At 44.0% G+C, this 142017-nt stretch overlaps 12 protein-coding genes across 12 annotated transcripts in view; 9 read left to right on the forward strand and 3 right to left on the reverse strand.

Annotated features, from left to right (window-relative positions):
• The first annotated feature begins 12512 nt into the window (after positions 1 to 12512).
• LOC131268732 (trypsin beta-like) lies at positions 12513 to 14317 on the forward strand. The gene is made up of 4 exons (XM_058271007.1): positions 12513 to 12763; positions 12840 to 12900; positions 13714 to 14060; positions 14125 to 14317. The coding sequence occupies exons 1-4, from the start codon at positions 12513 to 12515 to the stop codon at positions 14315 to 14317; spliced, it is 852 nt and encodes a 283-aa protein (XP_058126990.1).
• Positions 14318 to 15401: 1084 nt separating this feature from the next.
• Positions 15402 to 17702, forward strand: LOC131272537 (hexamerin-1.1-like). Its single transcript, XM_058274296.1, has 3 exons — positions 15402 to 15513; positions 15580 to 15707; positions 15779 to 17702. Exons 1-3 carry the CDS (start codon positions 15402 to 15404, stop codon positions 17633 to 17635), a joined length of 2097 nt encoding a protein of 698 aa, XP_058130279.1. The 3' UTR covers positions 17636 to 17702.
• A 1416-nt stretch (positions 17703 to 19118) lies between these two features.
• On the forward strand, positions 19119 to 21382 carry LOC131268739 (hexamerin-1.1-like). The gene is made up of 3 exons (XM_058271019.1): positions 19119 to 19215; positions 19294 to 19421; positions 19505 to 21382. The coding sequence occupies exons 1-3, from the start codon at positions 19119 to 19121 to the stop codon at positions 21380 to 21382; spliced, it is 2103 nt and encodes a 700-aa protein (XP_058127002.1).
• Positions 21383 to 24120: 2738 nt separating this feature from the next.
• LOC131260375 (hexamerin-1.1-like) lies at positions 24121 to 26333 on the forward strand. Its single transcript, XM_058262078.1, has 3 exons — positions 24121 to 24217; positions 24287 to 24414; positions 24489 to 26333. The coding sequence occupies exons 1-3, from the start codon at positions 24121 to 24123 to the stop codon at positions 26331 to 26333; spliced, it is 2070 nt and encodes a 689-aa protein (XP_058118061.1).
• A 1152-nt stretch (positions 26334 to 27485) lies between these two features.
• Positions 27486 to 31170, reverse strand: LOC131260374 (probable ATP-dependent RNA helicase DDX46). The gene is made up of 4 exons (XM_058262077.1): positions 31037 to 31170; positions 30610 to 30957; positions 27923 to 30542; positions 27486 to 27849 (listed from the first exon to the last, which is right to left on the reverse strand). Exons 1-4 carry the CDS (start codon positions 31057 to 31059, stop codon positions 27607 to 27609), a joined length of 3234 nt encoding a protein of 1077 aa, XP_058118060.1. The 5' UTR covers positions 31060 to 31170; the 3' UTR covers positions 27486 to 27606.
• A 573-nt stretch (positions 31171 to 31743) lies between these two features.
• On the forward strand, positions 31744 to 71763 carry LOC131260373 (A-kinase anchor protein 9). The gene is made up of 15 exons (XM_058262076.1): positions 31744 to 31825; positions 31963 to 31996; positions 35499 to 35524; positions 37227 to 37858; positions 37907 to 40198; positions 40360 to 40503; positions 40678 to 41049; positions 46391 to 46516; positions 46598 to 47809; positions 49333 to 49500; positions 50597 to 50653; positions 56886 to 57080; positions 57154 to 57678; positions 65463 to 66161; positions 67228 to 71763. Exons 1-15 carry the CDS (start codon positions 31744 to 31746, stop codon positions 70711 to 70713), a joined length of 10050 nt encoding a protein of 3349 aa, XP_058118059.1. The 3' UTR covers positions 70714 to 71763.
• Positions 71764 to 96614: 24851 nt separating this feature from the next.
• Positions 96615 to 101882, forward strand: LOC131259121 (synaptotagmin-5). The gene is made up of 6 exons (XM_058260547.1): positions 96615 to 97061; positions 97140 to 97223; positions 99739 to 100120; positions 100185 to 100375; positions 101170 to 101406; positions 101598 to 101882. The coding sequence occupies exons 1-6, from the start codon at positions 96615 to 96617 to the stop codon at positions 101880 to 101882; spliced, it is 1626 nt and encodes a 541-aa protein (XP_058116530.1).
• A 20040-nt stretch (positions 101883 to 121922) lies between these two features.
• On the forward strand, positions 121923 to 123215 carry LOC131268748 (uncharacterized). The gene has a single exon (XM_058271029.1). It carries the CDS (start codon positions 121923 to 121925, stop codon positions 123213 to 123215), a length of 1293 nt encoding a protein of 430 aa, XP_058127012.1.
• Positions 123216 to 123928: 713 nt separating this feature from the next.
• Positions 123929 to 125221, reverse strand: LOC131268760 (uncharacterized). The gene has a single exon (XM_058271039.1). The coding sequence runs from the start codon at positions 125219 to 125221 to the stop codon at positions 123929 to 123931; it is 1293 nt and encodes a 430-aa protein (XP_058127022.1).
• A 1853-nt stretch (positions 125222 to 127074) lies between these two features.
• On the reverse strand, positions 127075 to 128292 carry LOC131268771 (general odorant-binding protein 45-like). The gene has a single exon (XM_058271049.1). It carries the CDS (start codon positions 128290 to 128292, stop codon positions 127075 to 127077), a length of 1218 nt encoding a protein of 405 aa, XP_058127032.1.
• A 2830-nt stretch (positions 128293 to 131122) lies between these two features.
• LOC131268782 (reversion-inducing cysteine-rich protein with Kazal motifs) overlaps positions 131123 to 142017 on the forward strand; it is a 12353-nt gene continuing 1458 nt past the window's right edge. Inside the window, exons 1-6 of the mRNA XM_058271058.1 lie at positions 131123 to 131258; positions 132140 to 132195; positions 139424 to 139907; positions 139975 to 140385; positions 141488 to 141909; positions 141964 to 142017. The exon at positions 141964 to 142017 is cut by the window's right edge and continues 595 nt beyond it. Of these exons, the coding sequence (XP_058127041.1) occupies positions 131123 to 131258; positions 132140 to 132195; positions 139424 to 139907; positions 139975 to 140385; positions 141488 to 141909; positions 141964 to 142017 (1563 nt within the window). The remainder of the gene's footprint in view (positions 131259 to 132139; positions 132196 to 139423; positions 139908 to 139974; positions 140386 to 141487; positions 141910 to 141963) is intronic.
• Positions 137155 to 138069, forward strand: LOC131259642 (uncharacterized). Its single transcript, XM_058261181.1, has 2 exons — positions 137155 to 137724; positions 137805 to 138069. Exons 1-2 carry the CDS (start codon positions 137182 to 137184, stop codon positions 137967 to 137969), a joined length of 708 nt encoding a protein of 235 aa, XP_058117164.1. The 5' UTR covers positions 137155 to 137181; the 3' UTR covers positions 137970 to 138069.

The following is a 142017-nucleotide window of genomic DNA, read 5'->3' on the forward strand; positions in this document are numbered from 1 at the left end:
TTGCGGTTGGTAAGAATTGATATTTCAACCACCAATACATACTCATGTTAAAAAAATGAGCAAATTTTAAAATTTATACAGAAAAACAACACCATTTTGAAACATCGTCAACGTGATGGACACATTTCGTGGCAGTGGTACCGACCGACATCGCTGTCATGTCGTTCGTGCTCCTAGTGGATGTGAATTTTAGCGAGATTATCCATGAGATTCACAACTACCTGTGTATCCAAATTGAGACATATGATATATGTTCATATTCAGGATGTTAGCAAAGAAACCAGTTATAGTTACAATTCACCATGAAGTGTGTTCAAGTAAACCTCAATCCTACTTGGCAGCTGATATAGACGGTGAGCGGCAATTACAGCATTTTTATTTGAAATAATAGTATCATCACACCTAGCAACACTCCAAGAAGTACTAACATGTAGTGACGCCATAAACGAATAGGGTTCAATTGTTACAGATACACCGTTTATAATCGTTCCAGAAAGGACTTTTTTATTGGAACCGGATATGGTACGATTCTGCAAATGGACGCCGCCGTGGGGATTGGGCGAAACATTAACTAATAACTGCAGAGCATATTCTGGTATGTAGCTGATATGAATTACAAACCATTTAACTTATAATTTGTAGTTATTACGAGAACAGAAATGCTTCTAGTTTCCAAAATATGTATAGCCAAGTATATCCTTTTAAGCCGTTTCCGCTTGGGACAATGGAGACGATGAGGACCGATACCTACATCCGGGAGTGTTTGAATCGACGTTTGCTGCACATGATATGCAAACATACTAGTCGACGCGACAGGACGTACATTATAAAAATTATACGTAAGATCAGATGACCTCACAAATCTTTAACTAAAACAGTGTCTCTAATCAGAATTTTTATGCTTGCTCGAAAATATATCGCTCTAAGACCAATACGAGTATTAGCTGACTTATTTGTGTCAATCACCTTCGAACCCAAATGGAGCATATCAAATTGTTTACCTAGCGGTTTTCGCATCGCGCGTGTGGTACCTAAAGTTTGGGATTGTTTGTTTTACACTTCTTGTTTCTAATTCTGGGTAAAAAAAAAATCTGGCAGTTTCAAAGAGACAACCTCTTTGGTATTGAGGCAAAATTTCGGCTTGCGTCAGTCAGTAGAAAGATGAGGCAAGTGTTAGTTCTCGTGCTTATCGTATTGCTCGGCGGATGCGTCTTCGGACAGAATCTTACCGAAATCCTTTCGAATAAGGGACACCCTTCTGGAAGGATTGTGAACGGTGTATCTGTTTCCATCCAAAGTTATCCGTTTATAGCAGTTCTACTCGTGTATGGATACTTTGTTTGTGGTGGGAGTATTATTTCAAATAAACATGTTGTAACCGCTGCCCACTGTTTAACTTCGCGCGATCCTCCTTCTGCTGTAAGAAGCAAGGAACAGGGCTGTGGTTTAGAAATTACTCACATAAAATTACTTTACTATTGTTCCAGCTAACAGTGAGAGCAGGCAGTAGCAAACAAGACGCTGGAGGTGTGATATTCAGAGTCAGCTCTTTTGTTATCCATCCGAAATACAATTCAAACAACAACGACAACGATGCAGCAATCATAACTATAAGTGGCTCCTTTGCTGGGTTCCAAAATGTGGCTGCGATACCACTTCAACAAAAGGAAATCACTATATCGTCAACCAATCCACCTAAGTGTTACGCTTTGGGATGGGGATATATGGACGGCAAAGCGCAAACACTTCCAGATAACTTACAGTATGTTGACTTGCAGCTAATAACACAAAATACGTGTGCACAAACGTGGGGGACTTCCTCATTAACGCCACAGTAAGTACAAAATGTGTAAATTAAAGAGTAACTCAGTTGGTTTTTGTAAATTTTTCCATATTCGTAGAATGATTTGTGCTCGGTATAACAATGTCGATATGTGTAACGGCGATAGCGGTGGACCGCTTGTATGCAGTGGCCGTTTGGTTGGCATCACATCTTGGGGCGCGCAATACTGTCCAGGATTATATCCTACTATTTTCGGAAAGGTTGCATCAAACAGTATTCTTTCTTTCATTAAAAAATACATAGTATAGGTTCAAACCTTAGATAGGTTCAAAAACCTTGGTATTAATTCAATTAAATACTAAATACAATGTTATGACTGTGTCATCTCAATGCTCGAAAAATAAAAAGGTGTAGTTTTATCTTTTTTTTAGCAATTTTGAAAGAAATGTGGATTAGTTAATTTTAAAACTAATTAAGTTTCTCTTTAGCTTCAGCAAGTTCAAAAGATATATTGTCAGATTACAAATATAATTTTCTCAATTGAATAGCTACAACCATTCAAAGAACATGTTTCAGTTGAAAAAAAGATTTGCCTTGCCGCAACTTACGCCCCAAGATGTAATGCCCACCAATCGATTATTGCATACAAGAGGTCGCCATTGCTGATAGCGACATTGTCGAACTCGACGGACGTAAAGTTTGCTTAAGTCTTTGTTACGAAACAATTTCACCTCTTTTGTACCTACTTTGCAGTTATAACAAAGGGATAGTAGAAGTCTTCGCAAGTATTTTGTGTCCATAACAGTAACTGCGCAAACTGTAGTTTCAGTGGACGAGTTCCTCTCCTGTAATTTGACAATCCCTATGGGTATGGATGCAAGCAAATATATGATTTGAGTTTGTTTAAGTTGTTTAAGTTCAAGTTTTGTTTATGTTGTGCTCCTTGGTGGTGCGTGTTATATATTATTCGTAACAACGGTATTTTTGCCTTTCCTTTGGGGCCATGGCTTCAATTTGGCACAATCCTTGACACTCTTTTCCATTGCGAAGTTTGTGCGTGTTAAATGTAGCACGCTCCGTCCAAACAAAATCCGGCTATAAGTTGTACTCTTCTTCTAACTTTCGAAAACAGGGACGAATGCTAGAGCGTTCCAACGTTTGTACGAAAACGTTTGTACAAATAAGCCTCCGAGAGGTTCAAATATAGCTTCCAAAACGGAGCAGATTCGCCGATTGTGTCAGTACGCTTCAGTGTGGAACGATGAAGCAAGTGTTCGGGCTGGTGTTGTTTTTGGCGTTCTTTTTTGTCAACATTCTCGCGCAATATGAGACGTCTAGTACTGCGGCGATACCTTCCGGTAGGATCGTGAACGGATCGACGATCGTGTCCATCGCCAATTACCGGTTTGTTGTGGCCATTCGCCAGGACGATTTCGCTTACTGCGGCGCTAGTGTCATCACCTGGAAGCACGCTCTAACTGCTGCCCACTGCTTTGACCATAATCCACCGATAGAAGAGGTAGGAATGCCATTACGACTGTTGGTGACACAGGCAATAATTCGTTGTATTTACGCTTCTAGCTTACCGTTTACGGTGGAAGTACCAATCAGAACTCTGGAGGAGTAATATTCATTGTCTCCGATGTTATTATTCACCCGGAGTATAGAAGTACTGGCATAAATTATGACGCAGCACTCGTAAAAGTACAAGGTTCATTCGCCGGTCATCAGTACATTGCCCCGATAAAACTGCAGGACGCGGAAATAACACTAACGAAGTTTAAAACCAGTTGGTGTTACATTGTTGGCTGGGGGTACACAGATGGTGGTAGAGATGACAACCCTGAAATGCTGCAGCAGATGTGGATGCTTCTACTGTCACAGTACAGTTGTGCAAACCAGTGGGGCGAAGAACTTCTTACACCAGAGTAAGTAACGCCGACCTCAGACCATAGAACGGGGTAGTGTGAAGGCTTGACTGCTAATAACTGACATTTCTTTTCGAAGGATGATATGCACACAGCTTCCGAACGTCGATATTTGCAGTGGGGATAGTGGTGGTCCCCTCGTTTGCGGCGGTAAGCTCACCGGCATCGTTTCATGGGGCACTTCGGACTGCTCCGGAGATTGGCCAGCTGTGTTCGCCAGGGTGGTCTCAAAAAGCATCCGGAATTTTATTAGTCTACATGCTGGTATATGATAATTGGCGAGCACGTGGATGAGAAATATAAATATCCAAATGAAGCCATTCTACGCTAATGTACGCTCTAAATAAATCTATATGCACGTCCTTCGGAGTGTAAATGGAAGAATTTCTTTTCATAGTTGGGCACATCGTGCTTTTGTGGTTGTCAGCTTCTGTATGTGTTGTTTCGGACGAACTTTCTGTTGCTGAACAACACTGCCGTTTATTCTTCCCTGTTTAACACTTTCCAGTTTTCCCTAATCACTCTCCTGTTTTCTACCGACAAAAATAGAATGTCTTTAAATCTACGCACCTCAATTTTGCATACTTTTTGCTTACAAAAACGTATCTGGACCAAAGTGACCAAACACTATCCTATGAGGTTGCGTGTTTCGGTCAGGTGGGCGACTCGCATTAAAAACACTACCAAAGCACTAAGCTATACTATTTATTATTTTGTCCGTGTGAGAAACTCGTATCATGGATGTTAAAACTTGCGCATAGCCATCCAGAAGAACGATGAACAACAGGCAAGAGAGCTCGTAAACTTCTGTCAGATCTCGGTGACACGGACTAGTTTATATGTAGTTGCGCACAGCCCCAAGATTTGGACGTCTTATGAAAAAATATGCCTATCTCAAAGAAAAGATATTTGGGATTTACCGTAATTTACTAAATGTTCTTGGCTTTAACGTATACCAAAGCTTTGATGTAATGCATGGCTTTGAAATTATGTTTTTCAGTATAAGAAGAAAAAAGTTCTACTTACACTTACTTCATAGTACTTTTGGTATCATTCTCAAATTGAAAGCATCGAGAAACTGGAGAGTACTCCAGCTTCATTCGTCAGGAACGAACGGCTGAAGCATCACGGTGTGACACCATTTGCTTACACAGGTGTTGTGTTCTTGCGTCAGGAACCAAAAAAGAATCCTTGGTTTGTAGAAAAGAAGATGGGGAGAACTTGTTTGTCATCCGACCCAAACTGACACGTATGGAAAATTGGAAACATCTCGAACGGTATGAATATTGTTATTAAAGTTGTTGATACTATGTTAATGAAAACCTATACAATGTGAAAGATAAATGTTCGATAGTTCAAAAGAAGATCCCATTTTGTAATGTTAGTGTAAACAGTGGCTAAGAGTTCGGGGTTTTGGTATGAAATATTATAAAACCTGTTTTCAAAATGTCTAGGATAGTTTAATAAGAAATTTCCAGAATATTACTTACCGTTATGCATTATTGAGAGGGACAACGTCCTTGAAAGTTGAACAAAGAGGAATAAAAATGGGTTGTTACATCAAATGCTTCTTTTAAAAAAATGATTTGAGATATCTTTACATCATTTGCATGTTACATGTTGTTGTTGTTTATAACAGAAGAATGAATTATCATCTGACAGAAAAAAGTTGTTTTATTAATATAAGCCAATACTTCTTTTGCACAAATTGACTTCGAGAACTTGCGTATTAGGCACAGACAAAGAAATGAAAATATAGGTCTCCACGGCGCCGGAGGAAGGTGGCCGAATAAACCGCACGGCAGTTTTGGACCTGCTGTTTAAATGTTGTCAATGTTCAATATTGACGCTGATGCTGCACAAATGTCAGCATAACATACATGGTTGCAATACGGATGGCCGTTTTCGATGCGGAACAGATTGCACCAGAGATTTAGTAGCAAGGCTACCGCTGCACGATGAAACAAATGTTTGGTATTGTACTATTGGCATCGGCTTTCCACATTGCCATCGGTGAAAATTATACGGATTCGAATAGCCTCGGTGACATTCCTTCCGGAAGGATCGTACAAGGAGAAGCGGTTACGTCGAAAGTTAACTATCGATTCGTCGTATCCCTGGTGATAGGTGGCATCCACGTTTGTACGGCAACCGTTATTACGTACTACCACACACTTACCGCTGCACACTGTTTTGATGCGGAGCCACCGTCGAACACGGTAAGAATGAGAAACGCTTTGTGGCATTGCTTTACCTGCATTGAGAATAGCTGCTGTTTGTTTCAGGTGTCTATTTACGGTGGCAGTATTGACCAATCCAAAGGAGGAGCTTTCTATCCGATACTTGGCTACTTTCTCCATCCCAACTATTCCAGTTCGGGACGAAATTTTGATGCCGCAATTGTAAAGCTACGCGAGTCATTCGCTGGAAATCGGTTCATCAAACCAATAGAGCTGCAAAATGCCGAAATCAAGTTTCACCACTATAAAATTAATTCGTGCTACACGGCTGGATGGGGAAGTACGAATGGTGATAGTAGAGTCAAACCAGAGCGTCTGCAAATTGGTTGGTTCCAGCTACGTACACTATCCTACTGCAAAAGTCAGTGGGGCGACAATCACATAACATCCGAGTGAGTTTATTTAATGTTGTGTTCGGGAGAGAATGTTTTAAATATTAATATCGTTTATATAATCTTCTGGCAGGATGCTTTGTGGGCAGTTTCCGTATGTAGATATCTGCGACGGTGACGCAGGTGGGCCACTCGTTTGCAATGGACGCCTCACTGGTGTCGCTTCGTGGAGTAATCTGGCATGTACCGGAGCTAAACCTGCGGTGTTTACACAGGTTATTCATATTCGATCGTTTATTGAACAACATACAGCAGCATAAGCAGTGACGATGGCAATAAGGGTTGTGAGAATACGGATAAATAAGTGTTTACAAATGGTGACTGATTTTATTACATCTAGAACTTACCCTCGTATTTCGTGGTTCTTAGGACTGTGAATGGAAGCGACATTACAATTTTGTTTGGTGAAAAAACAATGCTACAAAGATACGTTTCAATAACAGCTACATCATCAGCTTGGTTGTGTATTTTTATCTTGGTTGGTCTTTCACCGAACTTGCCAAGAAGAGGTTGGTGGCGACGTAAAAGGACGATAGCGAGGATTCGAATCGTAAGCTTAGGACTTTTTTCTAGTATACGATTGACTGATCATTGGTTTACGATATAATCTAAGAAAGTTGCGTCGGGACCATGCTTTGAAGAATTTAATGGAGGCGCCTGGTACTTTGAAAAGTCTCGTATGCTTTTCCTACCGAAAAAAGGAGTTTGTTATAAATTCATGAAATCAGACAACACTCTATTGCAAGATTTTTAAATTTATCAAAGGAGCCGTTACTGAATGTATAGTGACTGTTTATAGACGGTTATCACGTTCTATTTTTCAATGTTGTTATCAACTGATGTTCCAGCAAAGTCCAGATCGACAAAAAATCATTGTTCGAGAGGATCCCACCGTGTACGACACCGAGGTGTGTTTGTTCATTGTTACAAAAGACGTTTATAAATTCATGTTCGTTAAAACCAAACCTAGAATTAATAATAATGAATCTTTTATTACTTGTTTGCATTGTTTTGTCGCATGATCGTCTTTTTATTTGAAACGTTTAGTGGAGGCGCCTGGTACTTCGAGTAGTTTCTTATGTATTTAGATATCACAACATTATCAAACCATTCATTCAATACTTTTACAAATATTCTACTGCCTTACTACTACAAATATTCCATATTTAGTTCATACTGTCCATACAATATGTAATAAGGATTGAGTACTGAACTTCATAAATTGTATGAACCGTTAGTTTTTCTAAATATACTGTGAACGAGTATTCCGTATTTTATGTGAAGAATAAAAAGTGTATCTAATCTGAGATTCAACTCATCAGTCAGTTATATATGATATTTCAAGTTTTTGATGCCTAAATTTACTGTATTCAACTCTTTTACACATGCCTTAATAAAGCACATAATATTTAGCTAGACTTTGTAATGAATTTTCGTTACTGTTTTGACGCAGGGGGACAACATCGTAAAATCTATATTGGATTGTAAAATAAACATTTTCTTGGGATATTGTCTGTCTGTATGTATCCCTAACAGCTCTTGTATGTATGTACCTCTTAGTACCGTCGAATAGAATGAAATTGAAAGTATGTAAGATTTAGCACCTGTACAAACGAGATTGTTATTGAACCAATGCTTTAGACCCTATTCAGCATAGAAGTTCCCATCGAACTTCGTCTAAAATAGTCGACCACTTTGTATATCGGCACTTATCGCATGAACATACGATCACCAAATTAGTTTGTGCCAGATTTTGGTTAGATTGGGACAAAAACAGGGTATAAATAAATGAAAATTCTAGTATTGAGCTAAGTAAGCTTGACACTGCACGATGGAGCGAAGCCGGGATAAAAATCAAAAATTCATTTTTGGATTTCAGAAAAAAGAGACATGTTTTCTTAAACTACAAGATGAAACTAAGAAATGACCCAAAAACTAGAGCCTCTGCTCTTCCAGGTTCTGAGAAACAGCCCCTCAAAGTCAAGATTTGTGAAAATATTGCATGAAAAATTGAAAAAAATCCATCAACTTTGAAGGTCTGTAACTCCTATAATAATGGTCGGAATCGGATTCCAAGCACAGTTTTGGAAAGGTATATTATCATGCTTAATAATTGTTGACAGTTTGACCAAATTGAAATTGAATGTCAATAAATATTAAGCATTGTTTCGAAAAACTCCCGGAAAATTTTTCAAATTTCTGTTTTTAACCTTATGCCATCGCTAAGGATTGCGAAAGATTGTAATATGATGCATACCCACTTATAGTCTAGAATGATTTGTAACAATAAATGATAGTTTTTTTTGCGCATACGCGCGCATCTTTACGTTATTCTGTACTTTATATGTGAAGCTTATAGTTTATCAGCTACTAGGCGCCTCCATCATGCCATATGCAGCATCATGTGTGGTAAGAAATATGAATTCTCATTCAATGCATTCAAATTTGAAATTCTCATTCAATGAAAAATGTGAAGCAGGGTAGTGATTGAACATCACATAAAAGGGGAAAGACAAGCCAAGTCACTGGCAAAGAATTAAATTTGGTTTGGTTTGCTTTAAATGTATCAGGTCGCTTTTACTTGTTCTACAGCTCACAAATCCATTTTTTTATACCCAAAATTCCTCGGAATAATGTACCCTACACTAAAATAATAAATAATAATAAATGTACCCTACACTAACACTTTGTTCTGTTTGTACCCTTACCTGTAAAAGCCGTGAATTTTGGGTAGATATACCTGTCACTCTTTTTCTACCCTAATGGTAAAACGCCGCTAATTGTGTTTTTTTAGTTTTCAAGTAAATAATCTATCTGAGATTGATTTAATAATTTCACGATGGGTTCCTTTATAATCAATGATATCATAAACGTTTTGAAAAACAATGCTTCTTGCAAGGAAAACATTGGGTATGCGTTACAGTTCATTGAAAGTAAAGTAAGCATCAAACCGTGTGATAAATTGAAAGTGACTAATAAGTTGATTATACTGGAAAAAAGTTTCAAGCTAGATTGAAGAAATGTGCTAGAAACTCGAAGAATTTTCAAAAGGATTCGAAAATCTGGTTGAACAAACCATTTGACATTAGTGCCTATACGGAAAACAAAAGTCGTGGACGGCCAAAAAAAGAGTTTAATGATCTCTGCGTGAGGAATAAACGTCGAAGTGTGGCCAAAGAGACAGATATCAACGGCAATCTCGAAAAGGAATTATACTCAGTGAGGTTGTTAGCTTTTAAAGAAAAGCAGTTAAGGCTGATGAGTATGATAGACATGTTTTTGAAAAATCCTTCAAGTGTTATGCCAATGACAACCAAAAGTGATGTTTTAGTATCTGCCGAAGAAGCGTTGGCATGTTTTATAGACAATAGTTTCTCAAAATCCCAGTATAATGATTTGCATAAAGTATCAAAAAAAGTTTTTCCGTCATATTACCAAATCAACAAACTTAAAAAAACCTGCGCACCAAGTGAAGATTTTATTTCTATTAGTGAAACAAAAGCTGAAGTTAATCTACTAGAGTTGGTTAATCAAACTGCGTGTAGAATAATTGAAATACAAAAGGCAGAAATCTTGCGACACCTTTCATCTTCTTTGTGTGATTCACTAAGCGTAGTATTATTGTGCTCGTGGGGCATTGACGGATCTAGTGGACACAGCATTTACAATCAACCGTTTCATGGTTCCGGAGAAAATACTGCATAAGACAGTAATTTATTAGTATCGGCATTAACGCCTATCCGTCTTTCGTTCATCAGTGACGATTCAGATATCATCTGGATAAACTTGATGCCTCAAAGTGTTAGGTTTTGCAGGCCAATTGTGATCGAGTTTGCGAACGAGTCAAAAGAAAAAGTTATACAAACAGTAGACGAAATCAAAAGCCAAATAACCAGGTTAGTTCCTTATACAATTCAGCTAAATGAAACAAGTAGTGTGACGGTAAACTATTCATTTTACATGAGTTTAATTGATGGAAAAATTTTGGCATATTTAACCGACACTCTATCTATGCAAACATGTTGTATATGTGATGCAAAACCAACAGAAATGAACAGTGTAGAGCACTTAGAAAATGGATTTATTCCAAATCATGAGAATTTATCTTATGGAATATCTCCACTGCACTGTTGGATCAGATTTTTCGAATGCTTGCTTCACATTTCGTACAGAATTGAATTTAAAAAACGGAAGGTTACTAAAAATTTTAAAAGCATGTACAATGATCGAAAAAAATTGTATTGGAAAAGATGTACAAGGAATTTGGTGTAAAAGTAGATGAACCAAGGCAAATGGGTGGAAATAGTACGACGGGAAATGTTTGTCGTCGGGCTTTTTCAAACATAGAAAAATTGAGCGATATTTTGCAAATAGAAACAGAACTCATAGAAAGGTTTCGAAATATTTTAATAGCCATCAACTGTTCACAGCCTTTAAATCCAAAAACTATTAGTCTATATTGCAAAGATACATACAAGTTTTACATACATCATTATAATTGGTACAAAATGCCTTCCACTGTCCATAAAGTTCTTGCGCATGTAGGTGAAATCATTGTAAATGCCCCAGCTCCATTGGGATCCTTAGGAGAGGAAGCAGCAGAAGGTAGAAATAAAATATACAGAAGGGATAGAAGAGAACACGCCCGTAAAATGTCACGAGAATTCAATATTAAAGACATTTTTATGAGAGCATTACAATCATCCGATCCATACATTTCAACAATATCTCTGGCCAAATCGTTGAAAAATAAAAAACAAATTCCTTACCCAGACGCAGTAAAAACATTCTTCGTAGATTACAGCTCCTCAAATAGTAACAATCCCTTGCCAATTCAAACCCAAGAAGATGATGGTACAAGTTCAGAATATTCAGATAGTAGCTCTTCGTTAGGAGACGTTATGTCCGCGTTAGATGCTTTGAATATCAATTATATTCCAGATGACAATATTTTGAATGAAAGTTTGTAGTTAATTTAATTTGTTTTATATCAAACTTTAAAAAATCTTTAAGTTAATATAAAAAAAAAATAAAAAATAATGCACCCATAGAAAATTCCAAAAATATGAGGTTTTTGCAGCGCCACCTGGCGGGATTGTCCAGAAACATCATAATTTCGTGTAATATAATAGTATTACACGATATTACAATGAAAAAATTGCAAAACATTTGATTCCGAATTTTATCCCGGCAATTTGCTCTTTTCGCTCCATAGTGCACTGTTCTAACATATCCATTGAATTTTTTTTTAATTTTACGCACAGTTGTTATTATCCACCTGTTCTTACTTCTTCACATCAATTGTCCTTCAAAATGGGAAAAAAGCTACAAATGTAATTGTGTAATTGTGTGTTGTACAGCGTTCCTCGTTCGCAGTATTCTTCGAAACGCAATGGGTACGTATGTAAATACAATGGGTTCAAGGTCGTCCAAATTTTTCCATCGTCGTGGTTTTATTATGTATTAATGTTGGTCTTGTGTATATATTATCTTCCGTGGTGTATGTTTTGGACCATGACCATGAAGTAATTCATACGAGAATTCGTTTATATGGACGTACAAGGTGAAAGATATCACTAACCCATACTAGTTCGCAATTGTTGCCTCAGAAATTGCAAAAACCTTCGCATGAAATTGCAAAAAACAAAAGTGCAAAATTGTATGTACAAGTGTATAAACTGACCTTGAAACATTTGATCACAATCGAGGCCTGAAGTTAGACAAAAATGTCACGTTGGTTTGTTAGTTATCAATTGCCACACCATGAGGCAGGTTATTGGCCTCGTGTTTCTGGCTGTGCTTTGGGCACAGGCTCTCAAATCCGAGCCGGAAAGAAAGGTGCCATCGGGAAGAATTGTCAACGGGACGCAAGTTTCCATCGAGAACTACCCATTTATAGTGCGGGTGTACATTTATAACTTTTTCATTTGCGCCGGGAGCATCATAACGAGCAAACATGCCTTATCAGCTGCCCAGTGTTTCGGTTTTAAGCCTAATCCTGTTACAGTGAGAATTTTTGTACTACCATGCCACGTTCCATACCGCTTTAAAAAAACCGAAAGTTCTGTTTCAGGTGTCGTTAGTCGGAGGGAGCACTCGCCAAAACGACGGTGGTGTCGATTTCCGGATTCGCAGTTACGTTCTTCATCCCCAATACGATCCCTCGACTATGGATTACGATGTGGCCGTCGTCACGATTGAAGCCACGTTCGATGGACACGAGAACGTTGGCGCTATAAAGCTGCAAACCATGGAGCTGACCTATTCACCGGCGCGCCCTACCTGGTGCTACGTAGCCGGTTGGGGATCGACAAATGGTCAATCGAAAACCAGCTCGGAAACTCTGCAGCTAGTTTGGATGCAGGTTGTTTCGCAATACAGCTGCGCAAGTGAATGGGCCCCATTCGAAATAACTTCCCGGTAAGCGAGAGACAATAGCAAGGTAACTCCGGTGGAGGAAAATAAAAAATCGACTAAATTGTGTTTCCTATTTCAGGATGGTTTGTGCTCAGCTTCCAAACGCAGATGCCTGTTACGGTGACAGTGGTGGGCCACTGGTATGCAATGACCAGTTGACTGGTGTTGTTATTGGGGGCGATGAGCTTTGTTCTGGCCAATACCCCGTAGTTTTCACTAAAATTGTGTCAAACAGTGTGCGTTTGTTTATCAGGGAAAATACACATGATTTTAGTATTTAAAGATCAATAAAGCAGTCCATACGACCCACTCATTACATACAATTTTGCAGAGCTTTTAAATTAGACATCTTCTTATGTGATGAACCGGCTATTTATTTGCAATCTGCCGAACCATTATACAGATATTTATCGTCTAATAGATCCAAGTCCAACAAAATATGAAACATGGCACATGGTTTAGGCTCTTACCTCAGCTCCTCGTTAAGAGTGTGTGTGGGTTCAGTTGATATACTACAGCACAGATTTGAAGGAGGGTTTTGACACACCTAAGTCAACAGTGGAGGAAACATTAGCACTGACGTACAGTTCGATAAAAATAATTTACTGAATTTAGTTACTCTTGCGGTGGAACGATGTTCGCTTTGGTGTTGGGTGTAGTGTGCTTCTTATCGGTAAATCATGTTGCCTGGACTGAGGCAGCAGGTGCAGTACCGGGTATACGCATTGTTGGCGGACAAGATGCGGATATTCGAGATCATAAGCACATGCTGCTGTTAAAAGTAGACGGGGTTGCCATTTGCGGTGCTGTCGTGATTTCAAACAGTTCAGCGCTTACCGCAGCTCATTGTGTGTATTCTCAGGTTGATCCACAAACGGTAACGTATTGCGGAAGTGAAGCGAAGAATTTGAAAGAGTCTTGGGTTTGCTTTTCTAAGATACTTTTCATCCAAGGTCACCCTACATGGAGGGAGTTCCACTCAGACTGGGATGAATGTGACGTTCTACGCAGCATCGATAAAGATTCACCCTAACTACGATGACGCTTCCACGCACAACGATGTTGCCATCATTGATATCACAGGGACGTTTGGCGATCAACCAAACATAGCCGCTATAGCCCTGCAGAACACCGACCCCATCATCACGGCTGCTAAACCTACCATGTGTCACGCGACCGGATGGGGTCTAACCAACCGTAAAAACCGGAAGATACCACTAACGCTGCAAATCGGATACTTGCAGCTGATAACACCGGCAGCCTGTCGAGCAAAATGGTATTTAAGTACGATAACAACGAGGTAAGCGAAACCTTACACTAAAATGTTGAGCCCAAAATCACGTACCTGCTTTGAATGTTTGCAGCATGATCTGTGCCAAAGGGGATGCCACCGATACTTGTTCCGGCGATAGTGGCGGTCCGTTGGTGTGCGAAGGTCGCCTCTATGGGATCGTATCCTGGGGTACGGGCAATTGCAACGCTTCTAAGCCGGCGGTCTTCGCCAAAATTCCTGCCGACATTATACGTTCGTTCATATTTTCTAACACAGGTGTTTAATCCTGACCTAGTACACTTGTTCACAAAGTATAACTGAACTAAGGAGTATGTGTTAGTTTATTAATAAATGTTTGTTTGTTGTTTTAAAGAAGCAAACAGTTCAACATGAAATTTTTGTGTGTTATTGTGCTTTACCGAGGAGCCACACGTGAAGCTTTTTACACCGAACGAACGTTTTTTTCGAGCGGCTGGAGCTTACCGTGTGTCAGCAATGCCCCTCGCTCTAATGATAGATTTCTCTTTCCTTCCTTCGGTTCACGTTCGGTGCTCAGAATTCGAGCGAACGTTCGCTAGCGCACAGAAAAAGTCGAGCGAATTTTTTGGGCATTCTTCCCCTTCCATGTACGGGTAAAAAAAACAGACCAACTGTTATAAATATGGTATACAGCGATTGGCGCAAAAAGCTCGGGCCAAAAAATTCGTTATACGCGTTCGTTCGCTTACGTGTGGCTCCTCGGTTAAATTAAAAAAATTGACTTACAAAAGTAACATATTATGATGGATGATATATTTGATTGTATCATAACCGGACGGATTCTCTGGCGATTAAATTTATACTACGAGTTTAGTTACATTGCTTCAAGTGTTCAATTGTTTCATTCGAATTCGGAAACGCCTGAATGTATACAAGCTGAGCTTAACATATTTTTCAATACAAGAAGCACGACATGGCAGTAAGTACGATAACGATCATACTGATAATGATCGATTTAGTGATAGTTAGGCATTGATTTAAACATTTCCTTAAACCTGAACCCATGAAACCATGCGATCGTGTTCGACGCTCCTGATTTATTCCGTATTGAGTATTGTATACAAATATTCTTATCAGTGCACTTGTGCTCTTCTCTCGCTTACTTATGCATCCGTTACGTAACGTAATGAAGCATCATTAGACGAAAAAATCCCCAAATGTGAGACAAGCTGCAGGGTTACCTAGGATTGTAGTATAATTTCACTCTCTGCTGCAAGAGAAGTCTCTCAATCGCTATTCAACTTTCTCTGTGGCTCATTTCGGATTGGTCCTATAAAAGAAAGCGCTGTGCTCAACTGAGTAGCAGAGTGCAAATTTCACTTCGACACAATGAAGTTGCTGGTTGCTGCGTTGGTGATCTGTGGCACGATCCTTACGTTCTGCCACGCTAGCTATGTCCCGACGTCTCAAACTTTAGTGAACGGCGTGTCGAACAAGTACGGTAGGTGCGAAGGAGGTGTAAGATCTCAACATCAGTTAGTCATGTTCGTTGGTTTTTTCCCTCTAGCTGATAAGGAGTTCCTGGAGAAGCAAAAATTCTTCTTCGAGATAATGCGCCACTTGCATCAACCCATCGCAACCGAGGAGTACCTGCCCTTTGCAAAGCAATGGATTACGGATCAAAGTAAATATGCGGTTAGTAGGAAATTAGTACCCGTGTTGTAAGATTGTGAAAGGTTTGACCGAGTTGTGTTCTCGATTTCCAGAACTACACTGAAGTAAATGAGTTCCTGCAGTCGTACAAGCAGGGATTGCTTAAGAAAGGGGAAATATTTACCATCTTCAACTACTGGTATGCCAAGCAGACAGTGCAGCTGTATCGCTTCTTCCAAAATGCACTCGACTGGGAAACGTACTACAAGAACGTTGTTTGGGCCCGGCAGAACATCAACGAAGGCATGTTTCTGTGCGCCCTGACACTGTCCGTCCTCCATAGGAGCGATCTGCAGGGTATTGTGCTACCAGCGATCTACGAGGTGTATCCTCATCATTTCTTCAACGGGGACGTCTTCCACGATGCTACGAACCGGCGTGCCATGGATCCGAGCTACGGTTTCTATGCCAACAAAAGATACAACGTTGCACAGTCAAATTTCACCTCCACATTCGCCACCCAGTTCTACGGAGAGGGTTCGCTGTCGTACTTCACGGAGGACGTCGGCTTGAATGCGTACTACTACTACTTCATGATGGACTACGCGCCATTCTTGGGTGGTGATAAACTTGGCCTGAACAAGGACCGCAGGGGTGAGTTGTACCTGTTCATGCACCAGCAGCTGCTCGCCCGTTACTCCTTGGAACGCAGCGCAAACGGCCTAGGACCGGTTCAGGTCTTGACCTGGGAGTCTCCGATCGCAACCGGATACTACCCGATGCTGCGCTACTGGAACGGAGTGCCTTTCCGTGCACGTGAAAGCAACTTCCTTTGGCGTCCGTACGATCCGATTAAACTGAGCGGCCTGAAGGCCTACGAGGAGCGCGTACGTCAAGCGATCGATTTCGGATATTTGAACGGACGCGATGGGCAGCGAATTGACCTTCGCAAACCGGAAGCTATCGATGTCGTGGGTAACCTCGTCAGTGGCAATGTGGACAGTGTTCACGTGGACTACTACAAGATGATCGAAACGACGGCACGCATGATACTGGCACAGGGTGACTACTACGGTTCGTCCAGCGAGGTCTGGCCGGGGGTCCTTATGCACTACGAAACTTCGATGCGCGATCCACTGTTCTACCAGTTCTTCCAACGAGTGCTAGGCTTTTACTGGGATTTCAAGGGCTTCCTTCCGCCGTACACAATCGACGAGCTGAACTTCGAAGGAGTGGAGATAAAGAGCGTCTCCGTTGAGAAACTGGTAACCTTCTTCGAGCCGTTTGACGTTGACATTAGCAACGGGCTTGGCTTTGATTACACCGGAGAGCGTTCGACGTGGAACTTCAGTGTGCTGGCGCGCAAAGATCGATTGAATCACAAACCGTTCAGCTACGAGCTGAACATTAGCTCCCAGTTCGCCGGGAAAGGTGTAGTGCGAATGTACATGGGACCGCAGATGTACAGCCTTGGCCAGCTGCAGTACATGAAGAAGATGTTCGTCGAGATGGACCAGTACACGGTGGACCTGGTCGTGGGGAACAACCAGATCAAGCGAAACACGCGTGACTTCTACTACGATATTCGTGATCGGACCACCTACTCGGAGCTGTACATGCGCATCATGAAGGCGTACCGGGGTGAGGAGCAGTTCGTGCTGGACATGTCCGAGGCACACTGCGGATGGCCCGATCGGCTGCTGCTACCTAAAGGCCTACCGAACGGGTTTTCGATGAGCTTCTTCTTTATCGTCACTCCGTTCAAACCACCGAAGGTAGCGCAATTCTCAACATTCGACTCCACGTACACGTGTGGCACTGGGTCGGGTTCGAAGTACATCGACGAGCTTCCGTTTGGGTTTCCGTTCGATCGGGAGATTAACTTCAGTAACTTTGTCACCAAAAATATGCACTTTGTAGACGTTTCGGTGTATCATGTGAACGGGAATCAGCAAAATGCATCGCATTGATATGAACATTCAGGTAGTTTGCTAACAAAATTTTTTGTAAAGAAAATCGAATAAATACATACAACTTCATGTTACCAAAAAATTTAACGGCTTTGTTTGAATACTTTTTGTTTATAAAGAAACGAATGTAATAATTGATATAAATGTGTGTTCTTATTCTCGTGAATTGTTGAAAAAAATAATTTCATTTTTACATATTGATAGTAGGTTACTTCAACTTTATCACATTGAAAGGTCTATTTTTCAAAACCTGAAAACGAAAACGATGACACAGAATGATCAGGGTATGGAGTATACAAATTAAACAAATGAGACAAGGATATCTTACAGCCTGCAAGAATATATTAAAAATCTTCCATAAAACAAATCCTTTCAAGGGCAATTGTGAAATTTAAGGAGTACTGTGTATTAAATAGTATAGAATAATAAATAAAAAATTAATAAAGAACAACACATATTTGTGCTTAAAGATTATCGATCGCGTAAGCATCCGTTAAGTATGACTCTCATAAAATATAAAATGTCATTGCCTATAAGTGATCCGGCAATGAAATTAAATGATATGATAAAACTACAGCAAAAACATTTTAAAATAACCCATTACATTAATGTATTTTGAAAGCTTGTAAAATACTATTTTTTCAATACAAGAATATTCGCAAAGTTTGGGTAGTGTTTTCAAATTTATAAATAAATTCAATTTAATGAAAATGTTTATTGACAGAACAAATTGTGCAGATAACAGAGATAACATAACTACTTTCAAATCTTAGTAATTAATTTGATCAACTAACTCATATTTTATAAACCAATAATATAAACAAATTAAATGAAACAAATCCATTGCTATAAGCAACACAAGTCGAAAATAGTACGATGATGTTATACAAACTCCGTAAATACATTTAAAAATGCTGAATATATTTTAACAAATAAAAATATGAACGCTATGTGTTTTTTGGTGAATAGTCAAACTTCCGTATCGGAAACTTCATCACTGATTCATCAATGGCAGAATTGATTGAACTTTAATGATTTTAGGTCCCGAAAAGCATAACGAGCAGTTCGCAACGAAAATGGGAAGCAAACAAATATCCCACGAATGATTAAACAAAATCGAAACATAACTTGGTTACGTGAAAAGAGAAACAAAAATAGATTGCTAATCAGAGGATGAAATGTATAGCAGCTCCTCTCGTTGCCCAATTTCGATTGCAAAACTCTCGCTCTGCAAAACAACTTTTTCTTCGCCTCATAATATGCAAATCGTGTATTGCAGTATGGCAACTACTATCAACGAAAAGGTAGCAACCGAAATCAACAATGCGTACAGCTTAAAATAGTATTGAACCGAATCGAAATCGCTGAAACGAGCAAATAGAAGATGAATAAACGATAAGAAACTGCCAAAATCTGGGTATAAAACGGGGGCAGCCGCATTCAACTTCACTCACAGCGTGGTGTCCACAAAGGAGAGTAGAAGATGAGACTGACTGTTGTAGCCATCGCACTCGGCCTGGTCGCCCTGACCAGCGGTGCTTACTATCCCCCTTCTCAACCAGTAACTGGAGTTAAGTATGGTAAGTGTACAATAAACTTAACAGTCAATATTCCGTTCTTAACTCATTTCGTTTTCGCAATTGCCGTTTTTTTTACAGCCGACAAGGACTTCCTGTACAAGCAGAAGTTCTTCTTCGAGGTGCTTAGGAATATCCATCTCCCCCTTCAGTTCCAGGAATACTTGCCATACACTAAGTCCTACATCGCTGATTCGAGCAAATATGTGGTATGTCGATGTTCATTATTCACATGTCATCAATATTTGCTAACATCATTCACTTTTTATGACAACCTTTTTCCACGATCTAGAACTTCGAAGAAGTGACTGAGTTCTTCAACTACTACAAAGCCGGATTCCTTGGCAAGGGTGAGCTGTTCAGCATCTACAACAAGGAGTACATGACGCAGACGTACCTTCTGTTCAACTTCTTCTACAACTCCATTGACTTCGATACCTTCTACAAGAACGTCGTCTTTGCCCGTGAGAACGTGAACGAGGGTATCTTCATTCACGCCCTGACCTTGGCTGTCTTCCATCATCCGGAGCTGAAGGGCTTCGTGCTGCCGGCCATCTACGAAATCTACCCGTACTACTTCTTCAACACCGACGTTATCCATAGTGTCACCTTCCGTAAGCAGTACGACCAGAAGTTCGGTTTTACTAGCAATGGCAAGTACAATGTTGTCTACGACAACTACACCGCCACCTACCCGATTGACTACTACGGTGAGGAAAAGCTGGCTTACTTCACTGAGGATATCGGACTGAACGCGTACTACTATTACTTCATGATGGACTACCCGTACTTCCTTGGAACCGACAAGTACAACTTCTCGAAGGATCGTCGCGGAGAGCTCTACCTGTACATGTACCAGCAGCTCATTGCCCGTTACTACCTGGAGCGTCAAGCGAACTTCCTGGGACCGATTGAGGAATTCGACTATGACTTCCCACTCAAGACCGGATACTGGTCGAAGCTGAGCTACTACAATGGCATTCCGTTCTTCGTCCGCAATGACTACTACAGCTTCTCGAAGGACTTCTACTACCAGGTGACTCTGCTGAAGGACTACGAGCAGCGTTTCCGTCAAGTCATCGACAAGGGTTACTACTACCTGGAGGATGGATCGAAGATCGACCTGCGTCAACCAGAGTCGGTTGAGTACCTCGGAAACATGATGTTCTCCAACCCCGACAGCGTGGATAACTACTACTTCGGATTCTTCGAAATGATCGCCCGCCAGGTGTACAGCGGTGGTGCTAAGTTCTATAAGTACGTCCCGAGCGCCCTGATGCACTTCGAGACCTCCCTGCGTGATCCTTTCTTCTACCAGCTGTACAACCGTTTCCTGACCTTCTACTACCAGTTCAAGAGCTACCTGAAGCCGTACACCTATGAGGAACTGTACTTCAAGGGTGTTGAAATCAAGAGCGTTGCATTCGAGAAGCTGATGACCTACTTCGAGTACTTCGATGCCGAGGTGAGCAACGTGGTCCCAATCAAGGCATCTGGTGAGAAGTTCTTCGATTTCTCGGTGTTCGCCCGCCAGAAGCGCATCAACCACAAGCCGTTCTCCTACACCATGGATGTGTACTCGGAGTTCGCCGGCAAGGGCGTCGTCCGCGTGTACATGGGCCCCAAGTTCTACGACTTCAAGGATCTGCAGTATGTGAAGAAATACTTCGTCGAGGTTGATCAGTACCAGTACGACTTTGTCACTGGCAAGAACACCATCGTCCGCAACTCGCGTGACTTCTACTACAGCGTCCGTGACCGCACCACCTACACCGAGCTGTACAAGAAGATCATGACGGCGTACAGCGGTGGCGAGAAGTTCGTTCTGGACAACTCCGAGGCTCACTGTGGCTTCCCTGACCGTCTGCTTCTGCCGAAGGGTCTCCCGAGCGGCTATGAGATGACATTCTACTTCATCGTGACCCCGTACTACGCCCCGAAGGTGCCGCAGTTCTCGACCTACGACAACACGTACCAGTGCGGTGTTGGATCCGGCTCGAAATACATCGACGATCTGCCGTTCGGATATCCGTTCGACCGTGACATCGACTTCAGCTACTTCTACACCAAGAACATGTACTTCAAGGATGTCTTCATCTACCACTCCGAAGAAATTAAACCGTACGTGCCGTACCACGCCGTTGAAGAAACGCCGTATGTGCCGTACTAAGTCTTCCAATGATTGTTGTTCTGATATCGGATATGCTTTGTTAATAAATGAATTCTGTTGAATAATAATGATATGTTACTGAAAATTATTCCTTTTTACGAAGCTGACAACGAAGGTCTTGAAAAATTTCTTACAAACGGTCAGGCGTAACAACAAACGGACAATCTGCAATCTCGAAGAAATTCGTTATCCGCATATTTCGGGCTGATACGCTTTGTCCATCGGAGCAAGTCGAATCCAATCTATTTCATATTGAAAAGATTCTTTCAGCAGTGCATCAATCTTATCATGACTCTTAAAATAAAATAAAGTGAACTAAATTCAGCTTAACTATGTTTCATCCGATCATGACTAAGAGAATGACCAAGTTCGTTGAGATTATCGGTGTACATCATTTACCTATCGAACCGAGATTGAGAAATAAAGTTATTCTGTATCTTACACTTATTTTAATATTTGAAATACCTTAATTAAATCGTTGGCAGTGGCGGGTCCAGCGGCATTTTTTTATACGAAACATTATAACTCACAATGGTTAAAGGTTGCTTGACCATTTTGTTTACCTGCTACATTTATGACATGATTGTAGGACTGTAACAATTTATGTTTAATTTCAAGATGCAGATTCGGGATAACGTTTAGTACGTTGATTATGTTTGCGCAAGTAGAATCAATTCGTGTTCGATATGTATACATAATGTTTGCACCATCGTTGAAGAATGGAGATGACTTTTAACAATTATTGACTTATATTAATAATATACGGTTAATAGTGTAAACTCTTTCGTTCTTGTAAGTTTGTCCTTTGAATGTTCGTGCCCCACCATGGTCGCTTAGTCCGGGCAACGTTAAACCGATCACAAGCCGTAGGAGGCAGTCGATGTTACATCCGATCGCAAACACTCCGTTAGTGAAACAAAATAACATTTCTAGGAAATCAAATTATTCACTAAAAGGAAACGATTTGACCTTCATAACAAAAAAAAGTCTTTTCCCATCTAAGTTGTTATTGTTCTTATAAAAGTAGGTAAAGTATCAAAGTTTGATATCATTTAGCTTCTCCTGAGAATGTGTTTTTACAAAGGAATACTTTGTTGCTAAATAAAAGCAGCCATACATTTTGTTTGAAAATATCGCATCATCCATTACGGACAAAATCTAATTTTCGATGTCGATGAACTGTTTTCTTTGATTGGAAGTATTTTTGGCGAAGGCGATAAGGTAATCATGCAGTTGCAAAACAGTGTGCATAGTGCAACGGCATATTTACTGTTTCTAGGTGATTCGGCCAGCATAATCTTACGGATGTGAAATGAGCAAAAAGAGCAGTAAAAATTAATAATATGCAATCTCATGACTTCAGGTCGTTCACATCGGAACAGTTGACCAGCGAATGCAAGATGCACTTGACACAGAGGTCAAGTGTGTGAAATTTGATAAGAACCTGAGCACCTGAAGGTTACAAGAAAGGCACAACGTATGGAATGTTTTGTTAAGATAATAAGAACACTCTTGGGAACGTGATGTAATTCAAAATACACTTGCCCAATTTATAGAGAAATTGGCAAACTGAATTTAGTTTTGGCAACAATGTAGAGTATTGTGTGCTGAATTTTTAAACTGTTTTATTAATTTGAAAATGTGTGTACTGTTAATTAAAAAGATTGACAAACAACCTCCAAAACGAGCGTTCCAAATAAATATCGAAACTAGATGTCTTGAAGTCCGGCTGAAAAATTAACACCTCGCTCTATAAATATCTATTTTTAAAGTTTTTAATGCTGGCGCAGTACAGGTGAAAGGCCAAAACCAATTGATAAACATCCACATTCAAAGATGACATGATTAATAATGTTAAATGAACATACTAAAATAAATAGATGCCGTACCGTATTGTCAATTCTCTCTAACACGGCTAATCCACGAATAAGAATAAGAAAAAGAGAATAGAAAGTGCATCCAATTTGAAAACAAGTTTAAAAATTTGGTTTTAGCCTTGAATTAAAACTCCATCGATAGGAGAATAATCGGGATTTTATTAAAAGAATTGAAAATTAATATGAAATTCACGTCAACAATTTACGGTGGTACAAAAATTGATAGTAAAATAAGCTTAATAAAATGTATTGCTCATAGATAGACCGAATATAATTGTAAAAGTTCAGATGCGAGTGAGAGCTTTGCTTGTACAATTAAAAGTGAGGAGGACAGTGATTTTTTTTTAAATAGAACGCTAAATCTATGTCAACGAACCAACAACGTACAAAATTGTTTTTGAGAAAATGGGTCAAAAGTACAATGGTGAGTATGTTAAACATTAAACTTTTTTCTAGAATAATAACTTGCTTTAAAGCATCAACAAGCATTGATGTGATATTGATAATGTAAATTTTGTAATCTTAGTTCATAAGTAGAAGAATACCTTCGATCCCTTTTGGTACTAAAAGTTTGTAAAACCAAAAAAGTTTTTGAGTTTAACCGCACCACACCATACGAAAATAGGTAAAAAAATTGGTTTGATTCGTTCATCCGCTAAAGAGCAAAGCTAGAGACAATCCGTCCCCAACACAACCTTACATTTATTTCTTCCATTTGCATCATGCATGGTAAGTAAGACAAGCACAAGAACGGTAATAAGCGCTAGTTGATAAGTTCATCGCCGCGGGCCCTATATAAAACCCCGGGATTCGTTGAACAGACATCATTCAGCGGAAGCAGTCCACAACGGAGAGTAGAAGATGAGACTGACTGTTGTAGCCATCGCACTTGGCCTGGTCGCCCTGACCAGCGCTGCCTACTATCCCTCCTCGCATCCGGTGACCAGCGTGAAGTATGGTAAGTTTTAGAGTGCATTATGCCAGTGAAAAATGTTTTAATTATTTGCTATTGCCTTCAATAATATAGCCGACAAGGACTTCCTGTACAAGCAGAAGTTCTTCTTCGAAGTACTGAGGAACATCCATCTTCCTCTTCAATTCGAAGAGTACTTGCCGTACACTAAGTCCTACATCACCGATGAGAGCAAATATGTGGTATGTATTATCAGTTTTACTTTTACTAAAGCACCATCATTAACTTCATGCTTCTTGTGTCGACCATATTCTAGAACTTCGAAGATGTAGCTGAATTCTTCAACTACTACAAAGCCGGATTCCTGGGCAAGGGTGAGCTGTTCAGCATCTACAACAAGGAGTACATGACGCAGACGTACCTTCTGTTCAACTTCTTCTACAACTCCGTTGACTTCGATACCTTCTACAAGAACGTCGTCTTTGCCCGTGAGAACGTGAACGAGGGTATCTTCATTCACGCTCTGACCTTGGCTGTCTTCCATCATCCGGAGCTGAAGGGCTTCGTGCTGCCGGCCATCTACGAAATCTACCCGTACTACTTCTTCAACACCGACGTTATCCATAGTGTCACCTTCCGTAAGCAGTACGACCAGAAGTTCGGTTTTGCTAGCAATGGCAAGTACAATGTTGTCTACGACAACTTCACCGCCACCTACCCGATTGACTACTACGGTGAGGAAAAGCTGGCTTACTTCACTGAGGATATCGGACTGAACGCGTACTACTACTACTTCATGATGGACTACCCGTACTTCCTTGGAACCGACAAGTACAACTTCTCCAAGGATCGTCGCGGAGAGCTCTACCTGTACATGTACCAGCAACTCATTGCCCGTTACTACCTGGAGCGTCAAGCGAACTTCCTGGGACCGATTGAGGAATTCGACTATGACTTCCCACTCAAGACCGGATACTGGTCGAAGCTGAGCTACTACAATGGCATTCCGTTCTTCGTCCGCAATGACTACTACAGCTTCTCGAAGGACTTCTACTACCAGGTGACTCTGCTGAAGGACTACGAGCAGCGTTTCCGTCAAGTCATCGACAAGGGTTACTACTACCTGGAGGATGGATCGAAGATCGACCTGCGTCAACCAGAGTCGGTTGAGTACCTCGGAAACATGATGTTCTCCAACCCCGACAGCGTGGATAACTACTACTTCGGATTCTTCGAAATGATCGCCCGCCAGGTGTACAGCGGTGGTGCTAAGTTCTATAAGTACGTCCCGAGCGCCCTGATGCACTTCGAGACCTCCCTGCGTGATCCTTTCTTCTACCAGCTGTACAACCGTTTCCTGACCTTCTACTACAAGTTCAAGAGCTACCTGAAGCCGTACACCTATGAGGAACTGTACTTCAAGGGTGTTGAAATCAAGAGCGTTGTGTTCGACAAGCTTGTTACCTACTTCGAGTACTTCGATGCTGAGGTGAGCAACGTGGTCCCGATCAAGGCATCTGGTGAGAAGTTCTTCGATTTCTCGGTGTTCGCCCGCCAGAAGCGCATCAACCACAAGCCGTTCTCCTACACCATGGATGTGTACTCGGAGTTCGCCGGCAAGGGCGTCGTCCGCGTGTACATGGGCCCCAAATTCTACGACTTCAAGGAACTGCAGTACATGAAGAAATACTTCGTCGAGGTCGATCAGTACCAGTACGACTTTGTCACTGGCAAGAACACCATCGTCCGCAACTCGCGTGACTTCTACTACAGCGTCCGTGACCGCACGACCTACACCGAGCTGTACAAGAAGATCATGACGGCGTACAACGGTGGCGAGAAGTTCGTCCTGGACAACTCCGAGGCTCACTGTGGCTTCCCTGACCGTCTGCTTCTGCCGAAGGGTCTCCCGAGCGGCTATGAGATGACATTCTACTTCGTCGTGACCCCGTACTACGCCCCGAAGGTGCCGCAGTTCTCGACCTACGACAACACGTACCAGTGCGGTGTTGGATCCGGCTCGAAATACATCGACGATCTGCCGTTCGGATATCCGTTCGACCGTGACATCGACTTCAGCTACTTCTACACCAAGAACATGTACTTCAAGGATGTCTTCATCTACCACTCGGATGAATTCAAGGTTAACTCTTCCTACTAAATCACTGTAACGCGCGACTGGAAAACGAAATCTGTAACTCCCGAAAGGATGCTTATTATTAATAAATCAAACCATCAATAATTCAAACTAATGTTTTTGTTCATCATGATTTATAAGTTGTAGAACCAGACTCAATCATGAAAACCGCAGAGTCTCAAAACAAAGCTCGAGCGAAATAGAAATCTAAGTTGGCTGACTTTGGAAACGAGGAGCAATTGATAGGATTATTATCTAGCGATAACATGCCACCGCTGCCCCTTTAAAGTGTTGGTATACTAATTTGCTGTACCAGTGGATGATCTAACTTTTCAATTCTTCTAAAATTTCAATTCATTTGGGTGCAAAGTCTACACTGAAAACAACATCAAGCCAGTCGAAACTGGTACTTAACAGGACAGGAGAACGCCTCCGACACATGGAAATCTGATAAAACCCGATAAAGTCGAGATTAACTAAAACATGCTTAGGAGAATTTGTAGCCCCGTTATAGAGAAGCCGTTATAACGACGAGCTCTATGAGATTCATTGCCACCTAACTGCATTACTATGCATATATTATGCAATGAATAATACTCTCCAGGCTTCCGTGGGTTGGACAAGATCCAGACGAAAAAATCCGTTGTGACTGCCCTTAAGGACAGAGGAGGCGAAGAAGACCTAAACTAAGGTTTAAGCATAGCGGAAACGAAACAGCCAATAAAGGTAGGTATTGGACCAGAAGGACGAAATCGTTCGTTGTAGCACCATGTAACTAAGGGTGGGCAGGAAAACTTGACGATTTGAAAGAGGCACCAATTTACTAAACATAGTCAGAATGGGAAAGCAACATACGATACGCAGAGTTTCCAGCAAGGGGGAAATTTTGTTATCACACATGTGTATGTCGTCAAGCGCTTGACTAATAAGACAAATTACGGACTCTGGAATAGCTAAAAACCAACGCACGGCACGCCATCCCTTCCAACGCCATGGAAGAGTGCTATACGAGAAACATTAATAACATAATATGTTTGTACTATTTTTTTTATAATCACTTTCCAAATCGTCAAGTTTTCCTGTCCCACCTCGTAGTACAATTTCTTAGTACAGTTAGTAATGGAAAAAATGTCGGTTATTGGAGCAATAAAAGAGTTTACAAAACGGTTACTGTTGTTAACGATCTATTATGCGATTAAAGTTTATTTTGAAAGTAATGTCCAACTGAGCCCGATCACTCCCGCCGTTAAAGAGTAGCAATTGCCAGAACACTCCACAAGATGCGGCGTGTATCCCCTTATACAACCTTGTACCGGGCTTTGTTGATCACGTGGTGCGAAGAGGCTTGCAGTTTCAACAGTTCTTCCTTGATCAATCGCGTAATTTCACGCTTGGCCTTCGTTACCGCCAGCTCATTGCAACTTTCAATCGCAAGATACAGTTTGCGCTCGCCATCGGGAGGATTCTTACCGGGTGGCACATACGTACCTCGCACAGTGAGGCCGGCTTCGGAATACTCGGAAATTTGCGCCAATGCTTCCTGCGGGAGGTTATCAAAGGTACATTTGTATAAGAATAAGCTCAAAGAGTTCGTCACGACAGGTGGAACCTACCTTCGATGTGACCTTCCAGCGGGCCTGCTGGGGAAAATCGTTGATTTCCAGCTCTTCCTCGTACTTGCGGAATACCTGCTCGTTGGTTTCCACCACCGGTTCCTCTTCGTCCTTCGGCTGGTAGTTGAGCTTGTTGTTCAGCTTCGCGGCCAACTGTTCCGCCACCGTCTTGGCCGTTATGAGCTGCTGCGTGTTGGCCCCCTTCAGTATGGCCTCGGCTGCCTGCTGCGTTGCGCCCTTCGTGTCCGTGCCGAGCGTTTTCTGGAGGTTAATCTTGGACGCTAACCGCTTGGCAAGCTCCAGCTTATCGGAGTGCGTGACCGTCGGTACGGGTGGGGCCTGAACGACGGGTGCATTGTTTGTCTGCTCCCGAGTGTTGGTGACCGGTGCTTCCACCTCCTTGACGATGCGCTTGGTAGCGAACATGTTTTCGATCTGCTGGTCAATGTCCTGTTCCAGGTCTTCCTCATCGTCCGAATCCTGCAGACCCAGGGCAGCCTTTTGCATCTTCTTCCGCTCGTTAACAGCGGCCGCTTCTTGCGCATCGAATTTGAAGCCCTTTCCACTAAACCCTCCACCGGTGTGCACTTTCTTGCCTTCGGCTTCCTGCGCGTCTTTGTATGTGTCCCAGAGATGGCGCAAATCGTCCGGTACGGTGCCACCGGACAGTTCCAGGGCTCGGATGATATCACCCGCGTACCGTCCCTGCTCCGGGGTGAGGAATGTCCAGGCAAAACCTTTGTTACCGGCACGGCCCGTCCGTCCGCATCGGTGCACGTAGTCTTCGTAGTGATTCGGACAGTCGTAGTTTACTACCAGAATCAACTGCTTCACGTCCAGGCCACGGGCGGCGACGGAGGTCGCAATGAGAAGCTTCACCCGACCCTGCTTGAAGTCGCTCATGGTAGAGTCACGATCGTACTGATCGATGCCTCCGTGCAGACTCATGCACGGGTAGGATGCTTTCATGAGATCCTTCAGCAGCATATCGGCGTTTTCCTGCTTATCGACAAACACGATGATGCTGCCCTGCTCCTGATACAGACCGAGCAGTTCGAGTAGTTTGAAAAATTTCGCCTCATCCTCCAGCACGACCACGTGCTGCTCGACATCCTTGCAGACGACCGATCGGCCCCCGACCTGAACCTCGATCGGCTTCTTTAAGATCCTTCGGGCAAGCGCTTCCATCTGCCGCGGGAAAGTCGCGCTGAACATGACCGTCTGGCGATCGGGTCGAACATTGTCGATAATGCGCATTACCTGCGGCTCGAACCCCATATCGAACATCCGGTCGGCTTCGTCCAGCACGACATAAGTGACGCGCCGTAGGTTGGTGACGCGACCCGAGTTTGCCGCCAGCATATCGATCATACGACCGGGCGTGCAGACGATAATCTCCGCCCCGCGCTTCAGTTCGGCAATCTGCTCCGATATACCCGTTCCGCCGTACACACAGACCGTCCGCAAGTTCAGCGACTTGGAGAACTTTTTGATGTCCTTTCCGATCTGCATGCACAGCTCGCGAGTCGGGGTCATTATGATCGTGATCGGTCCATCGCCATCCTCCAGTGGCGGTTGATCGAGAATGTGCCGGAACATGGGCAAAATGAAGGCCAGTGTTTTGCCACTGCCCGTCTTGGCAATGCCGATCAAATCCCTGCCGGACATGATTGCCGGGATGGCTTGACACTGGATCGGGGTCGGTTTTTCGAAGCCCAGCTTTCGAAGCACCTCGAATTCCTTCTTTGACACTCCGCAATGGGCCCAGGTTTTGATCGGTTTCGGGCAGCCCTTACCCTTGACGGCGATTCCTTCAAGCTCTTTCTTGTACGCATCAATTTCCGTTTGTGTCATGCGGGCAATCTCTGGTACCTCCACGTAGAATGACTTCCGGAACGGCATGTAATTGATGCCGGAATGGTCTATCTTTGCTAGCTCCTTCTTTTGCTTGTTGGCCAGATTGGCCGCCGTGTCCTTGATGTCTTCCTGTTCTTCCTCCGACGAGTACTCCAGCCCGTCCTGGTTCTGTTCGATCAGCTCTCCCTTCTTAGTTTCAGGCTTTTGCTTTGCCACGCCGGTGATAATCGTGACGCCACTGCTGGACGCTTTCCCATCGGTTTTCGGCATCGGGTTGGCCAGTTTATTCACCTTACGAACCTCTTCGTTGACCTCCTTCATGAACGCATCGAGCGGATCGATCTCTTCTTCCTCCTCGGCAGCGGCGTCCGCCTTATCCTTTGCGTCCTCCGTTTCATCGTCCTCTTCGTCGTCTTCGAGGCTCCACTTTTTGGCCGAAGATGCCGATGGTGGCACGATCGTGGGCAGTGGCTTTTTGATCTCTTGCTCCTTCTTGTTTCGTTCCGCCCGCCAACGCTCAATGCGTTCCCGGCGCTTCGTCATCTCTTGCTCCAGACGTCGCTGTTCCTCCTCCTTGTCCATCGGCGCAACGGGAACCTCGTACACTTCCTCCTTCGGTTTCTCTCTGAACACTGGCTTCTTTTCTTCAGCCAGCTTTTCCACCATCACCACCGTAGGCGGGAGGAGTGGCGGTGGGGCCATCATGCCGGGTGGCATTTGGTCAAATTTCGACTGTTTTCCACTACTGCTCACACTTTGCGCACTGCAGGTTGTAGAATGGAATTGTAAAATAGTTAGACATTACAATGATATCGCTTTCCGTAACTTACTATTTCGTGGCCTGTTCGCGCAGCTTCTCCCTTTCCTTTTCCCGCTCTCGCTTCCGTGCGGCTTCTCGTTCGCGTTCTTTCTCTAGCTCGCGGTCACGTTCCTTTTCCCGTTCCCACTGTTGTTCCCGCTCGCGCTCCCGGTGCTCCTGCTCCCGATGGCGTTCCCGGCGGCTCGAACCACCGGTACTTCCACTGCTCGAAGACATTGAGCCGGATGCTGCATTGCCACTACCATTGCTGGCCGACGAGCGTGACGCACTCGATTTGCTGCTTCTTTCGTGGCTACGAGAGCGCTTCTTCTTGCGCTCCGGTGAGTTCGATTTACTTCGCGACCGACGCCGATCCTTCCTGAAACCGACCAAACGAGCGAGAAAAGTTTGATGTGCTGTGTTGTGTAAACATACTGGACCGGTTTCCAACAACTTACCCATTTTCCCCTGTTCGCGTCATCCGGAGCAGTAGGGAATCACACGAATATCGATGGGTGGTGGTAGTAGTAGGCAGTCGATAAGTGGAGAAGCTAAATAACAATAGAAAAATTGTATTTTCACCTGATTTGAGGCGATTCCGAAGCGCGCAACGATCCAAACGACGGCAGCACCAGGGCAACGACAACGCTTTGGTAACGCTATGCGAAAAGAAGCAAATTTTGACAGCTAGCGTTTTTGAGTTGTGGATTGTTTATGTTTTGAAAAAAAAAATGGAACAAAATAAAATGTTTTTTCTTAAGTTTTTTATACATTAGGTAGAGCCTACAGGCACTAGAAAATTTTGAAAGATTTTAAAGAATGTTTTAAAAGAAATGGACCAACAATTTTATTTAAATTTTCATCATTTTTGAATTGTAGAAGCGAGGTGTATATAAGTTGTCAGAAGGCATAGCACCGCTTAACAACCTCGCCTCCAACTGTAAAGAACTGTCAAACGAACGGTGCCAAAACAAATCAAAAATGATGCGAGTTTGCTAGGCGCTTGTAGTATCGTCAACGTATTGCGCTTCTTTTTAAAAAATTGTGCTGTTTTTTCAGTAAAGTGATTTGTGTTTTTGTGCTCTCTGTTCGCGCTTTGCCATCGAATGTTTTGTTGGATCATGATCGAACTTAAGTGTGTGCAGTGAATGTGTTAGGGGTGAAAATGAATCGTTTAAAGTTGAAACCGCTGAAGCTTCCGAGCGAAGCAAATCGTACCACGGCCGATGTTGACGAGGTAAAAACGAGTTGATTATTTTGCACTCTTCAGATATATGATATGTTAGCGTAGCGGGTGCAACCTTATTTTTTACATATCTTACATTTGGCTTGCCAAGCAAACAACAGCGAAAATACGGACTTATCGTCGTCGTTACCCGTGAAGCAATCGCGGACCGTTTCGGGGGGATGGCTGCAAAGTAGAACACACACGGGATCTATTTTCGGAGCATTTCGGAATAGTGCGTCGCGTTTAGCAATCCGTCTGGCGGCCGGGCCCGTAGTGGCACTCTGCATTCAGTCGGAGACTACGTTTGGCGATGAATTTTGCATGAAAATAAAGTTTGCCATTCGTGTCGCCGTTTTCGTGGGTTTCCCGGGAAACGAGCCAAACGAACCGACGAGCCTGCCTGACGGTTCCTATCCGTTGGGGCTTGTCCGATGATCGATAGAAAGTGGTTATGGTTCAGCGGACACCTTCATTAGGTGGTCACCACACATTTCACCGGCCGAAGTCGTTCGGTGTAAGCAAACAAATGGACGTAAGAATTGCTTCAATTGAAGTATCATGGATATCGCAAAGGTTGCTTAAATTGGAATGGTATGTTGGTTGTATGTCCCATTTTCTTCTTTCTATATGGAATGCATTTACGAATCTGTAATATGATGGGTCACCTTGATGAATGCTTCGGGATAATAATTGGCAAAAGCATAAAAAATATGATCCCCCAACCGATGCGGCCGATGCATGACCAATGCTTCTCATGTTGCTTCAAATGTCGAAGAAAATAAAAGCACTGGCAACAGCTATCCCCGGAATGTTGTCGATGTGTTGCAGTTAATTGTTTTCATTAGCTTCCGCCGCAACCGGTGTCGGTTTCCTGCGTCACGTAAAACACATCAACTATCGGACACATACGAGCACATCCAACTGGCCATTTCAGAACATACCAGTGGTATCAGAAAAAGATACGGATCTCGTTCGGATTACACTAATTATGTCGAGGTGTCAAACGTCGTCTGTACGCAAGAAGCTGTTTAAAAACCCTCTACCATCGCTTCCAACATGTCCATCTGCCGTGCGGAAGTGCGTTGGAAAAAAAAACATCTCTTTTTTTTCAATGTTTTCAGACCTGTGGCGGTTTCCTTCCTTTGTACACCATACGATCGATCGTCAGTCGGCGTGAACGGAAGCGATATTGTAGCCCCGAGCAAATGTTTCAAATATTCCAACCCGCACACACTGTCTGCCCCATTCCCCGGTCCGACAGTTACCCAAGCGGACGTTTGTGGCGCGTACGGAATGCCACGGCCCGGTCGTCCGGAACAGACGCATCGACGCATTGCCGCACATCGTTCCGAACGAGATTCTAGCTAGCACGAAGTATCCATCCACTGTAGTGCATCGGGTTCCAAAACGCTTCCAAAGGGCCGTTGAAATGGACCCTTTTTTTTAGTTTTTTTCCTCATCGAGTGGATGCTGTTTTACAAGCAAATAAACAACGCTACATTAGTAAGGGCGATATGGGGCCGTTTGAAAGAGAAAACATGATTACGGTGGCACGGCGAAAAAGGAACTAAAAAAAATGTACGATTGAAAAACACGACTGACTGCGGCTGCACCAGAGGATGTTGGGAAAACACGTTAGGCGCTCCCACACCCCGTCTCTACTGAGGCGAAAAAGCTGAGAGGAAAATGTACGTATATCTGAGGGGTGGGTGCGTTGGAAAACCAAACGTGTGGTGCAGGAAACATACCGATCGGCAGTTTGTATGACACATTCAATGCTCGACTGATTCTTTTTTCGATTCCGTCGTAAGTCGATGAAGTTTGGCGCGTTCCTAATCGTTGCACATGTCGTGTGATAGGTTTTTCCCGATGGCTGAAAGTTTTTCTTCTTGTTGGCAACGATTCCGTGGATGACGTGGATGTTTTTATGTTATTCCACATTCTTTACCGGTTTTATTCTAGCAGCACTCTAACGAAAAAATTACGTTTTGCAGGGCAAACGATCGATTTTCCTGATCACTGATCATCAGCCGAACGAAAAAAAAATCTGTTGCATCTCATAAGAAACCTGACACCACCGATCATTGTTCTGCCGCTGGCGTTCGTGTTCTATAAATACGAAAACACTTCGTATACGCTTTTAAAGCGAGCCCACCAAGAAGGGCGGCTTGTGGCAAGTGGCTGCATCGTTAAACCTTAAAGCCGGATTCAGTGTCAAGCACGAGAAAATCTCTCCCTTCAATCCGCTGTCCGCTTGCGCCCTCCCCCTATCATCATCTACAGTTTCCCACCGTTGGCGTTCTGATCGCGTTTCGTGGAATGCGTAATGTAAGATTAATAGCCCTTTCGGAGGAATTGGGAGTTATGGTAACGGTGGCTGCTTTTACGCTCGAGCCCGCTTTCGTCGGCATGTTCTTGAAGGGGAAAATCAAATAAAAATCTTCTTCAAACGGACGGTGTCTCAAGTAGATCGTATTTATGGAGTGGCGGTAAAAATAAATGACCGCCAATGGGTGGAGGCGTTGGAGCGTGTGATGAGACGAAGCGGAGGATTATTTTCATTCATCAAACAAGTCCCCGAGTAAGAATGGTGAAGACATTCTCTCAGACATAAGGTGCCAGTAATATGATCAATCGCTGGTGGGTATTGATTGAGTAATTTCCACCGTTTGATCGGGTGCCTGTAGCATCCGGGAAGCTTTATTGGTCTTTTAAAATATTTTCCATGTTGTGCACGGTGGATAGGTTCTGTCTTGCTACAGTTTTAAAACCATATTTGTTTGCACGTTGTCTTGTACGGTGTTTGTTCTACACGTTGTCGGTTGGTGCGAACAAACAACAGAATGCAAACAACATACCCGAATCGGCAGCAAAGTCATTCGTTTGTTTCGACCGGTTCGTCGGGGTTTTTCGACAACGACCGGCTTACGGGCGCAGGCCGGATCGTGTGCCGCCTTAGTTCGTTCGTGCATTGCGTGACGAAAGGATCATCCCTCGAATAGGGCAGACGTGTGATACGCGTCTTACACAGGTTCCCTTTGTGAGGCACACTTTCTCTGTGTCCCTCCCCGGGATACGAACGCTATTGTTGTGAGTATCGGACGTTTTCCGATTAGTTACTACTTCCGGATGGATTTTACCGGCGAGTGGTTGTGGCGTTGATAAATCACCGGCATGGGCCACCATTCCATAGAGAGTTTGTAAGAACTCGGGAGTCGCCAAGTGAAGCAATCGGCTTTGAAGAACTGTGCCTGATGTGTTGATGCGTATTGTTGATTTTTCTTAGACCGTATTCTTTTAAAAGTGATTAAACTACCTCGAAACCTCCATCGTCTATACTGTGTTGATTTGAATGGACGGCCTACAAAACTCGCTTCTTATGCAACAGTTGCACCTCTGCCAAACATCGTACCGAACGCCGATACGCTTACTCATAAACAACCAAGGGGAAAACTTAAACAAACGGCATTATCTGCACGATAAAATCCGTTCCATTATGCTCCTCCGCACCTTCGTTTAACGTGTTTTTTCTCATTATAGGGTCGATTACCATGTGCTATGCTTGTTTCGTTGCATTCTCAACGCTGGCGCCTTCGGTTCCATTGCAACAATCATACCCATTGCAGTCAGATAGTGCACACAGATTTTCTTTCGGTGCTATGTACCTCATCGAAACGTGGTTCTAAAATTAGGGAGCTTCCCTTCGCCGTAGCAAGCAGCATTGCCGTGAAATGATGTGGTTTTAATTTTCCTGCTTTTAAGCCGATCGCCGAACTGTGGGAAAAGCGAGCCTAAAGGCGCGTAAGAAACAACAACATTCCACAAGACAGATGTGCACGTTTGCGTTCGTGAATGATGTGCCTTAATCGATGATGTTAGTGTCCGACTCGAGGCAAAGTTGTTTCGGTTAGCTAATTTACGATATCTTCCTCCTGCACCTGTGGCTGGGGTGAGGTTGATGGAGAGAAAAACATATCTGTCCAGTTGGAAAAAATCGCCAACTCCACAACCAGTATTGTTTATCGGAATGGAACAGATTTACTTTCGTCCTCGAAATGTTCCCTGGTCCTTTCGATCGTCACATCCCTACACGCGACAGAAAACAGACAATGTGTCCCGCTTTTGGTCTAAGATGTTTTATTTTATGTTCCTCATTTCGTCAGGAATTAGGCTTTGTTTCATGGAATCTATCGATTTAACAACCTCCACCGTTGAGGGTCCTGGGTCCGTGGCCGAGGATGGCAGTTAAATGGGTGCTGAAGGACGCGCTGCTTATGCTACTGAAAAATTGCTACCCTATTTTGTATCTGCGAACCGCGCCAGGGTCGGAAAGGGTTCGTGATTCCGGAGTGGTTTCGCGGAGAAGTAAACAAAGTCAAAGTTGGCAGCAGGAAAAGATATGATATTGAGCTTGCATGAGCCGACTTTGTTTGTGCCCTGTGACATTGTTGGTGGTGGTGATGGTAGTAAAATTTGTTTCTTTTTGAATGAAAAACTTGGTTGGAAGAATCGTAACGCTTTGAACTTTGCCCGGAACCCCGTGACCTAGATCGTGGAAGTTTGTTAGTAGATGGATGTATGTAAAGTTTACGTGGGAGCTGTAACTATTTTCAATATGTTTTTGATCAGTTTGATCCTCAGTTTTCAACGGATCAAATTATTTTTTTTTTTGTAAAGAAAATTGATTTGAAAATAAATCATCTGAATTTAATTCTTGAATTCATTATTGTTTTGCTATTTTGAAATTTTCTGTAATTTTTAAATTTAATTTCGTGAAACAATTCGTTGATAGTCGCTTTAAGATTGTACATGAAAATGTCCTTTAATTGTAAAAATACGATACATTGTATTTATGCTCCCCGCATTACGATACGATTCCTAGCAGCTCAAATATTTTCTTAGCAGCAAAGCCACCACAAACATGATGTCATCACATAAACGTTGTGAAAGATTAGTAAAATCAACAATAACGTTCCCCATAGTTGCGAATTTTAAAGGCAATGCGCTTATCAATGAGCAATTCGATATCCATGTTTATTGTTGACACAAGCAAAAAAAAGGAAGTTAAATCGGCCTGATAACACTGATTACACTAGAAAAAATAAAAAGTGTTATGATGAATTTTGAAGTAGAAGTAATTTTTTTAAAGTTGCAAAAGAACAGACAAAGCAGCCAAGGCCGCGAAAATGTGTGTCACAATAAAATTTACGACAGTTCGACTTGACCTTTACGCTATATCTGGGGGGTTTTCCAAACAGGGGGAAAATCCGCTGGAATACAAGGAGGAAGGGGGGCTTTAAACGCGATTGGCGCAAAAATAATTCTTTCTTTCCATGTTTCTTTTCTTTATTTCCATTTCCGGAACCGTGTGCTCCCGAAGAACCAACTGAGCGGCCCGAGTCGTCCCGGGTCGAACAGAGCATCGACCAGTCGGGTCAGCGTTGGATCCGTCGGAACCAGTAAATCTTCGTCCAGCTACGGAAGTCGTACGGAACCGTCGGTTCGGTTTCGGCTCGAGGACGAAATACTCGGCAGTGGCAGCGAGCTGAGCGGAAGTGGCAGTGCGAGCGCGAGTGTCAGTATTGCCGACAGTCTGAGTGCGAATGACAATCAGCACGATGACGATAGTTTAGAGATTATGGAAGAGATTCTAGTCCCGGTCGATGGTGACGACGATGACAGCAATGAGCCCGCGGAGGAAGGAGGCAGTGTTAGTGCGCAAAGTGTCGACGAAGAAGGTCCGGCACTTGCCCGTCCTTCCCGGCAACGGCAGAGACTCAGCTCGGGTGGTAGCAGCAGTACGGAGGAAGGATCTTCGGTGAATCGGTCCCAGCCGAGGCGAAAACCAATCGCGAGTGCGGTCAACGATCGGAAGCGCCAGTTGTTCGATATCGGGGACGACGAGGATTTAGTGGCACGGGGAGGGGGAGGTTCTGGAGCGAGCCTCTTCGATATAGATCACATACAGTTATCCGGGGACGAAATTGCGAAACATTTCCAGCCGACGGCCAATATTGAAGGCAGTGAGGAGGACGATTCGTTTCGCGGTGGGGCAAAGGGTGGCCCCCAGTGGTCCTTCCGGACGCTCGATGACGACCAGGTGGAGGAGGAGGAGGAAAACGAGGGGGAGGATTCTTTCGAGCAGCCGTTAAACGAAAGTGAATCGGTGGACGAAGTGTCGAAGGGGGAAAGCCTACCAAAGGGTGGCAAGTTAGTGACGCATCAAACGAAAGAGCTGTCTCCGCTTAACGAGGACGACGTGCTGATAAACGATAGTAAGGTAAACTTGAACTCTCTGAAGCGTCGCACCCAACGGGGGGTCGTCGAAGGGGTCGTCGAGCGGAGAAGCAATCCCATCAACATGGCGGAAAGCAATAACAACAGTCAGGATAACAGCCTGAACACGACGAACGATATCTCCGACCTGGCGAAGGATACCGAAAGTGAGCGGGTGGGAAGCGTCGAACTCGACCCCGAATCGTCTGGCGCCGTGGTGTCTAAACCGGCGAAACTTTCGCTTGACGGAAGAAGCCGGAGCGTACCGGACGAGCGACCTTCGCCGGTGGCCAAGATTGGCTTCGCAAGTCTCGGTCCGATACGGCTCACGGAGGAGAAGCAGCGAGGACAGGTGACCGAAGACCACAGCAGCGCGTCTTCCGGTGGGAGTGGCGTATCGGAAGATTTACGCGAACGGATACTGACCACGAGCAAGTCGTTCGACGAGGTCAAAGCGCAAACTGTGCCCATCGAGGTGCTGGAAGATAAGATAGACTGCGAAAAGGCACACCAGCAGCAGCAGCAGCATTCTCAACGAAATGTCGCCGAAAGCGTCGTAAAACAGATGGAACGTGTTTCGGGCGAACAGAAGGAAGCGCTGGAAGATATTTCCGAAGAGTCCGAACATACGCTCGGTGGTGATACCTCATCGAATGGACCGACGGACGATGAGCGGGGCGACAAGGTCAATGTGAAAGTGATCGAGAAAGGCAAGGAAATGCGAACGATTCTGGAGGAGAAACTGTTACAGAAGAGGCTAAGTATTGGGAGTACGATCTACGAGGACAACAAGGAAAATGTGCCGGAGGAGACGGGAGAATCACTAAAGGCGCACGACTTTGACAGTGTTGTCAGCTTGAAAATGTTCCAAACGATGGAGAACGAGATACGCAAGCTGCATGAGATTATTGCCACGAAGGACGTGCTGCTGGAGACGTACGGTCGGAAGGATAGCACGGTCCCGTCCAAGGATGGTGGCAGCCGGGCGGGGGATTCATTGCGCGAGCAACAGGTATGCCGATCTCACAACAGTGACTCGATCAGTGTGGCTACAAATTCCACCGAGTATCGGCCCGTTCCAGGGGAGCTGGAAGCGATAGCGCATGCCGCCACCGAAAGGGATCTCCACGGGAAGATAATGGAGCGGAATCAGTGGATCGAGCTGCTGGCGGATAAGCTGAAAGAGTCGCTCGAGGAACGCAACCAGCTGCAGTCGGAGGGTGAGAAGCTGGCGGGCGAAGTGATGCAGCTGAAGAAGCAGCTGGCCGAAACGGTGGAGAGTATGAAGCTGAAGACGCAGTGGGCGGGAGTGGTTCGGCAGGATCAGGAAAGCACGAGCGGTCAGCGGATATCGGAGATATCGATCGATCTGGTGAGCGAAACGGAGGACGGTGGGCTTTCGGACTTTCCCGACCTGTACGATGATCAGCGGGAGCGCGAACGAGCCTTCGACCTCACCTCGCAGTCCAGTGGCGGTGATCTGGCCGCACTTAACCCACTTCAAATTCCGCTGAAGATTTCGAAGCAGCTCGAACAGTTCCGACGTTACCTTTCGCAGGAGGAGCTCCGACTGTTCAACATGGTACAGACAAAGTTTGACGATTTTCTCACGCAAGAGGTGGAAAAGGTTCGTGCGGACACACTGGGTGAGACGGAAAACCGTCTGCTGCGGGAACAGTTGGCCCTCGAGCGGGCGGAAAAGGAGCAAGAGGTGAACCGATTGCGACAGATGCTCGGGAGCGTAAAGACGGGTTCGATCGAGATCGGAGTGTTGCGGACGGAGCTGGAGGCACGCCACACGCAGGAGATGGCCGATCTGCGAACGTACTTCGAGAAGAAGTGTGTCGAACTCGAGAAGCAGTACTCGGAGGAGGTGTTTTCGCAGCAAAGCCGGCGGCTTTCGAACGACGATACCGGGTCGGAGATTTCCGGCGCCGAAGAGTTCCCGGAGGAGAATGGTGGCTATCAGTCGAAGCACACGAGCCCGAGGCGGAAACACAAGGAGGATATCTACCTCAGCCCGACACATCGGAAGATTACACCCACGACGATCGACGCGACGGATGGAAGTGCGGATGAGGTGCTTGTGATTGAAATGCCGGATGATAAGGTAAGCGTGAATAGAAACGGCTTCCACTTACAGAATAGTTGTGTATGATCATGTTCACTATACAATTTTGTATCTGTTTGTTATCCCCACTTACTAACAAATACACATTTCCGATATTTCGTTGTGTTTATTTGCTTCGTACTGAATGTTTCTTCTCTGTTCTTCAGCACCGACATCTAACGGCGGAAGAATTGCGCGACTTCTATCAGAGTAAAATCAAGGAGATGAATCTTCAGCACGAACGGGTGTTTGCGAATCTGCGTGAAAAGCTGAGTGTTTACGAGGCCAGGGAAAAGGAGAAACAGTTTGTGGTGAGTGTTCAAGTCAACTGGAACGTTTTAATGTGCATGATCCTATCATAACATTACTGTGGCATGATTTTATTCGCTAATTCTATTCACACATTCAAAACCGAGTTTTACTTCTCATCTTTCTCACTGGTAATAATTGTCGTGTGTCCAACACCTTCTATCACCATTTTATAGTCTAATCAAACGGCATCCACCTCCTCCCCCATTGCCAAGGATCACCAATGCTCACCATTGCTAACCAATGAATCACAACCACAACCCGCCGAATCACCATCACCGTCCACCGACGCCAACGTTGTGGCCCCGGCCGGTTCAAGCGTTGTGGCTAGCGAGGCACCGCTAACTAACTCATCCGATACTAACATCCTGCCGCGTCCGAAGACGGCCGACCGCCAACGGACCGACTCGCCGGCGGCGGCGGGGGCAGGCGAGTTGGGTTCCGAGTCGGATCTGCAGGAGATCATTGTGGGGTACGAGCGGCGCCTGCAAGAGCAGGTCGCTCTCGCCCGCCAGGACGTCCTGAAGGAGCTGGAGGTGCAGATTCAGGTAAGTAGCACTCTTGCATGCAACCAGCACGAGCTAATCCTTTGTGTTGTGTGCAACTAACAACCGTTGCATGCAACTCGCGCTTCGAACAGCGTCATCTGTTGCAAACCCGCGGTGGAAATGCTTTTCATTTTTACAAACGAACAACGGTTGCCGTTGGAAAGATAAACGGGATGAATCATTTCTGCGCCGGTCAAACGTTCGGAGAGCTAGCGATAAGGATGCCAGAATGCTTACCTGTTTGTGTAGGTAGAATCGTTCAAGGGGATTATGAAGGAATCCTTAAAATTTCTAGACCAAAATCCAAAAATGGTAGAACGTGCAAAGTTTGTCATACATTTTCTTGTTCTGAAGCGTATCGACGGCTTTAGGTATGTTAGTGTTTTGCCACAGGGACATGGTTATGCAAATGGTTCGTTGTTATGTGGAAATATATCCCTTTTGAGCTTGAATTGTTTAATTTTAAGTCGCGTTCTATTCTCGTTTCGTTAATCAAATTCTTTCCAATCAATTTGAAACTGTTTGAGTTCCCCTCAGATTGCTCTCAGTTGTATTAACGTTCCCTGAGGCGCATTGATATTCTTGCGGAGAACGGATGCTGATACCGGCTCTCCCATTTGGCCGTGGATTCCGGCGCAGTCACGCGGCCACTCAAGTGGTAAAGTTTCCACGCACTTATAGCACGCACACTTGCGCCGATCGTTGAGCGCGTTGGAGTCCGTGTTCACCATATTTTTAGATCGCATCCGATCGCGAGACGCTCAACTCAGGGGAGTAAAGAGAACCGTTCGTCAGTTGCATTTTGAATTCTAATCAGCACGGCACGGTCTCGGACGCTTGTCGGGTTCGGTTGGTCGTGCGTCACTGTGAAGTTGAATTTGTGTTGCAAGACACTACAAGCTGTTGGCGCCAACATGCGTGTTGTTAAAGTGGATGGAATGATTCCTCTGTGAAGGGATATAATCTTGTGTGAAGCGTAAAGGTTGGGTTTGGGAGAATTTCGTAGATGTGTAACACATGAAGTGACAAAGGCAAAAGTGAAAAGAATTAATTAACGGTATTAATAGTGAACCTCGTTCGTGCAATGCCACCAATTCTTCGGCGACTGGGTGTCTCCATTTGAGACGCGGTCCCGCCTTAAGAGAATCCTTCCTTGTGAAGCTCGCCTACCGAAAACCACGCCACCGCGGGGAGAATCCTCAGCCAGAAAACAGAACAACATCGTTTCGCGTGTCCGGTGACACGCATCGCAATTGAGGACCAACTCCTCCGCCCCCCCTCCGCGCACCACCGATATTTATAGAATTTGTGGTGTGTTTGCAAATAAAAAAAATAAATAAATCCGCGTTTCAAGACGACGAGAAAACGGCAGGAAAGTCGCAAAGCCGACCACAGTGGTGGTCACTGGTGCAAGTAAGTAGCCGAGTAACGGGGGATGGGTGACAAAGGGCCGATAATCGCCCCATGGGAATAATGGTGTGCCGTCCGCTTCTTATTCGCAACCGTCTTGTATTCCCGGCCCATGGGAAGGGTTTCGACTTTTCAGGTCTAGAATTCGGTGAATGTGCGTTGAATGCAAATGTATAACTTCTTATCAACTGGGGCGCTTGTTGAAACGCGCTGCCAAAAATAATCATCTGGCGAACATAAGGGCGGTTTTTTTTTGCTGAGCATGTTTTGAATTCAAAAGTGACCTCAGCATGGGTGAGTTTTTATGTTTTTATGTTTGCTTTTGATGAGCTCGTGGAGCAAATAAGTGGCACGCATTTATACTCAAAGAAAAGGATTACTTATTAAGATTACAATTATTCCTTTGGAAAGTTGTGCTGATGGTTTCGAATATTTTATTTTTTAAGAACAAAAACGAAGCAAGTACAAAGCTGTTCATTTTTTAAATCTTTTTTTAGATGCAATAATTTTCCACTTTGAACCAGTTTTGATCAGTTCCCCCGAGATCATTCATCTTCGAATTGTCATTGAATTTCAAGATCATGTATCACTGGCGGTGAGAAAGTACATCCGGCCTGCTGGAAGAAAACTTGTACTAAATATAAACACGTTTCCGGAAACTGGTCCATCGCTGAAAGATCACCCTCGTTGTTTTTCCGAAAATAAATCACCACCGTGCTTCATCGACTTACGATGACTCGCAACATCATATCCCTGTGCGGCGTAGGTTTATCCAGTAATTGAATCCTGAATGTTAATGTTTTTCTTGCCACAGAATACCTTGTGTTTGGAACATTGTTTTTCGTTTTTGGGACATTTCTGTTGGCGACACGAATTGCTGTCCCCCTGTTGCCGGGGCCGGAAGTAGCCCGTGGCCCGAATCTGTCAACGTTGAACCCAAAATTAAATTAGTATTAATGAACCCGTGGTATCATGAGCCCTTTCGTTTTTTTTCGTTCACATGACATTGCGTCTAGTAAAGGGCTTCCCGCTCGCGATAGTTTTCTTGAATTGAGTTTCATTTCACCGCTCAAGAGGGAACACATCTTTCATGCACATTTAACTAAAAAGTAGTAATCTTTATTTTCGTTCAATCACCTCATTTTATTTCTGCGAACGTAATCACCACACAGTGCTATTTTATTATGCACACTCGAACCACTCGAAACGACATTCGATTTTCCATTACCAAGAATTTTGCTCTCGAGAAACGATGTGCGGGTTTTACGGGCAAAATCTTAATCAAAATATTTGCATGCGCTCTTCTGCGAGGAACAATCAAACTTTAGGTGGATGAAGAGAGATTTCAATAAATGCAAATGAAAATCTCGATTGAACCTGAAGCACGTTTGAAATGAATTTCGATTGTTTTATTTATGTTGGACGTTATTTATTTTAACGGTCAACTTATGAGTGTATTTTCTTTTTGTCGAGACGGTTTGGTTAAACTTTTGATCCTTTGTGGTTTTTAGGTGGAAATTATAATTATGCACAAGTAAATAAAAATAAAATAAATACACCACACCATATAAACATCCGTCCTGCGAGGCGGCGATGTTCTGCCGTCTGATGTTTCCCGTTCCGCCGTGACGGTTCATCATTTGGCAAAGAATAATAAGACTATCCCTGGGAACTTCACCCTCAATGGACGCAGCATAAAACAACCCGTTAGAACATCCACGGCTCTTTCCACGATTTGGCGAAAGAAATCAACACATGGATTGATGCGATACGGTTGGTATACCGCGCCGCATCAGAGTTAAAATGCCCCGACAGACAGAGTAGTGTTTCGGTGGAATTGGTGCTTCACTCCCTTCAATGGGACAAGCCCCTTTCGCTTGCTCGCCGCGTACGTCTTGCGCTTGCATTAGATGTCTTAGAATTTTCAAATATGTTCTTCAGCTGCTTCTAGTGCTGCGCCGCAATGATCTTCTCCAGGGCCAGAGCAGCATGATCTTATGCGGCCGTGCTAATGCCGCTAATGTCGGCATCGTGGACGACACTCATGTTGTTGATGATGTTGCTGAAGAAATGCATGCTGCTGCCCGTCCGCCTCACCGTCTTCACGGCATTGGCTAAATATAGCGTTTCCCTTTTTCTCCGAGAATAAAATTACTTCTGGGGTTCATTATTCGACGTTCTTACGCTGCAGCATCGCCGGGTCGTTGCATTCCGTGGCCCGTGGATGCAGTTGCGTCGGCCGCAGTGTGTTTTTATTTTTATATCGCCCCCTAAACTTCACATTCCTCCGGGATCGCGCTTTAACGTGTTCACGTGTGTCCGTGAGGGAAATGAAAAAAAAAAAACGGTTCGGATGTGGGATGGGAAGGACAACATGTTCGCCCAACATATGATACGTATCAGTGGTATTGCGTGGTTACGTCGTGCGAGTTTGTGAGAACCAGCCGGGATTGCGTAGGGCATATTTGGAGTTTCCTACCGGTCAAAATAGTATACCTAGTACCTTTTCCGGAGAAAAGAAAAATAACTCCCTCTAATGGTGAAGAAATTACATTGAATTGCCTCGATCTGTGGATCGTACGATTTCATTACCAACCGGTAGTGATTGTTTGGCGTCTCACCAAATTTATATTACCGTCCGACTGGGTCGTTTCGATTGACGAGAGAATTGAAGAAACAAAAAAGGAAACCGAATGAAAAGTAAAGGGGTTTTCCTTCTAAAGGTTTTGATTGGAACAGTCGATACTTGAAGGGAGTGTATATGAATTTGTTACGAGACTAATTAATTATCATCGACGGATTGTTTCAGTTAGGAACCCTGTGGTTATGGCATGCGGGTATCGTATGAACCCTGTGTGATAAAATTAAAATTGACAGAGCTCAAGCTGGAAAGGAAAGAGATCAAACGGGTATTGATATATTTTGTACGGAAAAGTTCTCCGAATCACGGTGGTCTTGTTCGTACAAAGCTTATGTTTATGCGTCTGTTTACACTGTTTGGACTGTTGTAATGTCTTCAGTGACCAAAACAAATCGTCCGCAAACAGCATGAACATAATTCTACAATTTATTTACCAATGAACGCTCTTTTTCCATTCAAGAGAGTCGCGTTGTTGAGTCCCGTTCTGTTGCGCACAATTTCCCAATGGTATTGTGTTGGTTATGTTTGGTGCTACCCGCATACGAAAGGGAAAAAAAATCGAAACACAGTGGATGGGGTCGTTAGATGCATCGTGCGCTCCGATGGAAACATTGCCGACGCCACGTGTTGGTCATCCATAAGGGAAGCAACTCTCCGGTGGAGATAATGTTTCGAGGGTTAGAATTTTAAATCGTTGCCTGCGTTCGGCGGGAGAAACAACAACCGTCTCGTACGATTCTGGCCAACGAGTTCATGGAAGGGGGAGTATTTTGTTTGTTTTGGTATTAGCATTTATCCTGAAGCAGAAAACGAAATGATTCCATATGGAATAGCTCCGGTATCGTGCGTTTTTGACCTCTTTTTCCTAGTTCAGCTAGAGTTTTGTTCCTATATGTTTCTTACCTAGTTTGCATCCCTGTTTGGGATTCAAATCCCTGCTGGAGATTTAAGGGACTGTGGCAACAAGTAACTTGTTTTGCTACTCATTACATCTTGTCATTGGAATACTTACTAGGAAGTCACTAGTCGCTATAGAGGTTTGAATAGATAAGTGGAAATCGAATCCCTATGTGTTATTTGCATTCCTGTTTGGATCTCAAATCAATGTGGTATACTACATTTTGCGAGTTACGAGAGCTACCCAAAGATTTGACGTATCAAGTTGATTGTTTAATCTGATTCTCATGAGTGAATAAGATTAATTATTCCCATCACATGCACATAATTTTAAACGTCGAACTACCCATAAATAAATATAAAATAACATTATTCTTTATTGTTTCATTGTAGGCCCTTTTGACCGACGCCTCGTTCGAGGATAGCCACTGGCCGCCGGAGTTGGTGCTGCTGCGAGAGAAGTTTACGGCAAAGAGCCAGCTAGAAGTAGCCCAGCTGCAACTCAAACATGAGGAAGAAGTATGTCGATGTTATCGCCAAATGTTTCCCATATCATAGTACATTACTAACCCGGTTTCTCCTGCCCTGTGCATCTTCCAGATGGCCCGCATGAAAAACGACTTCGAAAAGCAGTTGCAGCGCAAGCTGAAGCGCCACACGACGTTCGATTCGTCTCGCGGTCTGGATAAGATCATTAGCGAACGCGATAACCTCCGGGAGCTCTCGTCGACGCTGCGAAATGTGCTGGGCGGTCTGGCGAAGTACTTTTCGATTTGCGAGGACGATCTGAACAGCACCGTGCTGGAGGAGCTGCACCGCTGCCAGCAGCAGTGGCAAGCGAATGCGTCCATACTGGCGGCAAGTGACGCTAGCGCCGACGAAAGTCAGCTTGCCGGGGAAGGTACCGCCATCCCGGAGGGTGAGCAGAACGTGACCGATCTTTCGTTCCTATCGTCGTGCAAGCTGCTGAAGTACGCTCCGGATGTGTCGGGTATAATATCGATCATCGAGGATCCATCGTTGGTGGAGTACGTGACGGCGCGAGGCCCCCGCGAGGGCGAGGAGCCGGAGAATGTATCGATTAACCTGGAGGATTGTTTGGAACGGCTGAAAGCCGAGGCACTTAGTTTACTTGCCCTTTCGGAGCGGATAAAGCAAAGTGCTCCGGTAGCGGGTGGTCCGACGGTCGGTGAAATGGACAAAGTGTCTGAAAAGAACGACAGCTGCGAGGAAGAGGACGGTCTGAAGCGAACGGGCAAAGCAAAGCCGATCGGAAGTGCTCGCTCGTTCGACGAAACGATGGTCCGCAGTGGAGCCCAGAGTGTTGATCGGGGGGAGCAGCAGGGCGCTTGCTCGCTCGCGAACGGTAGCCGTAGTCTCCCGGTGGACCTCTCCGGGTTGCAGGTCAACGGTGAACTCAATCTGCAGCTGCACGAACTACGGAACCGGCTGCTAAAATCCGAGGACGATCGGAAGCAGCTCGAAGCGGAACTGGCTGAAGCGCGCAGCAAGCAGAACAGTTTGGTGAGCGAACTGTCCGAAACGAAGCAGCATCTGCTGGAGCTTAACAGCCAGCGGGTTGAGTTTAGCGAGGGTTACGGCACCAATGCGCTGCTCCCGACCGCACAACGGGTTGCGAACAACTCGTTCGTAGAGCTGCAGGAACGCGCCAAGGCACTGCTCGGTAGCACTGGAGCGGAACAAACGATCGAGGACAATTCGATGCTGCTGCAGCTGGTGGAAGACTTTGCCCGGGAAGGGGAACGCTACCTGGAGGATGGAAAGCGCGATCGGATGGATTTACAATCACAGGTGGGTCTCGTTGCATAAGTAGAATTACAAAGATATATTTATTAGGCTAACTTCCGACGTGTCATTACCACGAAACCATATATGAAAATAGTTTAATGTTCACACACTTCTTGTAAGCTACTCCCCAATCTATACTCCAATACAAACGAATCGGTCCATTTAAATTTTTTTTTTATCGACATTCATGACATTTTTGTACAGTTTTTTGCGCCGTTAAATTTAACATTAGATCTAACGGCATGAACTTTTTAGTTTTCTGCAACGCAAGATTTTATTCTAGCTTCTATTGAATAAATTCACATAAACAAATTCATTATGAAACGAATAACCTTTTATAGCGTAGTATGTACCGCGTGAAAAGAAACAGACACACACACACATGAGGAGAGAGCAAAGGAATGTGTGAAGAACATGGTTACAACGAACCGGTCGAGTTGGCCTAGAAATGTCATATCCTGTCTATGGCTCGATTGTATTCCCATGGCATAGGTTGCCGTGTGTCTTTCCTGTTCGTTAGGTTTATTCGGTTGGCACCCGGAAAAGTTGCGCGCAAAGTTTAATGAAAACTGTCAACAACACTGAATATAAAAATGGGGACTCACATTTACACGCTTCAACGCCCTCCCTCGACAGCTCCCGGATGGTTCCCTGGAGTATAACGATGTAAGGTTTGCTCAATAGACAGGAAGGGGAAATTTGTCATTTTTGTGGTTGCAGCGATAAATTAAATCTCTGTAGAAAATACGATAAGCGCTCGTCAGGCTCTTTAATTTATTCCAGGAAACAACACAGAAAAAAAGCTCCCACCCATTCTTCCAACGGGCGTTAATATGATTTTGAACCGTTTTTATTATGTCGTCAGTAGAGGCCTCAAGATTCGCTTTAGTTCGTTTGTTTTCTTTTGGCCTCTACTCGGGCTTTCTTTTGGCGCCTTGCTTTTGTTGTACAGCGGTTTGTTTTTCATACCTTCCAAATCGCTTTTGAAGGGATTGTGTTTTCCTTGTTTCCGCATTTTTTTTGTCGATAAACTACGTCCACCACCGAAGGATACGTGTATTGCGAAGCTCGAAAACGTCCATCCCTGTCCCGAGGCTTACAATATCGTCATCTTTGTTTTTATGTCCCTGCAAATAATGTACATTGGTTTCCTTTTTCATTTTTATTTCCATGCCGGCTTCGCCCACCGCCTTCATCTCCTCCTACCGATGTCGCTGTGTATGTTTGCCTTTTTGTGCGTGCTTATTTGTGTGTGTGTGCATGTCCCGTCTCGCGTTGTTTTCCGTACAAAAACTGGCGGTGCGTTGGTTTGTTGGCCGGATAAATGGAACTTATCAATGGACAAAAATAAATAAATAAAACACAACGCTGCAATGCCAATGGGAAATCGATGAACAATTCCATCCGCCACTGATGATGTCGCTGACATCTTCGTTCGTTCGGTAACACTATCGGTCGCATGGGTGATGGACATCCGTTGGGGCTCGGCTGCGCCACCCATCATCGCATTGGAAAAATCGCGGCAGATCGAGGCGGCTGATAAACAGCTTAAAGCAACCCGCCAGTTCCTCGAAGATCAGGCAGCGGAACGTGAGCAGGAACGTGACGAGTTTGTGAAGCAAATCGACCGCCTCAAGTGCACGCTGCGCGAGAAGGAAAAGGATAAGGTTAACTTCGAGCGGGCCAGCAAGGAGGTAAGTGTCCCCGTGTGTACGTGTGCTTGGGTGTGTTGGAGTGTGGTTGGGTATCTGAATGTCTGTGATTGTGGACAGCTGTGTGGTGTGTGCGTTGGAGTTTGCCATCGTCCTTTTATGAGGTTCACATATGTAATTTTGCTTGCTAAAAGAAATGGTCTAAGAGCGGCGAAGAGTGTGACTCTTTACTGGAACTATGTTAATCATCGTTTGATGTTTCATTCAGAGAAAAACATGAAATCATTATCATCTCTTGTACCTACCACCCCATCACTTGAATAATATTTGATTGTGTTGCAAATACTAGTTGATTGTGTAAAATCTCGCAAAATATTTAGTTAGGAAAGGAGATGCTTATTAAAGGAAAAGCTAATAGCATTATTATAACTAATTGAAATAAGTAATCCTACCTTTAAAAACAACGAACACACTGCTGTACTATACTACTTCCCGTAGGCAATAATTGCACAACATAATGGATTACCAATGAATCACCAGTAGTTTGCTCTCACTAACCACTCTCTACACGTTTCTTGTATTTTCTTTCTTTCTTTCCTGGAAAATGCTTTCGCCTCAACTATGTATGCACTCACATATTACACACGTCTTTGGCACACAACAACAACGTCACCCAACGACCAACAATAACATCCGACGGTGGTTTGCACTTCTTCCTGCGATCAAAATTACAAATCTTCTACGGCGGCAACTATCGCTAATGGAAAATGTCTGTTTACCGTTCTGGGAAATGCTTCCCGTACCGGGAATATCAAAATATGCAAACATGCCACCATTGCATCTTCGTTAACAATCTTGTGTGCTTCACTTTCTGTGTTTTTTAAATTAATTTTATTATGCTGTATTATTTTGTTATTTATTGTAATGGGTATATCGAACACACGCACATCGATCGATTGGTTGATAAATGGTTTATTATATTTTTATTTTTATTCTCTACTTTCTTCCTCGCCTCGTGTTGTTTGAAACATATTCCTATCCCTCTTTCACTCTATTTTATTATTTTTCCCCCCGTTGCAAATGTTCTTTTAATTTATGGTGGATACATAAAATATATGCACTTTTTCACTGCAATTAGGAAGGATGTGTGGCCGACTGTAGATATGCAAAAGAAAATCGGGCATTTGCTGCAAAAGTAAGTGTAGTATTAAATTTTGTTCTAGTAGTAAAGTATTGTTTTCTTAAAATATAAGCGCCTTAGGTAGTGCGGTAGTCGTAATAAGTGAAGAGCTTGAAGCAGCTTTTTTGAACGAGTTCTGGGTTAAGTAATTGCTTTCGTTTGGGGGCTTATTAAGGATCCAAAACAGCATTAGAGAACGAAGATGATTTTACGAAATTTTGTTATAGCTAAATCAGATGCACTGAAAACATTAACATCGACAAGAAGAAGGCTCTACAACAGAAACATTCTTCTATTTTAATTATCCGCTAAAACAGTTATTACTTTCGATTTAGTAAAGTTCCTTCTTTTTACGAGAGAAATTTTTCTAGTGTAGACCTTTGGGGATCTGATATCGTTGCAGGGGATCTAACTTTGGAATTAATCTGACTCGTTCGTTTATAAAGCTGTATTTTACACGTAAACACGTGCTATGCGTAGTATTAAAGGTTATGTGGTTTTTATATGAAGGCAAGAAGCTCAAACATTTCCATAATTTTAATAAGGCGAACTCAATGGTTAACATTCATAAAATTCTGATTTTCCGTCTATTTTACTAGTTTTAATGTTTTCCTCAGTCAGTTGAGATATGTTCATAATTGATTAATTTCCTGTAGTGCATATTTTATTGACAATTCTAATTGCTACTCTCATCCCTGGGCAAGCCAACGGTTTGCGTAAGCTATTGTGTTTGGAAGCGGGGGAAAACGGAAAATGGCAAATAAATCAATCGAACGCTTTATAATGAAATGGTACGGAAATTATGTATCCGGGAAGCTTACTTCCGCATCATCTTGAGGCGCAATTCAATCATCTTTTATCGTTCTTTTTATTTCTCCATAAGCTTTATTATCCTTCTTGTTGCGACGATCGTTCGACACCCCAGGAGTGAGTGTTCCTACCCGATTGGGATCCTGCACCGTATAAAAGGGAAAGGCAGGGTCTCAATCGGGTAGTAGCGAAATAGAAGTACCAGTGATAAGTGCGATAAGAAAGTGAGTAAAGTGAGTAAAGCAAAGAACCACCGAAATTAGAAGGACAGAGGGGGAGAGGAGTAAGTAGCAAGGAAGAGTAATGTACATGTAAATAACATAAAATGTATGTAACATGTAAAATAAATAGTTTCAGAACCGCCTTTTTGGTTAAAGAAAATCATCCCAACAACTTCTGAAATCCTTCTCGGTGAAGAAAGAAAGGAGATATGGAAGTGAAGCCAACGTGCCAGCTGTGTGACCGACCACAGGACGGGGCCATGATGGAGCATTGCTGTTTGTGCAATAAGTGGGAGCATGCCGAGTGTGCGGGACTGTTCGACGGGAACAAAGACCCCGATACAAAATACGTGTGCTCCAAGTGCAAGGACAAGCAGGAATCCACGGCCGCCAAGTTCCGTGAAGATCGAGGATCCGCCAGCTTAAAACCTTCCACGCGGTCGAGGAAGGGGTCAACGGCATCGACTAGGAAGAACGAACGGGGTACGGTTAAAAGCATCACCTCTACCTGCCTCTCAACGGATGTTAGAGAGCAGTTAAAGCTGATAGAAGAAGAAAGAAGCTTTAAAGAACGGGAGATACAGGAGCAGAGAGAGATGCTGCGTCGCAAGAACGAAGAGTCGGCCCGACAGTTGGAGGAAAAAAGAAAGCTCGCCGAAGAAGAGAACGTTCGTCGAGAGATAGAGATGAAGGCAGAGGCGGAACTCATCGCTCGAGAACAAAACGCTCGCCGAGAGTCGCTGGAGAAGAAGCGAGAACTGATGCGCCAACTCTCTCTACCAAGTCGTTTAGGCACCGAGGATAGCTACAGTGAAAAGGTAGTATGCTGGCTTAGTACAAACAAAGGGATGAGTGAACAAAGGCCAAATTCGCACGAGGATGCCCTCTCCCGCTCCAGCTCAGCCTTTGAAAGGATGCCACGCGTCGCATCAAGCCCTGTGACAGAAACAAAGGGCAAAATGCAGTATGAAGGCAAGAACGGAGAAACTGGGGAGCTTACCGGGAGGCAGATCGCAGCACGCCATGTGATCGGGAAAGATATTCCCTCTTTCAGCGGTGATCCCGAAGACTGGCCACTGTTTTACAGTTCCTTCACGGAATCAACGGAGACATGCGGATTCAGTAGCGCGGAAAACCTCATCAGACTGAAAAGGTGCCTAAAAGGGAATGCGCTAGAGCTAGTTAAAGAGCAACTAACGCTGAAAGAAAACGTGCAAGATGTGATAAAAACCCTAAAAATGGTGTATGGGAAACCAAGTTTGCTGATTCGCTCCCTAATGAACAAAATCCGGGATTTACCTCCACCAAAGCCGGACAAAATGCGAACTATGATAGAGTTTGGGCTAACAGTGAAAGCCCTAACAAACCACATGAGAGCCGCAGGACTAGTTGAGCATTTAAAAAATCCATCCCTACTCGAAGAGTTGGAAGATAAACTACCGGGAGAGATGAAGCTGAGCTGGGCCGCATTCCAAGAAGAAAAATCAGTGGAAGGGCTTGAAGGGTTTAGTCTATTTGCCTCGCGCATGGCCGAACGTGCTTGCCTAGTGACTAACGACCTTAAGGAAATTAGTAGAATAGGAGAAAAGAGAAGGAAAAATACGGTCGCCTTAAACGTACACGAAGCTCCGCCTAATGCCCAGCCGATCAAGCCACCACCACAACCACAGATACGAACACCAGTACGAAAATCTTGCACGGTGTGCCAAAGAGAAGGACATCGAATCTATGAATGTGATCAGTTCAAAGCGGCAACGGTGGCCGAACGGTTAAGCTTTGTTGAGTCGAAGCACCTTTGCAGGACGTGCCTGAATGACCATGGCAACTGGCCCTGCAAATCCTGGCGAGGCTGCGCGGTAGACGGGTGTCGAATAAAGCACCATACGCTCCTCCATCCCGAGGTATCGGTGAGAGAAGCCGTAAGTGCCTGTGCAATGCATATCGACGACGTAAAAACTGCAAATCCTATGTTCCGAATACTTCCAGTTACACTGTACCATGGAAACCTCTCTAAAACCATTTACGCTTTCTTTGATGAAGGATCATCTTACTCCTTGATCGACGAATCCATAGCGAGAGAGTTGAATGTGCACGGACAAAAAGCACCACTTAAGTTGCAATGGACAGGACATGTAACGAGGACAGAATCTAATTCCGAGATAGTAGGATTACAAATTTCTGGACAAGACAGAAACAAACAGTACAAAATGGAAAACGTTAGAACCGTCAGCCAACTCATGCTCACACCGCAAACACTTGAGTATAAAACTCTGCAGGAACAATTCCCTCACCTAAGCGGTCTACCAATACAAGACTACGAACAAGCGCAGCCACAGCTTCTCATCGGTCTGGATAATCTTCGACTTGGAGTGCCGCTGGAGCTGCGTGAAGGACGACCTACGGAGCCGATTGCTGCTAAATGTCGGCTAGGTTGGTCAATTTACGGAGGATGGGTTACAAACACACCCCAACCAGCGAGGGTGAACTTTCACACCAGACCTTGTACGGACTGCGATCAGGTAATGAAAGAGCAGCTAAACGAGCACTTCACAACGGAACAACAAAGCACCAGCACCTATCGCGAAATCCTGGACTCGGAAAAGGAGCAACATACCCTCACGTTACACCGACAGTGCCTGTGGAGTGACGCCGGTGTCTGCCTAGCCTGGATAAAATCGGCAAATCCCCGACGTTATCAGCAGTTCGTTTCGGTACGAGTTGGAGAAATATTAACCACAACGAACCCTCAAGAATGGAGGTGGGTGCCCTCAAAGCAAAACGTGGCGGATCTGGCGACGAAGTGGAACAACGGCCCCGATCTGAGTATGGAGAACCCCTGGTTCGTTGGACCACAATTCCTGCACGAACCAGAGGATAGTTGGCCAGAGAAACGGTCAGTTTCCGACACCAACGAGGAAGTAAGAGCGATACACCTTCATGCCCGACCAACAAAAACACAACCGATGGACTTCTCGCGGTTCAGCTGCTGGAAAAACTACTTAGAGTCACAGCGTGCATCATCCGCTACATGGACAACCTGGGACGCAAAGGTGATAACAAACCACTAGAGCTCGGTGTGCTCCAACAAGCTGAACTTAGGAAAGCAGAATTGGCATTATGGATGAATGCCCAGAAGGATGCGTTCCCCGACGAGATAGCTGAGCTGAGTACAACGAAGGGCAATCCCGAGGGAAGATACAATGTTGTCCCTAAATCCAGTCCCATCTACAAGAAGTGGCCTTTCCTGGACGATGATGGAGTTTTAAGGACGAGAGGACGAGTCGGAGCATCTATCCATTCAAATTTCGACGCTAGGTACCCAGCTATACTCCCGAAAAATAATTATATTTCATTCTTAATTGTAGATTGGTACCACTTAAAATACCGGCATGCCAACAGAGAGACAATAGGGAACGAAATTCGCCAACACCTGGATATCCCCAACCTCCGAGCGCTTATAAGGAAGGTTGTATCCTTTACTACACCTACGACAAGCTGGAACTTTATTCCGCCCGCGACTCCACACATGGAAAGAGCGTGGGAGAGGATGGTCAGGTCGGTAAAAACCGCATGCGGAGCGGTACAAGGCTCATCTAGGAAACCAGACGACGAGACCCTAGAGACTTTGCTCCTCGAATCCGAAACATTAATTAATTCCCGACCCCTGACTTACATCTCCTTGGAATCAGCCGATCAGGAAGCCCTAACGCCAAACCATTTTCTGTTAGGTAGCTCAAACGGGACCAAACCAATGCCATCGCCGAACCCAGACCAGAGGGCAACACTTAGGAGCAGTTGGAAGCTAGCTAGGTACTTAACCGACCAGTTCTGGCAGAGGTGGCTAAAAGAATATCTACCCGTGATAACAAGAAGGAGTAAGTGGTTTGACGAGGTGGAGGATTTAAAGCCAGGAAAATTAGTACTAACAGTGGAAGGTACTGGGAGAGACCAGTGGGTGAGAGGAAGAATCGAAAAGATAGTGGTCGGAAAAGACGGACGCGCTAGGGAGGCTTTAGTTCGTACGTCGAACGGCCTGAAAAGAAGATCAGCAACCAGGCTTGCTGTTTTGGACGTCTTGAGGGACGGTGAACCCAACCCAATGAAGTAGAAGATAGGGTGAGTTCACGGGCGGGGGTATGTTGCGACGATCGTTCGACACCCCAGGAGTGAGTGTTCCTACCCGATTGGGATCCTGCACCGTATAAAAGGGAAAGGCAGGGTCTCAATCGGGTAGTAGCGAAATAGAAGTACCAGTGATAAGTGCGATAAGAAAGTGAGTAAAGTGAGTAAAGCAAAGAACCACCGAAATTAGAAGGACAGAGGGGGAGAGGAGTAAGTAGCAAGGAAGAGTAATGTACATGTAAATAACATAAAATGTATGTAACATGTAAAATAAATAGTTTCAGAACCGCCTTTTTGGTTAAAGAAAATCATCCCAACACTTCTGGTGCAATTAAAATGACATCTCGGTATTGCTATTAGTCTGTTCGATGGTGTAGCAGCGGTAGCTAGACAATGTGAAACTTGTTCAATTTGCTTCCGTTTTTATTTCATTTCCGCCGTAGAAAAGGCTGTTAAAAAAAATCAATATACTTTGGTCGTTCCCGCATACACCACACTATTATTTGCGTTCATCATTCTACCCCTTTTGCGTCGATAGCAATCGGGTCCATATCTGTACCATTGGACGGCAACGATATTCTTCAACGCGCCCTCCATCCACGAACCCGCTGGAAGCCGCCCCGTTCTGTTCATTTCGCTGCGCCATTTCAAACTCATCCCTTACTTCTTTCTCATTTCCAGTAGTGTCACGACTGACTGATAGGATTTGTGCATGGAGTATATGTACGATTGCACTGCTTTCGGTTGTAAGCTTTAGTTTCGATGAATTTGTAACCAACAAACTGGATAGAATGTAGTTCAGGTTCAGCCTCGTCGTACATTGCGTCATACTGAGACATTGAGACTGAAATGTCCGAGCCATAGAGTATAGAGATTTGACTTCATGCCTTCATGTAAAAAACATAGTTAAAGTAGATATTAGAGAGATTTAAGAAGAAGTTTTGCGTTAGTACGAAGGCGTACGATGACGAAAAGTATGTTGAAGAACGAAAACATAAAAAAGACTTGCGGGTAAAATGCGAATTAATGCTTTCGTAAAAAGAGTACTAATTACATCGCGTTTCCCGTGCGGTGCGTGCAATTGTTGCCAACAGTTGGAAACGGTCGAGCTGCAGGTGAAGGATCTGACGGCACAAATTGCTGAACGCGATGACCGAATACGGAAGATGGAGACCGACCTGAAGGACTCCATCGACAAAGGTTTCACACTGCGGGAAATTATCTCCGAGCTGGAAACCCAAATCGAAAGCAAGACAATCAACGAGCACGTCATGGAGACAAAGGTGAAGGTAAGTAATTTGTGATGGAGCAGGGCTAATCTTTGCAGGGTTCGGTGCCAAAAGGTTCGTCTTTCCATTACAGGAGCTGGAGCGGTACATCGACGTGCAGAACCAGCAGAACGAATCGCTGCATCAGGAGATGGAAAGCTTCAAGACGGACCTGGTGGTGCGTGGATACGACGATAAGATTGCCCGGCTGGAGGAAGAACTACGCCAACGGCAACCGACGGCCGAGCAGAGCATCGTCCTCGAGGCACTGACGGTGCAGCTGCGCGACATCGAGGAGACGCTGGAGCGAAAGACGAAAAATCTGGAAACACTCCACTCCACCTCGGGTGCTTCACTCGGCTGCAGCAGCCCATCGGAGGACATCTCGGTGAATCAGGATAGTCCACTGCATCGCAAGCGGCGCGCTGCCTCGGGCGGGGCCGGTGTGGACGGGGGTGCCGGAAGCGCAGAGAGCAAACCGTCCGTAACGCCGCTGCCCGTCGACGAGGTGCAGCGGATATTCGATAAGCTCCACCGGCACTCGCGCGTCGAGGACGTGGCCATCAAGCGCATCAACGACCTGGAGATGCAGATTACCAACATCAGGAGTGGCTATGCGGTAAGTGGCTCTTTTAGATGTTCTCTACCGTGTTTTTTCCTACGTGGCATATTTTCACGTTTCTCGCATAGTTTTCGTCAAACAATTTCCATTCTTTAGTATCATTAAATGGACATCTTGTTTTAAACGATTGCGAACGAACGTTCACTCAATGTTCATTTTCAACCGCTTTCTGAACCCTTAACTGCCTGTTATAAAAAACAAACTAAGATGCCAACATAAATAGTTTAATAGTCCTATGGATAACCGTTGAGCTTCCAAGCAAAACCAAAGCAACACCAAGCTATACATTGTTATTTACATCAATGTCAGCGCACGATGTTACCCAAAAATGGTTGAAAACAATATTGAAAACTCGTTACACTATACTTTCATAAACCACATGGTTATGACATATGGACACGTCTTTCACGGTCAATAAATACATCAACAGCCAACCGCCATTCGCGTTCACAAACAAACTCCTCGTCAAACGGGGATCCTGTTGATTCCTCACGACAGCCGAAACGACCGTTTATTGCGTGCCAAGAACCAAGTTCGTGCATCCTCGGGCCACGGGCCCGTTTCGTTCCGTTTTCATTCATTCAACAAACGGTATAATTTACTCGAAACGAAGAAAAGAGGAAGCTCAGAAACTCAAAATTTGGTACATTTTAGGTTCGGGAGTACTTTCCGGTGTTGGGAGCCAAAAACGCGACCTGCGGGGGGTAGTAGTGGTGCCACTTTCCACGTGCCTGATGAGTGATGAGGTGATTCGCACGCCACTTCGAATCGACCCGTTTCCTGTTGCTGGCATATTGTTGTTATGACTGTTTGCTTCTTAAAGTCTTGTTGGTAGGGATGCTTGTTGTGTGTTAGCAACGTTCGGATTATAGGGAGTGAACCTTGAATATCGTTATTTATAGTCACCGTAGTGTACGCAGGAGGGATGCGTCCCACGGAGATCATCCTCGACCACTCCGAGATGTCGACGTGCGAGAATGGAAAATTTTGGAAAGCAAATTACAGGTTTTTTCCCCCGTACTGCCCGGGAGGATGCCACACCGTCTCCGAGGAAAATTGGTCGGTTGGTAAAAATAACAACTCAGTTCCATCTTGGTGATCGTGCGGCGGCTGAACGTTGGAAGACTGAACAGGCAGGATGACACGCTTTCGAACCATTGCCTAACTCGCCAGTGTCAAAGTCCGTTCAATGTCAGACATCTACTCGCCGGTCCGGTCAGTCAGTTTCATCACAAGCAGAGGAGGTCCCCCTTTATTGGGTGCGTTTGGTCCCGCCACCCACTGGGTTGTCTGCTGATGTCGACCATAATTGACACTGAGAAATTCAATGCCGTGACATTGTTCCTGTTCGACAACGATAAGTTTTTAGACCACTCGTTTGCGTCAACGTGCTGTTTGCCTGATTACTTACCAAAATATTCTCTGAGCTTATCCAAGATTTGGGACTGCTGTTTAGGGTAGAATTGGGATCTGAAGATATACATCACTCAATATGGATTAAGACCTTTCCCAGCACTCTGTGGAAGTGTTCTCCCTTGCACTTTTCTTCCACATCTCAAGTAGTTGATCTTAATGGCGATCATTTGATGAAATGACAGAGAAAGCAAGAATTTGTGCTCTTCTCAAGGGAGACCTCTCGTTAGTGGGAGTATTCCGAGAAGTCGCCAGTACAAACGACTGTTTAGTTGGAACATCCCTCGTTCGCTCTCGCTTTTCTCTCGCTGCCACATGATTTTTATGCTGCGCAGCCGCGTACATTGACCGACTTTACGCAAGCTAAACAGGGGATGCCGGTCTCTCAGCTTGTTAGTTCCTCTGCACGGTCTAGTAGAACCTCAGTCGGTATTTCGTTGTGCTACCAGAAGATCGGTTTATATCCCAAGAGTACAGGGCACTGTTGGCGATGTTGTGTGCCTTCGTGAAATGGTTGGGTGTTGACCAATCGCTCAAACTGTCCCGACGTGGTGGAATGTCAGTGAAGTGCAGTTGTATGCAACGAGAAGAATAAAATTAAAAACCTTTCATGTGAAGAATGTTGTAGTGATAATTTGTGCAAAGGATCTTATGAAGTGATCTACTGTGGCACCTGCCATCCGGTCGGTTATTGATGAAGTCGGGGAGTCCGCGAGTTGTCGACCGGTTTGCTTTCTTTTGCCGTGATCTTTGGCGTTTATTAATAGTGGGCAATATGGCATGGCGCGGTTGTGTGCGTAAATGAAGAACGATTATTTCCGACCGTCGCGTCATGCTCGTGATCGTCATCGTTGCCACTTGCGTTGGTCGTTGGGGTGAGCTGCCAGGAACACGATCATATGATGACGTGGGTATGCACTTTCCTGTGGTTGTTTAGGAAGCTGACAGTTTGAAGCAGCTTGGTTTGGGGAAAATGAAACATGGAAATCTCCCCCTTTTGTGTCGGTGCTGGTTGGCCGATCCGTTTTCCTGTCCTCAGTGTACGCTGGCTTCACTCGTCCAATTTAAATTCATTTGTACTGCGGCCTCCCCGAGACGAGACGACTGCCGATTCCGAAACCGGTGTGGGGTGTGGTATTTCGGTTGCTATGTTTACCCACCCCAAGGGGCGGGCTGCCTGTGTGGGGTTGTGTTTGTTGATCGTTCGTTTATGATCACAGCCAGCGAGACCGCTTCCAGCAGTTTCCCGGCCGAATTCATTCCAACCCTCACCCGAGACTAACCGAACTGTAGGCTGTTTACATTTGATGGTTCTGTGTACTTTGACGATTCGGTCGTGGATCCGTTTCGATTTCTTTGTCAAGGGAAGTCGGACTGGAGTTCGTTGTAACCTTTTTCCTTTCCTTCAAGCATGTTTTCTTCCAACTTACCCAGACGCAAACAAACGCGTCGATTTTGTAACGCGTCTGTTGGACACAAAGATGCCTATCGCGAACGAAGTAGGTTTCACCAATCGATCGATGCATTTTTATCGGTCGATAAAGTTATCTACTCGAATTTGGCATCGCGTACGCTTTTTCTGAATCGGTCGATAAAAATTTATCGGTCGATAAGGCAACCAGTTTTCTGGCTGCTAACTAGCTACTTTTCTATGGATGTAAAAATCGCATGGAAGACAATCGTCATCCAGCTGGATCCAAGTATCCTTTTTTTACTGCTCAAGTGATACATTTGGTAAACAGATGAAATCAGATGAAAAGAAATAATCAATAAAATCAGTGATTTTGGTAGAAATAACGAATTGTGATGCTCACTGGTGTTGGCTATTGTGGATTCGTGTTGATTTTTTAGTGTACCATCATTTAAAATGGTCTTTTAACTCGCTATCGACTGGTCCATAGCAGTGGATACTATATCGATCGATAGGGTTCATCTTTTAGCGTTCGCGATAGCAATATCTATCGATATAGCAACTACTCGACAAATTTGTTCGCGTTTGACAGCCGTTTTATCCACTGCTATATCGATAGATAGCTTTCAACGTTCGCGATTGCTTAGTGAACCAAGTATCCTGAAAATGAACACTTGTTGGTCGATATACCAAATCGATCGATAGTGCAAAACGTATCCGATAGCTCCCAAAAGACGGGAAGTTCAGTTTGTTTTAGTAAACTGTGATGTTTCCGGATTGGAAATCCGATACTGATCTGTTTTTACTGTTAGCAATGTGTTTTGAGCATCTTTTTTTTTTAATGAAAGAGCATTATTGTGGTTTATTTTAGATTTGATGGATTTTTCTTATTAAATTTAATATTATTTTGATGCATCTTAACATTTTTTGTTTGAGCTCTGTTCTTTTTCGTAATGTTTTTTTTCTTTTCTATTTTTAACCAACTTTATATCGCATCGCAGAGAAATTATGTCTGTGTAATTTCTATTTCGTTGGAACTTATGCAGACTACAGTAGTTTTATTTTATAAACTACTGGGCTTTTTAAATGTTTTATTTGAAATTATTTTTAAAAATTTTATATTTTTCTGAAACGAAGTTTTTTTCTGTACTGCAAATAAATAAAATGCAATCAAGTCTACTATACTCTTGTTCGGATGGTACACTTTTATTTCCATCGCCCTTTACCATGCAATGGATGAAGTTCAGCTGATGGGTAAAAAGAAAATAACAAAAGAAAACACTCAACTTAATGGCAGCTTTCTGCTTCTCCCTCGCAAGGTTAATAGCTATCGAAAGGAGCTAAACGGAAGAAGAGCGTCCTTTAATTGCTGACCATTTGTCGGCAAAACAACCGATAAATGCTAAGGCACACATACCTCGCCAAGGACGGAACAGTGGGACGATAGTGTACAGCGGTGGATCGGGGAAGAGGACCAGAAAAGTTCACCATCCATTCATCCATACCGAACCGTTGGTGGCACTGGTGTCGTTCGGGGAAATAGGATTTTCTTCGTTTGTGCCCTTTTTGCACATGAACGCCTGAAGCTGGCAGCTCCCGGGGTGGCCGAGCCGAAAACATGCAACAGGTTTAGCCCCTCGAGGAGGAACAGTCCGGAGGGAATTTGAAATGCAAATCACGTGTCCAATCACTGCTCGCACATTGTGCATTCGTGTGCGTGCGGGAAGCGAAAAATAAAATGTATATTAGCCCGGCTCGGCCGGTGGAAAAACAACCAGCTTATCGAAAGGGACGTCCCAGCCCGATAAGGAAGACCGTCGAATGAAAACAGAGGAATGTTTTTGTGAAAATAAACCATGAACAGATAGGAGGACGGCAGCATCGATTTTATGGAGTGTGTGGAGGCGTTTATACCATATTGTTGTGTGCCAGGGAAAACGAATGAACAGATTTGTTCGTCCCATCATCATCAACATCATCGTCGAGGGTGTAGAAATTTGGAAGACGTATGGACCGAACGGAACTTGGACCATATTGAAAGTGATCCGAAGAAGTGTACCATAACAGCGCCGAAGTGTTAAGCTAGGAAAAACACAAAAACGCATACCAAAGGAAGTTGACGGAGGGGGAAAACAAATACGGCGTAGCACAAGTTTCGCTGACAGGAGAAACATAATTCCACATTAAATCCGAGAGGCAAGAAAAGTTCGATGGTGCGTGGAAAGCGTCCACCAACCTTCTCCTCGGTGTGCGTGTAAGTGTGTCCGTCCGAGAGGGAAAAGGAACTTCCAGCCCAGTTGGAAGCCGGGATAAAAATAGCCCTCGCATCGGTAGTATCTTATTTCGCTCCAACAAATCGCGGGCCAGCGGTTCAATGTTTACGGCCGGCAGTTTCGGCTCTGCCAGGGCCGGTGAGAGCAGCGGGGTCAGAAACCGAAGCACTGGCTCTAACAACAACAGCAGCAACAGCAGCAGCAGCGGCGATAGCGGTGTTGGAGAGTCTGTGAATGGAATCGGTATAGGTGCCGGTTTTAAGAAGGTCGTCCTGGTGGAGCCTTTCGGCGTAAGTATTCAGCGGGGGATGTGGAAGCGAGGCAAGGGAATACTGGCAAGATTTTCTTCGGCAAGCTCAGCGACCGACGATGTGGGGGTGATTATGGGCGGATGATCTCCCGATGTTAATGATAACGCTGACGCCGAAATGATGGCTGCGCGCGGTGAGCAATCCAATTAGCATAACACAACACCACTGGGCGGTGGGGGGTGGGAGGAGAGGGTCGTTGTGTTGTGGAGACGCCACTGATTTTCCACTGATTAAAATCACATCCATCCCGGTGCAGCTTCTCCGCGACGCGCTCTTTTCCCTTTCGTTACTACCGTTGTTTGCCCAACTAAAGAGTAATTTTGAGAAATGTGTTGATTGTGTTGCCACCGGCGATAAGGTGAATCCTCGCCTGCGCGGTAATTAGGATTAGGGCTTTCTTAGAAATGAATGGAAATGGTTACAGTGTGCGAAATGTCACGACGCTGAGAGGAATGCGAGATTAGGGCGCCGTTTCCATTCGGAATAAAGTTTAACAATCCATAGATTAGGACAGATTTTCTTTGATTTCAGTGCTTTAATGGTCTGCGAGTAATTTATTCTCCAGCAGTAGAAGTTGAAAAAGGTCACTTTAATAGCTTCTCACTAACATCTGATTACAAAAATTTGCATTTGATTTTTCCTCCTCACATTGACAAAATAATCATTCTGCTTATTTTATTTGTCGTCCACTTAAAATTAGGACAAACATTGTACAATTTTCTTTGACAAGGGCAAACCAATTTTTGTCCGCTGCCATTTTCCGCACAGTCGGGAAATCAGGTGAACCTTCCGGATCATGCGGCCGGAAACGACCGTGGCCACGTGAGGCCGGCGCGTGAGAAACTCCCGCGGCGAAGCTGATATCTGAAAATGATTTCCCGGTGTACAGTTTCTTATTACGCCGTTGCGTTGTGCGGTGCCCGCCCGTGTACGGTTCGTTAACTGTGTCTATAGATTGGTTCGGCGAGCGCGCACATATGGAGCCGACCGGATGATGATGTCCTGTTGCGATGAACTTCGTTACTTTTGGATTAGAATGGTTAGCTTGCCGGACCTGTGGCTTCGGCATGACAATGCGGCGCGGATACAATGTATGAAATAAATCCATGCTGGAAAGTTAGAAACTGCCTTGTTCCGTTCGCCGGAGTCGTTCGGTTGGATCGGACTGCCACGGTCAAATCACGTCCCCAGCGTTATGTGGTTCAGTTTTCCCCGAATCAGCGGCCGCTACCTAATGGTTCCCTTTTGTTTCTAAATCCTACCCGGTGGATTGGAAACTCTCTTTTCAGTCTAACGGGTTCATTCCTCTCCGTGGCGCTAATCCCGGGAAAGGGCGGGATTTGCATGTTGTTTACGTTGCTGTGTTGAATGAAGTATTCCACCAGCTCGATAACGCACTGGTTCGAATGCAAAAACTGAGATGGAGATTTGCGAATGATTCCAGTTTAATCTCGTGCGTTCTTGTTTCGATGCTACTGAAAACAAAGATTAGTTTTTCGGTTGGTTTTTGGGGTTAAAACAGATTGTAATCAGGTACAGTTGCGGGAAATCAAAGTCGGACGGTAAACAATATTTTATTTTTAAGTTATCTCCTTCTTCAAGGTTGCTAATGACACAATACTTAACAAGTCAAAAAAGTGCTCAAAACACTATATTTGAAGAAATAATGAAAAACGAGTAAAATGTTTATTTCGACTAAGCTAGTTAAATTCGTATCCCACAAATGGCTTTATTTTAATATTTGGTTGAACTAAAATTGACATTTATTACTACCTCGTAACCATTTGTTTGCATACTATGAACTGATTTCAGACACAAGTTAAAAACAAAAACAAGCTGTTTCGTCCTTTTCTTTTCTGTAATATACAGAGCGTTAGAAGGAATGTAGGAATGTGAATTTACATAAAGAAGAAATGTAGTGGAAGTTCCTTGTAAAATGTTGTTTAAAACTGCTTCGGTGAATAAGATAACAAACTTAAATAGTTTTTGATGTTCGAGCGTCTGAATTTGGTTGCCCGAAACTGTAAATTATCGTTGGTATGACGTATCTTATGGTAATAAAGTTATTTCTTCTTCTTCTTCTTCTTGGCGTAACGACCTCTTGGTCATGCCTGCCCGTTAAGGGCTTACGAGACTTGTTTCCCTGTTGTAGCACGTGGATAGTCAGTCCTCTCGTACAGGGGAGGGTCCGGTCTCGGTTGGGATTCGAACCCACGCCGTCGAGGTGGTGAGCCCAGGCGCTCATGGGCCGATTTTCTAACCGGCGCTACTAATAAAGTTATTTATCTTTATTAAATAATTTTTCTCCGATATATCTTTTTTCTATTGCACATTTTTTTCATTATTGCATATCTTCTTTTCCATACTTCACAGGAACTTCAACACGAACGTGACGTGCTGCAGGAGAAAATGTCGGAGCAGTCGATAAAGATATCAAGCCTGCAGACCCGCCTCGACGAGCAGCGCCTGCGTGCCGAAGAGTTGCACCGCCAGGGCACCTCCCAGCTGACGGTGAAGGTGCACGACCTGCAGAACGAGCTGCACAACCTCAAGGAGACGCTGCAGACGCGCGACAAGCAGATCGTCAATCTGAAGCAGTTCCTCGAAAACAGTCAGCAGGCGATCGCTCGCCAGGAGAAGGAGCTGGCCATGAATCAGGGCGGCGGCGAACGGAGCGGTGGGGAGCAGGAGCAACAGCGGCTGGAGACGGAACTGCGGGCGAAGGAGGAAGAGATCCGACAGCTGCGCGATCGGATCAAGAACGAGATGATCAATAAGGCCGCCCTGCCCGATCTGATGGAGACGATGCTGGCGGAGAAGAACGAAGAGATTGACCAGTTGAAGGATCGGTTGGCCCAGTACCAGCAGGGGGCGGAACCGGCGGTGGCAGCGATGGCCGGAATGCAGCAGTTCCATGCGGGACCCGCGGCGAAGGATGACGATGGTGGGCGTACGCTGAGCGATGTCGTTTCGATCACCGACTGCGATGAGTCGGACATGGTGATGCGCCGGATGCCGGAACAGGGAATCACCCTGGAGGGCGGCATACTGCCCGCGCACAGCATTCCGATGGTGAGTACCGACCATTAGTATTAGTGTCCTTCCGGCTCTCTGTTTTTCCAACCAAACCCGAAGTGAATGCCAACATAATCTGTTTGTTGTTGTGTACTAACGTAGCTCTTTTCCGGATCTCTCCTCCTTTTCCCCATCGACACCTCGTCCACTTGGGCGAACTAATATTACGCCCGTCCAACCCGGGATTACCATTGGCAGATGTTTCTCGCTGACTTCTGCATCCTAACGATAAAGGTTACGTGTGGTTGCCTGGTTGAAAACATCCTTTTTTTCCCTATACCGTGCTTAACGCTGCTCTCTTTCCCCCTTCATGGCGGTCCCAAAGCCGCTATGTCTGGCGCTTTCCATGGTAGCCATGAGATAGATAGAAATTGAATAACCTTTTTCATTACCGATCACTCCCTACGCCCGTAGTGTTTTGCTCAGTGGCTCCAAGTAATTAAATTGAAATCATCTGCACCCGGTATGAGTAACGCGTTGCCATCCGCGTGGTATTGAACGCCCAACAAGGTAGAAATTAGCCGGTAGACAACGTGTTTAATTAAATGATGATGTTTATTTCGCATTGACTGGTGCGTGTATGCGCTTTGAATATGCAATTATCGAAATTAAAACCGCTTATGTTTATTAATTGATGGTAAAGCTTATGTTTGAAATAGTTTTTAATGCCGGTCACAATTGCTTTGTAATTTGATTGATTGGGTAATTTACGAGTATTAATATGTTATTTGAATTAAAGCAATAACGTCATAAAATACAAATCAATTTTTTTAGACATAAAAATTATGTTATAAAGTTCGCAAGTATTACTTAAAAAGTATTAACTTATAATTTCATTATATAATCCTTCAACGTAATTCATTGACTTTTTAAATCCAACACCTGCTTTCCAACCGCTAACGTACTAACCTATAAAATCGTCTTGACCGTCAGGTTGCATATACGGAATTGGAGTCTTTACCACCGTAGCGTAGAAATTCAATCCTGCGATAAAAGTTTCTCCATTCTAAATTTTCATTTCAATTTTGTGTTCACTTGTTTCCTCCACCACCCACTCCACCAGGACTCCGGTACGTCGTTGTTTCCGAACCATTCCAAGCAGTCCTCGCTGCAGATGCTGGGCGCTGGCGGTCAGGCGCTGAGCGGTGGCCACGAGTCCTCCTCGATGCTCAACTCTATTCCACTGCGGTCGAACTTTTTCCACGACGTGTGCTCGGCCGTACCGCGCGTCCCGGATCAAACACGTAGCAGCGCTCCCACACCCGAGTACGTTCCGCGACAGATAAACTTCTCGCTCGCCGAGGACGCCGGTTCGCCGATGCAACGCGTTGGCATTATGCACCACCAGCAGCGCCTATCGGCACCGGTACCATCATCGACGTTGATGTTTTTCGGCGCTTCCCCGGCGCCACCGGGTGAGGGGTCGTCGAGGATGCTGGTCCGAGAGCCAGCCTTTATCGAGGAGATAGTGGACGACGAAGTGGACACCGCTGGCGATGCTGGTCCAGGGAAGGATGACGCAAAAGCGCGGCTGGAGAGTGAAGTAGAGTCTTTAAAATTAAGCTTAGATAGGGTTGTGAATGAAAAGAACGAGCTGGTGGAGCGGTTGAAGGGCGAGCTGCAGGAAAAGGTGGAACAGATCGCGGACCTGCAGGTCGAGCTGGCCGCACGCAACAAGCTGTACGAGGATCTGATGCAGGAGCGGAAAGAACTGCGCACCGAGGTAGAGAAGGTGAAGCAGGAGCTCGGTCAACTGGAGCAGCAGGCGCACTCGGTCCAGCAGAAGGAAACCGAGCTACGCGAGGCCCTAGAAAGCCTGCACCGGAAGGAAGCGGAAATGGTCGAGGTAAGCGAGCGGTACGAGAAGGTACGCACCGAAATGGAAAGCGTCACCAAGGAGTCCACCGTGTTGCGGACGGAACAGCAGCGGCAGAAGGTGGAAGTGGACACGCTGCGGCAGCAGGTGGAATCGCTGAACAAAACCATCGGCCACAAGGACGAGCTGATGTCAAAGCTGGAGAAGGATCTGCTAAACTATAGCAAAAACGAAGAGAAGTATCTCGAGCAGTTGCGCTCACTGGACGCGAAGGAGACGGAGCTGAAGATCGTCCAGGGTAACTACAAGGACCGGCTGCATGAGATCGAGATACTGAACGAGGACAATCGCTTCCTGACGGAGGACATCAACCGGTTGAGAAACGAAATCGCACGCAGCAGCAACTCGCAACTCAACTCGAGCTCGTCGTCGTACGTGCAGGCACTCAAGCAGAACTGCGCCAAGCTCGAGGAGGAGCTGCAGGAAACGAAACAACTGCTGACGGATAAGATGCTCGCCCTCGAGCGGGTGCGGATCGACCTGAGCGGGTGCCAACACGAGCTGGAGGATGTGCGTGGGGTACTGCGCGAGAAGGAGATGATCATCCAGCAGATCGGTGACGACGGGCAGAGCTTGCACGAAGCCCTCTCAAACATCCAGGAGCAAATGCAGGATAAGAACGTGACGTTGAATGGGAAACTGCGCGAGGAACAAGCGCGGAACGCAAAGTTGCAAGGCGAACTGGAACAGCTAAAGGCACAACTCCAACGGAGCGATAACTCGTCCAGCCCGAAGCCGTTCTCGGTGGAGGAAATAGCGGAACAGCTGGAAAAGGAGCTCAACTACTCCGCACAGCTCGACTCGAGCATCCTGAAAGCGATCGAGAGTGACGAGGTGAACTCGGACGATGAGCGCCATGCCGTCGGGGAGCAAGCAAAGGGGGATGCAAGGAAAGGTGGTGGTCCCCGTAAGCCATCGGAACTGGATGACCTTCGGCAGAAGCTTCAGCTCGAGATGGACAAGGGTAAAAAGATGCAGGAACTGCTTGAGGGTGAGAAGCAAAACTCCGCCTCCATCCAGCAGCAGGATGCGGAAATTATCGAAGCAATGCGCATCCGCCTCGAGGCGTCACTCGGAAACGAGAGCACACTCCAGCGGCTGCTGGAGGAGGAGCGAACGAAGGCCGAGCGCCTGTCGCGGATGGTCGGGGGCCTGCAGCGGACCAAATCGTTCGACAACTATCTGCTACTAAAGGGCAAAGGTTCACCGCAGGCTCATTCCTCCGCAGCGGAAGGTGGTGGTGCACTGAGTGGGGGCAATTCTCCGCAGCGTCTCAATCGATTGCTCAACCGCAGTGGCGACTTTGAGGCGGAAATGGTAGCGCGGTATGAGAGCGAGCTAAAGTTCCTAACGGCACAGAACGCCCGGGAGCGGGAACGGACGGCCGATCTGCAGCGGGTGTTGGAACGCGAGCGGGAACGGTTCGAGCGGGAGATCACCGAGCGGACCGAGCACGGCGAGCAGCTGAAGAAGGAGCTGACCCGTGTGCTGAAGGAAAAGGAAACGCTCGAGCTGGAGCTGGACCACGAGCAGGAAAAGCTCGAGCTGGCCCACCGGGAGCTGGAAAGTCTCGAAAAGCGCATCGGAGCACTGCAGGAAGCGGAAGCGTTGCGATCGGCTCGACGCGACCGAACCTCCGGACAGAATTCGCTCGAGTACCAGGAACTAAAATTGCGCCTTGAGGGTGTTGAGTTCGAGCGGAACCAATTGCGGGACACGGTGCAAAGCCTTCGCACGGAAGTTGACCGCCGGCGTACGCGGGAAGCTCAACTGACGGAAGCGCTTTCGAGGGAGAACTCACTGCACGCCCAGGGCCAGCACGAGGTCGTACCGGAGGAGTTCCTCAACAAACTGAAAGACCTCAACCGAATGCTGGAGTCGAATGCGCGGGAAAATCACCAGCAAGCGGAAACGCTGCGATTCATGATGGAGGAAAGACGGGCCCTGCAGCAGCGTATCCAGGAGCTCGAGCGGTACAACGCACACGGTGGTGGTCACCACAAGCGAGAGGACCTGGAGGAGCGGGCGAACCACCTGTTCGGAAAGTATCTCCGCTCGGAGAGCCACCGGAAAGCGCTGGTGCACCAGAAGCGCTACCTGCAGATTGTCCTGACCACGTACGAGGAAAACGAAGCGAAGGCACTCGCGCTGCTCAACGCGCAGCTACCTCCCGGTCAACTGGAGGTGCTCGCCCTGGCCAGCGGACCGCGATCGCTCGAGTCCTCCCACCGTCGCACCGGACGCAAATCGTTCCGCTCGGTCGTGACGGTGATCGTGGCGATCGAGCGTATGAAGTACCTGGTCCGCAAGTGGCACGGCGGGCGACGCGTTTGCGCGAAGGCCATCTTCTCGCAACCGTTCAGCAGCCCGCGGCGGTCTCAGTCGGCCAGCACGAACGTTTGGGCACGCTCGCCGAACTCACACTTTGCCGAGTACGGTACCGTTGGCGGTGGTGCGTCGGTGCGGATGGAACGCGCGGAACCGATCCCGTCGCAGTTGTTCAGCGCATCGGTCGGTGTCGGTGCTGGTGGTGCCTTCGTGAGGACACTCTCCGTTCCGGTGCCCGGTTCGCCCACGTCCCTGCGGATGAACGTCGACGTGCTGGAAACCCTGCGGGAACATCAGCAGCAGCACCAGCCTCAGTACAACCGTAATGGCTCCGGCAACCGATAGGTGGGTCATTAACCTTCAACTTACTGTTGACTTTCCCCTTTAGACACGTTATCGTTTAGGTTAGTGCTTTGCTACCCTGACGCAGCAATCAAACGACACTGTTTTGTAGGGTTTTTTTCTAGAACGACATTGGAGGTGTTTCAGAAAAACTGCCAACCAAAGGTTCACACGCACTGTTACGATCCATTTTAGCCGCTATGTGTCGCTCCAGACAGATCTCTCTATACCGCTATTTATCTCTCTCTCTTTCTCATGTTAGAAGTTCGTACAAAAAGTATTAATCTTGTGCGTCAGTGCGTACCAAAAAGTGTGAAGACGATTAGGCCTCTTTTTTATAAAAAAACCCAAGTTTATTTTTTACTTGGAAGCGATGAAGAGAAACGCAAATATTTGACAGTAATCCGATTATTTAGTGCGGGAGTTTTCGTTAACTTGGTTCATCATTTAAACTTCGTTTAGTTTTGATTTTCTAAGGACCGTGTATTAATGTATATTGGCAGTATTTTGGCTGTAAATCCAAAGAGAAGATAATTTTATCTAAATAGTATGACATTGAACCACATTTCACCCGAAACAAAATGCAGCAGCACAAAGAAACATGTAACATTTTCAAACAGTGCCTTACATGCGGAACGTGGAATACGAATCAGATTACATTAATCAGTCCTTACCATGGCGTACCTTAAGTTCCGTCGTCTCGTCGATTGTTCTTGTGGTTCGGTTCACTTTTCTTTCACCCCATCATTGCGTTCAACAATTCCCACCAAAGGGCATCCTGCTTTATTCGTCCACATGCCATAGAGTACCGTAAGCAGTTCATAAGCAATAGGAGGTAGGAGCGGTGTGTTTAGCGGTTATACGGCCTAGAGGTATACTATTTATTAATTTAATGTTGTTTTAAACCGTTTTGCGACGCGACACGTAGTTCGACACGATTCGTAGAATTTCCAGGATTTCCTCTAGGGTAGTAGAATAGACGGCTCAGTTTTGATAGTAATGGTTAACTCACTCTTTTAAACGACGCGTATTGTAATATAAGTAAATGAGAATGTTAAATCGTGTGTGTTTACTTCCGTCATAATTGTTGTATCCGAAAGTGAACGGTGTTAGCAAACATGCTGCGCAAGGTGTGGGATATTATGGGTTATTTTTCACATCACAAACTATCTCAGAAATGTCCTGGAATGCGAATAAAATATTATAGGATATGTGAAACCGACCTGTAGGTATCTGGGGCATGCTGTTTGAAAGTTTCTCGCATAGTTCAATCTACGAATCCTGAACTAAATTCTACATGCGGCTCGTACGTAATTCCTTCTGGCTAAAGAACAGGTGATAAATTACCGTAGAAGCACCATACTTGGCGCGGGTCCAAACTTGGCGCACTTTCTAATATTTTCTTCGATATTAGACTATTTCCAAATAATTTCAGCCTAAAATATGGAGTTAAATATTTGTTTATGTTTGTACAATACATCCGCATCAAATCATGTTATTGGTTTTTAGTTATTGAATGTATATATAATTAAATGAAAAATTCCATCTCACAAGTGCGCCAATTTTTACTCGCGTTAGCAACGCTGCTAAGGATTGGGTTCAACTGTTTCCAATAATTTATACTCAAAGGAAAAATTATTAGGGATTTTATTTATCAGAAACGGTTAAAAAGTAAGTATTTTCAATGAATCGTGGTTAGATTCGGCGCTTTTTGAGATTTTTATGCTAATTTTGAAGCGAACAATTTTGCGCCAAGTTTGGCTCACAGTGTTCCTAATTATTCACCGTGGAGAATATGACTGTTTGCGCTGCTAGATATTTTTGAATCATAGAAGGCTTTGATGAATGAGATTATAAAAGTTAGCGATGAGATAATTTTATTTCCACGAGAGAAGCCAAAGTCCGCTGCAAAAAAAGCTGAATTGTTTTTTAAATTGCTGTTGAAAAGTGTTTCTATTGTTTTAAGTTGACTTTTGAACATAGCTGTTGAATTCAATGAACTACATCCATTTTGTTTTAAGTGCGCCAAATTAGGAACACATCGCGCCAAGTAAGGAACATTGCAAAAACCATGCGCCAAGTTAGGAACATAATGTGCCACACAAAGAGTTTCTGAAACTTGAAGAAATAACAATTTAAGAGTTTCTCACTTATTTTTCTTATATTCTATGGTAGTTAGGCTAGCACTGTGCAAAAAATGGTATGATTTGACCGAACATTTTTTTTGTTATTCCACTTTTTATGCAGAATTTCCTTAACTGCGCCAAATATGGTACATCTACGGTATTCCGTCTGTCTGTATATTCTGTATAAATCTGTCTAGTGTGCTTTGTTTATGATTTAGAGGAAAGGCGATTGAAATTAAAAATAAACCACATTTAGACACACGAAAAAGGCAAAGTAACTCAAAATATGTTGTTTTTTACATTGAAACATATTGAAAAGCAATTGATGCTTTAATACAAATTTCCATTGTCTATCAATCACATTTTCAAATATTTTCGAAATTCAGTTTTTTAAATTTGCTCTTGAATAAGATTTTGTTCAATTCCATTATCATATCCTGAGTCTTAGTGATTGATTTAATTCAATTAGCCTTATTCATAATTTTGTGAGATGAATCTTGACACACATGCATAGATATTATTCTAGATTTATATGGACCACTTACCACTTTTCTTCCAACATACTCCAAAGCAATGTCGCTTTGTGGAATTCATTTTACAATGAACATGCATTAAGCCAAAGAAAGTCGTTCTTTGATTTCCTAAACATTATCCTTTAGACCATTTTTGTTCAGCTTCCTTCTCTAACATAGCAAAACCGCGTTATCTTCGAGGTGTCTGGTTTGCATCAAATGCATCTTTGCAAAGGCATCGTGTCAGCTTCAGGTGATGCGGTGTTTCGTGTGCAACCAGTGCTCAAACAGTCAACCACCCGGCATTTCACCTTTGCGCTAGATTCTGTGCGTGAATGTGGTTTTTCGGATGCGGTTTACCTGCGACTACATGTCGGCGAACTTCTCGTATGCAGGCAAAGGCTGCCCGGCTAATGGTATACCCTTTTTCCACCCCACTTCTAGAGGCTTTCTCCACGCTCACCCCCGTTCAATTCGTCGTTTAGAAATGTTGTTGTTGACTGCACCGTTGGGACGATAAGGATAGGAGGATTTTCTAGCGAACGATGGTCGTTGCGATCTGGGAAGCACGTTACACCCTTTGGGCGAAAGTTTCCATTTACGTTTGACTTTTGGGTGCTCTGTGCAGGATGGAACGTTTGCTAACCACAAAACCACACCAGGATTCTCGTTACGGCGACGAAATGGAACTGTACGCATGGTGTTGCTTTCTGGTGTATGCATATATGCTTTATGCAGGCCGGTTACTGTGGATAAATTATTTTGGGATGCACAGAATTAGAAGGTGCGAGCGTTTTTGGTGCGAGAGCTTCCCAGGTTTCAGGCTTGTTGTAATTCAAGCAATGCAGGATAAAGCCAACCAGGTAACATGGAATATGTTTCAGTTTTTCCCTCCGGTTAGGAGTACTTTGATATTTGTTGTTGCTACTGATAACGTCGAACTCGGTATATACCGAAGGTTCCATATGGTGAAGAGCTTCTCCGTATTCCGAAAGTAAGCAGACACTCTAAGCAGATTGGCAAAGATAACAGCTGTTACAAGATTTTTAAAATGAAATACACAAAAAAATAAATCCAAGCCCTCGCCATACAGCAGGCAAAACAAAATCCCGGGCAAAGCAAATCCGGCAGCCGGGAAAACTCGGTAAGATGAGAAGCAAAAAGGAAAAAATTAAAACTGTGCCGGCGAAAACACAGTGCAAACTTTGCGTGCGTCACAATCGTTGTAACGGGAGAGCTTTTTCCATTTTCCACGAGGCAAGGATGGATGGAGCGGAGAGAGGGACACTGGAAGCGACCGAGATCAGGCCAATTCCGCGATGCTCTGAAGGTAGCTTTACACTGTAGAAGTTGAGTGTAGTAACTGTGCATTACTGTTGAATTCAAATGATGTAACATTGCATGAAATTTCGGATATTTGAGTTATTTTCCAATAACTTTACCGATACAATCAGCAAGTTAACAAAAGTACAGTTTACTGTCGCGTTTTATTTGCACAGTGTGTAACACATACCAGCTGAATGAGATGTAATATTGGGGGAATGAGTTATGTAATATGTATCGAGGAAGTAGTAAATAGCAGGTATGGTCTCACATAATATAACGAAATGGTTAAAAGAATAATATAACTTCTCCATAAGCTGTTTGGTTCGAAGTTCATATCAACAGCCAGTCAATAAAACGGAAAGACAGTGGACATTTAAAGCATGTTATTAGAATTAAAATTAGGTCCAGCTTTCTACCAGTATGGAACGATTGGTTATAAAAAGGTATTCATTATCATAATTTTTAGATTTTTATATAATTACTGTATTATTCATGGTGAGACATCTCCTTTGCAACATTTTGGAAAATAGTAGAATTTAATTGCATACATTTTTAGAAATACCAAACTAGCAATACAAAATCTTTTAAAAACAATAGAAATAAGACTTGTCAGAATGTAATTAAATAATTGAAGCTAGAATTTATATTCAAAGCTTGCAAAAATTGTGAAGATTTTAGGATTTACTAAATTTGAAATTGTTTCCGTGTAAACGTACCTTAAGCAACGCACATGTACGTTGTAGGTTGCAGAAATATCCGTAGACATCCAATCTCCAAGGAAACCGGATGGATGCTGCGAACGGTTTTTGTCCATTTTCACACAAACGCACACTCGCGCACCGCTGCTGCGAAATTCGCAATGGTGGAATTTTCATTCATTTCTTGTCGTTGGATGCAGGGGTGCGCGGTCGGTAGAAGGACAGGGGACCGGCAGGGCGGACCGTCGGGGAGACAACATCCGCCGGTTGGTTCGGTTTTTCTTGTTGTTATGGGGAGCCCGCTTCGTGTTCGGAAAAGCTTCGTCCAAACGCCGACGAACGCGCTGGAGCACATCCCAAACCCGGTCTGTTGGTGTTGGTGTTGCACACCACATTTGTTGTTCCGCTTCCCCGAGGCTGGGAATGATTTGGGACAATCTGGGCTTTTTGCGTCGGCTACATGGCGTCTCGGGGGAGGAAAAAGAAATGGCTCAGCCATTTAACGCACTTACATCAACACTCTCAGGCAGGCGATTGAAGGTGGGAGTGAGATCGAGAGATTTTATAGTTGTTTTCATGCGCGTCGGTACAGTGAGTTCCAAATTGTGTGTCACCGTAAGTCACTTTATATTTTGTGATAGAAAATTCTTAAATAAAATTTTAGAGCAATTCAAAAATTTTAGAGCAATTCACTGAAATTTATCATCTTTCAACTTCAACAAAGGACAAAGTTATAATTACAATATTGCCGGAAAGCGGGTCTTTAATATAAATAGGATTATACTGTCTAGGTAAATTCAATGCCTTATACAGATTACCAGCACGTTGGTCATAGCATTTATAGTACTTCAATTATCCCCTCGTTTTCAAATTTGTGATTTTTGTTAGGTGGGGTTCTTCAGCATCTTTATATCTTGTTTCTGACGTAATCTAATCGAACGCTCCTGTGCGCCTCCGTCGAATAAGCTTCAGAGATTAACATGGATCTCCTTCTTCGGAATGACCTTAAACTTTCAACTTGCCTGGTGACTATACCGATGTTGTTCTCCACAATATCCTTCGTAATTTCCATCTCAAACATCCTGATAGGTTGGATTTGAAATGAACCGCTAAAACGCTTAAATTTCAACCAAGAATTGTTATTGAAAAACACGACACATTTGAGAATCAGAAATTGCAAACGATGAAAATGTACATCTACACGAGACATCAACAAAACAAATCTGGTACAAGACCTTGAATTGGTTTTGTATCCTCGGGCCAACTGCATGTCATTCGCTAAATACATCTGTGTAAACATAGAAGAACATATAAGACTCGTGACATCGCGGGTGGACAGACAACCAGAGCCACGTTCAGCTTTAGTACATCACGATGAAGCCAGCGTTTGGTCTCGTTTGCTTGGTGCTTTTTTTCGGCAGTGCCTTAGGACATAACGAATTGGATTCCATCCCAGGATCGCCCTCTAGCAGAATAATCAACGGAACTGCAGTGCCTATAGAGAGGTTTCCGTTTTTGGCAAGAGTGTACCAAATTCGTAGCTTGTTATGTGGTGGTACCATCATTACTAACCGGCATGTGTTGACATCCGCAAAATGTTTTGTCAATAATTTCCCTGCTCAATATGTAAGTGATTTTTGTTCTACCGTACCGGTGGGTGTACTAGGATCTATTTGTCTATCTGTTAAAGGTGACAGTGATGGCTGGAAGCTCCGAGCCGAAAGGTGGCTTCGAGTTTCAAGCAGAAGCATACACAACACATCCAAAATACTTCTGGATCGTCGATGATTATGATGTTGCTGTTGTCACCATCATCGGCACGTTCGATGGCTATCCGAATGTTGCTCCACTACCTTTACAAGAGCCCAAAAAACCAACCTGGTGCTACATAGCAGGATGGGGACGAACGGAGAAATCCGTACAAGAATTCGATACTCTTCATCAAATGTGGACACAAGTTATTACTCAGCAAAGTTGTGCAAAGCAAATACCGTGGGCTATTATAACATCGCGGTAAGTGATCCTCATCCGTAATTATTTGACCGACTTTTTCTTTAACCTTCGAGAGAATTTTATTTATAGGACAATTTGCACTAGTATTCCTAACAGTAGACCATGCGACGGCGACGCGGGTGATCCACTCATATGCAATGGAAGGCTGGCTGGTGTTTTACAATTTAAGTTCGGATGTTGGCCAGATCATCCTTTCGTCCACACCAACATCTGGTCAAGTACCATTCGTGAGTTCATTAGAACCACAGCTGGTGTTTGAAGACGTATGAAATGTAATTTTGTTATAACGAATAAACAAACACCTTATATTGCAACATATGAACTCCGTGCGAAACACAGGTAACTGGTATAAATTGTTACCGTGGCCAAGAGTTTCTTTGATGGAAAGAACACGAATACCTCTTCAAATAAAATCTGGGGTCCGCTACAGCCGAGCGGTATCGTCGGTTAGAAAAACGGCCCACCTCGATGTAATGGGTTCGAATCAAAGACAATTAACAGACAGGTCCCAGCATACCATGTAACGAGCCGAAAACCGTGGGAAAATTTTTGACAGTTGGTTAAAATTTTGTTTACTTCTCACGAACAGCGAAGAAAGTGGAGTAAAACTGTAAATTTGGTATGTTTCATCAAAAGAACAAAGAGTTGAGGCGTTCGATATATGTTGTGGAGGAAGGCTTCGTATAAGGTAGACCAACACACTTAATTTTGGCAATCACGGCGAGCAAAAGGATCCATATCCCGTGATTTCACACAGAAGAACAGTTTCTATCCGTAAAACCATAGATACTGTGATCTAGAATTACCAACTACCTATTTCGCGAAGATTTTGGCGGAGATCTCCCACAAGTATGCTGGAAATTTTTGTAAACACTTTTTTAACCAACTGTCACAACAATGGCGTAGCAAAAAACAGCCTTGACCCGACCTGTCTTTTGATTGGCTTTGGTTTATACCTACTCCACACCGCGTGACTACATTAGGCGTACCATACCAAAAACTTGGTACGGTCGAGCTCCAGCGTACCATACCAAATGCAACCCAGCACTTCTGGGTTGGCTGGTTTGACACTTGGAGCGTACCAGTTTTTTGGTATGGTACGCCTAATGCCATTCAAGAGCATGTTGACATTCCGCTGCCATCCTTCACCGAAGACGAGGTACTCGCTGCTGTTAAGGACCTAAAGCCTTCGTACGCAGCTGGGCTTGATCCCCAGCGCGTTAATCATCAACTGTAAGGAGGCTCTTGTTCCGATCTTAACGAAAATGTTTAACAAATCCTTGCAGTCACGAAGCTTTCCGTTCCTTTGGAAATCTTCTTGGATGTTTCCTGTTCATAAGAAGGCGGACCGGGGTGACATCACCAATTATCGGGGCATCACCATGCTATGCGCGTGTAGCAAGTTGTTTGAGCTTCTTATAGTAAAATATAACCAGCGAGGTTTTCGACAACCGATATCTCCTGTCCAACATGGTTTTGTGCCAAATAGATCTATCGAAACCAACTTAATGTGCTTCCTGAACTATTGTTATACGTCCCTCAACAACGCCGGCCAGGTCGACGCTATTTATACGGACTTCCACGCTGCCTTCGACTCCGTCAACCATGCCCTGCTGCTAGACAAACTGACAAGGTACGGTGTTCATGGTGGCCTTGTCCAGTGGATTCGAAGCTTCTTGACTGGAAGACACATTCAAGTAAACATTGGTTCGAGCTTTGGTGCTCCATTCTGCAACGCTTCTGGAGTTCCCCAAGGTAGTGTCCTCGGATCACTGCTTTTTGTGATTTTTATCAACGATGTCGTGCTACACTTGCCTAAGGTCGCCAAGCTCCTGTACGCTGATGATTTAAAAATGTTTGTCTCTGTTAAAGATGTCTCCGATTGTCATCATCTGTAGGACTGCCTCACTCGTTTCAGCGCTTGGTGTTCAGCTAATGGGTGTCGAATTAATGTTAAGAAGTGTTCTGTGATAAGCTTTTCGCGTAAGAAGTCTCCTATAAGTTTTAATTATCATGCTGAAGGCTTCTCGATCCCACGTTCGGAGGTTGTCAGGGACCTAGGTGTTCTGCTAGACAGTAAATTGACGCTCTCTGACCACTTCAACTCTACAATTGCCAAAGCTCTACGTCAACTAGGTTTTATTTTTTATGTTTCTAAGAGCTTTAAGTCCGCGTTTACGTTAAAATCCCTGTACAGTTCGTTGGTAAGACCAATTCTTGAGTTTGCGTGTACTGTCTGGTCACCAGTTCAAACCACGTGGATTGATAGATTGGAGAATGTTCAGAGGAGGGCCACACGTGTCTTGTTTTATCGTTTGCCATGGGCTAATCGTATGTCCCGTCCTCTTTATAGGACTCGCTGTTTATTGTTTGATCTCGATTCTCTAGAAAATGGGAGGAATGTTTCTCAGTGTATTTTTGTTTTGAAACTTTTCTCAGGTTCGGTTGACGCTCCTGATCTCCTAGAAAAAATTAATCTCTATGCACTGTCGAGAATGTTGAGAAGCGCAAACGCTTTACAGCCGGAGTTCCGCCGAACTGTCTTTTGTACTCAGGACCCGGTGTTCCAAATGTGCCTGCTGTATAATGAATGTAGTGCGTTGTTAGATTTTAATATGTCGCTAGGTGAGGCAAGGTCCACGATCAGAAATATATTCTCCAATTGTTAATGTGAATAGTTTAGATTAAGCGTTATGTAGGCCAGCGGGCCAGATAACCTCGTATTAAATGAATGAAATGAAAATGAACATCTACACGAGACATCAACAAAACAAATCTGGTACAAGAACTTGAATTGGTTTTGTATCCTCGTGCCAACTGCAAGTCATTCGCTAAATACATCTGTGTAAACATAGAAGAACATGTAAGACTCGAGACTTCGCGGGCGGACAGACACCCAGAGCCACGTTCAGCTTTAGTACATCGCGATGAAGCAAGCGTTTGGTCTCGTTTGCTTGGGGCTTTTTTTCGGTAGTGCCTTGGGAATAATCAACGGAACTGCAGTGTCTATACAGAGGTTTCCGTTTTTGGCAAGAGTGTACCGACTTTATAGCCATAGTTGTGGTGGTACCATCATCACTAATCGGCATGTTGTGACCGCCGCAAAATGTTTTATCTACGATTTCCCTGCTCAATATGTAAGTGATTTTTGTTCTACCGTACGGTGAGTGTACTAGGATCTATTTGTCTTTCTGTTAAAGGTGTCAGTGATGGCTGGAAGCTCCGAGTTGACAGGTGGCTTCAAGTTTCAAGCAGAAGCATACACAACACATCCAAAATTCTTCTGGGTCGTCAATGATTATGATGTTGCTGTTGTCACCATCATCGGCACGTTCGATGGCTATCCGAATGTTGCTCCAATACGTTTGCAAAAACCCGAAAAACTAACGTGGTGCTACATAGCAGGATGGGGACGAACTGACGGTGCCTTAGAGGAATTCGACAATCTTCATCAAATGTGGACACAAGTTTTTACCCAGGAAAGTTGTCTAGCGCAAATGCCGTGGGCTATTATAACATCGCGGTAAGTGATGCTCATCCGTAATGATTTGACCGACTTTTTCTTTAACCTTCGAGTGAATTTTATTTACAGGACAATTTGCACTGATATTCCTAACAGCAGACCATGCTATGGCGACGAGGGTGATCCACTCATATGCAATGGAAGGTTGGCTGGAGTTTTACAATCTTCGTTCGGATGTTATCCAGGGGCGGGCCCTTACGTCCATACCAACTTCTGGTCAAAAACTATTCGTGAGTTTATTAGAACCACAGCTGGTGTTTGAAGACGTATGAAATGCAATTTTGTTATAACGAATAAACAAACACCTTATATTGCAACATATGAACTCCGTGCGAAACACAGGTAACTGGTATTAATTGTAACCGTGGCCAAGAGTTTCTTTGATGGAAAGAACACGAATACCTCTTCAAATAAAATCTGGGGTCCGCTACAGCCGAGCGGTATCGTCAGTTAGAAAAACGGCCCACCTCGATGTAATGGGTTCGAACCCTATCCGAGACCGGACCCTCCGCTGTAAGAGAGGACCGACTTTTTGCTTAGGGTGGCGTAGTTAGTCATGTAACCAACAATATGATGTAGTTTATAAGTGTTAAGAACTCAATATTTTACATATTTATAGGAATTTATGATCTAAATTCCTTTTTTTTGTTTGCCTTCCTTTAAAAACATCTATTCTTACTTCTTTACTTTATTTTCTTCCTACTTGTTTGTTCCTGCATGGTGGTATGGTTCCTATAGTTGTGGTATCGTGTTCCTAGTACAGTGGTGGTAGTACAGAAAACTTTGAAAAAAAAACTGAATATATTTTGAGTGTAACTTATTTTTGAAGCATAAGAACAGCAAAATTACTCAGAGACCAATGCATTGGCCTCATAGACCTCTAATAAATCAATGCACGGTGCAGTTATTTATAGCCTTAAGGAAATCATGGCATACCTGATAAATTCTTCAGAAATCCAGCATATTAGAATAACCTGTTCGGAAAATATTAATTTTGGAGCGTTAATTTACTACGGAGTTGGAAGGTTTATCTTTTTAACACTCCGCAGAAGATCAAAGAATATTTCATAGAAGAACAAATATCTTCATTGTATTAATTTCGTCGTAGAGCTAGAATTTTGTTCCACTACAACCACTATTGGTACTAGCACCACTATGGGAGCACTTTGCCTAGTTCTTTTAGTATTTTTAATATTTCGAATAACGAATAGAATAACATTACTCAATTTTAAGCGTGAAACCGTGACTGATGACATAACGTGTTTTAGACGTCATCATCACAGTAAAAGGTTACAAACGTTCAGTAATGCCAACATATTCTGCTAAGAGTTGATAAAAGGTTTTCTTACTCAGTACTAGCTAACAGCTCGTTAGAATTCTATTAAAAGTTTCTTCAATTTTACGAAAACTAAATATGAACACTACAATTAACTAGTAGAGATAGCCTAAAACTAGAAAAATAGTGTGGAACTAAATCGACTCTGTGAACTAGAAAAACAAATAGCAACGCATTCAGCCTACTAACGTTCTCGTTGTGGGTATAAATCCGTCCGTCACTGTTCGCGTTGTCACCTAAACTCGAGTATGCCATTTAACAGCCCTCGGGATGCGTAGCACGGCTAACTAGGATCGTCGGTGTCTGGTGGCGTTCAGTTGCCAACCAACGCTTGGCCCGTACAGACGCGACTCAGAAGTGCGAACATCTCCCCCAGCCAGCTGGCAGCTGCTCGGCCACAGGCAACATCTCTTCCAGCAGGAAAAACCGAACCACCGAGCGGTGTCTCCCGGAAAGCTCACGAGAAAAAGCTCGACCCGCGCGGAACCGTTGCGCTTCGGCGGCGGTCGGATTCGGGAAAGCGAACTGAACCGACGGCGTGCAGGGAACGGGGCATCACCATCATCGGCAGTGTGCTCGGCCTCAGTGCTGTGCCAATGTTTGCCGTGACCGGAAGCCGGAAGTGATCCGCTTTGCCAGTCCGTCGTTCCCGAGTTCCACAGTTTCCCACTCCTTCACGATTTCCCGTTTTGTTTGTGTGTCGTTTTGTGGTGGTCTTCTGCTTCCTCCTTTTACCCAGATTTAACCAAACGAGAGAGGTGAATTTGTTGGTCAATACACGGTGGAAAGCGAGCGAAGTGCTCCGAAGTGACCACAACCAGTGCTTGATGTAAGTGCAAGGATCGGTAAATATTTATCCACCCCCGAGAACCAGAGGTTTAGGCAAGCACTAACCCAGGGTGCTGGTGGGTAAACTTGAGTGGGATCGATTGGAAACAATCCAGCTCGAACCACCGGAACAGGGACAGGGGTCTGCCAGTTACTTGTGCGTTGTTTTTGTGTGGCGATATCTATCCGACGTGGAAAACTGCACTTTTCCCCACCTTTTCGCTCGTTGTTTAGTTGGGGTTTTGTTTGGTGGTGATGTAAGTGGGCTCCGGTGCAGTTTGTGTGTGGGTGTCCGTGTGTGGAGTGAGGTGTAGTTAAAAAGTTGTCCAATACATTTCGCCAATCCACCCAGTGCAGGCTCGTGTTGGGCAGGTGTTCCGTACCAAACCGGTCGCTGTAGATAACACCCAACGTCCGGTGAAACCATCCAAGTCCGAGTGGAATCGCTCGCACGCTATAACGTCATCCGCGGAAGGCTTGCATTGCAGCCGGAAACAGCTGTTCGGAGGAGCTGCAGAAAACGGTGGCGCAGTTCAGAAGCTTACGGGCTTCCGTGCCAAGCATCTCACTGGAGCTCACTGGAGCACCAACCGACGGGTAAGTAACCATTATCTTGAATATTTCAGCTGAATGCTATTGACGGTGGTTTAGCACGCAAAACCCGTTTGGCGCTCGCAAAACGGGGAAAACTGGTTGTAAAGTGGCTTTCCCGTACCCTTCGAAGCAACCTCTCAAAGGTCGGTCGGTTTGTTACCGTTTAGCAACGTGCGCTAAGAAATCGAAGAAGCGCAAAAGATGGCAATTTACAGTAAGTCCTTGAGCTGCCACCTGCGATGGAGGAGGAACCGTTTTCCTTCCCATTTCCACGCTAGATTGCGCCCTAAACATATTGCAGCGCATCGGATCGTAACTAATGCAGGTGGAAGGGTTTACCCTTCCTTGCCGCGGGGCCCGTTTTTGCGCCTTGGTGCGAGAAGTTCGAAAGGTGTGTCGTTAACCCGCTCATCCGTGCTGTGGGTTTTGTTGCTAGGTACATGTGCGGGTGAAGTCAAGAAGGAACGCAGAGTTGGTGGGAAGGTTTTGACACCTTCGCACGCGGCATGGAAGGGAAATTTAAAGCCCTGGTGGAGTGATCATCCAAGAAGTCCTTTGGATTATAATAACAAGCGGTTGATTTTATTGTATCACTTTGCAATTTGCCATTTGCAATATTTGTTGATAGATATGGAAAACGTTCACATTTTTTCACAATGCAATATTTTTGTGCAACTTTCCATATTTTTATTATTAAATTAGACGTTTTCCTTTGAAAGACTTTTCATCTATCTCTTTGTGTTTGAGAACTTAAAAGATTTACATTTTTTTATCTTATCCAAACAGTTTTGCAATTCTATATTGACAACGCAGACATGTTCAAGTAGTTCGAACATCTTTTTCTCCGTTTTTTAAAAATCTTTTAGCTTGATATTGGTTTTGTGTGTAATATTCGATCAGTTGTTGATTGATTGTGTTTTGGTTCTAAAGTTTGTTGTTTTGGTGAACATTAATTGACAATCAACAATACAGTTCATTCTCTTACTTTGACTTGTATTTTTTTAAATGTACTGTAATAAGATACTTTTTAATTCACACAGTATATCAAATTAAAATCTTTATGTTTTCTGTTTTCAATGGCTATTAAATCGATCATCCAAACAATCGGTGATGAACAAAAAGTTTTGTTGAGTTTCAGCTTCAGCGTCACATTTGTTTCTTTTATAACATTTAACAATTGGAATCGTGTCTGTGATCTGCAAGTTCTCAAATTGTTGGTTTCCTAGAATGACTAGCATTGCTTGGTAGACGGAAAGTCGGCCTTTTTCTTTTGATCGATCGAACATTATCGATTTTTCGAGGCACTTTTCACGAGTAACAATTTTCTTTTTCCTTTTTTTCGTGAGAAGAAAAAATCAATATATAAAAATGAGAATTTCGGCGAATTTCTATGATGGTCTATCACATTTTATCGTGCCCTGGTATAGCTTGAAAGTTAACTAAAAAGAAGAAAAAAAACAAGAAGACGAACGGATGCTGGAAGTAAAACCAAACGACGACAACGGTAGTCGATTTGCTCGATCTTTGATTTTCCGCTTCTGTTAACGATGGAGCAAAACGAGGAAAAAAAAAGCCCAAACCCCTTCCAGACCTCGGAGTTGATCCCGAATGACAGCAGCAAAGAGTGACATTTTCTTTATCGTTTCCATCGTGAATAATTTATGATGTGAAGCCGCAGGTTGCCGAGGGCTGAACTCCAGAGGATGTCCAGGTAGCGCTGTTGTGTAGGTCTACATCGGGGCCATAATTTTTATCCGCAAATCTATGTAGAGCTCAAATAAAGTGTTGAACCTATGTTGGTGTAGAAAAGGATAGCCTTAGGATTTGGTTTTGATCGGTTTGATAGAAAAGAGTTTGGAAAGTTTTCCCCTTCGACCCAAGCCGGTTATTTTTTTCCCACTCATCGCGAAATCATTTCCATTACAGCTAAGATTACCCGACGATTAACTCAAAGACTGATTTATGGCAAGCTCCGAGAGTGTGTTGGGCCGTGAAGGCGGACGATTTACTGCTAACGGCATCGATTAACTTTCGATTTATGGGCCTATCGATGATTTTCCATTTGCACTCATCTCGATGTGAGGCTCTTGTGGCCTCGAAGTATTAACCGTATTGTACGAAGTTTACATTCCTGTACCTATTGCGCCCGCATAACAATGTTTTTCAAATAAACGTTAGTCGGCTTGTAGTTGTGAAGAGAAAATAATTGATTTTCGTTTTCCTTCCCCATTTTCCTACCGACGGAAAGTTGTTACGACTCGTCGACGGAAACCTCTCCACTCGGCAGTGTTGGTTTACGACGAGAAGTTTAAAGCTTCGAAAAACTAATCAACAAGTCGATCTCCGGTTCAAAGGAAAGGTAAATTCGTGACTAGGGTTACAGTCTTTTGTCAACTTTTTCCCGAACGAACAAAGCGCACGGACGTGTTAATTTCCTTCTGGTCGTCGCAGTGTTTCGCCGGCAAAGCGTCCCACAACCACATCCGTTGACGAAGTGTTCTGTGCTACTGACCTTTTCAAGGGTCGTTTATATGCAACAGAGGGCAACGCAGTGTATCATCGTGACTTTTTGCGCAAGGTAGGGAAACTTGTCCTAGTTTTTTTTTCTTATTGGCTGGAATTTTTTTAAAGTTTATGGCTGTCTCCTGCGATGTTTCATATCTGTCTGTTGCTGAAATAGATCTTGTATCGAAACAGGTTAACTTTTTGGTGATCGGGTAATATAAATTCTTTTTATGACTGTACTTTGCTAAACTATTTCATTGAGCTTCCAATTAAATTTTTGCTTAATATATATTTTTTATATTGAAATTCAGCTTTACTAATTCAATGCTTTTCTTTTTTAAAATGTGTTACTTGTTTTATTTATTTATTTATTTTTTTAAACATAAATAAGTTTTTTATTTATTTATTTCATTATGTTCTTAATTTTCTTATAAAATTATATGACAGTCTTCAGCAAAACAAATTACATATTCTTGATTTATAATGGTTGTTTTTTTGCTAATTTATGAAAAATAGTACATCGATAATTTAAGCTGATCAATACGAGTAATGCGGGTCATTGTCATATGTCAAAAACTTTCTCCACCAACAGAAGGTGACTGTTCTGCGCTGATAAGATAAACAGTAAAGAGGAAAATACTTCTATTGTTGACGCTAATCTATGTGGGATGCAAAACTGAAGCGGTTTTTTGGAAGTGTTGGTACAAAACTGTAACAAACAACACGTACGTCAATGTAGAAGAGCAGATGTCGATGCTGTCTAAAATGAAAGAAAAACAAAACACATACCCTTTTCAGTCCAGAGCTTGGCCACTTTCGTACAGGATTTTCAGACAAGCAACCAATTTTGCGGAAACTACTGAGGCACATTCTCCGTTACCGAACAGTAATCTCATTTTCTCGCGATGGTAACAATGATTGGAATTAATGGTAGCAATTTTCTTACCCGCGCTTGGCTACCACGCTGCTTTAAAGGGTGAGCATTGATACTACTTACAGAGGAAAAGTGAGCAAGAAAGCACTGCACTGATTATAGTCATTACCATCAAGTGGTTCACTTGATCGTGGTGGGAATTGAGCAAGTTCTGCGTCAAGAGCATCGCGCTAGAAATAGTCCCATTTTCTCACTTCGGGTTAAGCAGTTTCTGGACAAAAATGGACACATATGTAATTTTGGCTGAGCTTTAAACGCACCAGCAACAAATTGAAGAGTTACTCAATGTACTGTTGTTCAAATTTTACTTTGTGTGAAAAAAGAAGTGTTTATAAATGAACTCTCTTTTCCGAAAATTTAATGTTTTTGTACGATTGTCAAGATTTACGTTTTATGTAGAATTTTTTAAAACAATATACAATATACAAGATACAATAATATTCCTTAGTCTCTCTTTTTGAAATCCATTAAATCATGGCAGGACTCGCCTAAACGATAGCAAAATGGCCTTGAACATCCCCATGAATAATCTCCATTCCTGTCAACCGGTAAAATCGTCAGTGTAAATATTTGTCCCGGTTCAAGATGCTCGGGCCGTTACAAAAAAAAATGACCGCCTTCCCGACCCAACACTTCAAATATTTGCCACCGACTTCGCACGGACCTGAAAACGAAAATGGAACGATAAAATTCAGTCCACAGTGTTTTTGTTTTCGGTAGGCTGCGCTTTAACGCTTCCTGAATGGATCATCTCCGTTCGTTCCTGCTGAGACACTTACAACGGCGACGAACTAAATCACAACAAAATCCTATAAAATCAATATTTGATGGCTATAAAAATAATGATGGTCGCGAGCGGATGAATGTTTTGCGTCCCAGCTGCGTGCTTGTTTGAAGCGGTTTTAGAGGAAAAAACGAGAACAACAAGCTCAACGTTAGGAACGCGCAATATTAATCTAAATATTATGCCGTTGCATTCCACGTGCCTTTTGCTTTCGCATCGCGTAATCGTCTTGTCGCCTTTCGAGCGAACCGAAGGGAACGCTAAATAAACAACTTGTTCGTCACGGTTGCGGGCTTCGTTTTTTTTCCCGGGAAAACATTTAATAATACTCAACTGAAGTGCCTGGCGTAGGCGCGCTACAATCCAGCGTTATTATTATTGTACGCTTCTTTTATCACGGGTGGAGGTGAAGGTCTGATAACGTACATGCATTCATACTTATGTCGTAAACATATACCGAAATCATAAAACTCCTTAAAGTGGCACAGAAATGTGAAAATGTATGCATATTGACACAAGTGAAGATGATAAAGTTTAAATCAACAAGATCTTCTCGTTTTTTTATCCATTTAATCCGCGTTTTGGGGAGCAGGTTGCTCTGCAAATTACACGGGATTCTCGGAAGTGTACAAGCGTGTTTTTGAGATTGGTTTGGAAGTAATAAGATTAGGATTACGAACCCTTAAGTTGGAATGCAACGTAAGGGTTCGTAATTCCTATCGTAACGAACAAGATTAAGATAACAATCTGTTTAGAGATTGTGAAGAGATATAAAAGAAAAAGCACTCCTAAAATGAGTAAAATATTTTATCTGAAATAAAGTCGTTTGAGAGATGGTTAGTAAAAAAATCATACAGTAAAATTCACTACTAAAAGTGTATGGTACAAAATAGAAAATAATCCCTTTGGTGTTCTGCGAAATTAATTTGATAATTGTATTGGAAAAGGTGCCATCTTTTTTCCAGCGAACTTTAAATTGCTTTATGTTTTGATCATATATTTTTCAGAACTTCACATGGTTTCCATAATATGTGTTCCCGGCGGCAAGAGCTCTCGAAAATCCCTCCACTTTGTCAGCTTAGCTCGGATAGTTATCAGGACGTTTTAAAGGCTTACGACACATATCGTCGGCAGAGCGCTTGATACCGTCGGCTAACCAGATGGGTAGATCATAAATCCTTCGTCCGCCCGACAAGAAAATCGTGTTGAATGCAATCGCACACATGCACACACACATATGAACAGTTCTTTTTCGTCCTTGTGTAGCGGCTTGTCCGGTGGTGATATAACAGGACACAATCATCCACTCGTAAAGCAATTTTCCGGTTCATTAACATGACCGTCCGTCACATGTAAGCCTGCGGTACGCTCGGTTTTTTTTTGTTACTACACGCTCCTTCTGCAGTGCAACACCTTCCAAGATGGGCTGGAAAGGACACGGCGGACAGGCGTTGCATGTCCAGCATCCGGTGCGTGGAATGCGCCGGCATCTGCCAGCACTCATTAGCGAACGTAAGGACGCGGTTCACTCCACTTAAGCATTTTATAGCCAGTGTAATTGACGGTCGGTGATGGAGGGAAATTGTGTTTACTGGAAGTTGGGGAATTGTTATAAAACGAAGTAAATAATTGTTTTGATAAATTAATTATTTGTGGTTGATAAGTTAATTTTGTTTGTTTTTGTATTAGTGGTGCATAATGATGAGTGTAAAATACTATGGTTCTATGAATAATTATTTATCTTTTTGAGTTGTAAAAAAGCTTTTAAATTAAATAAATTATTTGTTATAGAACTAAACTAAACTTTTTATGTTGCAACTCGAATTGTTATGCAAAATTGCATTTTTTCATATATGTAATGGTCATATGAATACAAGTAGGACTTCGTCCACTAACTACAGAAAATAATAATTTCAATTCAAAAACCAATTCTCCAAAAAACATTGTAATAGAAGTGGAATGTTAGGTGCCTGCTTGCCTAAGGAGACATAAAAAGCAAATAATCTACAATATTGAGAACCCTTACAGCTGATGATATCACGTTAAAATCGCGTCCTTTTTGTACCATTTATTTTCTAGGATTTGAGTCAACCTTGAGAAAAATAACCTTTTCTCACTTTGATCAATCATCCGTACGACTGTTTGGATAGAAGCAAACAAGAAAAGGAAAGATTTGTGGAAAACGGAAAGTGGGTGCTCCATGATCGATGGAGTGTCATTTTGGGGTTCGGTTTACGTTCCACCAGTAAATGGATTATGATGCGTCGGGGCATTTCGGAGCATTTGTTGCGCTAAATATGATCGATTGCTGTACAAACGAAACATGGATAAATGTGTGTATTTTATGCAATGTACGAGTATATTTCTTTCAATGAGCTGCGTGTTTTCCATCAACTTCCTGCATCGATCTCAAGTTGAGGCTGCATCTTTCCGAATCCTCCCTCGTGATTACTGAAGCTGCTTGATTGAAACGAAGTCTCATTAGTTGGCCGGCGACAATAGCGTGCAAGCAACGCCTGAACTAATTCCCAAACTCCACTTACCACTAGTACGATTTCCCGCTGGTACCGGCCGCCCCCCCGGGGGTTACCCACTTTCTCACCCGTTTACTGCCTGCTGTGCGCCACTAGGCGCCTCCATTAACCCCGGATGAGGTACCAGGCGTCTCCATCGGGCGCCTCCATCGGGTGTGCAGCGGCGTAGGGCAGAGTTCATTGGAACAAATTTGATTAATCCCCTCCGGAACGCGATGTGTGCCGGAGGATTGGAGATGGGCCCGCTAAAAGGTCACCCACCGTGCAGATGAGTGTGTGTGTGTAATTGACACATTTGTGTATAATTGCCGTTCCGGAGCACTGGCGAATGCCGTCAAATTGGAGCGCAAACAGGCCTCGTCGGCGCTGGGGAAACCATTTTCCGACCAGTTAAAATGATTCCGGTTCCAGCGGGAGGGCCCCTCTTTCGAAGACGAACTTTTTGTCACCGACGCTCTCGATCTCGGTCGTCAGCGAGCGAACTGTAAGAGGGAAAATAAACCAACATACCCAAAAGAAAAAAAGGGACAAACGTGAACATATGAGCCGCCGTCCCGAAATCGATTTTCGACTTTTGGAAGGTGTGATATTTGTATGGCACAGCTTCGGTTACAACTTCGGGGAGGTGGAGGGAACACGGAGGGAATGTCGCATGAACACGGACCTGTGCGATAAACGGTGCTTTTGAACCGAAATCATACCGCGATAACGACTTGCTGACGGTACCATTGATGGAAGTTTATTTTCGGCAACCATCCCTTCCGAAGCGTGGTTATTCTGTGGAACCGACCTCAGCTGTGGAGGACGCATCACACATACACACACACACGCACACAAATAGATTGCTCTTTTGCTATGCATGGTTGATAATCGAAACGAGTTTTCGATACAATTTATTTGTTTGTCTGATAAGCTGTTGTTGCACTCAGCTGTCGTGCGCTCGAACCGAGCTCGTTGAACTGACTTGAAGCTCATGCTTTTTTACATCGTTTTATGTTTGCTGAATAAAATCGATCAATGTAAAAATGGCCAAATACATTCAAAGAAATCTAACGCAAAGCAATATTAATCATGTTTTTCTAAATATTTATTTAGTCAATTGTTGGTATATTTTTAAATTGAAAACCGTTTTGTTACGGAACATGTTTCATTTTGATTAAACCAAAAACGAATTGGAAAAAGATAATATGAACTACTTCACTGACAGTTTTTTTTTTAATTTTGTGTGCTTTTTCTCAATACTACAATACTCTGCACATTCTGAATACAAATAAAAACTTTGAACAATTTTGAATATAAACTTCAATCAATGAAATGGCAAGTTTCTATATACTTTCTTAAAATACTATTCAAAGAGATTTTTGCAGTTTTTTAAATAGCATATGCAAATATTTTCCGAGCAACTGCAAATATATTCGTGTAAAACCGTTCCGAGCTGCGGTTGTTCGGGATGCTTAATTTGAATTCTTCAATTCACCCCTACCATCACGTTGAATACCGAGGCAACATGGATCAATCTTGAACGCTCAATCAATCGGAAGCCCATCCGGCCCCGGCAGAGCGTTGGGTCTTTTCCTGAGCCTCCACAGGTTCGTGTCCGCTTTCGGTTGGGATTATACAATCAATCACTTTAATACTTTTGTTTGCTCGGGGTCAAATCTTGTCATTTTGGCCAACACCGGCATGGTTCCGGTGTATGGACCGTTGGGTTGGCGGGTTTTTGTGGGGTTTGATTGATATTGATCGCAGTAAAATGGCCATCCTGTCGACCGTCCTCTACGCCGATGTGTCTTTACTTCTCGTTTTTCTGTTCAATGTTTCTGCCAATGTATTCTGGCACATTCGATTGCGAACTGGCGTTGTGATGTTTGATTGAGAAAACTAATCACAAAAGGGGTTTCACTTTTATTCAATCAGACACCGGGGGGATTGCCATCATTGGCTTAAGATTAGGAGCAGGAAATCAAACCCTACCACCCACATTTTTCCCTTCTTTTCCATCGAACAACCAAATCGTTTAAAATTGGTATATTTTTTGTTATCTTACTAGGTAAAACGGCCCGGTTACACGGGCCAGTCACAGGACCAGTTACAGGACCCGTTTACTGGGCCCGTTTACAGGTCCCGGTTACAGGGCCCGGTTGCACTGTCCAGTTACAGGACTCAGTTTACAGGGCCCGGTAAGTCGGCCCGTTGACAGGTCCCTTTTACATGGCCCGGTAATACAGCCCGTTTTTAGGGCCCGGTAAGTAGGCCCGTTGACAGGTCCCGGTTGCAGGGCCCGTTTACAGGGCCTAACCCTATGGATTTAGTTTTATACTTAATTTTATTCTGCGTTGGTTATTTCCATCACGTTGCAGCACCACTTTTCCTTATGTAAAAATTTTCGAAAAACTTGTCCCTTAAATCTGGAAAACGTTTCATTTCCTTCGTATTGGAAACTTTGAATGAAACTGTGTAGCACGTTCACGCTTTGCTTTGTTTTATTTCGGCAAAGTAACCATCGATTATCAAAAACTCGTTCAGCGCAAGAAAAATTTCCCCTACCATCCTGCATCCATAGTATCCTTAGCAAAAGTATAGCGCCTGGGGAAACTGTAAAGTGCGTGGGAAAACCGGAGCGTAGGAATTGTGCATCTCACTTTCACGCTCGCTTCGCTCGTTCAACGGTGCTATTGCTATCTAAGCTCAAGGTAGAAATTGTTGAAATTGTCTGCATCTCGCTTACGTGCTCGTTTCGCTCAATCGTACTGTCTAATGGAACCACTCAGTTACTGGAGTTTGTATAGCGACTAGGTAAAACGGCCCGGTTACACGGGCCAGTTACAGGACCCGTTTACAGGGCCCGGTAAGTGGGCCCGTTTACAGGTCCCGGATACAGGGCCCGTTGATAGGTCCCGTTTACAGGTCCCGTTTACAGGGCCCGGTAACACGGCCAATTTACAGGGCCCGGTTGCACTGCCCAGTTACAGGACTCAGTTTACAGAGCCCGGTAAGTCGGCCCGTTGACAGGTCCCTTTTACATGGCCCGGTAATACAGCCCGTTTTTAGGGCCCGGTAAGTAGGACCGTTGACAGGTCCCGGTTGCAGGGCCCGTACCCTTAAATCTCGAAAATGTTTCATTTCCTTCGTATTGCAAAGTTTGAATGGAATTGTGTAGCACGTTCACGCTTTGCTTTGTTTTATTTCGGCAAAGTAACCATCGATTATTAAAAACTTGTTCAGCGCAAGAAAAATTTCCCCTACCATCCTGCATCCATAGCATCCTTAGCAAAAGTATAGCGCCTGGGGAAACTGTAAAGTGCGTGGGAAAACCGGAGCGTAGGAATTGTGCATCTCACTTTCACGCTCGCTTCACTCGTTCAACGGTGCTATTGCTATCTAAGCTCAAGGTAGAAATTGTTGAAATTGTGCATCTCGCTTACGTGCTCGCTTCGCTCAATCGTACTGTCTAATGGAACCACTCAGTTAGCGGAGTTTGTATACGGGATTTCATGTAACTTTAGTCTGATTGGTTTTATAAATTCAACTTTGCTCTATTTATATTGTGAAAGTTGTACATTTATATACGTAAAACTAATTACTAATTACTAAATTAAATTGAATGAAACAGTTTCCGAGCAATTTACTGAACGCAACTTGTAACAAACTAATTTGCGTAAAGGGACAACTCGAAAGGCTGACTCATTACGAGTTCGTTTAATTATCACTTTCCTACAGAAAGTTGAAGTTAAAATTTAGAAAATCCCATTGTCTCACGCCTACATTAACATCCAAGCGCTTGGCCAGATTCAACCCTCGTTTCGCGGGGGACACTCGAAAGGATAAAGTTTTTCCCTCTTAGTTTGAATTGAAAATACAAAATCAACAATATTTTGCATAAGCTTTACCGAGGCGCCGCCGAGTTTCTTTGGTTGAGTACAAACAAATTTCAGTACACCGTTAGGAAATCGCTTTGCCAATGCCCAAGGTTCCGGAGAATTACTTAAATCAATGGTGATGGAAGAGATGGTTCAGGTCATTGCGGTAAAATGATTTCTATTTCAAAACGAGTGAAAAACAGTAGAGAATGGGTTAAAAGAGCGAAGGAAAATGGAGCGAAAAGGATGGGAAAATGGAGCAAATGTCCCGGAAAGAATAAACATTCTTCCAAGAAACGTTTTGTGCTGCCCGAACCTCAGATTTTCTGCTTGATTTTCTCTTCCACAACCTAATAATCCGGACTGTGGGAGCTTCGACCTTCTGTCTGAACCCTTCCCTTGCACTGTTAAACTTCAACTTTTTCGAAGCTACAGCTTCGCTTTCACTGCACGGAAGGATTTTCAATCTTTCAGTTATTCAGACTTTTCCCGGTATTTGACCTATGGGTTGGAAAATGAACACTGGAAATTGGACCAGTTTATTGGGAACGGTAATTTTTCAACCGTAGCATTAAGCTTCGGTCGAATGCTGACATTTTGATGCAACAATGCGTTTGAAAGTTAGTGAAATTTGTTTAATTTTGTTTGAAGGATGGTTTGAAAAGTAACGCGGTTTTTCAGAGAGCTGTTGAGAAAAAATGGAGAGCCCGAATTAATGTGGCAAAGTGCTCGAAACTGGTGACCTTGTCTTTATCCTAAGTACTATTTAATAGTTTCACGGAACCGTACGAGCAATCACTGATTTGAAAAGGGTCAATTAATTAATTTCTCCAATCATTTCCATCACCTATGGCGTTGAAGGAAAGCCCTCAGAAGTAGGACAGGTCGACTATTCGGTACAATCATTTCTATGATAGTTTTTGATTTCTCCGATGGGTTTCCAACTTCCACCATGGAACGAACTCATGCCATCGAAAGTGTCAAGGTGCTGCCGGCTTCGTGTAGCGTTCAGCTACAAATGGAACCGTGACAGGTAGCGTAAATAACGAACTGATAAAAAATGCATTACCTAATGAACGGGCGATCATTAGAGGTGAATAGCGAGGCAGCTTGATTACTCCCTTATTCTAGTGCATGAAACTATCTGTACAACTGTCAACCCGTGGAAGTTGAGGACAACAAACTCAATGCTTTACTTTGTTGCAATATGTGTGGGGTTATAGGTGAATGGTTGGATTTATTTCTCAGTGGTGTTGAGGGGTTTGTCACACTGGCAGGTTTTTATCATTTAATTAAATTCTTTTCTTTTATGTTAATAATCCTCTTTTATGAAATTCTTCTTCAGGTAGTTTTATAAGTTATAAGATGGAATTTGGATAACCGCCAAAACGAAACGAACAATCATTTATGAGCTCTTTAAAGTTTAAACATTTAGCAATGAATGCTTGTTGTTCTTGTATATATTTTTATTTATTTGCTTTAAAAAGTGAATTGCATATGTTTACCAACTTTTTGTGAAGTGCTTAAACAATTTGCAAAACCATTCATTTTACACTTTTTTTTTTAAATTTTTCAGAGTTAATTTTCCAGTTCAAACAAGCTTGTAATATGCAACAACGTTGCCTAACACACTTTTTTGGTACTGATTTTTAGCACAATAATTTGTATGTAACTAAAAACCTAGCAAAAGCAAGGATTCTCAAAGCATACATTTTAGTTATTAGTTTATCGTACTGCTATATAAGTCCACTACTATATAAGTGTAAAGGGCTGGCGTAAATTGATCCGCAAAATGGGTGACTTGGCAGTCAACGATATTATTGTTTCAAATATTTTAGAACAATCGGGCATTATATTGGGTTTCAGCCGTAGAATAAGTAAACTTAAGTTCATTATATTTTCTCGATTAGATGCTAGTAAAGTTATTTATTGCTATATATTTACGAAACAAATCAACGTGGCATAGCTTTGCTAATTAATTTTGCCCAAAAGCTAGCTCCATCACTGCGATGGACTCGACGGTTGTTGTTGACAGACTTTCCATCGGGAAACACTCGTCAGGTTGGTTCAACCTTCTAACATACCCACAAACCAGTGAAGGTCGTGTTTTCGATTAGTTGCTTACGATAAGATTACGATGAAGATGACGAAGATAAGGACGTCTGGGTTTTGCACATCTTTTTCGCACATTTCGTCGAGTTGTTAGACATCGTGCTTGCTTGAGCATCGAGCTTGTCGTTGATGTTTTCACTTTTCTTTTTACGTCAACAGAAACCGAACGAGCCAAAAGGATCCTTGAAGAAGAAAGGAAACGCACGGCAGCCGATAACGATGGTGTTCGTGAGCTCGGCCGTGCTGGGGGCGGCCGCCGGCACCGGTCTGGCCCTGCTGGTGGCCGTCACGATCGTGATGTACCGGTACTACGTGGTGCGCCGGAAGGGCAAGGAGTGGGCCGAGCTGGACCGGCTCGAGGAGAAGAAGGCGGCCCGGAAGATCAACCTGCAAGACTGCAACGTGACGAGTGGCTCGGTGCCGGTGCAGCCGGCCAGCAGCGTGGTTCATCATTCGATTAGCTCGGAAACGCTGGCGACCGGCCCGGTCGAGGTTACGCCGAGCCCGCTTCAGCCGGGTCTGCCCGACCGGTCGGCCAAGAAGACGTACGGGACGGGTGGAGCGGCTGACACACGCGGAGGTTCCGGTTCCAGGCCACCACATCCTCACGCCGCCGCTTCCTCCTCGCGCAACAACAGCATGGAAAGCGTCCATTCCCGGAGCTCGGTATGTGCCTTGTTTCGGATCGATTCGTGGAGCTGTCCTTGTTCGTTTCGCTCAGTTTTTCTTCCTCCATTTCCACAGAGCTACCGCGAGTGCATGCCGAAATTTATGACACACGCCAACAGCGACACGCGTTCCACGGCATCCGATAATTTGATTTTGAGGGTAAGTTGGTGACACATGATAAACTGTGTTGGACACGATTCGGACGTAGGTAAGTGAGAGGGGAAAGCTACAATCCGGGAAAGGAATTCATTACTAATTGCGTTTGATACAATTTCAACAACAACAACAACAGCAACGAAGCTATAACGCTCCATTGGACATGTTTGTTACCTTGATTCAGTCAATAATTGATTAGTTTTGTACTGCTCTGTATGATTCCCGCATACACTTTCGTTTCAGGTAGGGGTTCCTGGGGTAATACGCACCCCTGAAGGAAAATCGTTCAGTTTTCAATGAACTTTGTTAGTGATTGTTCATTTTATCAATCCATTTGGTTCATTTGCTTTTTTTCACAAAAAATAACATACAGTTTAATTTATAGATAGTTTTTTTGTAGATAGTTGAAGCAAAATGCACTTGTGCTGGGACAATATGCAACATAACAAAAGGGGCAATACCGCATCACAACAAAGAGGCAAAATGCTCCAATCCTAAAATAACCAAATTCAATCAATGAAATCAATGGGATCAATGAATAAGTTTAAAAATGTCATGTGATTTGCCAAAAAGTAAATGTAATTCTAGGAGACAATGCTTTTATTATTCAACAGCATCTCTATATTGAAAGATAACATTTGTTTTAGTTTGTTTACAAACTGATGCATTTTTTCCTGTTCTACGTGGTGGATTATGCCCCCTTTATAGTTGAACAAATTTTTAATTATTAATACGAATAGTGGTGCATATTTACCAAGATTTTTATATGTAGTTTGAAACTTTAATTTTATTTAACAGAACTATGTATAACATAGTCCGCGGCGGTCCGCGACAGCCGAGCGGTAGCGCCGGTTAGAAAATCGGACAATGAGTGCTGGGGCTCACCACCTCTACGGCGTGGGTTCGAATCCCTACCGAGATCGGACCTGGAGGGGAGCTGTACGAGAGGACTGACTATCCACGTACAACAGGGAAACAAGTCTCGTAAGCCCTTAACGGGCAGGCATGACCAAGTGGTCGTTACGCCAAGACGAAGATGTATAACATAAACAGTGCAGATTGATCAGCAAAATTACATCAGATCTTGTAAGAACCGATGATGTTCATGTTTGGTTTTTATTTCGCTTTTCTGTAAATGTTTGGCTCACAGAATGACCATATTTTAGTTCACTCTTGCTACTGTTTTTGCGATCAAAACCAATTTTTCGTAAGAAATTATAAAAGGTGCATTTTGACTTAGGAGTCCATATTACCCTAGCCACCCCTACAAACATAAATTAAAACAGATAGAAACGATTACTGCCTTCAGAAAATTTTAGTTGTGTGATTTCCATAGCAACGTGAAACGTATCATCAACGCCAGCGCGAAAAATCTTGTATTTGTTTGTTTTTTATTTTTAATTGTCTCTTTTTATATTTATATCTGTTTTATGTATTCACGTTAAGCATTCGCGAATTTTCAATATTAGCTAATTAGTGTTCTCATGTTTTAACTACACCTTTCAATTACACTAAAGGGTGTCCCAGAAAGTATAAGCACGATTTCAAAATTAGGTAAAAAATAAAACCTGTTCCAGAAACTGAATTTTTGTTTCATAAATTGTGTTTGGGTTCTGTTCTGGACTATTTGCGAAAGATAAAATTTTTAAAAATTGAATCGTATTCCAATGACCGCACTTTTGTTCTGTCGCCTCCGATTTGGCTCAGCACATACTTATCGTGAACGGTTTTCGACACTTTTGAACGGTTTTACACTTTTTTTGAAAACTGTTGATGTTTTCCGTAGCTTTAACATGTTTTCTCAAGTGTGCCTTCGTTAGCGACCATAATATCTCAATTGGTCTGGTCTTGGTCGACTTTTCGTCGAACTGATGCATGAGGGTTGACCACACAGCAGCTTGTCGTACAGCTTCCGTGCCCGATGTTTAATGCATGCAGCCTAATTTGTAGTCCGTTTCGATTTCTTTTGGATTTTGTACGATTTTAAATTCAATCTTGCCTTGTCTCATTGGACGTTACTTTTTAACGTACCCATTTGTTGAGCCACATCGCGAATGGAACTTTCCTATTTTTGCTTGATTGCTTTTGCTCTTTCCCGGTTCAACTGTTGGTTGATAGGACCAGGTTTTTGACCACTTTTAAGCGTATCCTCGAAGCTGTACTCCTCCCGAAACTTTTGGATGGCGGTTCGTACGGCTCCGATACTCACACCTACCGATTTCGCCAATTTCCTTAGCGAAATGTAAGGAGTAGAACACCATTTGTGCAGAACGCTTTTGCGCTTTTTGACGGAAATGCCTCGCATTTTAACAGAAACGGTTGAAAAAAATAGTTTCGATGCATTATCCAGTAGGTTTGAATGCAAACAATCAAACACCCGAAGAATCAACTGTTTGGCGTCATCCGTTTTCCAGAAACGTAATTTAGAAATCGTGCTTATACTTTCTGGGACACCCTTTATTTAGAGCACCTGCTTTTCTTTATTCTTACTACGCGTTACTTTTGCTTATTTGTTCAGAAAACTTCACGCTCGCCGAGTCCAATGCGCACATTCAGCCTGGAAGGACGTTTCCCTATCGGTTCCGGTTCCGGCGGACCAGGGGAAGGTACGGAACGAGGCAGCAAGGTCAGCCTGGCGTCGGTCGTAAGTGTCAATCCGCGCGACATCAACTCGCCGAAGAAGCGCAACAGCACCTTCTCGGGTGTGTCCATGTCGAGCGAATCGGGCGTCCCGGACAGCCCAATCGGTTCCATCCGGTCATCCGACAGCACCCGCTCTCCCCGACGCCGCGTCCCCGTCATCCTGGCCGCGAATGACATCCACTCCGTACTGGGTCGGTTCCACTTGCGGCTGAAGTACGATGGCGCGAAGGAGGAACTGATGGTGCATCTGGTCGAAGGTAGGGTCGTGTTTCTACATTCCACTGGAACGTTGTAACTGAACGCCTTTCTGGACCATCTTAGCGCACGATCTTACGCCCGGCGGGAATGCCAGCTTCCGCGATCCGTACGTGAAGATGTACCTGGAGCCGGACGACGAACAGCGGACGCAGCAGACGGCGGTACATCGCACCGAAACGCATCCGTACTTCGACCAGCAGCTTTCCTTCCCGCTGAAGCCACGGAATTTGGTGAAGAGCAACTTTGTCCTGCAGGCAAGTAGAATTCTCCGAGGAAAATCGTTCATACTCAATGACCCATTTGTAGGTGAAATCAGGATTAAATTGCGTGTTTTTGTCAAACATTCTTTTGCCAGTTTTCTAAAAATTCATCCTTTTATTCTTCCACCTTGAAATAGTTGAAATAGGTAAAATAGTTTCTTGCTTTCATGGACAATGTAGCACAAACACGTTAATTTTACGAAATTTTCTCTATGTTGTATGACGCACGTAGGGTTTCTTTACTCCAAATTACAATTCGTATTAGGAAAAACACCAAGGGAATAGTGAAAACAATTTGTAATTTTTTCGTACCGTCATTGGCACACGACCGTGACGTAAGACCTTGTTTTCATTTCGTGGAAAAATGTCTTTAACAGATGCCATTCCAGGAAAAGGTTATTGAATAGCACCGTCTTTCTGTATCCTATTCACTTTTCTGAGAAACTGTACGAGAATTTTCTTTCCCTGAGTCCCTTTCTCGAGTTTTCAATCGCACTATGCTCTTGAAATGAATGGAAAATTCCGGAAACCAGGGTTTCACCGGTGCAAAATATGGTTTCCTTTCGATAAACAGTTTTCAGGGATGGCCTTTTGGAAAGTTTTGCTTTTGTTCACGAACAGTCGAATTTTTCTTATATAAAATTCGGGTCGTCGAATTTTAAAATATGTATAAAATCTGCTTATCGTACGGCAACAAAACGTCCACTGTAATCCCGTTGGAAATTCCATAAGCGAACTAGTATGTGACTGATTTCGTTTGCTGTTTTTCTTTTCCTTCACGCTGACAGCTTCTCGATTACGATCGCTTCTCGCACGACGAGGTCGTCGGGGAGATCCGGTTCCTGCTTAACACGCTCGACCTGTCCGGGTGCGAGCTGTGGGGTGATCTGATCGCCGTCCGGAAGCCCTCGGAGACGACGACCGAGCTGCTGATTTCCCTCAGCTATCTGCCCCAGGCCGAGCGGCTGACGGTGGTTGTGATGAAGGCGAAAAACCTCACCATCTCCCACGAACCTTTTGTGAAGGTGAGCTCTTTCCCCCCATCTTGCTGTTCTTGCGAGTTTCGTTTGTTTGGTGTGATTTTTGTTAGTTTTGCTCACATCAGTTTTTGTCACGTAGAAAAGCGGTTACAAGCCGCCCTCGGGGGGAGGTTAGATGGTTATGTGTTCATTCTTTTATCCTTTCCTAATATTTATTCATGCCCCATCGCCCATAGCTGTACCTCCTGGTGAACGATAAGCGCACCAAAAAGCGTAAAACCAGCGCCATCCGGGCGCTCGATCCGACCAATCCGATCTGGAACGAAGCGTTTACGTTCGAGCTGCCGTCCTCGCAGTTGCAGGACGCCGGCGTGGAGCTGTTCGTGACATCGAACGAGGGCGAAGGGCAGGATCTCGGTTGCGGGGTCGGTCTGCGCGAGGGCGGTACCGGCACGCAGCACTGGCAGGATCTGATGCAGAACAACCGGAAACCCATCGCCATGTGGCACGTTCTGCGATAAATGGGAGTGCAAAAGGGAAATGCAAGGAATAAAGCAGAACAAAATTCACCCAACGGTAGTTTATTCCTTTAAAGAACAAAGGTTAGTCCGAGGAAGGACAAGAGGGAAGTGGTTCGGTAGAGTTAACAAACAAACGATGCAGCAAACCACATAACAACATACACTGCGGTCTGCAAACGAACCAACGAACAAAAAATGATGTTTGTAAATTCCATCAAAGCAAGCTAGACTGCACTCAGACGATAACCGTTACGGGGCCATCAAAGCAACCAGCCACAATTGAAATAAACCCACGTGACAGAGGAAGGATAACCTTTCCCTACGTAGAGGTCGAAATGTGGCGTTCCTTTCATACTTTGTTTTAACATAAAAACTAAAGAGAACAAAATTCACATGGATATGATTTTTCACATAATGCTTGAATATTTTTTAAACTTGCGATCCGATTCTCGCCAGCCAGAGATGAAAGATCAAAGGTTGGTGGAAAAACACCCGGCACGTTTAAACAATATACTTGCAGCAGGATTAAAGAATTGTGTAAGCGATGTGTATATGTTGAAGGACAAAAGTAATGGAAAAATAAATAATTATGCATGTGAATGTATTATGTTACCAGCTGCGAAGTAGATGTAAACCATAAGGGCATGTAAACGAAGACCTGCAAAATATCCTTAAGTATCCTCGCTGTGGTCGATAAAGAAAGATATTTAACAAACGTTAAAGATAGCATACCTCCACCGTCGTACAAGCATCAAAAAAGGTTGTTTTCAATTGTATATGCTATAGTGGTGTAAAATGTGTTGATCCTTTCAGCAAGTTTTTAAAGCGCTTAATACGGTTTCATCTCATGCCAAAGAAGTAAAGTAATTTTGGTTAGTTTTGCCTACAGTATATGATTCAAGTTTGGATTTTAGTAAACATTTACAAAATAGTACAATTACATCAATTGTTCTGAAAATGAAAATCACTTTGTTACTTCAGTAGACTGAGCGTATCCACGAACAATTTGATAAACATTATAAATTTTACGCAAAAACGCAAAGGCATAAGAAAACTTGTTTCATAAAATTTCTACCACAAATTAAAGTAGAACCACGGCTCCACACTAAATCGATAAAAGAAGAAACATCGCTTTGCCTATGGTAACAAAGTTGACGAAAGGTCTATCTCAGAAAAGAGCTTAAAAAAGCGACAGCCAAACACGCATTGCTGCAAACGAACGAAAGATTGTGAATTATGCATACAAATATTTTCTTAAACCATCATTGAACGTTGTTAAATATTGGACTTAAAAAATAATAACAACAAAAAACATAGATCATACACACAAAAACATGGAAAAAATGGAAAACATTCAAACGAAACGCTTCACAGTGAATATGAAAGTACATGTTTTGTATGCCGTACTGAAACCGTTAGACTAAACTGGAAGCAGAACTGCTTTTGATGATATACATACTATTGCCGTATCCTTATTCATATATAATTAAAGAAAAAAACAGTAAAACCCAAAAAACATTATACAGAACGGCACTATTTATATACTGAAAGTATTGATATACACATACACATATAGAGATGATACGATCATAGACGAAGCTGCGCGATTGGCGTCGGTATTAAATACCCAAGCGTCCAATGGTACTTTCATAGATGCAACTTATATATTTTACGTAGAAGAAACATATAAACGACCTTTAAATAACTGGAAAACTTTATAAATGGTACCTACTGAATGCTGAGCGTAGTTTCCACAAAAAATAAACAGATAGGAGTCAAGTAACTAAAAGCCTTCATACACACTGCTTCTCTGTCATCGCATCCGTAGTAGGTAAACTCTGATAGTGTTTCAGTGAGTAATGAGTAGAATAACGATACAAAAAATGCTCACAACATTTGTACAAGGCGTAATAGCATTGCTGTTAACATAATTGTTTAACTTGAGTTGCCATTGTCAAACAACATAGCTGGTAAAACTAGCTAAATTCACCCAACACACCCGCCATATCACCGACTTGTTGAATACCAAGCTTTGCTCCCAATCGGTAGATTATTGTTAATTATGTTTCGCCGTCTAGTGCGTTACAAGCTGCACACTCAATTATATTTAAAGAAACAATTAAATCTAAAAAAAAAGTATGTGAGAAAGCAAGGAAAAATATCCATAAGTGTATAATCCAGTGGCTATAAACCTACAAGATATATAAATAAGCTTCAAGCCACCCGTTTCCCTAACGTTGATGGAATAATCTTTCCTAATGCACCGGCACCGATTTACTTCCGTATCCTAACTGCACCACCATTTCCCCAATCACAATTGCACAGCAAGTAAATATCAAACAACTACCGATTCAATCACCACTGGCAGGTGACCTTTCTGGTGAAAAGAAAACCGTCTGACTGCGAGAGCTGTGGCTTCTGAAAATCTGAATGTAAACGATGAGAAAAGCAGAAGCTTGCGAAACGGCAAGCCGGCCGGAAATGGAGAGTTCATATTGGATTTTCAATAAAATAAAATAAAATAAAATAAAAACAGAAACACACACACAAACTAGACAAGTTGGAAAGTTTCTCAAATTAGCTTTCCGTCGGGCGGCGTTTCGATCACATGGTTGCGTTTGATTTTCCCACTCTGCCTTCTGCTTTACATTCGATGGGACGTTGTTGAATTCCCCGGCGGTAGTATTCTGCATGCCGATGAGGTAACGCTTTGGCATTGATCGATGGAAAGCGTCTGGCTCGACCTTCGAACTTCTTCAACCCCCTGGGAACGCGTTGGGAAATCAAATTATGATTTATGGATTCCGATGGATGTGCTTTAGTAGGGAAGTTGGTTGTAAGTTAATACATTCTTTTACTTGATCGTACGTAATTTTATTGTTTCATGGAAAACCTTACTGCCGGAAAGGTAGGTAGATCTTTTTTCACCTATTCAGATGCATGCATTTCAAATGTAATATCCATGAGGTAAATGAAAATTCTCCGTTTGTTGCAGCAAATAATAGGCCTTTGATTGGAATATACATGTTGCTGTTAATTTGCAATATGGGCGCATTCCCACACTGGCTCGGTATAAGTTAGTTTTCTCTATTGTGTGGAATTGTCATCCCTTGCATACTAATAAGTTGTGAGTAGTCAGTGAAATGCACTATGAGTTGTGCGTGGTTTGCATCGACTACATTGTATTTATGTAGGTTTGAAAGTTATCTGAATCTCCTGGAGTAAAGAGACATGTATCGCATGGAGGATATGAGGATTTCGTGCAAATAAATGATCGTGCTAGAAATTAACCGTACTAGCAGTAATTTATTTATGTTTGCCCAATTGTCTGAAATTTTAATATCATGCTTGTTGTTCTACATTTCATGATTGTTATTTCCAGCAAATAACGTCCAATTTTTTTTTCAAATGAATGATTATGCAATGTTTTTGGTAACTCCTGTAATCTTACAATTGAAGCATCAGTTTTGTTGTGTGATGCTTTGAGAGTTTCATACCGATAGCTTTGGGCGAGAGCGTGATATGACATGGGAGAGATTCACCGATCGCGAAGAGACGACATAAACATGCATGGACAGGATGCTATGTATGGTTTAAATGAAAAACGGCGAGGGATTTATGCTAGAAAACTTACTATCATACAGAGAAGATACCCTAGAGTATATAGCGATATGGGGGAAAATTACATAGTCATAAGTTGTTTGTGCTCGATTATTGATGCATTGATCGGAATTTCCAAAATAGTAGTTTGAATTATTTTACTTAAATCAAGATGTTTAGGTAAAATTTGAAAAATAACTCAAAAATAGTACTGAAATACTAATACGTTTTGAAGACGTAGCAATAAGCTGAAACAGTTTGTTTGGTTTAATGCCTCTGGTGTTGTATGAACTCTTTCACATAAGATGAAATGAAATTCCTTAGTGAGCCAAACACATTTAATCTCGAAATTATCACCATTTTTTTCCTTTTTCTAGTACTTTATTTCTAAAACCTTGTTTATTTTTTATTTTTTATTTATTTATTATATTTATTTAATTTTTTTTGTTCAGAAAAGCTCTAAACGTATCCGTATGTAATCTCTCGCTGATGAAGGGAAAAATATACAAAATCATAAGAAAACTAAATTTGTGTATGATGATGGTTAAAAAAAAATTGCTTTAAATCAAAACGTGCTTTTGTTTAACCAATCTCAGTCAGCGTGTTTGATTTACCCGCTTTCGTTGCCTACTCAGCATCCCATGCCGATCGTCTTTTGTTTTGCTCTTCGCGAACAATTTTTTTTTCTTTTCGGAGAGATCGCCTTGGAGGTTGACGCGAGAGGGAGAGATTTCCGCGACGCGAACCGGTTGAATCGGTTCCAACTCGCGGGCGGCTCGCGCGATCTCACTCGCGATCCGCGAACGAATCATCAGTACCGATCGGTTCTCGATCGCGGAAGCACGCGCCCGGTGAGAAGTGTTCGTGTCGCACTTGATCAGCGTTAACAAAAATCGGTGTGTGAGATTGGTTTTGTTGTTTTGTTTCACTATTGGTGATGTGATTTAATGCATTGAGTCCGTTGAGGGTGCAGTAGAAGTTACGCTACGTTTCGACACCGCAGGCAGTTGTTGATTATTATCGCCCCTCCCCGGGGCAACGGTCGCACGTCTCCAAAACATCAAAGCGCCCGCGGCGTAATCTCATTTGAATACGAAAACTATACCGCTAGCCCAAACGGGGCGAGTGAGCCACGCGGCCCGAAAACCGTCGTTAGCGATGGTACGCACGTACGTTTGAACAATCACCACACAACACAACGGCTGGCACGTCAACGACACAATAAACACGAGCTAACGCTACAAACGGCGAATTGGTTTCAAGCACTTGTTTCGGTTTCTGCTGTTTGTCGCTCCCGTTCCACTTTTTTACCAGAACGCTGATTGGCGTATCAATACTTTCACAAATAGCCAACCACTAATAGTGTGATCGCGATAACGATTGTTTTTATTACCCCCACATTACGTGCGTGTGTGTGTGCGTTGTCAGTCCGTACGGTTGCTCCAGAATCCTTCGCCAGGCGAGCGAACGCGAAGTGGCCGAACAAATAATACGTCGGATTGGAATTGGAATGGCGGACTGACTGAAACTCGCATGGCAGTGCGACTCGCGTGACACTTGATTAATTAATCAATTGTGTGGAAGTGAACTGGAGTGGAAGGGACAGCGAGTTCAAAAATAACAAGCATATAAAACACAACAAAAAAGGGGGGAACAAATCGTCTCCCCAGGGAAGCTGCAGCAACTCTACAAGCGGGGTTCTTGTGGGGTGGCTGTCAAACTAAAGTGTGACAAAGTGTGGCAACGAACGAACACATCGAGTAACACGAAAAAAGGAATATTTCTGAACTAGTGGTTTTGTTTTTCTTTTATGAAAACACCCGGGTGACATTTGCAGCGACTCGCTGAACAGTCGGTAGTGTTTCCGGTTGAGTCATTCATTTGCCCCATGGAGCCGGTTCCCTAGTTTGCATACGGGTCTGCCACCAGTTAATTATCTGCCAACCCGAAACAGCCACTCTCCGTAGCCTTTTGCGAATGTCCTTCGCGAATTAACACCCGTTTCACGAAAGATATCGTCAAAGGAGATTGTCAAAGGAGACCGGCAAAGAAATGAAAGGATCGGTAAAGTTTGATCACGTGGCCATCGCGGTAACCAGGGTTACGCTCATCAAACTAACATTTATGTTCTCGCATAAAAAAACAACACACACAAAAGGTTATCAAATGTTCATGATTTGTATTTAATGAACTGAAGTGTTTATGTTTTTTTCTCAATCTCTTACCCTCTCCTTTTCATCTTGTTATGAAGAAAAATTTGATTAGTTTAGAAAAGGTCAGAAGGTTGGAAAGGGAAGCCAAAAAACGTATAGAGAACTTTAGTAGGTCTAAAAAGGACAAAAAAACATAACACGAATCGTATTTTGTTCGGTACAAAACTTAAATATTGTTGTTGAAATGGAAGCCTAAGCATAAAGTATCTTAAGCTTCGAGAAGAATTTCGGAAGAGAAAATGTTACAAACAACACTTCTTTGAGCAGTAATGTTAGTAAATGATCATTTTTTCCAACATCTTGCATAAATTGATCCAAAAATTTCAAATAATTCTTCCAGAGAGTCCAAATCTAAACATTCTAGGTTCATTTTAGGAAGTCTATCTAATAAATAAAGTCACTTCTACCGTCCCTCCGTGGAGGCTTGATTTCAGATCACTAAACAAGTATGTTACTTTCCAGTACGCGTTCCAGGATGAGTGAATCGGACAACGCAATGCGTTGAAGTGTCCGAAACAATGTGCCATAAAAAATATTTGAAATAGTTTCCACTGGAAACGCCAGCTGAATCACAACGACGACTTGTGCCTAGTTTTGCTTGCATATACACGCTGACCATCGCGAAAAAAGGTGGAGTAGAATGATCGCATGTACGTGTGTTGGAAATTTGAAACATAAAATTCCAAAACCAGTTAATTCAAGTGCCGTAAATCAAATGGCTGTTGGTGCATTGATTGCGTGAAGGGTGGTAAAAAGTGCACGTTTCCATTGTGTGTGTGTGTTGGGTGGTGCAATCGGGAGCCAAAGTGCAAAAGGAAAAAGGAAGGCCCATCCCACCTCCGGTCCGAAGCTGAATTGTTAAATCATTAGTAAATACGGCACGCCATCATTGTGAAGCTACCTCCGATTTTGTTGCTTGTTGTTGTTTTTTTATGACCAAAGGATTTCCGTCCCGTTTGCGAATTTGTGTCCTCTGCGCTTTTTGCGCTTTCGGGTCGGTCGTAAATCTTTTTCCTTGACGCGCGTCCGTGTGTATGTAGCTGAGTTCCCGGAGGCTCCCCGAAAAACACACCGAGATGGCGATGGCGACGTGCCGGTGGCGTTATCGGCTGACCATTGTTTGCGGATTATTGCTGTTCCGGTCCGATCAGCCACTGGTTTATGCAAATCAACACCCACCGACGCTGGACCCGGCCAGCCAGCAGCATAACCTTGTAGACGGCGCAAATGGCGGCGCCACCGTTGAGTTCGAAGTAAACGGTAAGGATGGCATATTCGTTCGATTGAGTGGTATAATCACCCCGAAAAGGTGTTCGATTGAAAAGACGCGGTATTAAAAGCTTAGCATTTGTTTTCCTTTCTTACCCTTTCTTTCGAATATTACCTTCCTGAATAAACATCAGCAACTATTAAAACCGGGTGATTCCATCGATAGAGTTATAAAGTCAGATAATTCCACGAAGGTAAAAAATAAATAAACCATAAAATTTCGTACGCATCCTTTGATTCGGTTTTTGTTTCCGATTGTACGCTTTTGGGTGAAGATTGTAAATCGAACACGAGTGTACCAGTTTCTTGCCGTGACTCAACCTGAACTAAAGCTGTTCGTACCCTTCCCCATCCGTAAAAGATCATCATGTATGCATTATCCGAGCTTTCCTAGTTCTAGCATGCCGGACCGGTTTTATGGCAGTTTAAAATAAAAGGAAAAAACGTGTCTCCGGGTGGACAGATTTATGCTTTAATAGAGCGTAATTAATAGCCAGCGTTAGGCAAAGCTGTCAAACGTGCGGAGGCGCTTTGTCTTTCTCTAGGTGATGAGTGTTAACAACCAGTTAAGCCACATGGTAAATAGTGTTGCGATGTAATTAATGAATCTTAAAAAAAAAAACATTTGTATAAAAAGCATTTTTTCCTTGGCTATCCATATACAAATCTTCTGTTTTTTACCCTGTTTGATAGAGCATTCTTTTCATCAATTCTACTGTATCTATTAAAAATAAACCGATTTAGCTTCTAGGTGGATAGATTCGATTGTCTGTGGTAAAACTAAATTGTACCACGGTGCTGTTTTTCTTCCACCAGCTACAAAAAAGGCGAATGCTGTCCGGATCATATTTGCATAACACGTCGATTAGTGGACGAATTTTGTTTCCCATGCGTGCGCCTTTCCTACGGGGTGATCGTCATCTTTATTTATTCATTATGTATTCTCATAGTCCTTGTTTCTCTTTTTTTCCATCTCTCTTTTCCACATTGGATGAGTTTCAATACTTTTTTTGGTAAGGATTTTTTTTTTCATATTTTTTCTCCTCGATCCCCGCAAAATAGGTGCGTTATATGTTTACCTTCACGAGCACGAGCATTTATTGCGGGTAGAAGTCGAAGGAAGCGGCCGGCAAGAGAGAACTGACATTTTGCCGCCCGTCCGTGGTGTGGTTTGCTATCGGTTTCGTAATTAATACAAAACTGAATTAATTTACCCATGCGTTGGATGCGAAAGGATGTTCGGTGTGTGACACCAGGTTCGAAACTTTTTCGAATCGTACCGATCATTTCTTTGATGTTCCGCCGTACGCAGTTCGGTTTCAGTCCACCGGACCACATCGTAGCATGAACTATCCAATTGGCATAAAACTTATCTCTTCGGGCACCATTTTGGAGCATCGGCGACGGTCGATAAGAAACTGATACCGTGCACGATCCCGGTCGATCGAGATTGCCTGTTGATCCTATTTGATTGCAAATTAATTTCGCCTTTATTGGCGTCCCGTGGATTTGGCGCACAACTTTTCGGCTATTAATTAAGTCCCCTCGCCTCATCGGCATCGGTAGGTTATCTTTTATAGGCTTTTCGGCAAAAGATTTTATGATCATTTTTATCACAGAAAAAACTAAGATAATTTTTTTACTGTAAAATGTTTGCCCGGGGAATTTTTATATGCATTTTATTTATAGTTTGCTCAGCGTCATTGGTATGCAGTTATAGAGGAGAAATAAAAGACAGGATACGATAAAGCAGATCTTTGGCAGGATGTAACAAAAGGTAAAACTGGTTATAAGAAATTCAGTTCAGAAACTTATTCCTGTATGGATATTAATAGAATTTTGCAGGAAGATAACCAGTTGTTCAATGTTGATCCGGTTGTTAAATTTGCTACATATTTTTCTCCCGTAAATAAGGCAACATAATCTACATCGTTAACCATAAGTTCGATTGCGTTTGATTTGATTAAAATACATTTCAATTATTAATGAAACCACACTAAGGACAGTAATGAGAGCGATGAGCATCGGTATTAGCATATATTTTAAACCACCTTAGGACCTGTAGGCTTTGTTTTGATCGCATTATAATCATGTGTTTAATAAAGCCACCGCAAAGCGCCTTACGTGGTGGATTATTTAAACAAACACCTGTGAATGATTCCAATCCTATTAGATTGCATGGAAAGGGTAAAACCCTGGCCGTAAAGGCTGCCAGCCTAAAACGCTACAGCAGCATAAATTGGAAACCCATGTCGTTTGGCTCAACAACGGCGTTCATGGAGGAGTGTGATCTACCCACACGGCCGGAATCGGACTCCCACAGCTTACGCATATTGCTTCTTCAGCTTTGTTTTCCTTCTCCTATTTGGTTTGGCTTCCAAGCGCCTAATCCGGTTCCGACGACGACATTTACATACCGCTCCGTTGTGGTCGGATAACGTATCGGCATCTTATCCGTCGGCACGGCACTCAAAACAACAAACCTTCATCATTAGGTCGCGTGAGCATAGTTTGTGATTTGCATGTCTTTCTTTTTCTCGAGAGTTCTATGCGGCGTGGAGGTGCGTTGTTTGGGGCAGGATCCGGCAGGCTTATACTGTTTTGGGAGGAATTTTTGGAACATGCCATCATCTAAATATTTAGGCGCAATTTTGTCACGGAGAGCATCGTTGTTGTTGAACGGCTTCAAAAGAAGATTTATTTCTATATTTATGAAACCTGAAAGTGTCCTAATGAATCGCCTTGAACAGGTTCATCTTAAAACTCTGTTCAGAAAAGAGGCCCCACTAACGACCACCGCTACGTAAAGCGCAACAGCTTTTGCTCGGATGCCAACCAGGAACATAAACAACTCGAAAAACAGGTTGCATTAAGTTATCATTTATCTTAAACACCCGTCGATATACGGGCACGCCGAGGCACGCACATCTCGCGTTATGCAAATACCTTCCGCCGCGGGGCGCTAGGGAATCGGCGGCGCTAATGTACTTATCAGCTTAGTTGACAAATGAACGTCCTGCGGTGGTCCGAGAGCAAGGGTTGATCGTGATGGGTTCCGGCGAGCGTGGTGCAGCTCAGCCGTCAGCAGGGTGATTAGAACGTCGCCGAAAGCGGGCGTTTGCCGCCTAATGATCCGAAACCGGATCAATGAGAATGATCCCGACCCGAATGATGGCGAATGATGAAGGTTGGCTTAATTATGAGCTTAGAGGGTTCGCACGCAAAGCCGACCGAGAATGATGTTGTTTGTTAAAGCAATTTGTGAATGACCAATTTTTGTTTTTTACTAAAAACATGCTGTTCAACTATGTTTTGGTCCTAATTATAGCTATCAACTATCTACTACAACTGAAAATCTGTCAAAAGTAGTTTTTCAAATGTTTTCTAATGTGTAGTTTGCAGCTAATGGACAGTTTTTTAAAACAATCTTTGGATTTAAGCATGTTTTATTGTTAAACACAACCAGGTTTCGAGATCTCTTGTACTTTTCGTTTATTTAAAAATGGCTTACTTGTTATTTTCATCGTATAAACTCGAAATTAAGAAAAAAAAAGTAAGAAAATAGTGTTCAAAGTGATACCCAACTCGACTAAGAGAATTGGGTTCTATATTTTTAATTTAACATTAATTTTGTTACATCCATATACATTTTAATTTTGTATAACCAATTTTAAAGACAAGGAAAATAATAGCTGGCAAGTCCTGACTTTATTAAACGTTGTTTTTTTTTCTAACGTACAATTTACATTTTATCGAATTTAACATTAATGTAATGCACAAATTGAACAAATATTATCAACATTATCATTATCATTATTACCATGGTGCAAAATATCATTTACAAATTAAAAAATGTTGTACCTAGTGTTCTGCGTTATGAATTTTAATGCGAGATTCATTCATCTGTATCTTTCACATAAGATTTATTCAGATTGATACATGAATGTTTTGGGTTTTTGAATCGTCGATGAATCTTTTGAAAACTTAATGGTTTTTTCTGGAATCATCATGATTTTATGATTGGCGTGGATCAAGCGACCAAAAATAAGAATATCTCTCTTCCTAGTTTGTAGGTTTTACTTTTTTAGTTATTTTTTTTACTTCCATTATTTTATTGAAACTTTCAGAATCATAAATCCTTTATTAGAAGATTACATAACTCTAGTTGTATCTTCTTCCCGATAACCCCGAGAGCTTACACATCAGTTTTTTGTGAACCTCCACTATGAATAAATCAAATTACTACGTAGAATAAACTAGTTCTTTTTGATCGTTTCTATTAATTTCTAAAGTGTCAGTCTAGCAGTTGGCTCACGCAAAACAAGTTGTGCTTCTTTTCAGTGTTTTTTTTTACCATTTTGTGTGTGTTGTTTTATTGTTCGGTCCTTACACTTTTGCGAAAATTGAACAATAATAATAAAATCAAGCCATAAAATAAACATAAGTAAACGATTACCACTCAGATTACCACTTTTGTCTTCTGCCTACACAAGTCGGGCATTCGCACACGCATCAGAGAAAAGCCCAGCCCGTTCGACGCAACGGAAAAAATGTGCATGAACGCCCATCTTGGACCGACCCGGGCCAATCCTTCCTTACCCCGCTACCCCCGGCCGCATACTAATGGTGCACATTTCTTTTGTTTCACTTCGGATGACACGCGTCACGATAGGCTATTGGCATGGGTTTTACATTAATAAGCCATTCATATTCCTATCGACGCCTAGGAATGCACTCCACGTCCCCGTCGGAGCCGGAGTTGCGTTTCGCTGGCCACTTGTTTGCCGATGGTGTCGGCTTGCTGTTTTTTTGTTGTGTGTGTATGGCGTATTTGTTGTGCTGATGGTGCCCGTTCCTGTTGCATGGTTCAGCGGAAGGTTATCGGTGTTGTCTGGCCATCGCCCATCGGCAGGAAGCGACAGTCACTTCGTTCGAGAATGCGGCCTCAAAGAGTCCGTCCGATGGGAAACGTTATGAGTGGAAAAAAACAAAACAAGAAACATCTCGAGAAATAACGGTAGCCATTTGATAAGGGCGTTAGGCAAAACGGCAACCTACAGATAGCTTGGTTAGGTCGTAAAATTTGAAAGTAATTGTCGAGCTCCGAGACAAAAAGTGGAATAAAACGAGTCTTAAACCTTGTTTTCAGGCCTGAAATAAATAAAACTCCTGCTCTTCTGTCAATTAGAGCCTTCCTCTAGACAGCTAGATTTATATATTCACTTACAACATAAAATCCAAACTGGTCGGCAGATCAAACTCCCGGTGCCAACGGTTCGATTGGCAGCCGAGAAACCGATTTGTTAAACTGGAAAATCTGGCCCCGGAGCAAAACAAAAAACCCGTTGAAAGGACCACATGCTGGGGGGCTCACATGTTTATCCGGTGCTACCGGAATTTTGCCCAAGCCAAACTCGACGTTTTAGTGCAATCCAGTTGCAACCACCGGTGCCATCAATTGGCAGATTGGAGGCTCTTAAATGCTATCGACCAACACCCGGTCGAACAGGTTTATTTCCGCACCACAACCAAGTGAGTGGGTTTTGCGCAATGGAGTGGATTTATTTTCTTAAGTGAACAGATTTCTGGTCCGGCTTCGAACCGGCGATCGACGTAGGCGAACGTACAAAAGCGCGATCGAAGCAATCCGGCGAAAACGGTTGGCAATTTTGACACATCTTTAGTTGCCATTAAATTGTTGCTGCTGGCCCCCGAAGTGAAATGTTGTTTGCCATTTGTCGGCCATTGTCGGTGCGATGTAATCAAGGATGTCAGGAGTGGAGCCGCGGGACAAAGTGGTGCAAGTTTTCCAACGATTTACTTGAAATTGAAGTAATGCGGTGTGTCCTTACCGGGTGCTACTTCTTGCCGGACTCGTGAAGCTTTCGTCAGCTGACAACCAAACGAGGAGTAAAGCTCTGGCGGGAGGTTGAAACTTTAATTAAGCTGTCAAGGAAACGGCTTGGTTCGCGTAATCCAACGTGAAGCGCTTAGCTCCGGCTTAGGCTCCGGTAAAATTAGGTTTCTGCGCAATATCAGCAATACTTCTTCGGTTGGTTTTCGTGTGAAGATGAAGTGTAATGTGGGGCAAAGTTGCGCACTTTGATGTGCATTCGTAAAAGGTAATTTTAATTTGAATAAAAATGGCTATAGTTTTTGCTAGCGTTTGAAGCTTTTTTTTCTAATCTTATTTTAAATTAATATGATACGCTGGAAACCTCAGGGAATCTGAATAATGTTTCGGTATGTTTTAAAGTGGTATTCTACGTAAAGCTTATTTACCGAAATATTTCCCACTTGCAGCGTTTTATTTTAATTTTTCAAGAAGCCTTCCATTTTTTTTAGTTGATATAAAATCATAATATTTTACGATGACACTCTGGGATAAATACTTTTTTTTGAGTGATTGTTTTGAATTTTGCTTAAAGGGGTAACATCTCTTAAATTGTTACTTTATTAATTTATTTGCTAAATAAAAAAAAATACGGAAAAATCTAGGAACATAAAATTTTGATAACGGAACGATGGGATCGACAGATAGTAATGTTTTTAAATCAATAAAAACTTTAACCTTTTCTGAACATTTGTTTCATTTTTGTTAGACAGACAACTGATTAAGAGGTTTGATTTATGCACAGGAAAAAAAAAACTATGAGCAAGTAAGGTTTTATATCTACTCACAGAGCTTTCTGTTAACTTTTCTCAACGAAGAAAGATTGCTTTCAAAAGTTGCTAAAACTGCAGAACTTCACCTCAATATTCACTAAATTTCTTCACCCAATGAAGCCTGCTTCCCACACCGTTGTGTTCGCGTGTGCGAATCGTTCCATTTACGCCGGAAACCGACCGAGAAGCAGGGTTTTATGATTGTTTACGCCACATTTTGCGGGCTGGTGACGGTCTTTTATTTACTATCGTTCTTTTTTTTTCTTCCCTGACCCCCCTTCATCCACTGGAAGCAAGCGGCGTGCCTCCGAGGGATCAAACGCCAACGTTCGCGGACGATTGCGCGCCGGTCGTGGTAAATCACACCTTCGGATAAAAGTCGGACCGGTCCGAATGGGCTGGGGGAAACAAATTACTCTTCCCAGGTCCAGAGTTTGGAGCATGCGAAAAGAAGAAAATAAAAACGCTTAAGAGAAGCTGTGTGCATAAGAGACGACGAAATTGGGGCACGGAATGGATGGTTTGAGCTAATTTCTACGCGAAAAACCCTTCGACCAATGGACCGCTACAGTTTGAAAAGGGGCCTGACACTCAACGAGGCGACTGACGGAAATAGAAGTTGATCTCCGCTTTGACTCCTTCAGCTGGCCGTGGTAGAAGTGCTGTTTTAATTGCAATTGTAGCCCGTGCTTTCCAAAGTAATCCTATGATTTCTGTCCAACTTTTAATGCATAAGAAATGCGAACAAGTAAAAAGTCAACTGGAGCCAGTCGTCAGCCAACTTCTTGTGATAAAAGGAAAACATTATGAATGAATTAGCTGCTCATATTTTTTGTACTTTATGAAGTAAAAGCTATGTCTCTATGTTACTTTAAACTGATGTCCATATATCTATGCAAGAAAACGTATATTTAAAAAAAAAACATAAAATGAATAAAATAAAATAAAATATACGGAACAGAAATATTTCTGCAAATATGGAAAACAATTAGTCAAACTTATAAGTAAATTGAATGTCAATAAATCAAAGGTTTTTATATGAATAGATGATAAGCACACGCTACTTTAGCTGTTAAGCTGAACACGTTTCAGCTAAAACCCGTACGCACTACGGGAATTTCAATAAGGTACACAGTGTCTTTTTTTAAATAAACTAGACACAAAATAAATTGCTTCTGACACGCGTCATAACGATGGCTGCCTTTTCTTCCCGTCATAATCCCACGACAGGATGACGCGTGGGCATGTGTTTGTGCGAAAATCATTTTAGTCCGAGACCCCCATTTATAGCTGTCACGATGAATTGGATTCACTTACGGCATTCATGTTTCCATCTGCCTGGTTCGATTGTGCGACCGGCCGGCAGATTGCATTAGCCACCCTTGGAGCGACCTCCGAAACACCCCCTCCCACTACACAGGCCCAGTTTTCCTCCACGGGGTGGGAGGAGGTTTTAATCCGGCTTAGGGCTTCGCGCGTTTTCGGTGCATTGTAGAACATTGTGTGGAAGGTTTACTTATCGCTTTTTCTTTGAAATCATCCTCCGTCCCCGGGGTTCGGATACAGGTTGGAGGCTTTTCCCTTGGTGAAGGTTTACTTTTCTCTCCCACCAACCGGTGCACATTTGACAGGCGATTTATTTTAGATTTCTCTACCACCAGCAGACCCCTCGTATGAGCATGTGCTAAAAACGCAGTCCGTCTCCGATCATCGGGAGTGCAGCGCGCAACGAACACGACGGTGTTCTGATGATGATTTTCCCATGGGGAAAGTTAAAACTGCGTGCCGTTGCGAAGAGCTAAAGGAGGTAAAAAACCAACAAGAACACACAACAAAAAAACCCCAGGAGAAAGAATCCTTCGCAAATCGCAAAAACGCACGTTGATGAGAGTTTATAGGGGATGGTAGGGGCATACGCACTTAAGAAGGAAAACTATTGAGTTTTCAATTATTACAAATTTTAACACAAAAAAAAACATGAAGTTTAATTTAAGATAAATCTGTATCTAAATGAGACAAAATTCACCAGTGTTGGGTTAAAATTCACCACAGCAAAGTGGGTAATTAGCATCAAAACAAAGAAGCAAAATACACCACTCCTAAAATAAACAAATTTCGGGCAATGGAAAAGATAAAACATTTCATGTGATTAGACCGGAAGTGAATGCATTTGATAAGAATTCGTTTTAGTTTGTTTACAAACTGATGCATTTTGCCTCCGATTATAGTTGAACATATTTTTGATTACGAATTCGAATTAAACTGTATATTTACCGAGATTTTTGTATACAGTGTGAATTTAAGTTAAATTTGCAGCTTGGATTTTAATTAACAGAACTATGTAAGACATGTGTAAAAACTATGATTTTTGCACTATTGATTCTTTAGTAGAGTGGTCAGCAACATTACATCAGAACATGTCCGAACCGATTATGTTTTGGTTCTGTTTTTATTTCACTTTCTGCTGATGAAGAACTGTCAAACTCACAGGGGATTCATACTTTAGTTCACTGTTGAAGGGTCACTTCTTTTTTGTGACCAAAGCGTGTTTTTGATAATAAAATAGAAAAGGTACATTTTTCCTCAGGGATGCATTTTACCCCAGCCACCCCTATGATGCCGTACTCTCCCGATGCTTGTACTCGGGACGAACGTCTCCCGATGCACCGCGATAAAGCGCGACGTAGACGAGGGCTCATAAATTATTTTTGTGCCTTACAAAAATAAATCCCAAACCGCACCACCGCAAGTAATCTCTTTTCTCAAGTCGTTTTTTGATTCTGCTCCCGATGCGAAGGAAGGGACCGTCCGTCGTGCCGGGAACCACATGGTGACAAATGTGGTAAGATTCCATAGGGCCCGATTGTTGCGAAGTGTTTTTTTTCTGTTGCAACGTGTTGGCCTCCACACTTCCTGTTGATTTTTGAAGTTTCTTTACTCAGTCAGCATGGAGCAGGTTTGAAAGCGTGCGAAATAACACCCCGTTGGAACTGGAGTATGTTCGTCTTTGAAGACGACTGTGATTGTTAATGAATTAAAACACGAAAACCTTTGATCCCAAATCAAGCTTGCCGAACGAAACCTCAAACAATCAAACCCGCTCGTCCGGTAGAAGTAGCTTAAGCTGGCGAATGGCAAGCAGATGAGATTAAAACAAACTCCTTGAACAAACTCCTACCAGATTCCGGCTGGCTGGCGAACATGTGTGATAAATTAATGTTTTGCTTCATAAAAATATGACTCGGCGGTGTTGCTGCCCTGCAGACATAACCTACGCGGGATCGTTTTTCTTCTGTCCGGACCACGAAACGGTGTGTTTAATGTGACAGAAGATCGAGATCGTGAGACCGAGCGTCTCTACGACTTGGCGAATAAATTTACGACACTTCCGATTGGAGAATTTTCTCGTCTCTTTAGAATGGTGTTAAAAATAAACCGAAGAACGGGATGTTGGAGACTCCTTCGCGTGGTAGAGGTTAAGTTTTACGAACGATCGTTTGTTTTACCATCGTTTATGAGTTTATGTTGACGACCCGTGGCATCCTAACTAATCCCGTGTTGCCCACGGTTCAGTTTCTAAACAAATGGGAAACGTGCGTGCACAGTGTTCGCCTTCCGAGGAGGATCACCGGGAACCTGCTTGACACTTCACTCAAGTTGATCTCTTCCCATCCGACTTCGTCCACCGGTCCAGTGAAACACGTTCGGCACGGTGTTCCCTGTGGTGGAGGTGGCGGTGGTTATTTATTCTCCTGAAGTTAATGACGGTTCATTAGGCGAACGCGCGTGGAGTGGCCAGTTTTTGCTTTGTTTTAACGCTCGATTTCAATCAGCGGTAATAAAATAAAGCGCTTCATTAAGTGCGTGATCCTGGCGCGCGATGATCGTGATGATCGTCCAAGGGTCCAGGGCCCCCCGTTTTTTTCTTCCTTTTTCGCATTCCGTTTTTCCCTTCCAACGGTCCTGTCGCTCACGCCTCGCGCGGAGATCTCTTCTGGGCGGAGATGTAAATTATAGGGGATGGCCAGTTTCCGTTTTGCTCTTTCTTTGCACTGTTTCAGCTTTTGTTCGGCCCGTTACCTTAACGAGCCCGTGGGTTCGCGGTGGTGAAACGACGCACTTCTCGCATGTGGTGTGCAGTTGCAACGGACGGAAATATTGTCCACAGTGCGTGTTCGTTTTGTTTGCACTTTTCCATTCCGTTCTTCGGCTCCGATCCGGGGTGGATTTAGCTGAGTGATTTTTATTTCCCGCTGTCACCGCACATTTCATGGCCATTGGTTTATGATGAGAATTTAATTAACTGAACCATCGGTTTGGTTGCTGCGCGTGTGTGTATACAATTTAAGCTGCATATAGTTATGAGCTTTTTCCACACGGCCCGACACGGTTAAAAGAGCAAAACAATATTGGAAAATAAAAACCTCCGGAAAGTTGCACCGGAGGCATTCAGTTGCAATCAGCAGGCAATGTAATAAAGTTGTCACAGAATCACTGCACCGAAATTAATGGGAATAAGTAATAACATTATTACGACGAGCTTCACATGGAAGTCGTAAAACAGCATCGGTAATTTTTCTGGATACATGTTTCGAAGAACAGCCTTGTTTTTTTTAAGTCAACGCGAGTTGGAATTAAATGAATCACGAATCGACCGAAGCGTACGTAGGTGTTTAATGAGCAAACTCCATGTTTCGACTGAACAAGCAGAAATTAACGAAATTGCTTCGCATGTACTGCGACTTTTTATGATTTTCGTTCCTCGCCAACCATGCGCCAGTCGATGGAAGTAAAAACAACAATATATCTGTATGTTTTGACGACGGTTTGTTTGAAACAATGTGAAAAAGGTGGTTTCCTATTGATAACTTTACTCTTTTTTTTAAGGGAAATGTATCACCTGAAAAACGTGTGTGAATGTATCAGGGGCAGCTTCAAAGAACTGCCATTTCATACAAAAACAGAATTAAGGAAAAACGATAATATCGTCGTCAAAAGCAATGACAACTATTTTGTTACAATGTAGTAAATGGATGTGGAATTTCGAAAAACAAAAAACATGTCTGCGTGAAAACATGTAACAATTAAACAAATAATGTAGCCAACACTAAAGTGGACGGGGACTAACATTTAGCATCATAAATTAAATTAGGAAATGATTTCAATAATGAAAATAATTACTCTTGACGATATACAAAGTTGTCAACTGGTAAATGTTAAGCCGAGATAAAGAGAATGAGAACCATACAGTCTGAATGCAAGCAAAACTTTATATTTTTAAATTTCAATAAACATAAAAACATCACTAATTTTACTCATTGCTTTGCTAATAATATTTACTTTATGCAGAGCAAACATTTTCAAAGGACTAGCAAAGAGATTTAATAGAATCTGAAAAAGAGAAGAATCTAAGAATATTCAATTAATATTTTAACTGTTGAAATTTCCTAATTTTACTTCTACAAAAGTAAAGATTTAATTTTTCCGATTAATTTACTAACTACGCTGATACGTTTAGTTATACAAATTTGAAAGCGTAGTTTTCATTAATTATACTTTTTACGGGATTTACGAATAAATATTTCATACCTCAAGTGATATTTTTCATCCATTTTCTCAGCGTTTTATAACTTTGAAACTAAAATTCTAACTTCACAAACTTTCGCATTCTTGTGCGTTAGAATAAGTAAGTGTACGCTCTCTATCGAGCGGGATGTCCTGCCGATTGGAAAATGCTTTCTTGGCGAAAAACTCTTTCCCACGGTTAATGTCAGTCTCGGTAGCCGGGCCGACCTCGTGTCGCTTCTTGGCGCGATTATGTCACATCGCGCAGGCACGTGCAATTTGGAATCAACATACCAGCACAGGCAGACGCGGCCTTTCAGGCTGGCTGGCTGGCTGGCTAACTGATCAGCGATCGGACACGAGCCTACCTTTGACGATGGGCTGCCGGCGGACCGCTCCGGAGTGGCCTCGCAACTTTTGTGCGCAAAAATGGATAGATAAATGGATGCAAAAGGACCACGGTCGAGCACGGTGCATGCCGTGAAGCGGTGTATAAAAGCTCATCCATATGCATGGCCAGCGTATCAGTACCGAGGTTTGCGTCGGGCCAGTGAGAGAGAGTGACAGTACACCGAGAGAACGGGCTTGAAGCGGTCGCGTCGGAAACTTGTCTTTAGCGCCTCAGGGTGAGCGGAACGTCCCGTGGTGTGTTCGTGTGTGTGCGCGTGTAATTGGTGTACAATTATTGGTAATTTCTCATAATTTCCTGCGTGTGACACATCTCCACATGGGGTGCGCGAAGCTGCTGACACTGGTGCTGGCACTGGCGGGCTTTGCTGTGGTGAACAGTGCGTCTCAAGATGGCGCCCATCTGTACCTCGAGAAAAGCCTCACGCAGGCGATGCAAGAGTGCATGGACTATCTGCGGATACCGGCGAACCGGTACGACGATTACGCCTCCCACCGGTTTCCGTGCGATGCGGAAACGAAGTGTCTGGTACGGTGCGTCGGACTGAACCTACGCTGGTGGAACGACACGACTGGCGTGCAGACGGCCTTGATGGCCAACTTCTTCCGCCCGGACCCGACCGACACGGACTACGCACGGCGTACGGCCAAGTGTCTCGAGCTGCGTCTAGCGCAGAGCGATCCCTCCGAGTGCTGCAGTTTGGCGTACGAAAGCTTCATGTGCTACCTGCAACACTACGGCAATCTGGTGCCCAGTCCGCAATACCTCCCGGAGGATCACTCGCGGTACGTCCGGATGGCGCACGATTGCATCAACATGCTGCAAGTTCCGGAGGCGCTCCTACAAAGCTACAGCACCGGGTTCATCCGGGACGCGCCGGAAACGCGCTGTCTTCTGCGCTGCTTCTACCTTCGCTCCGGGGTCTTCCAGAGCGACACCGGGTTCGATCTGAAGCGGTTCTACACGCGCGACTACCAGGATGCCGACGACGTGCGATACTTAGCACCGGATACCTACACCAAACTTGCCAACCTCCGGGCAACCGGTTGTGACGAATGTACCGAAGTGTTCCTAGCCTACCGAGATCTGCTGGGTGAGATGGGCAACGCCTACTACGAGGATGGAGTGCTACGGGATGCCGCTGTTCTCGCGCTGAACGATGGATACTGCGGCAAGCGGAAAGAGGAAAAGAAACAAATGCCTAAGAAGTACCACGAGAAGACCCCCACGAAGGCGCCCTATCCGAAGCAAGATGATGAGGATGAGCCGACGATGCGCTATCCTGAGAAGACGTACGAAGAGGCCACAGCTACTCCAAAGTACTACGAACAAGCAACGACTACTCCCTGTCCAGCGAAGGACCATGAAAAGTCCGAGACTTCTTACCCGGAACCTAGGACGACTGCGCACTACGAGGAGCCTAGAACAACGCAAGCCTTACCTCGTGAAGAACCTACAACGACCACCATGGAAACCACGACTCCGGTTGTGTTTAACTATAAACAGAGAAACTGTGAGAACTGTGGCAAAATGTTCCAACCGGGCGGTTGCAAATTTAACTGTCCGAATTGTAGCAAGTCCTTCACGAAGTACGGCCGATTCTTCTTCTAACGTTGATACCGTCAGTCCGTTGGTTATTTATTTGTTTCCCGTAGTTTTGTTTTCTATACCTAATATTTATCCAATAAAAAACCTGTTCGTTGACAAACCACAACCTCCGCTTACTATGTTTAAAGTGTTCCGACCTGCCAATGAACCTGAACGGTCGATCTTAACCGCGATTTATGTAATCCACGGCTCAGATGTTCCTCAGGTGCCATAACTTCAAGCGCTTTGCATCACACACGCCAAAAAATTGCGTGCTCTAAAGGCATTAAAATGTTTTGTGTTTATTTGTTGCCGCCCAAACGGTCGTGGTATGTTACGCGGCTTTTTGCCTCTGCGTGACTTCGTCACGTACCGCCGTTGGCGTTCGAGCTGTTTATGAAATGGTCCATACCACCGAGGGGGTTTTTGTTTATTTAACAAACAAAAAACAAAACATGTGAAAGCATGCCGTTAGTTTCTTTTTTTGTTTATGTTCGAGAAGTAATAAAAGTATTGCACGTTCAAGCAATTTCGCGACGATGCAGAATTTTTTTAATCACGTTTCAATATTTTTGTGGAGTAAAAGAATAACCTCATCGATTGACAAAGAGAGTCATTAGATGTAGACAAAAAAAAAACACTAAGCGTCTTTCACTTATTTTCCATTTCGATTTAATAAATAAAGATCGCAACGTGTACATCTATTCTAGGGACTATACACTAAACAAAGGTTCAGACTATAGGGATTTCGGTTTATACGAACCGGAGAGATAAGGTCCATGGGGTCTCTGACCCATCGGTCGACCGGAGAACGTAGAGAACATGGGCTTCTGAGGGGATGGTGTCTGCGGGCAGGGAGTCACTTCTGGCGCGGGGTAGTACACCATCTGCTGCCTATGGTTAGCCGGTGGACGCTTGGCGAAGGGATCTGGTTTGAACGATTCCATCTCCGATGTCGGATAGAGTCTGGATTGTAGGACAGTGTTCAGTGGTTTGTCTTTACAGGAACAGGGTTGTTTCGGAGTGGGTTTGAAGGTCGTATGTTCCGGCGGTGGAGGAACGATAGCTACTGGAGCTTGCGAAGCACAGGCTTGGCAGGGAACCTCAACTCTTTGGTATGACGCGTAGCTGTAACCCTGCTCCGGACTCGGTTCAACATGCCCAGCACAGCAGACACCAAGGTTCGTTAGGGCGATCTTGGCCGCCTCGGTGATCAGGCCGGATGTGTAGCCGTTCTCGCCCAACCCTGCCAGACACTCCTGGTGCGTCTGGTATACTTCCGAGCAGACGTCACACCCGGACTGGCGGATGCGATCGCGACAGACTTTCGTCTCCTTGCTCAGATAGCGCAGATCGTCGGAGGCCAAATCGCGCACATAGAACCGAGGGAGCTGCAGGCCCGTCTCGGAGTTGTAGAGACCCGTGCGTAGGTCGATGCAGTGGTACATACAGCGTGTTTCGGGCACATCGGGTACGTTCCCACGGCTATAGCACTGAAGCAGATCGACCGGAACCCGGAGCATGGTCAGACAGTCCAGGGCGGCCTGGGTGGCCTGTAGCTTCGTTGCCGGGACGTACTGTGGGCAGGTGACCAGGTTCCCAAACTCCTTGAAGTAGCACTGGAACGTTTCGTACGCCTGGCAGCAATTGTTCAGTACTCTGCCCGAGCGCATCGTCCGCTCCACGCACTCCCTGGTGCGCTTCTCGTACTGCCTATCGCCCAGCACCGGTTGGAAGTAGTTCACGATGGCCGGAAACTGCAGCCCGCAGGTGTTGTTCCACCAGCGCAGATCCGTTCCGACGCAGTAGATCAGACACTTGGTTTCCTCGTCGGGCGGGAACTCGTAGGCGAGATACTGCGCCATCCGGTGTCGGGGAATGCGCAGATACTCCACGCAATCTTGCACCGACTGCAGGAAGCTCTTCTCGATGACGACCCCCTTGGTGTCGTTGGCGTGGGCGGGCACGGTACCCATCACCACCACCCCCACCACCACCAGCACGCAGCTCAGCAGCAATCGTTGTCTCATTGTGTCTTCCGCTGTTAGCTCCTCAGAGGTGGGTTCTGCAATCGGACCGGAATACTACTACCGAGTGGCGCCGTGGAACGCTCGCTAGTGATGTCCGGTGCAGCGTGATAAACGGTTTTTATATGGGCGTGTATCTCGCTTCCGACCGAGCGGTGTTGTACCGGCACGTATTGCCGTTCCCTGCCGACTGCTTGGTTGTGGAAACCGTTTTCTCAAACATATGATGACGAAAAAATCAACCAACACGCCGTGTACACCGTGTGCGGATCGGGTGGAAGATCATGCGAACACGAACGTCCTCGGTTCTTATCAGGGTTGGGATGTTTGTGGACAGAAAAAAACAGATCCTACACCAAGCGACCCTTCATCCTCGAGAGCAGTTAATCTTACTGTCGCCAATCGCTCGATTTCTTCTGTTGTGGTTGATGATGCACGGCTTGGTGTCAAGTTCGGCATCACGATCAGCCCAACACTACGTTGTACAAACACCGGGACGTGGATGATAACGATTGAACTCGGCATAATACGATGTTTACGCGTTTTTTTTAACGAAAATTGTTGGAAACAAAACACCATCAGATTCAAAGCGAGCACGTCGTCACCCGGTTGTATAGTGTCCGCGTACTAATTTCGCCACTTGATACTTTTTTTGTGCGACCTTCTCACTGAAGGGGATTACAATTTCTTGGACGTTTGAAATAATTTAATTTATAAACTTTTATCGAAAACTTGTACTGTTTAACATTTATCATTGCTTTGAATATTAATTATTCGTCAATTTTAGTTGGACTTTTTTGATTTTCCAATCTCCTCTTCTTATGTACAGTTTATGTTCCGGTTTTCATTTCATTCTTATTCCATACTATACCATTCAATTTTAGTTAGACTTTTTAAACATGTCAATCTCTTGTCCTTGTACAGTTTATGTTCAGGTTTATTTTCCGTTCTCATTCCATTCAATACACCTGAATGTATTTATTACTTTATTTAACGACTATTATGATTTATTTGAAGACTATTTTGATTTATAATCAACTTACATTTATTAGCTTGCTTACTAAACTTGACGCTACATCTGCCTTGCGGTCTAGGCGAGACGAAACCCCATTCGAAACCGCTCACGATCGCTCGCTAAACTGATCCAAATCTAGATCAAATTATTGGCGTTCGCTTTTCTTCCACCTCAATTTTGGCCTACCACACCTTCACTGTCATATTGGACATGGTAAAAGAAATTAACGAGCTGTTTCTAATTTGCTGTAAGACAGTAGAGTCTTTATATAACTCATAAAGTTCGCTGTTATCTCCTTACATACGAAGCCAATACTGCTGCTGAGCATCTTCCTCTCGAACACGGCTAAAATGGTTTCATTATATTTGGACAGACTCAATGTCTCGGAGGCGTATGTGAGCAATGGAACAATACATTTTTCAGCATAATCCCTGGTTCGACTGCCTTGACGCTGAATATTACATTCGAAAAGCTCACAGTTACTCTCATTCGAGTGAGGCTAAGTCCCGCAAGGAGAACTTCAATGCAGAATAAATAATATTCTGAAAATGATGCGATGATCTGCAAAACTCCTACAGTTCAATATTTATACTGTGCAGTATTTATAGAACAACTTTAATCAAGTGTACCTTGGCCACTTGGACAAACAATTCATTTTTCAATTCTTCAATAACTGTCGATTGGTACAAACTTTGCAGTGAATGAAAAAAGCAGATGATTTGGAATCGATACCATTGGTTTTATGTTTGCTTCTTTTCTTATACAAAAATTACGATTAGCTCAGGTGTTGGTTGGTTCATGAGATCTGCGCCGGTTGGAGTGAAAGGTCCCAATGATCTTATTAGTAAGACGACCGTGAGCATGCTTTGCAGCCACAACTGCTGCCGCGGCGGTAGCCATGAACCACCGGTTTGTTGTACATTCGGTCGACGGCGCCACAGCTACTGCAGGTCGATGGCCGAACATGGGAATAGGAAAGTGCTACTGAGGGAACGACGCCAGCAGCTGGCGATGGATAGGGGGATGCTGAAGAGCCTTGGTTGCCGCACACCGAGCAGCTGTGCTTTGGCACCGGAGGATGCGGCTTGGGAACGTAGACGTGGTTTGGTGGACTGGTCGGGTGGTAGGATCCCGGGCAGGGGGTGGTACATGGTACGTGCGTTGGAGGAGGATGAGGCTTATAGCAGGGCTTCTGTTCATGCGGTTGGGCGCAGCACACGCCAAGGTTGGCTAGGGCGAGCTTGGCCGCCTCGGTGATCAGACCGGACGTGTAACCGTTCTCGCCCAACCCCGACAGACACTCCTGGTGCGTCTGGTAGACCTCGGTGCACTTGTCACAGCCGGACTGGCGGATGCGATCCCGACATGCCTTCGTCTCCTTGCTCAGGTAGCGGCGATCGTTGAAGGCAGCATCGCGTATGAAGAAGTTTTGCAAACTGATGCCGTGCTCGTGCGTGTACAGTCCGGTACGCAGGTCGATGCAATGGTACAGACAACGGGTCTCCGGACAATCCTCCACCTGGCCACGAGCGTACACCTTGAGCAGATCCTCGGGGTACCGCAGCATCACCAAGCAGTCCAGGGCGGCCTGGGTGGCCTGGAGTTTGGTCAACCGGACGTACTGTGGGCAGGTGACCAGATTTCCGAACTCCTGGAAGTAGCACTGGAACGTCTCGAACGCCTGACAGCAGCTGTTTGGGGACTCGATGGCACCCACCCGGCGATCCAGACATTCTTTCGTGCGCCTCTCGTACTGCTTATCTCCCTGCACCGGCTGGAAGTAGCTCACGATGGCCGGCTCCTGCAGCCCGCAGGTGTTGTTCCACCAGCCTAGGTCGACACCGACGCAGTACACCAGACACTTGGTCTCATCGTCCGGCGGAAATTCGTTCGAGAGGTACTGCATCAAGCGCTCCTTCGGGATCTGCAGATACTCCACGCAATCGTGCACCGACTGCAGGAAGCTCTTCTCGATGATGACGCCCTTGGTGTCGCAGCCACTGGCGAGCAGCTGGTGGGGAGCCACCAGCGCCAGAAGTACAATGACCAGCTGTCTCATGTTCGCTACTGCTGGAGTGTGCGGATTGCGGTGTTGTGATGGTCAGCTGGACGGTGACGTGAGCTTTTATACACAGTCCCGTGTTTACGGTGAACAACCTGCGAGGAATGGCACGTTTTGCCGTCCGTACACCAGCGTCGGTTACGCTCGTTGCTTATCACCAGAAAGAAAGCATCAAATGTCCACTCCCCCGCTTATGTAACGTGATGGAGTTTTGATCTTTTTTACCATTCTTAATATTGTTATATGCTCCTTTTACTAGATGGTGAAGATCAATGAACCTCGTATATGTTTCGATCACACTACTTATAGTATTTCTTTCAAAAACCGCGTAATTTTAATCAATTCTCTATTTTAATCCATTTTAAGCGATAGAGACTCTTGGTTTCCCATGTTATCAAAGTAAAACAAAACATTCCCGATAAGCAAAAAATTAACAAAATACTTCACATCGTCAATGACTGAAACTTCCGAGCTCAATTTTTTTTAAATTAAAGACAACTCTGTGTTGTGACATTTTTTTGATTTTGAAACCAATTCTAAAGTTACAAAATCTTTCTTCTTGGTTGTAAGACTGTTCTTAAGCTTTAAGATAAAATGTTGTGTTTTGGGTGTTTTGGGGAACATAAGCCATAACGCCCGTTCTTGTTCCGTTTGTTTTATAACTGTGTTTGTTACTTTTTTAAATAGTGGAATTATTTACAAACGTAAACCTAATACCGACATTAGGTTCAACTACATTTTTTGTTAATTTTTGCTTCCAACTATTGAGTTGAGTATGTTACATTCTATACGTTTGAGTTGTACAGAATTTTACCTAGTTTTTGTAGCTCAGCTTTACCAATTAACATTATAAGTTGTTAAACTTTACAGAAATTATCATTAACGTTTTAAGAAATATATTTTCGTTATCTAAGAAATCGTTATAACACACTACGGCTATGTTAATGCACATTTTATTCTTTAAGGACATAGTGGTGCCTAATATGATGTTCAAGAATCATTTTTAAATGTGCTATTCTACTTTTTAAAATTATTGTCACATTGTTTTGAGGAATTGGGGGAAAACGGCTTCCTACTGAGTGTTTAGGTGAATTTGATTGGTTGATCATTTTCCTCACAACACACATTTTTCTCAACAACCTTGAGCCGTTTGTCGGCTACCGAGTGTATTGACGGGGCGTGTATTTCCCCCACCACCTGGTGGAAAACTCTGGGACGGCAATGCCGCTTGTTTAGCAAAACAACATATCCACCGACGGCATTATTTTCGCACTTTCGCTGATGGAAGTCAGATGTGACCGCGCCGGGTTTGGTTGATGAGTGTTTTACTTTTCGTGAACCGCTGGTGGGATGGTAGGACGCCAACTCCAGGGCCACTGTCACCGTCGCCAAGCGTGAAGGGAAGGCGAAAAACAAGGAATCCCATGGCATCCCTACCCTACCCGAGGAGGACCCCAAGAAGTGGGACGCCAAGATTTTTCGAGATGATAGATGACGGGCGTCAGAACCGACGGAGCTGACGGAGGACACATTCTAATTTTAGCGTCCTGTGTACGGTTGGCCGTTTCGTTTTTGGAACGTTGTTCCGTTCGCGCAGAGGAGACTTTTCGCGTCCCATCCGGTCGGATGGATATAGCGTTACCCAACGATAATAATCGCACCCGAGGCGGCTCGTAAGCTGTGAACATTTGATTGGGGAAGAGATTTGCGACACGAGCCGGCGCTACCATAACAAACAAAGGTGCGGTAAATAAACACGCCGGCGTTTATGGTGCCAAACTGTTTTCTTTTGGTTTCTACGCTTAATTTAAAATCCTCATTAAAAATCCAATCTACTGCCGGGCTTGTAACTTGTCAAATTTTGCTAATATTTTTTAACTTTATTCGTATACATACTGTCCATAATCGCATATCAGTCCCATTTGACTTTTCATCACTTTTGAGTTAATGTTCATTTTCAATATATTTTCAAAAAAAATATCTCAAAGTGGCCATCGCATGCAGTGCATGCTAATATGAAATGTTTTTCTTATTTTATTTGATATTTTTAAATTTTTCTTATTTTATTATAATTTTTTTTTATTTTAGAATTAAATTCTTTTATTTAATATGAAATGTCGCTCTCAACGAAATGTTTATGTAACAATACAAAAATTGCGATCAACCAATCATAAATGTTGTATTACTTATAGCAGCAAAACATAATCTTATGTAAACATTTTTAATCATTATTTTCTCAATATCGTGATTTTTCAAATAGGTCTCATATGCGAGTATAGGAAGTATAGTTCTTAATAAGGGGGGTCCGCGACAGCCGAGCGGTAGCGCCGGTTAGAAAATCGGCCCATGAGCGCCGGGGCTCACCACCTCGACGGCGTGGGTTCGAATCCCAACCGAGACCGGACCCTCCCCTGTACGAGAGGACTGACTATCCACGTACACATAGGGTAAAAAAGTCTCGTAAGCCCTTTACAGGGCAGGCATGACCAACAAGGTCGTTACGCCAAGAAGAAGAAGAAGAAGTTCTTAATAAACCTGACAAATTACATTTTCATTCATGTACACACTTCTGTTCATTCTGTTCTAGACATTATTGATAAAATTCGTTGATGTTTTTAGAACCTTCACGCTTTCATTTGGCACGTCTGCGATTTTCTTCTTCCTTCACAACATTAAAAACGTCTCTCTAGCGAAGTTAAGTAGAAAACAACACCTTACTCCCGCCCTTTATCTTATCTGCGCAGGATGTCGCAAAGGTAAAACGAACGAAACGTGATGGGGAAGCAAAAAAAACACAACCGTGTTTGTCTCGTCCACCCGTTTGACAATGGCGTTTGACCTGCCTCAACAGCAGCTTTTCCTTGCCCGACACCGAGTGGAAAACACTAAACCTGGTAATCTGAAACCGGTAACCGAAAAACTACGCGTCGGTAGTACGGTATGGCACGAGCTGGTGCAGACATGTGACTTGGATTCCGCTGATATCGTCCATGTCGGGGGTTATGTTTTCGACGGACGCGTCGATGCCTTTTTGTCTTATCGTTGGTTGGATGGAGTTTTGTTTCGCTACTGTGACTTACGAAAAGCAAAACTTCAGTTATAGGAGTGTGAAGCGTGCCTTTCCGTTCGTGTTCGACATCTAACATGAGTCCAACATACACGATTCAGTAGAAAATAGGAACAACGCGCTCCCAAAAACGACTACAAACTGTCCCACAACAAAGGGTTGATGTGGGTAGAGCCATCATAAATCTAACATTGCCGCATCTTGTGTATTGTTCGAAACAAATCGAAACCGGAGCACAATCGGGTGAGAAAAGGGTACGATCTTTCAAAAGCCATCGCCATCGCCCGTGTGTTGATGCTCATAATTGATTCGGTGTGCGTAGGCTCACCCACCCCACCCGAACCTCCCGATAGGTATGATACCTTTGGGCCCCCAAAAGGGAAGGGATTTAACAGGGCTGAATTTGCATAATAAATTTCCACCTTTTCGCGCAAACTGCCTCCTCGAGTCTCGGATCGGGGCAAGGGTTTCGCTTCAGTTCTCCACTGTTCGGAACCCACGCAATGGTGTCTCACGCGACGACCTGCAACCGACCTGCATCTCGTTGGAGCATCGTTCTACAGCAAAGGCCAAGAGGACTGAGGGAGAGACGGATGTCACGGCAGGGTGCCGGAGCGCTATACTAGTTCTGCACCTCTTGCCGCGTTTAATTCATTATCTTTCATCTGCGCCTGTCATGTTGCTTTATCTTTTCGACTTGTTAAGCACTTTCCGATCTTCTCCTGCCCCGAACGTGTCTAATCCGGTTTCTTCCGCTTGTTTTCTTCCCCCTTCCAGACGGCTTCACGTGCTGCACCGACGTCCAGGGATCCTGCAAGGCGGCCTGCGAGAATGTAAGTTCTCCTTTTCAGACAGCGTCCGTATCAATCAAACTCTCCGAAGGCTCTCCGAACCTCCCGGAGTCCCTGTTCCCGAGCGGGTATCCGCCTCGGTTTGCCTTCCGACTGCAGCTGTTGGTTCGACCCACTGCTGAGTTCCCGGACGGACTCCGAAATCCCAATCCCTTAGGCACCCCCTTAGACACCACGTATGATCGCATGAGATACGGTGAGCTCGGGCCAGGAGTTGGGCTGGAACATGCCATCAACGATCCCGACATCGATCGTTTTCCCCCTCCACGACTCTACGACTTACTTAAGACATACGTACGTACATATCCCAACCGCAGGGAGTTCTTGGGTTGTCCTCTCTGGTCCGACTCCCCACGGACCGGAGATCCAGACGGACCTTGGCGGTGTCGGAATCATTATCGCGAATAGCCATCTGTCATTTTATTAATTTTCAAAACCGAATCCCCCCGTCCCCCACCGCTACCCGCGACATCCCTCCAAGTGCGCATGAGGTGAATTGTGTTTTTAATTCCAGTTTTACGAACGTGAAAATGCAAATTAATACGCACGGATATTGGCTGCTGCTGTTGGGTGCTTTCGTGTGAATTGTATCGGGTCGAATGGGTGGAATATTAAAACTAAATGGCAAGACAAGGAACAAACAAACAAAACAAAAAACAACCCCGCACACAATTTGATTGTGATCCCCTCTCCCGAGATTCCGAAGCCCTCCAACCGGGGGACAATCAAACGGAAACTGCGCGCTTCCCAGAAGACGCGTATGTATGAATATGAATATGATTTATTTTGGTGTCCGCATGTTTTTTTTTTGCGGGCGCTGTAAACTGTCGGGGAGTTGCGCGTTCTCGGTATTCCAAAGAACTTCCTGCATACATGGTGATGTACCATGGAACTCCGTTGTAGTTTTTCTGTTGTTTTTTTTCCTCTTTTGCCACCACATGAGACAGTGCTGGCAAAGAATGTGTTAACCGAACCAGAAGGGGTAGCCACGGCAGTTTCGGCGGATTATCTTGATCTTCCCCCGCCCGACTTTGGCCGTTTCCTCCGCACCCGACTTCCCCGGCATCTAAAAACAACCTCAATAATTGAACGCTTCGCTGGGACATTTCGGGGCTTTCGGGTTTTGGCCCGGCGAGGTGGGAGTGTCATTTGAATAATTCGGCGGCAAAGTCATCAACGTTATTAATTTTTTTTAAGCCCGCACACTTATGGTTGCGTGAGCACGTTGAATATCGTTTCCAATAACTTTAACGGCGCAACATTGATCATTGTTAATGTCGTCGTTTATAAGTTGTCTGCTTCCCGGTAGGTGATAGAAATATTTATTTTAAATCGTCATTTTAGTCCATACTTTATATGCAGTTTTGCTAGCTTAGCCAAACTTGTTTTTCGTTTTTTTTTTTTACGAAGCCAAGATGGCAATCATGTTCTATCGTTTTTTCTTGCTTCCAACGCTGGACGTTTATTGCTTCCATAAGCCAGGATTATTTTTTGTTAATTAAACAATAAATTATGTCCCTTCGATCGGGGCCTTTATTAGTTAGCTAGCATGAATTTATCCTGTTGATTGCAACAAACCAAATATCTGCAATAAAGTTTTAGGATTCTGTTTGTAGTAAAGCGATGGTCGATGCTAAGCCATATTTATGGTGCACTAAAACAGATAATGCCAACAAATATAAATCGACTTAGTTTATCTTATCCACCCAGACATGTTTTCCTTTAGGCGTTTCTCTAAAAAAAGTCATATTTAAAACTTCGAACACTGAACGACTGATCACATTCCGACATTGATTTTTTACTTCCTCTCGGTTTTAGTCTGCAATTTGATTTGCTTATCCTAATGGTCCGCTTTTTTTAACTGCAAATGAGTACCATTTGTCAAGCGGAATAAAGTCGGGCAAAATTTCGTTTCGATTCCAACGGTGCAGAAAAATGTCTTCTTCGAAGGTCCAGATCGTGCTTTGCGGTTTTAGTTTGGCAAAGGATGGGAAGAACCAAAACGATTTCGCTACGACAACGACATTTCCTAAGACCTTTTGTCAGCGAAATCTTCCTCACGCCATCGAAAATAAATTATGAAACATAATTTAAAGCCTCTCTCGGTTCATTCTTGGCGTTTTTCAATCGATGTTTCTCCTCTCATTCCACAATCAACCAGCTGTTTGCCGATCTTCAAGCTATGCTCCCCTTTTTTTGCTACTTTTCTCTATTCGTTTTGGTTCACTAACGTCCTGCTCATGAGATTTGGTCGTTGTTTTGATTTTCCGCTGCTTTGTTGACAAAACGGATTTTCCCCAAGGTTTTTGATTATTCTAAAATCCTTTTTTTTATAAGTTAAGGATCCATCCTGGTTGAGGGTAAGGATAGGGTGAAAAAAACGTTAAACAAATCGGTTACCAAAACCACCGAAATACGAGTCGGGCCCAGGGGTGGGAAAAGGTGGGCCCGATAAGAATCGTTTGTTTTGCATAACTTTGAATTTTAATTGGTGACCGTTTGGGACCGTGGCGTCGGAGGGTCGATGTTTTGTACGAGGTGCGCTTAGGCTTGCACAATTAGTTGAGCTGACAGCGGAGACGAAATCCGATAGCCTTTCGACCGTTTTGGAGGGTTTGGAGAGGCACCGGGTCTTGTCCACTTCGATTGGGTTTCCTTTTTCCCAAAAAAAAACCTTCGTTTTGGGTCAGGTTATTATTATTACGCCTTTTTCCATCTCTCTTCCCGGGGATAAATTATCTGGGATCTAAATGTTGGGCACCTGACGGAAAGACTTGAGAAAGTAAGAGTAAAAAATGCGTCCACAGAAGAATCTACGCCTCGTGTAATTAATATGTATGCTAAGTTAAATGATCCGTTCGTTTTCGTTTACGATCGCAAACCGTTACATCAAGATGCGGTCGGTGTATATCGCGCCATGTGTACAATTTTAGCACGGATTTACTTTCTCCAGTGGTGGGTGCATTTCTGATGCACTGAAAACCTCGAATGGAAATCAACACACCTCGCGCGGGATGAAAATTGATTCATTAACGCATGCTGCAAACCCGTTTCCCTTTTCGAACCGAGGTAAACACATCATCGTCGCGTTGCCATGCGATAGCTTACATCCTCCAAGAGTTGACCGCAAATTGACCGCATCACGCCCAACGTGGGCCGAAATCCCCGGGCCGGGTCTGTGTGCCGCCAAAACGATGGGCGAAACGTGAAAACGCTCCCGATGACGGTTTAATGGTGCAGCTACCAATTAATTAACACATGCCGACGATCCGCGCCGTCCGTGTACCATCCGGACGAAAAGATCCAGGACGATGCAGCCCTCGTCCGTCCGTCCCGGGCGGAATGCAATTAGTCACTGACGACGACGACGACGGCGACTCGAGGACGAGAAATGGTCTATGCGTTCATGGTGTCGCCTACGAAACCGGTTCACCATCGGGGTTTGGATTAATTATGCCAAAAGAGAAAACGCAGCTAGCAAAAACGGTTTTAAAAAAATGCTAACCCGTTCAAGGTTGTACGAGCCGACGCAAAATAAATATTACCTTTGAATTTATGGTTATGCGTGCGTTGAAGGTTTTAGTAATAAAATTCCAAATCTAGTTCTTAAGAGATCGTGGGTATATTTTTAATAATTATTACCCCCGTTTCATTGTCCTCGAGGGTGGGATTCTGGTTGTTGTTAAAAGTTATGGCGTTTTAAATCAACATTGTTTGTTCATCCGGATGCTCGGAAAATAGTCAATAATAAAAAAAAATTTAGCTTTTCCCAATGAAGCGAAGCTCAACAGTAAGACGCATTCGACATTTGATTGAACTGTGGTTGCTGAACAAAATATACAGAAAATTGAAGAAAAAGATTTCTCACAAATTCAACAACTAGCCAGAATGTATTCAGTACGAAATGAAACATTAAAACCATGTAAAACCATGTAAAAAATTTCATTACACATTTTTTTAAAGTAAATTCACCAGCACAAAAATCTTTATCGAAATATCATGAAGAATTCCTGGTAGTGAGACAATAAAACGTAGCAAAGCTTATGTGAAGATAAAATGTCTAGAGAAAACGAGAAGAAAGAATTAAAAGAAAATTAAAGTGTCTAATATTGTGTTGAAGTATAAACTGAAACATATTTAAAAGCACTAAACGCAAACAAAGATGATCAAAAAAAGCTTAAAAATTGATGACGACATTAAATTAAAACCATAATTTAAAAAAGTAAAGTTGTTAAATATTCTGAACAGGGAGAAGAAGTAAATATTTTCTCTTAGTTTCTGGATAATGTTTTGAAATTTGTATTTGAATGCAATCACGTTTGTTATATCAAATAACTTTAAATTTATGAAACTTTCAACTCATACCTAATTTTAAATGTATAAAAGAAAGAAAGCTAGAATATTTCGATAGTTTGGTTACCGAAAGAATTTTAAATAATAATTTTAAACTTTTCTTAGCAAATGGAATCCGTGCGAAAGCAAAGGGTTTATTGATTCTTACTTGATTTCTTTTCTGTCCCAACAATGTAACAAGAACATGAACGTCGCTTGGACAAGCAGTAAAACTAAACGATCGACAATCGACGCATATTGCAAAGGCACATCCAGTGAGGGACCTCAGCAAGACCCAAGCTGTGCAAAGTGTAGATGTTTGCGGTCGTTGTTTTATTTTCCTCTTCACGGACTGCCCTTCGTTCCGTCCGCAACTTTGAGTTCGCCATCGATCTTTGCTGTCGTTGTCACCCGGTGCGTGCGGAAGAGGCGAACTGTCCACCCAGTCGCTGCAATTACTGTTTGCCGTTGGCAAATCGATAAATCAAACCTCCCCGCTCGGCCCGACGCCAGGGTTCCCCGGCAGGATCAGGTGCGATCTAGGGTTGGTCACTGCGCTCCGAGTAACGCCGTCAACGAAGGCTAGTTAAAGATCGTTCGCAAGCCGAAAGAGGAGCATATTCGTATCGACGCAGCATGTCCGGCGGAGCATCAGTCAGTCGGCGCATCGTTATCGCGAGTGCGATCGGGCCCTTGCTGTGGCTGGCAACACTGTCGGCGGCCGGCACTAAATCACGTCCGGTATCGAGCGCAGATTTCGTTGCAATTCGGACGGTGCCGAATCGGACCGTGCTCTGCTGGGCCATAAAGCTGTCCCCGACGGCGTACGTCGCCGATGCCGCGTGTGTCCGGCGATATCGCCGGCACCAAATTGCGATGATTTACGGTGACGGCGTCCCGCGAGAGCCCGAACTCGGATGTTTGCGGGGCAGGTTGGTGAGCCTGCGAACACCGCAGTGTCGCCACGGTGTACCCTCGCTGGCCCTGGTCACTGCCCCGGCCGGTAGCAATCGGTCCAGCTTGAGCGAGACGGTGCGGAACTTCATTGCCGCCTACGGAATAGCACAAGAGCCCGGGACTGAGTGTCGCGAGTGCGAGATCCTTGCCATTCGTCGTGTACTGCCCTGCCGGACGGTCGAGCCCGGCACGGTGGTACTGTACAACGACTGCCGCAAACAGGTGCCGTATGGGGTCGCCGGGTTCGAAGTCGTAATCTTTCCATGCAACTCCACACATATCCACACGTCCTCCACTTGCAGATCGAAGCCATCGAGCGCGCGGCCATGAATAGACAAACGGCGGAACTGGATGGCTGGACGTGGCAGCTACGGCGAACCCTGCAGAAGACGTTGTACGCACGGCTGGAGCAGCGGGGCAGGCAGCAGCTGGAGTGGCTCAAGTTTATCACCTCGCCACGCCGCTGAACCGGTCCCCGGGAACGGCGCAACGCTGGTCATTATACGTTTTTCGCATAAAATGTTGCAGATCCGTAGGATAGGGTGCAATAAAAACACGCTGCGTGCATGTTCGTCTTTCGTGGGGTTGTTCTGTGGGGGTGTGGGGTGTCGGTGCTGTCTTCCCTCCTCGCCCACCATAAGGATCACAGTTTGCCAAAGACAGGTGGAGAGGCTCTCAACAGCACGGGGTTTTATGGTTCAAGAATTAAGACGGCGGAATTAATGCCGGTTAGTTGAATGTTGACGGCTTTTCAAATCACTTTACGGCCCGGACTATAAACACGGTCTTCGATGGAGGCTACCTTAGCCGGTGGAGAATCTCCCAGTATTTAGCACCGAAGACCCGATGGGCAGAAACTTGCGAATTATCACAGATTTTCACAGAGGAGGGAAGAATTTTATACCCTCGCTAATGCGTGTTCGACCTTTATCTAACCTACCTCTAAACCTCTTGGTGAGTTCGCCATTGGCTTGCTCGGGATTACAGCTCCCGCTCGAAACTGCTTACCATTTTGCGCACGAATAATTCATAAAACCGGGCCCGTTCGGCGACCAGGCTACTGTTTGCGAACCCGTACGACAGTATTCCGGCGAGGCTACCGTCGCGTGCCACCACACCAGCCCCCGGTAGACCCTGGTCCAAGGAGAAGAACAAGAAGAAGGGAGACTTTTAATTCACATTCCTTTGATGGCACTCCTTCATTTGTTGTTTGCTGTCCACTCACATCGAGATTGTTACGGTCGATCGATCGATATTTCCCGACGGGCCGTAGACAAATCTGCTCCGCGCAATTGAACGAGGCATATTCTACCAGGCACACCGAACACTGTTGCACTAACACCGGGGTAATAACTTTACGGCGGGACGTCGGGGACGATATTCCAACCAGTGTGAGACGTTCTCCAACGGTGACGTCGTGGACTGCCCAGTTTGACGCTTGGGTACTACGACTACAGCTTACTTGGATCAGGCCGATGTTGTCGCTAAGGAAGTGGTGACTTGGATGTGGCTCAAATCTTTTCACCTGGCACCTTTGAGGATGCATTGATGTGGGGTTAGAACGGGTTGGTAAGACCACAGAGTAGTTTTTGATGTGGTGAGTCTCCCGAATGCATCCAGCTGGGAGAATGGCGACATCGGAAGTGATACTTAAAGCGTTACAAAGATGTTTGCCATCGTATACTACTGATCCAATGCTCGGAATCCCGGTAAAGTCCGCCATGGAGAACTTCACAATCACCAGACTGCACAGGGTGACTCCTAGAGCTGAAAACCTCATCGTTAATCGAGGATTGATCGGGAGGAACTGTCGCCTAGGACGCCGATTGAGCGCGTCTTTATAACCTAAACCGTTTGACATTGTTGTACTGACTCGCACGCATTTGTCTTTCTCTCTGTTTCGTCCTTCCTGCTGCCATAGCTGTCACTGGCACGCATCGCCTCCGAACCGGGCTCGCGGGAGGCCAAGCTGGCGGACGTGCGCAAGTACTGCCCACTGCAGCAGCAGGCCCCATTCTGGCAGTGCATGAACGAGACGCTCGCAGCGATCCAGCGCGGTGCGGCGTGGCCAGGTCGCGTCTGCTGCCCGCTGGCGATGTCCGTCAGGTGTCAGAACGTGTGCGCCACGGGGTCATCGCGGGATGAGCTGGTGACCGGATGCCGCGCGAGCGACGAACAGAGCCTGTTCGGGTGTCTGAAGCGCCAGGAAGACGGCCATCGATGCTGCAGCAGTGCGCGGACGTCGGAGTGTGTGCACGCGTGCAGCGAGGTGTTCCAGCGCTACCGAACACCATCGAAGGCGCAGCGGGAGGAAGTGCTAGCCGCCTGCCGCACCAACAACAGCAACGTGATGCAGTGCATCAAGGGATTCATCGATGTGACCTTCACGCCGAACCTGAAGCGCTGTAAGTGACACCTACTAACGAGACGTGGTGACCCTTTCTATTTCCCTCTTAACGCTCTCTTACCCAGATGTGCCGTGCTGTGACAGCTCACCGGAGCCCAAGTGCCGGAAGGTATGCCGGGAGACGCTCACCGCCGGCGGCCCAGACTCGGAGCCGTACACGGTCGAGGAGATCATAGACCTGCTGCAGCACCGGGGTGGCTGTGGGGCGCTGATGCCCACGCTGCCCCTCTGGAAGTGCTTCATCGAGGCGGACAAGCAGCGGACGGCCGGGCAGCAGGTCAACTCGAACGAGGTGTCACGTATCAACCAGATCGGCATGGACTCGGCCAAGCAGCACTGCTGCATGAAGGCCGAATCGCTCCGCTGCCGGCTTCTCTGCTCAACGACCTTCGCCAACGAGTGGACGCTGGACGACTTGGAGCAGGAGTGTCTGGGGGCGCCCGAGGAGCACGCGCTCCGCCAGTGCATCGACGAAGGTAAGGTGTGCGAGGTGCCGGGGCTACCGGATACCGAACGACTACGCTGCAGTGCGGTCGTTCACTGAACCTCGTCAGTATTTTCGGAGGTACTCGCAATTGAAATGCGAACCATCCGACCGTCCCCTTCCGTACCGTCCTTTTGCGAACCCTTGTGTGTGCGTGTGTGATGTATCCTCTGTTGTGATTTTGTTTATTTTTTTGTCTATATAACAAAAAGGAAATAATATACACTCATGCATGAAAACAGTTTACGCTCAATTGTGTTTTATTTCGCGCCGAGGAAGATTAACTGCATGTCAGCTGGCCATAAAAGTAAAGAAAAGATAACATGCACGAAATAGACATTTTTGCGTTGCTGCAAGGATATTTCAACTCTAGAAGTTAGTGACATAAAGTATTTCAATCGTCAATGTTCTGTAATGCGAACTCGTATGCTAGTTACCACGAATTCCTTATTTCTGGTTGCTTGTCTTCTTAGTATCTATAAGAGCAATTTTTTTTTTGAATTTTTTGATGAATTTCAATTGCTTATTTGCGAAATATTCCTTCTTCTGTATTTATTCAAAGATTTAATAATGTTCGAGTGATAAATTGACTTTGGAGAACAAGACATAACATCGCGTCAGGAGTTCGTGAATAATGCAAATCGTCGATCTTCAAGAATGTATGAATATTTTACGATAAAACTATGAGCCTTTCGGTAATCGTAATAAGGACCATTCCTTTGATGATTTGCAAATATCAAAATAGAGTACTGTGGATCGTCCTTCTACGAACTTACCCGCATGTAGCTTTGGAGAAATTCATCCTTGGAATTATCAGTTATCATTTCAATCATTTGTCTTAAATAAGTCAACTACTTGATAATTATTAAATCATTCCGTAAAGATGCAGAATATCGTAGACAGGCATATGGAAGCTATGGTTAGTGTTGGTTATTTGTAAGTTCACTCCTAAGTCGTTTGATCATTCATTTTGGTCTCATGGGCATCAAGGTCTCCCGAGTTGCTTCCCGTTCCTCCGCAATGAGGTTCCGAAAGGTTACCAACCCATACCATGTTTCTGCTTTGCTCCCTTTTCCCCACCGGTCCCGTTGCAGTGGACGAACCGTGCGAGCTCGGGTGCGACGGGCTGTCGTTTTGCAGTAACTTCAACAACCGGCCGACGGAGCTGTTCCGCAGCTGCCGGGCGCAGTCGGACATGGCGGCCCGGAGTGACGTACAGCAGTGGCGCCAGCAGGGCTACATCCCGTTCCCGGGCGGCGTTCAGCTGCCGATCCGCAACCAGACCGAGTGTTCGTTCGAGATCTGGCGCTCGATCGCGTGCGCCGCCCAGATCAAGCCGTGCACCAAGGACTACCACACGAACCACATCTGCCGGCAGGACTGCGCGGAGGTGCTGAAGAACTGCGTCGACTGGATGCGCATGCCGGAGGGTCACTCGGTGTCGTCTCTGTGCCAGCGTCTGTCGCCCCAGAACAGTTCCATGCCGTGCATCTCGATGGGTACGTTCCAGCTGGGCGTTCCGGCTGGTGGGACCGGGTCGCTGGTGATGCCATCGATGGCCGCGGGAGAGCCCACGGGTGAGGTTGTGCTGGTGTCACCGTGTAAGGGAAATCCGTGTAACTCC

This window comes from Anopheles coustani, chromosome 3 (genome assembly GCF_943734705.1).
Source record: "Anopheles coustani chromosome 3, idAnoCousDA_361_x.2, whole genome shotgun sequence".
Taxonomy (NCBI): Eukaryota; Metazoa; Arthropoda; class Insecta; order Diptera; family Culicidae; genus Anopheles; species Anopheles coustani.

What these genes read in the sequence shown, in the direction of transcription:
- LOC131268760 (XM_058271039.1), bottom strand. Translation starts at nt 125,221, where the DNA reads ATGAGACAACGATTGCTGCTGAGCTGCGTGCTGGTGGTGGTGGGGGTG.
- LOC131259121 (XM_058260547.1), top strand. Translation starts at nt 96,615, where the DNA reads ATGGTGTTCGTGAGCTCGGCCGTGCTGGGGGCGGCCGCCGGCACCGGT. An exon ending in GCGTCCATTCCCGGAGCTCG is followed by an intron (nt 97,062 to 97,139) that starts GTATGTGCCTTG and finishes CCATTTCCACAG; the next exon opens with AGCTACCGCGAGTGCATGCC. An exon ending in AGAGCAACTTTGTCCTGCAG is followed by an intron (nt 100,376 to 101,169) that starts GCAAGTAGAATT and finishes TCACGCTGACAG; the next exon opens with CTTCTCGATTACGATCGCTT.
- LOC131259642 (XM_058261181.1), top strand. Translation starts at nt 137,182, where the DNA reads ATGTCCGGCGGAGCATCAGTCAGTCGGCGCATCGTTATCGCGAGTGCG. An exon ending in ACAACGACTGCCGCAAACAG is followed by an intron (nt 137,725 to 137,804) that starts GTGCCGTATGGG and finishes CTCCACTTGCAG; the next exon opens with ATCGAAGCCATCGAGCGCGC.
- LOC131272537 (XM_058274296.1), top strand. Translation starts at nt 15,402, where the DNA reads ATGAAGTTGCTGGTTGCTGCGTTGGTGATCTGTGGCACGATCCTTACG. An exon ending in CGGCGTGTCGAACAAGTACG is followed by an intron (nt 15,514 to 15,579) that starts GTAGGTGCGAAG and finishes TTTTCCCTCTAG; the next exon opens with CTGATAAGGAGTTCCTGGAG. An exon ending in CGGATCAAAGTAAATATGCG is followed by an intron (nt 15,708 to 15,778) that starts GTTAGTAGGAAA and finishes CTCGATTTCCAG; the next exon opens with AACTACACTGAAGTAAATGA.
- LOC131268739 (XM_058271019.1), top strand. Translation starts at nt 19,119, where the DNA reads ATGAGACTGACTGTTGTAGCCATCGCACTCGGCCTGGTCGCCCTGACC. An exon ending in AGTAACTGGAGTTAAGTATG is followed by an intron (nt 19,216 to 19,293) that starts GTAAGTGTACAA and finishes TTTTTTTTACAG; the next exon opens with CCGACAAGGACTTCCTGTAC. An exon ending in CTGATTCGAGCAAATATGTG is followed by an intron (nt 19,422 to 19,504) that starts GTATGTCGATGT and finishes TCCACGATCTAG; the next exon opens with AACTTCGAAGAAGTGACTGA.
- LOC131268748 (XM_058271029.1), top strand. Translation starts at nt 121,923, where the DNA reads ATGGGGTGCGCGAAGCTGCTGACACTGGTGCTGGCACTGGCGGGCTTT.
- LOC131260374 (XM_058262077.1), bottom strand. Translation starts at nt 31,059, where the DNA reads ATGACGCGAACAGGGGAAAATGG. An exon ending in CGCGAACAGGCCACGAAATA is followed by an intron (nt 30,543 to 30,609) that starts GTAAGTTACGGA and finishes TACAACCTGCAG; the next exon opens with TGCGCAAAGTGTGAGCAGTA. An exon ending in GCTGGAAGGTCACATCGAAG is followed by an intron (nt 27,850 to 27,922) that starts GTAGGTTCCACC and finishes AACCTCCCGCAG; the next exon opens with GAAGCATTGGCGCAAATTTC.
- LOC131260373 (XM_058262076.1), top strand. Translation starts at nt 31,744, where the DNA reads ATGAATCGTTTAAAGTTGAAACCGCTGAAGCTTCCGAGCGAAGCAAAT. An exon ending in ACGATTCGTTTCGCGGTGGG is followed by an intron (nt 37,859 to 37,906) that starts GCAAAGGGTGGC and finishes GATGACGACCAG; the next exon opens with GTGGAGGAGGAGGAGGAAAA. An exon ending in ATCGGGCATTTGCTGCAAAA is followed by an intron (nt 50,654 to 56,885) that starts GTAAGTGTAGTA and finishes TGTTGCCAACAG; the next exon opens with TTGGAAACGGTCGAGCTGCA.
- LOC131268771 (XM_058271049.1), bottom strand. Translation starts at nt 128,292, where the DNA reads ATGAGACAGCTGGTCATTGTACTTCTGGCGCTGGTGGCTCCCCACCAG.
- LOC131260375 (XM_058262078.1), top strand. Translation starts at nt 24,121, where the DNA reads ATGAGACTGACTGTTGTAGCCATCGCACTTGGCCTGGTCGCCCTGACC. An exon ending in GGTGACCAGCGTGAAGTATG is followed by an intron (nt 24,218 to 24,286) that starts GTAAGTTTTAGA and finishes TCAATAATATAG; the next exon opens with CCGACAAGGACTTCCTGTAC. An exon ending in CCGATGAGAGCAAATATGTG is followed by an intron (nt 24,415 to 24,488) that starts GTATGTATTATC and finishes ACCATATTCTAG; the next exon opens with AACTTCGAAGATGTAGCTGA.
- LOC131268732 (XM_058271007.1), top strand. Translation starts at nt 12,513, where the DNA reads ATGGATTACGATGTGGCCGTCGTCACGATTGAAGCCACGTTCGATGGA. An exon ending in CCATTCGAAATAACTTCCCG is followed by an intron (nt 12,764 to 12,839) that starts GTAAGCGAGAGA and finishes TTCCTATTTCAG; the next exon opens with GATGGTTTGTGCTCAGCTTC. An exon ending in GTGACAGTGGTGGGCCACTG is followed by an intron (nt 12,901 to 13,713) that starts GTATGCAATGAC and finishes TTTTCATCCAAG; the next exon opens with GTCACCCTACATGGAGGGAG.